Source organism: Phaenicophaeus curvirostris, chromosome 36 (assembly GCF_032191515.1).
Source record: "Phaenicophaeus curvirostris isolate KB17595 chromosome 36, BPBGC_Pcur_1.0, whole genome shotgun sequence".
NCBI classification, from domain to species: domain Eukaryota; kingdom Metazoa; phylum Chordata; class Aves; order Cuculiformes; family Cuculidae; genus Phaenicophaeus; species Phaenicophaeus curvirostris.
Window position 1 is genome coordinate 452,264 of NC_091427.1, and position 127,808 is coordinate 580,071.

Below are 127,808 nucleotides of genomic sequence, written 5' to 3' on the forward strand. Positions count from 1 at the left end.
TTTATTCCTACACAAAGTCTTACCAGTTTCACATTGCAGGACTGAGATGACAAAAAAAAAGCATTTGTTTGCCTATTAAACTATGAATCAGAGTTCCATGTAGGAGGCAGGAGGATGAGTAGAGAACTTGTGTACTCAGGAGCCACAGAATCACAGAACAGCTGGGATGGGAAGGGAGCTCTGCAGATCACCCAGTGCAGTCCTCAGCTCAGACCCAAATACCTAAAAGCAGGCAACAGGCAGAGGCTTAAGAGCAGCCTACTTCCCTATAAATCAATGCGTAATCCTAATCCCACAAAGACTAGTGAAAAATTCTTGCTTGGCATGTGTAAACCCCATTTTTTTAATACATCTTTATACTTCTCCGTGTAGTTTAGAGCTTGGAAGTTTCAATTGATTTATTTAAATGCTTTTAAACATCTTTACAGAAGGTTAGTGTCAGTGTCTAAGCCAAATCGTTCACTTAACACTGGTAGCTTTCTTGACAACACCGTTTTGTCAGCAAAATGAAGTATTCTTTAAGAAGCTGTAGCACATGTATTTGTAGACCACAATTAAACCGCAATTTTAATTGAAGTGTCACTGAAATATACTTACTAGTACCTATAATTTGCCCTTACAAATAGAACGTATTGTCTGCAAGGAGGAGAATATTAGGATAACAGGGCATGCCTGCCTTTTTCCAAAGTTGAATAGAGCACCATTTTCTTTACAGCAATGTTTCCAATACTAAACACAACAGTTTTATTACATTTGTGATTAGGCCAATTGTGACAGCCATTGAATTTTAATTAACTGCACTAGGTAATGACAATTTAAAGGCATATTTATTAATCGAATTCAAAGGCAGGAGAATGCTTTCTCCCCAGGTTGTGAACCTTTCTTGAACATGCTTTGCTTACTTAGATTTTTTGCTTCTGTTGGCAACAACAGAACTCCTGTCTTGAGTAAACCAAGGGACAGAAAAGCAAATTCGGGTTTACAAGAGTAATTATGTCTTTTATGTCTGGAAATATTTTCTGTAAGGAAAACAGCGTTCAGCAATGGGTCCAAGACCCTGGCAGAAGTCAGGGCAAACAAGGCTGGTGACATCTGTTTAAACTGCATTACTGCATTAGACTACCAAGAGCCTCAAGGCAAAAGGATATAAAATCGCATTCTGGATTCTGACACAAAGCAACAAAAGAATTTGACAAAAAACGGAGTTTACACTGAAAAAACACCTCCCGATAAAATGTGACAGAACAGTAATCCTACCCAAAAGGCTGTTCCCCTGCCTTCCACAGCTGTGTTCAAAAAGCTGATCTGCCTTCAGACCTCTCGTGCTACAGCAGGCTTTCTGCAAAGGCCTACGCTTAATTGCTGCCACTGTGGTTTAAAATCTGTTGGAAGCGTGGGAAGAGATCCAGGACAGCCATGGGTAGTATCTGGGTTGCGAGGCACATAACACCTGACCTGAAGCCCAGGTACAGCAAGGGAGAACACCGCCCACTGCATGAGGGTACAGGCCACCTGCAGAAAGTAACACAGCAGCGTTCCCTCGATATTTGCTTTTAGCTTAGGATATTCCATTCTCCTTCTTTACAACGATATCAGGACTGACAGTAAAGTATCTCAGAAAATTGAGAAGTTGAAAACTTCTTCCCCATGTGCCCAAAACCAACCTGAGAGATGCATCACCGTGGCTTTTATGGTAGTCAAGCAGTATGAAAAGCTATCCCAAACTGCCAGGTTAGTATCGTATCGAATACAGCAGCATAACCTCTCTGGGCTAACTCAGTAAAGTGGTACAAAAGAAACCTTTGCGGAAAACAGAGCTGTTTAAATTACAGTCCAATTAACAGCAGTCAATCCACTACCTTTCTCCACGGTAAAAGTCAATTTACACCCAAGTACCAAAATATTCTGTGCTTTCAAAATACTGCTGTCCCACTTCAGAACTAGAAAAGTGGCAGAAAATGTCTTTCATCAGCTCAAGGCTTATCCTTTAGTCAAACTAAAAAGGAATACATTTTCATTAACACTAGTAACATGAAATTTTCAAACACTGACAGTAATACAAGCCTGCCAAACAGCCCAGAGTTGGAGGTATGTGCGAAATAAGAACTGATAAACAATTTCTTTAGATAAAAAATTCAAGCAGCAGTCCACAGTCAGCAACAAGCACAAGAACATAACAGTTATAAAAGCAAACTCATGTCTTTCAAGAACGCCAGCAGCATGGTAACAGCCAGCTCATACGTAAAAGCACTTGACTTCACCTCAATTTTTAATCAATAACCAGCAACATTAGGGTAAGAGATTCTAGCAGCAGCTGCACATTGGGCATGAGCATATCTCTACAAAACAGGAAAGATGTTTCCAAGACCCAGAAAAGGAACTCACTGCACTTACTCACTTTCTGGTTCTGCTTCTAATGCTTGGAAACAGATGGAGGTTCCATCATCATCATGGCTTTCCTCACGACCCTCACCACTGCTTCGGAATTGTCCCTGTCCCCAGGAGCTTACATGACAGTGAATATCCTCTGGAAAACCTCCTCTAGCCTGACGCACGAGGGAGTATTTCCTTATGGTCAGTCTGAAACATTCCTTTCCTTAATGCCTAAATTCTGCTTTGATTTAACACGACTTAGCATTCCAAATTATCACTGCGCAATTCTTCGTTCTGTGGCTGGAGATTTCCAAATAAGCGAGAATCAACTTTTGAACCATTAAAAAGACAACCCAAGCTACATAGTAATGTTTGTTGGGTTTGTTTCGAGACGAGGGTTTTCTCCTCCATCTCAGTTACTGCAAGACCCTGAACACATTTATTATTGTGTAAACAGCTTTGTAACTCCCATCTCCAATTCCTGTAGGAGTGGTGCAGTCAGGTTTTTCGACTGTTGGGGAACTGGAAGTGATTATTACTTAAGCAAAAGCCATGTCTTCCAGGACTAACTGGGACTACAGAGTCAGGCTACAGAGACCAAAAATTAATCAGGTTACTAGGGCATTTTTCCAAGCAGCACAGGCATTTGATAGCAGCATTTCCAAAAACAGAGAAATTCATAACTGCATGGAAAAGATTTTTCAGGAGATTTTTAACTGGATGCAGAGCATTACATCACAAATGATTCAAACACAACCCAGTTCAGCACTGACCTTTAGTTGTCACTGTTAGAAAACCAGCCAATTCTCTGCTTTAGCACAAGGTATCAGTTACACAAAACCACAGACGCACCCAGAATTTATTTGCACCACAGCTGTCAATCACCACAAGGAGTTCATGGACTATGCGATGCTTCAGTCTACTCAAAGGCACTGTCCAGACTCTTGAAGAAGGTACATTTTCCTACCTTAAAACAACTCCTACCTACAAACCATCCTCAGTTACAAAGACAGCAAGGCCAGACACTTCAGTATTTCTCTTAAGTTAAACAGAGGCAAAGTCTCTTTGCCACATCCCCACTAAGTTGACTCCTCCCCAAGTTCTGCTGTGGAGTTGGGTTTCCTTTGGGATTTCAGGGGGTTCTGTTTAAGAGTCCAAAGGAAACTGAAAGAAGGAACTTGGCAAACATAATCCTCCAGTCCTGTTCCCAGAGAGATAAAAAACAAAGAACAGCATCAGTACTGAAGCACCTTTTGCACCCCAAAACTCATTTCATAGGTAGGATGGTAAGCCATCATTTTGGAGTACGGTGAATTTCTATTCCCTGTCTTTCTGCTCTCATCCAAAACAAAGCAGGAAATACAGTATCAGCTCCTGCTCCAGAGATGCAGGGCACAGACCTGCCCAGGAAACTTATTTGTTTGGTTTTTGTATCTGTGACATTTAACATCTTGCTGTTTCTTGCTGGACCTAGGCTGGAGACAGAGGAACAGCACAGAGAGGACACGTCATGGAAGGCACTTAACTCTAGCTGCTAGGAAGTCAGGCTGTGGCTGAAATGAGTGAGGGCAGGAAAGACGCCAAAAGGCTCCATGTAGCTCTGAGCAAAGCCCAGAGTCCTAGTGCAAAGAGCAGCTCTTAAGGCGTGAGACCATTTACACATTACTTCAGAGACCAAACACTCTCCTGCCTAAATATTCCTTAGCTTTCAACTCAAACACTGCTCTCTTCAGGTTACCAGACTGATGATGAGCTGCGCTTGCAACAGAGCGAAACAGCCTTCACTCCCCTGCCATCTAGGAATAAACATTGTCATTGCAAAACAGATGCTGCAAGAAAGCTTCTAAAACTTCTTAGCAAGCACTGGCTCAATCCATAAACAGAGACCTCACTCCCCACATGAAATGCACTGAGCAATGAGCCCTCAATAATTACTATTCCTAAACAGAAACCCCACACAGCTTTCACCTACTGAAATATTAAAGATCCACTGCAAACATCACTTATGGAAATATTTAAACTGTAAAATTATCCTTTGTATAATCAGGACCAACCCACCTCCAAGTTAAGGAAGCATGTCACAGACACTGCCCATGGGAACGCAAGGCTTACAGACCTCAAGATACCAGTTAAGCTTTCTATAGAATCTGGGTTATGTTTTAGTTGACTACAAAGCTAATTCTAAGTTACTGTAAACAATTAAGCATTGCTTCTCCTTCATTCAGCAACACCAACTGCCTGTGCTCATTTATCCTTAAACTGGATTCACCACCAAAGGAATCTGATCATAAACTAAGGTTAACTCATTAATACCACCTGGATAAACAGCTTGCATGTCTGCTTTTAAGGATCGTAAGAAAATAACCCTCTGCTTCAAAGATACAACACAATTATCCCCCTTTCTGGATCCTATCTACAAACTAATTATTTGACGCTCTAAACAATTTATTTTTGTTACTGGAGATGCTATTCAACATAGGTAGAATTAGTTCCTTTGTACTAACTTTTCTCCATCCCTTTGATGGGTGCTTTTTTATGTTGTTTTTGATAAGAGTACCCAGAGGCGGCTAGTTTGGGGAGGTTTTGTTCCTCCCACGTACTTCACAGCTGTTTTGAAACATCTCCATCTAAAGAGGAATAAAACAATGGTATCTGATTTGAAAGGTTAAACAGCAGATGTTCCAACTACTCGTTTCTGATGCTACAAAATTTCTTGAGTTTCATCTTTAGTTACAGCTGTAACTTCCTTTGAAATTAGGCCTAATTCCATCAGGGGAGGGGGAAGAGCTGTTCCTGCTTTAAAGTACTGACTGTATTCTCATTGCCACTAAAACAAAACACTTAAGACTCAATATTTTCCCTTTCCCCACCACTCACAGTATCAGGTTGTGCCCTGAGCAACTTTGCTCTGTCCATTCAGAAGACTTCAATTCACTGTCTTGCGCAGGGACATCTCCCACTGCTCCTAACCCCAGGATGGCCTCATATGTTCCAAAATCCCCAGAACCTGGTGCTTTTTGCAGCACTTCTGCTCTTTGCTTTCAAGGTCCAAGTTTCATGTTTGTATTTCAAGTTAATTTCAGTAACTTTAGTACGGAGTTTTCCCAGTGGTGGCATATGCTGGCACACACATTTGCAGCTTCTGTTAAAAGCAGTGGAATGCAGCAAGTTTAAAACAAGAAACCAAACTGCAAAGCATTTTGTGCCACATGGCTCTTCAGCAGAAAGTCAGTGGTTGGTTCCTGTATCTCAGGTGGCAGAAGTGAGGGTTGGGACCGCTTGAACTGCAAAAGCGCAAACAAACCTCAAATCGTCCACACCGTTAGACTGCACCAACACAAATCATAGTTCAGATCCTCAATCGTTTCAGTAAGAACTCAAATTCTTTTAAAGAGTATTTGCCTCTTTTGCAAGTTTGTACATATGTGCAGGGGGGCCTCAGAAGATGGGCATTCCTTGCACAGGGCTGTAAGTTTCTTAAGAGATACTTAACTGTCAATGACAAACACAGCAAAAGTTATGACAGTGACTTTTAAACACCTTTTCATCCTTCAGTTAGTAGGGATTTACTATCACACATGTGATTTAACACAGATGGCTTATTTTCCAAAGGCTGGTGAACAGAAACCACAAAAAAACATGCACAAAAAAAATACTAAAAAAAAAAGAGAAGACTCCAGCAAATTACTAATTGCTCTTGATCAGCCCAGTGCAGACTCCCACTGAAATCAGCCAGGCACAGTGAGAGTGAATTTCTGGAGCTGTAAACAGGTCTAATGTACCAGGGTTGAACTTCAGAGAGGGTCCATGCCAGAGCCTGTTTTATCACTAGGGCTGTCCTGAAGGAGGCAAAAGGCCAAAATAAACTCTTCAGACACTCAGATTAAATTCTCAGTTAAAATGAGTTAGAACGCTTCGCTAGGAGGCAAATGAAAAAGCAGCACCCAGCCCAAGAGACTTCTCCGGCATATCACGTTACCTTCCACAGCCTCCTTGTAACAGCTGTCCTTTTAAAAGTCCATTCCTATACGCATGCATAAGTTATACCCACATCTACCTCTCTTGTAAGCATAGGGCAGTGAGTGCCCTGTAACAAACTTGCTCTGGAAGCTGTGGGGTTGTGTACACTTCCAGACATTTTCCAACCAGACGTCCAGTACTACCTTTCACTGGCAGGAATCTAAGGCATTTATATCACTTGCATGCCATCTACACACATTAAGCAACGTGTACGTACACGAACAGCCTGGATAAAAGCAAAGAGGAAGGAAAGGCAGAGTAAAAAGGCATATAAACTACCTATCACTGCTGAGGCGGTGATAGGAGATGCTCGGGCCACACAGCTCCTTGCCAAAAAAGGCTTCAAAGCTCCCTACAGCTGCTCTCCAGAGCACATGTTCGTAAAGCAGTGAAGCACATTTATGGCACGTGCACCACTGCCTCCAGCTTAGTTTTTGTCTCATTAACTTAACTCGTAGAGCAATTCAACTGAAAACCATTAAAGGAAAAAGAGTCGCAAGACTGAAGGAGCCACAACTAGCCCAGAACAGTGCTCCCCCTTGTCCATCTTCCCCCCTGTGCTCTTGGCAGGGGTACCACCCCGGCTATAAGCAGCTCCTGCTCCCACAGGGAAGGGTACAGGGCAGTTAAACAGCAGCTGCCCCAAGCGAGAAAATTAGAGATGAATACCCAGTCTGGGTTCATGTGTCAGAGAACCTGGTCGTCTTGGCAAGGACTTACCCGCTCTGGACCTGCTGCACACACCCCCCTGCCCACCTTCAGCCTGGCTCTCCAAAGCACAGTCTGTTTAGTTACTGATCATCAGGAGGGCTTCAAGAAACTCAGGCAGCTGCTTCCCCCTCAAAGAGCAGCTTCAGGGCATTTAGAAGATTTCTTGCCTCCAGGAGCAGGGCCAGGAGGAGATGGCTGGTTAAGCCTTGTGCAGCTCCTCATCTGGATCACCAGGCATTCAGAATTGACACAAGTGTAACGTCTCAGCTGACTAGCTCTCCTCTTTCCTCTTGGCTGCTCTCGAGATCCCTGCCACAGGAGAAACACACCATGTCCCTGGAAATAAATACTACTAAATGTGAAAAATCTACTTCAAAGAATTATCCTTCTTTTCCACCTATAAAAATGCTTAACAATGTTTAACCTTTCCACAGCTCACAAATAAAGCTTACAAATTAATGCTACGGCTGGATACATTCAAATATATTTCTCTGCTAAACCGAGACAAAAAATATTCACATTCACTGCAAAAAGCCTCAGTTTTCAGTGTGAGCAGCCACATCCTCAACAAACAAATTATTAAAACGTCAAATATTACTGAAAGCAGTTAAAGTCAACTGTCAAGTGACCTTTTCCTTCTCTGAGAATATGCACTACAACACCAGGATCTTACTTGTCCTCGTACTCAGAGTGGGGGAGACAGGACTGGACACGGCTGCCAGCTCTAACAAGCTCTACTGCATGCCTTTCTAATACACATATGGGTATTTTTCAGTCTTGTTCGTAATTTCTCGGATCCCCTGGGCTGAGAAGTATCCAGCAGCCTCACAGACAGGATTCCTAAGGGCCAGTCCCAGAGAACACACACGGAGTCAGGCGCCAAACAAAACCACAACAGCACACGTAGAGGAACACGGATACACCCTGATAAGACACCTCTGCCAGCAGTGCTCTTCCCACACAGATAAAGGTGCCCTTTCTACCACAGCACACCCCTCGTTCCGTGCAGAACATCACCAGAGGGTGGTACCCCAAAGACACGCTGCAGTTAGCAGCAGTTGCAGGGAGCTTCCCTACGCTCCCACCATTCCTATGCATTTACTCTTTATTAAAGTATTATTTGCAGAGACAAAGACCCATCCGATTGAGCCTATTATTTTTACTGCAGCAGAGAAGGGAGCAGGAGGAAAAAACCTTGAAACTACCAGTTCCAAGCTTCTATTAGCCATCAGGCACCCACTGACAGCAAAAGAGAGGAGATGGCTATCTTCACAAACAGCACTTTCAGTGGCAAATGAGTGCTTTTGTCATCCAACTGCCTTAATAGAGAACACTGCACTAAACCAAACCCTAAAGCACTGAAATCACATACATCTAGTGATTTTTAGAAGTGGTAGCCAGATGAAGATTTCTTTCCTCAAACCAAGCATTTTATAAGACTAAATTTAACACACCCTTACCACGCACAGAAAGCATTGTGAAGTGTTAACATTTTCAAACAAATCAGATGACATTATAGAACATGAATCTCTTTGTTACTTGTGAAAAGAACATGCTCCTGGTGCAACTGATTTCACACATCAAAGGCAACGGTTTGAAAGACCAACACCGCTATTCCGGGCCAGTTAGTGGGAGCCGATTTCTAAAGCTGATAGCAGCTCTGACAATTAATTACATGCTAAAGATCAAGCGTGTCAAATCCTTGTGAAATCCCTAGACATGAATCAGAACAGCTCCCAAATGCCTCAGCAGAGTTCAGAGGAACCGTTCCCTCTTTTTTTGGCTCATCTTTCAGTCTGTGAGCTACTAAGATTATAAGCATGAATATTTTATGAGAGAAAGGATAAAGGTAAACAGAGCCAAGAGATTTACCTTCTCCCGAGTTAATGTACAACAGCCTTACCAGCAGTAAATAACTGCTCAGGTAGATGCTCATATGTATTACAGCCAGGTGAGCGCTGGGGAAAGGTACTCACAAACAAGACTGCAAAATATATTGCAATGTAAATGCAACGCCTGCAATCTTCATCTTCCACAACCGTGCCTGGCATTTAATAAAGGTGCCTTGTGAATTTGTGTAGCAGCAGGATCGGTAGGCAAGGATAGAAAATCAGAAATATTACACCATACCCGAGCTCAGGATGAAACACGTCAGGGTAAGTGCTGGAAGAGGTTTTGCCATGAGCCAACAGCCAGAAAGATCTAACCTGGACACGGCTGTCCCAGAGGATGGCTGTGTCAAGCAGTCTCCACTCTTCCAACAGGCCAAGCTAATCAGCACCTCTGACCATCTGCTGTAGAATTCACATAAGAAACCCACTGCATTTGTTTGGAGTAATGGGTTCATTTTGCCAAAATATTAACTGTAATCAGCTGGCTTCGAGTTCTCCACAACGCAGTAAAGTACGGATTCTCCTGCAAAAAGAAAGTGGATTCTGATGCACCACTGCAGCTTCCTGGAAACAGACTGTCTGAACAGCACTACATAATTTGGAATTTGCCATCTCCAGGTTTCTTGAGACCAGAAGGAAGGCTTGAAACGTGTTGGTATGGTCATTAAAATCAGGAATCAGTGCAGTAAGATAGAATACTAGAAGGCCTTTAAAATTAGACAGTCAGGATTCATTTAAAAAAAACTACCTCAGGAAGCTTCTACTTAGTTCTACAAAAGTACATTGACTTGTTGACACTACGATAATTAAAATCAACAGGGAAAATACAAGACAAACCAGGAAATCTGGGTTATAGAAGGAGATGTTAACCAAATCAAACCAAGTTCTTAAAAATAAAATGCCTAAGAAATGAGTCACCCACCCCCAAAACAACTCCAATGGGAGAGGTGAGCTATCCATTCCTAGTTCTGTATTCTGTTTGCATTTCCCTCTTCATTCCTCATTTATTTGAAAATCAAGCCCCGCTTTCTTAGTTGCTGCTGACACTGGCATTTCCCACTAACTGGCATTTCCACCTTACAGGCATTTAGCAACAAGGTAGATCCTCTTTCCTATGTTCTACCAAACCACACACCTGAGGGGACCCAGCACTCACAGCCACAAAGACGGACACAGCTCTAGGCTGCGTTCTGAGACTGACAGAGATCTTTTAATTCTTCAGTGCTGATGGGAGAAGCTCCCCCTCTGGTAGTAACATGTGCATTTCTACTCACTGGAAGAAGTCAGAAAATGCATAAGATGACTGACTTATCTTTGACATCTTTCCCAAGTTACATGAGAAGCAATGAGTAAGCACATTTCTGCATCGGTGCCAAAGTCCAGCCACCCCACATAAAGCTTAAGTTACTGTAAGACATTAAACTGTAAGACAGAGCACTAATTAATCCTAGAATTAAATCATAACATTATTAAATCATTCTATTATTCCTAATGATTTTCACCAAAGAGTTTAGATGCTTTTGGAGGACAGCCCAAGTCTACTTCAACGTAAAACACAAAGGGAAGGGGCAGAACTGCTGAGCCACACAAACCTCCAGACACTTGGTACATGAGTGAAAAATGTATCCTAAGCGTGAACATACAAGGAACAAAACAAATCAGCACTCAAGCAGCTCTAACTTGCTCCCATCATCTCAAAGACATGATGTGCACAGAAAACTGCCCATTGAGATGGATCCAAAATGTCCATGAGATGCAAGTTAATATTTACATGGCAGAGACTGGTAGTTACAAGAGCTATTTGAACACCAGAGAAACACAACCCTTCACGCCTCACTGACTCTGCAGGACCCTGCCGTCCCACGTACAGTCTGCAGTGGTTAGCTTTGATTTGCCCATCCTAGAACAACACACTACTTAATCAGAGCTCCTGTGCAATCGTCCATGCCAAAAAGAGGAGCTACTTCTGGAACAATCTTTCATTGGCAGCTTGATATAAAACAAAGCCAGCCCTAAAAGCAAAGACGCTTTCCAAGCCATGAAGCTGTTTTTATTTCCCCAGGTGCAATTCCACAGCTAAGCAAATGTTTCCAGCAGAAAGGATGAAGAGAGAAGTTTTGGCAGCTACTCCGAATGTCGGTCAGCTTTGCATGGGAACCCAGAGCCTACTGGAAAGTGCTCTAACAGAGATTAGGCACTGAGAATAAATAACTTATTCTCACATCCTTGATGGTATTTACAACAGGGAACATAATCCACATTATAGTTTCTAACACTCCTATTGGAAAAGACAACTGCAGGAGGAGGTTGTTCCAAGCAATAAAGTATTAAAAAGGGACACATACTCAAAATGTATCACTTGCTATGCAATGAAGAAAATAATTGGCAGTTGGAGACATTTTCAAATTGTTTCATGTCAAAGATTATCCCATGAAACTGCTGCCACTCTGCCAAGAAAGTAAACGCATCACACCTGGTAAGCTCTGTACATGGGAGACAGCAGCAACAGATGGAGTAAGTGATACCAGCCACACAGTCTGATACTTGATGCAAACTATGCTCTTTTTCAACATTTTTAAGCTTCTGGTACATGATTAAAAATAAATACTTGAAGCAACCTACAAATACTCCAGATGGGGAATCAAAACACAACCATTTCTTTCTCTGAGCAGGCAGGAGTTGCTCAAATGAGGACTCTCTCTTCCAACTGCTGCAGCATTTTCCATATTGAAATAGAAATCAAGAGCAGAGACAAGGGTCAAAATGCAATATAAAACAGAAGACATGGAAAGCCACATCTTTTGCTTCTGCAACGTGAAGGTACCTAAATAACAATCGGCAGACGATAATGCTTTGGCCTAGGACCTGAAAAAGTCCAAGTGTATTGTACTGCTAAGGAAAAGAAAGGTCAGGAAAAAAACAACATGAAGAGGAGTGAAAATTCTCTTGCCTTTGGGAGGGCTTTGTTACAGTTGAAACTGCTTTAATTGCTGCCCTTCTCCACCCTAGTGTGGGAATGATATCTTGAAAATGTCCCCTTAGAGTCATATTTTTAGACTGAATATTCCTATATAACCATATTTTTAAGCTTTATATATAAATCCTTCTTACTGCAGGATTAATTAAAAAAAACAAGAAAAAAACAACTTCCATGGAGGTTGAAAGCTAACACAGCCCACTTTTGATGAATTCTTTACAGGGAATATCAGAACAGTAATATGCCCAGTCTATAAATAGTTATCGCATCTCGTTTTTATCCTGATCAGAGTGGTTGGCACTTTTCCCAAAAGACAGCAAAAAGGAAATCTAAGCACGATCAACTGTTTAAAACCCATTATAAGTTGAAGACCAATGTTTTAATTAGAAGAAATCTAGATGACTAAAGCACCTTTAAAACATACAAACTTTCAGCTACCTTTGTTGTTGTTTGCTGTTCTTCATCTAAACAATGGTTATCCTCTGTTCTAGACAGCCACAAAGTGCCTGATGCTCAAACTGATGCTCAAGGAGCAGCTGTTGATTGGTGTAGAGGATCAAGGTTACTGTAATCAAATTTATGTCATTTGTGTCGGTAAATTTCAGTTTACCACGTCACTTCTAATCGATAGTCCTTCATCTCTGAAAGATACACATTCCCCTCATGTTTCTGCCACCTGAATGCACTACACAAATGTGAAAAGCCCAAGTTCAAGGGGAGGTTGACTGTTCCACAGAAGAAAAATCCACTGCTATCTCCTGCATCTGTACAAACTGCCTCTGGAGGTCCCTGAGCCTCTGCTGCAGGACACTGTTAGAGTACTTGGGAATCACCCTGCTTTCTGGGGTTTATACTTTTCTTCAAGTGCCACTGTCAAGAGGCAGAACACTGCTTCAGGTGGGGTCTGGATCTGCCCCAGTAGGACACTAAGTCTTATTAGTGTCATATTGACAAGTACTAATCAGTTTCTGCTTCTATAAATACCTGTGGAAGGGGTTGCAGTATTTTTCATTCAGCTAGAAGCCAATGCACTCTCCAGAGGGGCCAGAACTAAGCCTCAAGATAGCGCAACACACCTGCCATCAGGGAAAAGCCAAACTACTCCCATCTCTTACCCAAGAAATATTGTACAAAACTGAAGGCGAGTTGACAAACACCACATTCCAGGCATTTGCAGGATGCGACATTTCACCCCTCCAGCACACACAGTGTGTCCAAGAAGCTCAGAAAGGGCAGACCCAAGTAGGAGACAGCTGAGAGAGGGGCAGCTCCCCACCTCACCCACCTGAGCAGCATCAGGAGCACACCCAGACTCTTCCAAGCCCAGGATCCTGCAGGAGAGCTAATTAATTTGCTTATTATTTATAAACAATCAGTTGTAGCTCTTAATGCTCTTTTCTACACCAGGAAATACTTGAGGAGAATTTTAAGCAAAAATACATACTTAGGAAAACATCCCAAGTGACTCCCCATAATCTTTTACTAGGGGGCAAATGTGGAGTTCAGAGCACTCGGAACATTTCTGATAAAATTTCTTCCACACTTTCAAGAGGTTTTTTCCCAATAATAGATTTTAGTTCTTTATAGACTAAATCCAGTTTCAACAAGCATCCCTTTTTACGGTTTTAAGGTAAGAAAACGCCTTCATGCAAGGAAAAATGCTCTCCACCATAAAAGAGACACTCGGGTCATAAACATGAGGTATTTTGAAAGCAAGAAAATAAACAAAAATTCTCATAACCAGTGAAAGAGGAGCTTTTGTTCTCCACAGCCAGTTGCCGTACTCCCTCCTGCTCGCCAAAGCAGCCCGCAGCGACACAGAGCCATTCAAGAGGCAAACAAGGACGCCACTGATACCTGGCTTGGTACAAACAATACCGAAGGCATTCCCCGCCTTTGGATAAAGCCTTCCATGCATTTATTCACTAACGGCTTAGACTTCTAACAGGAGAAAATAAGCCACAACAAAACCCGGTGCTATAAGCACAACAGGAGCCCTGAACATTTACTGAGCAGCACAGGACATTGTAAACCCACCCAAGACACAGGGAGGCAAACGTCACTTGTGTGGTAAACCAGACCAAACACATTAAAAACATACAAAAATCTATATAGCTTTACCTGCAACAATCCAAGAGCTCCCACATCACGACGTGGCAGACTCCGCAGCAGAGCCCTCTCCTCAGCAAACACAGAGATTGTGTGCCAAGCCCCATCCGACCCTGGCTGGTGCTGCAAGCCCAGGGGTGCCAGCTGATGCCAATCCCTCGTTAGGCACTGCCTCGTTAACACCAGCAGCTCTGCAGCCCTGACTTAGTGCTTCCTCCATGGTCACCCACAGGGCCAACATGACATGCAGCCCCAGGGGGAAGGTGGGAAAGCACGGTCTGGAACAGGGTTCTCAGGCATTAATGGCCCACCAGAAGCCTGAAGAAGTTCCAGCAAAGGTCACAGGTAAAACAAGCTTCTAGAAAATTTTCACTGTGCATTCACCAGATAGTCATTACTTGACAGAAACCAGGTGTGTCATTACATCCCTCTGTCCCTACTGTATCAAGGAATAAAACAGGCATTTAAAAAACAATTTTAAACTTTACAAAGTAATAATAGATGAAAGATGCAAGCATATATTGCAACAGACAATAAAACTAATCTTACAGCATCCAGGTGTGGGGCAGACAGACCTTCTGGGGATCCCAAAGGCAGAAACACCTTTACTGAAGCAAACCTCTAGGATCAGCTGCCAAGGATAATGGGGAAAGCCATCAGGAGGTTACTTGTGGGAGCCAGGGTCCCTCCTGCAGCACCAGGAGAGCTGCAACTCCTTTAGAGGGACATTTGAAGATGACAGTCCCATAGGGACATCAGTACTGCATGAAGATTAGTCCCTAGCTCTTAATGGATTGTTAAGAGTAAATGCACACTTATCTATATATTTTAGATTTGATACTCACTTCAATAACCCACTCCCAAAAATGTTTTTAAAGGAATGTTGTCATCTGGCACAGGTAAGAACATGGCATTAAAAAAAAAGCTAGTTTTCTTTCAAAGGAAAAACACTCCCTGTTGTTCTGAGGGAAAAAACCAAGCTCTTCTAGTACTAACAACAGTCTTCAGCTGTTTTATCACCTTAGAGCTAGTTTAGCCTGTCCTATCTTCATATGCTCAAGCTGGTTTACATGATTAATATGGTGTTCTTATGATTAGCTAACACTGCTTTGGAAGCAAAGAGGTTCTCCTGCTGATACATTCATTCCAACCTTACAACATCCCACTTGTGCTAAAGACCAAGGAGGCGTGTACAAAATCTTACTGTGAAAATAAAAGAATAGAGAGATGAAAAAAATGCTGTGGAGAGCTTATTTTTCACAAACAAAAGCTTCAGAATCAGTCTGTGAATTGTGACAGTCTGGTAGCGTGACAACACCTACCACAGGGACAAGTGCTACAGAACGCTAAGATGCTATATCTATGCAACTCATGTGAAACTCTTATTTTATGCGTACACAAACCATTTTTTGTGCATCAGTATTCAGCAAATCCTTACAGCTATTTTCTCTACAAGCCAGTTCTGTCTCTGTAGAGGTAATAAATATCTAAAGGCAATATACAGTACATTACAGACCTTGAGAGGGATGGAAGTGTGATTTGCCCTTCCTCTTCAAAAGATGGATGGTGATAGCCTGGCAAATATTGTGGATTTGTGGATCATGGCCATTTACAACAGCTTCCACTTTTTTTGCCAGGAAGCAGGGAGTCCAAATGAATCAGACGCTTCAAAGGATGTCTCGCCCTTCAGTAAAAGCTTCTGAAACATCAACTCAAAATATCACGAGGAGGGGGGCCAGGCAGACACCAGCAACTGCAGCGTTTGGGTGTCTTTGGCATGATTCATTCTGTACAGCCACACTCCACAATCTCTTTCAATCAAGATTCTCTTTAGGTACAAATCCAGATGTTATGATGAAGGGGCTAATTCTCTACTGCATTTAGAATAAATCAGGGAACTTCACTGTGTTAATGCTTCATGCTCTCCCCTCACTTGAAACAGCTCCCACGAGACCTTGACAGAGTTTGCTTGAACCATCAGCCGATCAAAGGACACAAATCTTCACTTATTGTTGTTTCTAGTGTGTTTTTTATCATCCTGCACTTCTGAGATCTGCTCATACTGCAGTACTAGCTATCTGGCCTGAACAATATTGCTATTCCCTCTTCCCTATTCTTACCTCACAGAGCTCATTCTTATCTCTGTGCTCTGCTCCAAAGTGTGTTCAAATCAAGGCTTCACGTTTTTTTCCTCTTTCCCTCGACTGGCTTTAATTATTATCCTGTTTTTTTTTCTTTGCAGTCAAGGGAAAGAGTCCTACTCATTTCAACAAAGATTTAGCCTGGCCTTTTATTTGAAGCATACCACCTCACTATCTTTAAAAAACATTTTCCCACAGGGACAGGGATGCATCCAAATAAAGACTAAAACTGCAGTTTCAATGCTATTAATTGAAGGAAAAGGATTGCATTTTTTATTGTCAGTGCACTTCAATACACTAATCAAACAAATAACATGGAAGTGCCTTGGGTCCAGAACAGAAACGGCTACACTGAACGGATCCGAGTATTTTTCCCAAATATTGGCTAGTCAGACATGCTCCAAAATGAAGCTGAGTGAATTTCACCCAGTGAAATGACAGCAGAGATTTGTTTATTTGCACCTTTTAAGCATACAAAACATTACAGTTACATTTGCATCTCTAACATTAACTCCACTGAAAGGAAAATTCCTACTGCCCCAGCTGTCAGTGCCGAGTAGTTTATGTGACTTGCCTTGTGGGGAGTTATTCTTTTCACCCTGCAAGTCTGAAATAACTCTTCCCTTTGACAAACCTGCTCCTGATTGCACCCTGATGATGTGTCCTCAATCCAGCTTATGACATTGCTCAGACAAACGTGCAGGATGAGAAATGCAGGCAGAACACTAGTGTGTGTTGCTTAGCTCAACGAGATGCAATCAGACCTCTGCAACATCAGCTGATGCATTCTTGCCAATACTACAAGGCAATTAAAGTCTACATGCACCAGCTGATGGAAGTGATAGATGGCAGGCTCCAAGAGACAGTAAGTGATATATGGGAGGCTCCAAGAGGCACTTGTCTGAACCAGGAGATGCTGATTAATTACCTGGCAATAATTCATTATTAAAGCAGGTAGGTTTACTTGTGCTCCACAAAGTCAGAGGGAGCAGTACACAATAAATCGTATAAATACTACTGAGCCTGGACATTTGTGGCTATAACCATTTACAGAGACAAACATTCTCTTAGGAAAATGAGTTTCCAAGAAACCAGCTGTCAAATCAAGTCATCTGAGCATCTCCATGCCACTTATTGGATCTACCAACACATGCATCAGGAGTTCCTACCCTGGAATGCTCAGGACTGCCCAGACCAGCTGCCTTTCGCCTGCGGGTTCAAACCCAGACTGCAGCACCCCTGGCTTCTGTCTCACCCTGCGGAACTGAAGCACACGGACGCGAAGGGGATATAAACAAAGGCTGAATCTAGCTTTAGAGGTAAAGATCGGTATGTGAGCACTAATATTAAATATTAATCGACTAAATATCTAAAGCAGGTATTTATTTGCCTGTGTATCTTAGGATCACACAAACCCCTTTTTTCAGATGTGTGTGAGCACAACATGCCTGCATTACACAGCACCTCTTGCTTTCCTTTCTCTTTATCTGAATCACATATCTCTGTCACCACCAAGCCCTGTCTCCTGAGGTGGATTGTTCCCTGAAGAGCACTCTCATTATTAGAGCAATAGGCTACTGCACAGCGCAAACTTGGAGTTGCAGCTGAAGTATCTGACAAAGGGAACTCGCCACGGTGGCGCTGCTCAGGAAACCACAGTTTGAGTTTCATCAATGCGTCTTGCTAACCATCTAACATCTTCCCTGCTTAAAGCGAGCCTTGACGCTTGAACTGCTCTCTCCAGAGTTTTTGCCGCCTCTATTAGTTCAAATGGCACCAGCTTGAATGTTGCTGAACCCATCTTAAAAGTTATTTCATTACACAAACTTAGTGCCATACTAGCAGGCTTGACTTTTTGAACTTAACTTTTTGGCTTATTTAAAAGTCTAAAGTGGATGAAGAAGGGAGCCTATACTTGTTTACTTCATATTGGGTAAAATTTCTGCATTCTGTGAATGTTTCCTCATTAGTTTTTCTCTGCTCGCTAGACTTAATTTATTCACTTCAAAAACAGAACAAGACTAATACAAGCCCATAGGTGTGCTGAACGTAATTAAACTGGCAGTCAATTAATTAAAAGCAGAGTTTACAGCAAATATTCTAAAAGATTAAAAGCATTTTTTATACTAAAACTCAGTAAAAAAAAAAGCTTAAAGGAAACAAGTGGTACAACAGTACAAGAAGTCCATCATTATCGTTTGTATGCATTACAGGTTTCTTCACACGTTTGACTTCAGAAACCTCACGTTTTCAATACAACCAGCAGCCGCAACCTTAGAAGAAGGAAGTAAAAACATAATAAACCCTTTTAACACACTCAGGTACAGAAACCCAGCACAACACCATCTGGCAACAAAGAGAACAAGGAGCTCCTCAAACCACACCAACATTTGCATCTTACTGCACCAAGTTGCAGAAAATGCACTTCAGTGGGGAAGAGAGAATGGGGAGAGTGAAATGTTGGTCACACCTAGCAATCATTTCCAATGTATAGCAAGCCCCTTATCTTTTATGCATTCTTGCAAAAAAGAAACATGAATTAGATTGGTGATTGAAAACTTTTTTCCCTTCATTGAAAAATCCTCATTCTATTTTTTTCATGAAACAAATGACGGGTACGAGAAAGTCCTGTGTATTCTTTCTGCTAAGAAGAAACTCACTGTAGTTTTTCATCCCAGTATTTCAGAGTGAAGAGAAACACTAGTGCATGTTTAAACTGTGTACGGTCCTGCACAAGCACACAGATTCCACCTCTTTGCTGGGGTGACAGCCCTTGGCACCCCAGCACGATCCCAGTGGATGTGGTCACTGCCTACTGCCTGCGCAAGGCCAGCAGAAGAAGGTTTGAAAATCAGACTCCAATGAGCAGTGGGACACCACCTTTTGTGCACAGTTTGAAAAGCAAAACCAGTAGCATAGGGTCACTGCAGCTTCTACATAAACCACCAAACAACTTCTTATCTACATAAAAACTCCTATTTTACAGAACTATTGATCTTTGAAAAGCAAATAAAAGTGCAGTTCTGCAAGGCTCTTATCTCCTCACAACATCAATTTGCTGGAAAAACACTTTGTACTGTACGTCATCAGATAAGAAATTACCACAAAATTACCCAAATTACAGAAAATTACCCAAAAGCCAAAGTTGTTTTATACCTGCATATATATAAATATATACACCTATAACTTGTCATTGTGTTTAACCTTAACCTATGCATTAATTCAATGAATGCTGATCAGTGCCCACACAAAACTCACTTGCAGGTCTCCTTTTGTTATTTCAAACGGCCTAAAGTGGTGGTTATTCTGGGTAACCATAAAATGTAAGCTGAAATCTAGAAGTTATTGCGATATTGTGCATCTAAATTTCGAATGAGCTTTACTCAGCTTTGCATTCAGAACTGCAGCCCTTAACGACTACTTACAGCAATAGTAGCTACCTGACATGGCTGATAAAACCTTATGTGAAACAACTACTACAATATTTTATCACACTCATCCAGGAAGCTTTCAAGACACCTTCCTACTCACAGAAAAAAATGCTTTTAATTGGGCACCCAAAGCAAGTAATCAACAATCTCGCTTCACACACTGCATTTCTGCATCGCATGCAGAGAAAAGCTCCCGAAACGTACTCTAAGAACATCGAACACATTTTTTAATAGTGCAAACGTGGAAGAAATGCATGACTTAAGTGCAAATCTTTTTCACGGCTACCATCATTTACGTGTTACACCACCAGTTTCAGAGCAACTATTCGCATGACGCACCAACCAACTGGTTTCTTGCAACTGTCTTTCCTTTCTTTGGTGGTTAAAAAGCTCCTCCATTAATTAGCTCACCTCCGTGTGACATCCCCTCCAGGATTCTGATCGCCAAGAACTGCTGCCCAAGAAAGAAGCCTGCTCTCCTGTGACAACCCTGTTCTACAACACAGCCAATACAATTACATTCCAGATGCCTCAATTACTTTTATAATTTATAAGTGTAAACATCTCCTGCACATTGTTGAGCCTCTGGGGAAGTCAGAAGCTCTTCTTAATCCTCATTTAAGTTGGAAGAAACACAATATTATTTTCAGCCCTAAGTTTTTTTGCAAGTGAAGGTTACATATTAATAAGTGGTAACTTCCAAATTTACCTGCTGTGCTTTGGAGACAAGTGGACAAAAAGACCTTATGTGCCCAAGTTTCCAGCATCTTATCACAAGCCCACAGCAAAGCAGCAACTGCTGACAGGAGATACCATCAACCTCATAAACTGCTCTTGTTAATTGTTTTCTCCCTGCCCCAGCTGCTTTAAAATGACTGTTGAGTTTCCACCAAAACAACAGCATTCCACTCGAGTACCAATTCTTAGACATAAATAATAATACATAATTAGTCTATTCCTAGCACAGGCAAGGAAAGTTGTCTTCAGCATTATTAATTATTACTAGTAAAACTTGTTTAAGTTTTCATAGCATTCACAGGATTAGCCCACAATCATTATACATTAAGTAACACAGAACAGGCCAGATTCAACGTTGAAAGTCAATGATAAAATCAGTAAGATATTCTCGAGCTTTGATTATAAACCAGTGCTGCATCGCAACTTCTAAAACAAAAGAAACATTTGTGACACTTGGGTGCTATAAAATTCCTGTGAGAACTTGAGGAAAGGTCCATTACATAGAACTGTTGTCCAGCAAACACAGTGTCTACCTGGCCTTTGTATATTATAGAGCAGGGTTCGTTATTTTAACCACCAAATCAGATAATGTCCAACAGCTCAGGTTCAGAAGAGGCGTTATTCCCGAATATTCTGGCTATTTTCAATCTACCTGGAGTCTTATACTCAAAGACACGGGTCTATATCCCATAGCTGTGTTGAGAACACCTTCACAAGTGGCTTTTGCACATTAGCAATCTAGACACACTATAAAAATCACTAATATAACTAGACAGAAAAACACACAGATCTGGAGTATATTATACTCTGCCTGCTACTGTCAAACTATTCCTAGCAGTTTTGGAGAAAACTCAATAATTCAAGAAGAAACACAACCTGGAATACATCACTACACGCCCTTTGCAGAGTCAGTCTGATGAAGAGGGTTTTTCTCCCAGCAGAATATTCAAGTTTCAAAATCGTTTATGTACAATAGATAGTAATTTCACAAAACTAAATAAAAACATTCATCCCTTAAAAATGCAAATTTTAAATACCTTACTGTCATCTGTCCCTGAAATAAGCAAACCACGTTAATGCTTTAAATGGTAATTGGTTTAGTGAATCAAGCGGCTTTGAAGCAAGAACCCACTTAAGCTTAGAAGCAATTCACACTAAAATGCAAAGAGATTAATAGAATTACTGATCATTAATTCCTTAAGATCATACTCTGATCATGATGTTTGTGATGTTATGACAACCTATGCAACATTAACTGTAATTTTCAATCAGTATTTCCTCTTCAAATCCGTAATTTCACGTCACACTACAGCATCTTTCTTTTAGCGGACCATTCTTACCTAGTGAAAGGCACAAGGACTTCTCCTCTAGAGAGGAGCGCTAGCAAGGGTTCGAGAAGCTCATCTTTGGGCTTAGCGATGAGCCCCAGACATGGCATGTCATCCACTGACCTTCAACAGGTACAGAGAACTGCACGAGAAATGCTTCCTGCTCATGTGACTGAATGCTAGGAATGGCTTTCCTCCAAAATTCAAACAAGAAAGGGAACTGAGCCTGGTACCAAAGAAACAAGAAGAGATTTGAGTTCATTTTACTTTGTATGACTGAAGTCAAGGACAGGAAGGTGACCTTGCCTACTAGAACTCCTATCAGAACCTTGGCATCTTCACCTCTAACAAGCAGACGACTAAAGAACCAGCCCCGCAAGCAACACAAGGGTGTGCAAGTTTCCTGTCACGGCATGGAAAGAGGTGACTAATTCCTGGAAGAATATTTTAGCATTTGTAAACAAGCCTTCCTGATCCAGTTAGATCCAGTTTGCAGTTAGAGATCTTTTGCCGCATACTCTGGGTATTCAGTTCATAAACAGACACTGTTCCTCTGTCTCACATTTTGTGAGAAGTTTCCATGCTCCCATTTTCTGTATCTCAATAACTGATTGTGTGGTTCATCATGAAAATGTCATTTTGATTTTAATTTCTTAAGTTGTTACGTGTCTCCGAAGAGACACATTTCAATTTCTACATATTCAAAAGACCTAGGTACACTATTAAATAATTAGGGAGACTGCAGCATTTTTCTGTCTCTATTTTCAATCAATTACATCCTCCTAGTGAAATTTCCTTCTTTTCATATTGAGGTTGATACAGAAGCATTAGACCTTCCTACCTATTTTCTGACAGCGTTAGAATTTCAGTTAAGTGGATAAAAATTAAGAAATCAATTTGCAACATAATTAATCCAAGTCTCTCAAACACAGAGAAAGGAGTACCATAAGGTATGAACTGTCTTCTTGACTGACAATTGAGAGTGATAAACAGCATCTAAATAAATTATTTTTTCAAATGTAATTCAGCACTTCTCACACTTCTTAAAAGTATTCCTGTTGCCCAGTCTTTAGATTGTTTGTATGAACCAAAATAGGGATTAACTGTTAAATCATACTTGGCAGAAGTAGTTGCAAAGACTACTTCAAGTTCAAGCAAGAAAAAATGGAGTAGGCACACAGAAAAACTACAGAACATGCTATCACATCACCACTGGCAAAGAACCTTTGTGCCACCTCGCTCTCCATCCTTTAATCAGCCAGTAGCATGATGGAAAAAAACCCAAACTGCCAGTGTCCGTACACAATGTGATTGGGTCTGAGAAGGAAATCCAGGTGTGAGGCCCTCAGCATCCAGAGCTGTGCACCCAAGGCCTGTCTCAGGGAATCTCTCCCTGGTATTTTGCTCTCTGCCTATTTGTTCAAACAGTCAAACACCGAGACTCACTCTTCCAGAAAACAAATATAAAATAGGAAGTAAGAAAGTGTGCTGTGGGAACAATAAGAGAACAGAGTTTCAATTTTCCATCTAAGACATTCTCATTCTCTCATTACGCCTCAACACCTTATGGTATCCTTCCTTAAGAAATGTGAGGGTTTTGCTGTTTGATCTCATTAACATGGCAGGTTGATTTTTTTTTTAAGAAATGTGTTATTTTACCATTAACTGATTCTAAAGGCACATTCTCATAGAGCTTCCCCTTGAAATCTTTAATCTTTTAGTTTGTTTTGGAAAAACAAGACCAACCAAAAAAATCAACCTGAAACTTCCAAAACTGAATGTGACCTTTGTCAATCACACCCTGTTTCACCAGCTGCTTCAGTAACATCTGTGCACCTGAGAGCATGGGAGTCTAAGACACTATGAAGGACACATCAACTACTACAGTTGGCTCCACCACCTAAAAATTCATTAAGAGGTTGGAGAAAAAGACGACCATGGGAGAAGCAGTCCGTTAGAGATTGAGTGGCAGCATGATACAGCATGCTAATATTTTTAACGGGAAATAAGCTAATTTGGGCTAATAAAAGCCTTCTTTTATTCCCTCTGTAACACCTCCCTGCGACTTGACCACCTGTACATTGATATAGGAGCAGGAACACATGAACACGTGTGCCAAGGGACGCACAGCTTTGCCGGAGCTGACTGCAGCAGCGCCACGGTGAGCAAGGCCCTCAGACATCCTTCTGCTGGGCACAAGCAGCCACAGCTTCACACCTCTCCCTTTAGCTGCTTGAGTCTCGCTTACGTAACCAAACAAGAGTAAGTGTATTTTCATAAAACACTGGTTTGACCTAAAACAAAATGTGAGAATGAATCAGGATAGTTTGAGGGCAAGAGAATTTGGAATGATCTTTCCTTGGCAGAGATGCTACTGCACGTCCACCCAGCTCCAAATACACACATACACTTGCTAAGCGTTTTGCTTTCACCTCTCTGTTTTTTCCAGTGAATAAGGTATATGCACTCATAAGAAAAGAATTTGAAGCTTAATGTTGCATGAAACACGCTAGAAAACAACGTTTTGTACCTTAAAATTAAAACTCAGGATTTAGCAAAGGGAGTTTACCCGAACTAGAAATGTACAATCTACATGGCACTGAGCACACCTACAGTCTCACCATCACCTCCTCGTTAGTGGAGCATCTGTAACAACCGAAACATAAAACCCATTTATGTTAACTATTCTGCAGATAAAATTATTCCATAGGTTGGTTTTGGGGTTTTTTCAAGGATATTAGACCAGTAGCATTACACGCATACTTGTAAATTGTTGCATGGATATTCAAAAACTCAGTAGGACAGTTATCCCCAAGTTTTTTTTACCAGAATTAATTCTTTCATTAGAGCCTAAAAAAAAAAAAAGGTACAAAATATAGTCCCAAAAATGAGTAAATTAGTAAAAAAAATTAATAATATATAAAAATGTAATAATATAAATTAATATAAATAATATAAAATATAATAATATATAATGATACATAATAATATAAACATTACTTACAAAAGTAAAATTGGTAAAATATAGAAGCTGGGAATTGATACAATATTAATATAGCTATTTTGTGCTATTTTTACACTCTAGAGTCATATTCTATAGACTCAGGTAGCATGAATATTATTTCAAACAGAAGAAACACTTGTGATGGGAGTGACCGATGGGAAACTGTGTCCAGAGTAACCCTGGAAAAATTAAGTTGACAAAACCAACTTGAAATAAAGGTTAAAAAAGCAAGATTTTCCTACCATCCAAAGCATTCCTTCACAAATAAACATAAAACTTGTGGAATTCTTAAATACATGTACCTTTATTTGTTTTCTTCCTTCTCACCTGTTAATGCAACTTGCCTGACTCTTCTGTTCAGTTCGGAGCCTTTACCCTGAACTTCATCAGATTCTGCAATCTCAGGATAATGTTGTTTCTAGAAAATAGGGAAACGCATCTCCTGAGGTCACACTTTATGCTCTGCAACTCTTTCCAAACCCAGCACCGCTAATAATCATCGGAGGAAAAACAACTTTTGCATCTATATCTCAGAACTTATTAACATGATTATGGAGAGCATCACAGAATAATTTAGGAGCCTGATGCCAACCCTTCTGTTCCAAACACAGTTGATGCTGAATGCTATTGCACAGGGGTTTGCCGACACGGGTCTTAAAAACATGAATGTAGATTCCCCCCACCTCCCCGAGAACCTGCTCCACCGCTTGACTGCTCACAGGGAAAAACTTCCTTATGGCAAGTAGGAAATTCCCCCGTTTGAATTCATGTTCCTGCCCAGCACCTCCACAAAGGGCCTGGTTCTGTCTTCTTAATCCTTTCCCACGGTATTTGAGGGGTACGACTAGATTGCCCCGACACTATTTCTTCTCCAGCCTTTCTCACCTTCGCCTCTCCTCACAGCACAAGCGCTTCAGCCTCCTGATAATCTTGGCAGAGCTCTACTGCACTTGCTTTCAAGTCTCCAGGAGAAGAAAACGAGACACAACCTTCCAGATACGGCCTAACGAGTATCAAGAACAGGGCAATAACCACTTCCTTGGATCTACTGGCTGCAGCCTCGTTAGTAGAGCTCAGCTCGCTGTTAGTCGTCATTCTCGTGTCAAGGTACGCCGCCCATCGTCAGCCGCTCATCAGTCAGGACGCCAGCTCCTTTCCAGCAGAGCAAATTCCAGCCGTTTAATCTCCTTGCCTTTCCAGTGCCGAGGGTTAATCCGTCCCAGGTGTATGATGGAAAAGTGACCCTTGCTGAATTGCTGTATTTTATAGTATTTAAGAACATAGCAGAGATGCAGTTAACAAGCATGAGATTCAGAATTGCTGGCAGCAGTTCAAAGTAAACAAGAAATACAAGAGCTGAGAACAGCAAAGCTCAGCATGTACATATGAATTAACGACCAGAAACAGCATGTTTGTGAAGGACATCAGTGCAGATCCATCCCAGTGCACCCAATAACAGCATTAGCTCTACAGCTGCCACAAAAAGCCACACGAGCTCAACCTTGCATGACTTTTAAGATACGTGGGACGTAGCACCACAAGCAGATATTTTCTGGGAATTATCAAAATCCTTTTCAGAATATTGCTTGGATCCTTGCTTTCCTGGACATGGCTGAACACCTGCCTGCTGCTGCAAAGTGAAAAATTAATTCCTTGGTTTGCTTTGCTGGCATTTGAAGCTTTTGCTTTACCTACTGAACTGCCTCTATCACAACCCACAAGTTCTCTCAGTTTTCCAATTCTCTCCCTCATCCTTCCATGGGGGAACGAGGGAGGGGCTGTGTGGTGCTTAGCTGCCGGCTGGGGTTAAACAACAATCTATAACTCTATTCCTCTTAAGATGGAACAATTTCTCCACTGATCCAATTCTTTACGTTAATACAAAATTAAGTCAAAAATCTCCTCCTACTCCATTTTAGCTGTAGATTTCATTATCGGCATTACTGGTCAACCAAAACAGAATAAACTAAAAACTCAGTGTCAGCAATGCCTCAATTATTTATTTTTTTTAACTGCAACATGACTGGTGAATTCTCTACTTAAATAATTACATTGAAAACAAAACAAAACAAAATCTTTACTCTAAAAACTTACCAGGTATGCCAGTCGATGCTTGGAACCGCAAACATGCATGAACGTGTTACTCAGTCCTGTTCCACAGTGGCACAGTTGACATTCACAGAGAAAAGGGACACCGTCTTTCGATCGGTACTCAATTATAGCATTAAGTCCTATATCGATAAAGGAAAAGCTAGGAAATTTGATGTTTCATGAAACAAATAATCAGTGCAAGTTACGAGGGAGACATTAAAGGAAAAGATCACTATGGCACAGCAAACGCATGAATTGAGGATTTTAGAACCATCAAGCACTCTCTTTTGCATGTCCAGACTTCCTCAGCACCTAAGGCATCTTAAAAAAATACAGGTTTGTACCTTATGTTTGCCACACAGGACTTGACATTTTGTTTTTAAAAATCATCTACAAAATCATAGCAACAATTTAGAAAGGAATGCATTTTCATATATGCCCCTGTAGTTATTTTTCCTGATCCCTCCATAGGATGGGCAGTTCAATTGCAAAGGGCAGTTACAATCATTTAAGTCCATTTCTGCCGTATCATGTTAGATGGCTCCTAGAGAATATTCTCAATATGTGCATCTATACTAATCAAAACTATTCAAGGTGAAATCAAATCATTTTGTCACTAAGATAAGTCATTTAAATATCATACTACTAGGTATTCAGGGTAAACATAGTAAGATTTTATCATACATTACCCCACGTTGTAGTTTTTAAATTAATCAACACTCTTTAAAAGGCAAACATCGCACAAGCAAACAATTACAGTATTAAAAGCCCTCACCAAGTGCAGGTTCTGAATCTTTACGCGTATTAAGCTGTTCTTTCAAAATCCATCTGTAAAACCTTTCTGGCTCTGTTTGCACTGTAAGATCAAATCAGGTTTATTTAATCTCACACCGTCTTCATGGTCTCAAGTGACGTCACAAAAATCCTTCAGAATGAAATGAACTGCTGAGTTCAACCTTTGGCCTAGAGAAAATAGAAAATATGCCAAGAAATTCACATTCAGGTGAATCCCTGCTCATACACAGCTCCACACCACAAATTGAGTCAGTTACTGAGAAACAAGATCCCCCTTCAATCCTATTTTCACCCTTTTTACAGAATTTTCTTTGCAAATATAATTCCTAAGTAGTATTACAAAATATTACTGCAGATGGAAAATGCAATGAACAGAAACGAATTCCCAATGACCTGCTAAGGTCTAGGCGTCACTTCTAACACTGTACCCCACAACTTTTTTCTTTTTTACACTTTCTTTTGCATTAAACTCTCTTACCGTAATTGGGAAGTCACTTCTTCCCCTGAGACACTTGCTGCTTTAACTAAAAAACACAAAACCAGAAACAGAAATAAAATTATAAGTACAGAAACCAATTTGATATGATAATGGATTTTTTTTAAAGGAGAACTCCTTGAGTTTTTGTTGACATGAAAAAAAAAATTATGTTTAGTTTTGAACATGGCGTAAGATCTTTCTTTTAAAAAAATGGACCACAAACATTTAATCCAAACAAAGTTATTTAACCTCAGACAATACAACCAAGCAGGAAGAGAAGACAAGCAATCAAGCCAGGAGTTAGCACACAACGTAGTTTCAAACACACATCACAAAATTAAATTATTAAACAGTGCCTTAAATTGTAGGTAATTATGGCTGCAATTTAGCTTATTTAAAAGACAACCTGCAACAAGGGAAACGCCTGACTGACTCTCTCCCGTGGCAATATTTTTTATTCTACAATGAACAAAATTTCATTTCAGGTATTTCAGGGCTACGTTAGTCCAATGCATCACAGCAATTCAGTTTAAATCCTCTGAACTTGAGGTGCTTAAGCTGCTGGCCCACATAGGTGAAGATAACTAACATCAAGATCAAAACATCAATCCTGAACCTTGCAGTAAATCAATCAAGTTTTTCTTTCACAGGGCAACAATAGGCCAAAAGCTCCTACCAAACCTTTGAATCCCATACACCTAAAAAGCAAACAGCTTCACTTATATGTCTTTGGAAAAAGCTCCAACACAAATTCTGTTCCTCTCATACTGCACTTGATAAGCATCTCAGTTAAAAAAAAAAATTAAAATGAGGAAAGCAGTCACAAGAGAAAAAAAACAGCTTGGTTGAACAGGGAGATCATGACAGATATCAAAAAGAAGAGAAATGTTTATGAGCTTTGGAAGAAGGGACAGGTGTCTTGGATGGACTACAGGGAGGAAGCGAGATCGAGCAGGATAAAAATCAGGAGGGCTAAGGCCCAACTAGAAATCAGATTGGCAAAGTCTGTGGAAGACAATGAAAAATCTCTCTATAAATACATTAACACTAAAAGGAGGACTAGGGAGACCATACAGTCCCTACTGGATGCAGAGGAACAGCAGTGACAGGGGATGAGGAAAAGGCTGAGGCACTTAATGCCTTCTTTGCCTCAGTCTGTAATTGTAAAGAAAGTCGTTCCTGGAGGGAATTAGGGGCTGCAATTGGGGTTCCTGGTGGGTAACTGGGGGGCAAGAGGCAGGATTTGGGGTTCCTGGGGGGCAATTGGGCAGTGAGGGGGGCAACTGGAGCATATGGAGGGGCTGGGACCAATTGCTGGGTAACTGGGGTACCTGGGGGGCAATTTGGGTTCCTGAAGGGGGATTTGGGGGTTAATTTGGGTTCTTGAGGGGCAACTGGAGGGTGAGGGGGGGCAATTTTAGGGGGAACAAGGGTGTTTGGGGGGGCTGGGGGTCAATTAGTGGGGGAGTTCAGGTTCCGGGGGGGAATTGGGTGGGCAGTTGGGGTACTTGAGGTGCAATTGTGGGACAAGGGGGGGCAATTGTGGTTTCTGGGGGGTAACTGGTGAGTGAGGGGAGCGACTTAGGGGGAGGAAAAGGCTTTTTTGGAAGGCTGTGGGGCATTTGTGGGGGGGGAATTGGATTTCCTGGAGGGATTTGGGGGGAGTAGGGGGGAATTCGGGTTCCTGGGGGCGATTTGGGGGGTGAGGGGGGCAACTGGGGGGGGGACGGGACACACACAATGGCATTTTGGGGGCTGGGGGGCAAAAGAGTGGGGAGAAATGGGGTCCTGGGGGGAGGATGGGGGGTTGAGGGCAAAAGGGAGGGGAAATGGGGGAGGAAATGGGTCTGGGGGAGGAGGATAGAAATCCCCACCTGGAAGGCAGCAGCTGCTCTCGGGAACACGTGTCCCGGCTGCTCTGGTCGAAGCTGTGAGGAAGAGCGAGCACGGAGGGGAGAGCGAGACCCGCCCCTGGCTCCCCCAGAGCCCTTTGCAAGGCCAGAGCGCCGCCCATCAGCGGCTTCTCTTTGGAGCCCCGGGAGCCGCGGGGGGGGCAGCGGGGGCGGCAGCAGCGGCCGCATCCCCTCCCCCCGCCAGAGCCACCTGGGGGGCTTCACCCCAGCGAGGGAGAGCGGGGCCTGCGCCGCCCCCTGAGCCTCGGCCCCGCAGCCGGGCTGGGGCCGCCGGCCCCGCACTGAAGGGTTAAGGTGAGGAGATGAACGTGGTCTGACTTTACAGGGGGGCGGGGGGACCCGCTGGGGGGAGCCTGGTGTCCCCCCCACCTTGGGGGTGCTGCCGCCCCCGGGGAGGCTACAAGCTGGGGGTGACGGCGGAGGGGGTGTCGCGGTGCCTGGGGAGCTGCTGGGTGCCCCCCCCGCTGCCCTCCCCCCGGGGGTATTTGGGGGCAGGGGAGGTGTTACAGGGGCCGGGGGGGGGCAAAAGGGGGATTTTCTAGATGCTGGGGGGTCAAAGGGAGGGTGCTGGGGGGCAGAAAGGGGGTCTGGGGGTATGTGGGGGGCAGGGCAGGGAGTTACGGGGCTGGGGGGTCAGAGAAGGGGGTGGCAGGGGGGGTCTGAGGCGCTGCCCTCCGCAGGGCTCGCTCCGGGCTGGCCGGGACCCCCCCGCGGGGCTGCGGGAGCCGCCCCAGACCCGGCTCTGCCTCAGCCGCCCCCAGGGGGGTGAGACCCGCCCCCCCCGGGACCCCCCAGAGCCAGAACGCCCCTTGTGGGCCCCGAACCCCGACTTGCCGGAGAAACTGAGACTGATAAAAGTGTTTTAGTTTCTGCCCCTGTTGTAAATGGGTTTGTTAAATCTGAGCGCTCGCTGTCCCTCAGGCGTCTGTGTATAAGTCAGCAGAAGCGGCTGTGTCGTTAACAGCTCTTCATGGCTACAGAGCCCCCTAATGTCCCATTCACAGCGCAGATCGACCCTGCGGGCTTGTGATGAGATGTTAGACTGTACGTTCCTGGCATCGTTGATAAATTGAGAGGCACAAATCTTCCTACAAGGTGTACTTTTAAAATGAGCAAAACATTTTTAGTGTTCTGACGTTGTTCTTATGGATTCCTTCTGCTTGTTTGCTTTGCTTCAACGAGTTGAGGAAAGCCACTGTAAGAATCTGCAATTTTGAATAATATTCTATTATTTTCACTAAAAATTTCACTAAAAATTTCACTAAAAATTTCACTAAAAATTTCACCAAATTCACTTTTCTGCGTGTCATGTTTCGATTCCATGTGTGACTTTTTCTAAAACTCTTTCCATAAACTCTAAAGTTTTTCTTTCTGTGTCACCTGTGTACAAAGGAAGAGAAAAAACCTTCCCTTTTAATGCTTGTCTTTTCCCGTTTTTAATATTTCTAAAGGTGTCCAGCTGTTTTTTGCCACCTCTCACCTCGAGAGCTGCGATGATTATTTGCTCATTACTGAAGACGGCAGCTCCACAGAACCAGCAGGCAGATTAACTGCCTCGGTCTTACCCCGACAATTAAAGGTGCCTTTTTGGAAATTTTACTGCACAGCTTTGATTTAGATCTGATTTTTCAATTCCTTGTGAAGGCTTCAGCATAACATTTTCAGGTAAGAAATTCCATTCTGCTAGATGTCTAGAAACTGGTTTTGGGTATTTTTAGTTGTAGATGGCAAAAACATTATGAAGCACCAGGGGAAAAAAGAGCAATATAAGTTGTATAGTCCTTGTTGTAGAAAAGGGGCCAAGGTTTGTAGGGTGGCGAACAGAGTGACGAGAATGTTTGTTATGACTCTTTTAAGGAGAAGTTTTCCTTGTTCACAGAGAACCATGCGAACTGTGAAAAAGAAGTTTGGAGGAAGACTAAGAGAAAAATAAGTACAAAGACAGGAAGCATTGCTTCAGAACAAAACTGGCGCTGTTTTGCTAAAGGGTGTATGAAAGAGTTGCAGAGGAGTGTTGTGCTAACTCAAATAAACGTTGCCAGTTTAAGACTGTCACCTTATTATGGAAACTCAAGCACAGTTTCTGAAAATGTGGTCATAGATCTTTTCATTCACCCGACCCTTTATTTGACTTTTTGTTACATTTTTCTTCATATATATTTTACGGTTTTTTAACTCTCTCGCTTCTAAATCTGTTTGGGGGTTGAAATGAATCACGAGTTATGTACAAGGGTTATAAATAATTAAAGAAAATGATAAAATATTAAAACTTTTACAGTACAAGCTGATTGCGGCCCTTGAAATTGAGAAAATAAATGCAATGTTGGTGGGACACAATAGACGGCTAATTACCGTAGATGTAGCCATAACAGCCATACAGAAACAGTACTGGGCATCAGTAGAGAAGACAGCTCTGAAATACACATTTTCCAAGGGTTCCATATTGACACAACACAAGGGATTTGGTAAGCTTTATTTTTCCACGTGGATAACTTGTTCCATTTATTTATACCTTATGTTTTACTGTCTGCAGAATATGATCTGGAGCCGTGGGATGATCCTGGTGTTCCTGCCTTCAGTAGGAGATTTGGTTTTCATTTTGGTGTTGGAGATTCCTTGATCTTTTCTTGTTTCCCTGGATATCGCCTGGAAGGTGCTAATGAACTTACCTGCCTGGGAGGTGGTCGGCGTGTGTGGAGTGCACCTCTGCCCAGGTGTGTGGTAGGTGCTCACGTGCTTTCGTTTCATTCATCAAATCCTTAATAGCACCTGGCGTGGGTCAGAATACTGGGCAGAGAACAGAGTTCTTGGGTTGAAAGGACCGATCCCCAAGCTGTACAAACTTGAAAGTTGGTGCAAGATCCAAGTGATGCACGTCTCTTCTACTAGTGAGAGAACAAAAGTAATAAAGAGGAATAGTTAGAGCTACGACAGAAACTAAGATCAGAATGTTTTCTGAGATAAAATGTAAATCTAACTATTAAGCTGTATGTTTGCCATAGTTAAGATACAAAGTTCATACTTTGTCTTTCAGTGTCAAGCAAGACTCTTTAGAGCTTTCAGGTGAAAACAGCCTTTTCTAGAGTCCCTGGGCTGATTTTAAGGGTCCTTTTTTCCTACTGTGTTTTCATTCTTTTAACTGGCTTGGTTTGATTTGGCTTGTTTTGTTTACATTTTAAAGCCTGTAATACAGCATCGTGAACTACAATATTTAAAAATAATGTATTGTTGTTAAAAGTCAGCTCTGGGTCAGCGAATAGTTCTTTTCTGGGAAAAACCCTGGGGCTGGAAAAAATACCAAGTTTTATGAATCAAGTTTTGGTAGCCCTATTTTTATCCTTTTTGTTATCTTAAGAGACGCTTTATGTAGATCAGTGTGAAAATTCAATTTGAAGTTTTAAGTTTCCTTATAGTGAAGGTGGGAAGGAAAAAAAAAATAAGACCCCTCTCTATAAGTCTAAATCTCTTTGAGTATTGACTTTATTAATCTAGACATTCCTAACTTTGTTGTTATACCTGTTCTTTTTAAGAAGACTGAATTACACCATGAAATAAGCAAACCTTTAAGGATCGCCTATGGGATTAGAAAGTTACAGTCAAAAGAACAGCATTTTCTCCATCTTTACCCACAAAATTGTTGATAATAAACACCCCAAATGGAATTTGTAATTTATTGAGGTCACGCAAGCTTGGCCGCTGTCTGTGCTCCATCGCCCCTACGGTCCCTCAGGCTCCTGGTGGGTTAAGTTAAGCAGCGCTTTGCCGTCTCTTCCGCCTGCTCCTAACGTGTTGTCTTTGAAATCTGCTAGTCCTTTCAATTAATTAATGCTGCTAGAAACTTGCTCTATGCCATCAAATCGTGGAAGTTCGCTATGTACTGCATGAAGAAGTAGGTTTTTTCCATCTCTTTGAAATCACCATTCTTAACTGATTAATGAAACATCAAGTTTCATTAAGTAGCCCTTTGCTCTAACAATACTGGTTTGATGAATAGGTTTGCAAGCTCTCCAGTAACTTCATGATTTCTCTTCATATCTCTTCTTGGCCTTCTCTTATCCAAACCGAATCTCTGCTTCTAAAACATAAACCCCTCAACAATTGCCCGTGTCTGTGATTTCTACAGCTCTGCTCTGTTCTTCCACACTTGCACAGACAGAAGACTCAAGAAATAGGCACTAAAAGGCAATAAATGGGGGCAAAGAAATGCCCACCGTTTTGTTTTTAAACCTCGTTCCTCTACAAACTCTCATATTTCAGGGCTAAATCATCTTTAGGACTAATTGTCAATTTTGTTTATACACGTGTGAATTGATGTTTTCTCCTTCATACAAGGTCATATGTTTTTCTTCTTCAATAATGTATCAGAAGTCACTATTGCATTCCTTTTCCATTTTGTTTTTTAAATTTTTTTGCAAAGAAAGCAGCCTTTTACATATCAGTTAGGAAACAGGAAAAGGTCTTAGCGGACTACAGCGCCTAGTTTTTCAGCAAGAAGAACGAGTTCAATCTCGACTAACATAACATAACCCTCCCCTCCCTTTTAGGAGAGCTGTGGAGTTCTGAAGTTTTCTTTCTTACCTATTTGTATCCTAAATACGAGCAGAATATGTTCTAAACCCCAGTTTTCTGTCTTGTGTCTGCACAGGGGAAAGTCCCAAGGTGACCTTGCAGGCAACTTGCAAGGGATGCACTAAGGTTGAAGAATATTTATAAAACCTCTGCTGAAATGCAGGGCATTTTCCCACCCGAGTAGCTTACTCTGTTTTGAAAGAAAATAGGTCCATATGTAGTTGCGCATTGGGTGCGGGTGCCCAACCTTCCGCTGGGGTGGCTGAGCCCCATAGCCAAGGTGGTGGTGCCGTGGGAAAAGTGGGTTTGTAAAAGGGCAAGAAAAGCTGTGCAACAGGGTATGAGAAAGTGGAGTGAAGGAGAGAAGCGTGAGGAAAAAATCTTGATAACGCCAAGGTCAACTCAACATGAATGTCTTATGATTCGCTAAGAATTCCATAAGGATGTAATTAAGAGATTTTGGAATATAGACAGGAATTATCCCTCAAACCATAAAAGCAGTATGCTTTTAAAATACATTTCCCTTTGGGATGATTTTATGCCATTAAAATCTCTGCAATCAAAGAAAATGGAAAAGTTTATGTGTAAGTAATTTCTCTTTACTGTCAGAAGGAGAAACTGGCATGGAAGAAAATCTAGCCAGCCGTTCCCTCTCCTTCAGGTGAGTGTGCGTTCTTACATTCCCACGGCGGATGCAGATAAATTGGCACCGTTACTGCAGTTCTTCGCCTCGGGAATAATTGTAGCACCGTCCTCTTGCCTACGTATTTCAATCCCAGCAGCAGAGCGAGCACTTCCCTTTCCGTTCATCCAAAATGTTGAGGTGAGGTGGGGTGTCCCTGACTGCTCTGGCTACATTTATCCCTGTGCTCTCAGCAGTGCTGTGATCTTTTCTCGCTGCCGTCGAGGCTTCCAGGGTTGGACTCCATCCATCACATTAAACTCTCCAGTCTTGCGAAACAAGGTGGCTCATTCAGTGTCTCTCAGAAACAGTCCCTGACCTATGCAGCTCCTGGGCTAACGCTTTCTCAAGAAAGATTTGTGAGAGCGTTAGTAAGTCTGCATTAAGTGTGTGGCAAGGATGTACTGACGATAAACCCTGTGTAGACAATCAAGGTGTGGTGGCTGGACACGGACTCTGGCACCGTTTGCTTGCTTTGAAAACCACAAACCGCCTCAGCTGTATATATTCAACCAGGTTTTCTGTAGGCACGAGGGGTCGTACTGGGGCTAGATATTGGGGCCGTGGGGCGTAAAGGATAACAGAACATTTGCAAGGGCGTTTCTGACCTCAGTGAGAATGTGAAGGGGGGGTCAGAACTGATGTTTTCAAGGAGAATTCATGCAGGTTAATGACTGAGTGGCAGGCAAAGTTTTCTGCAGCTGTGGCAAAGTCTGAACTTGAATTAGCAGGGAAGAAATTTGAACTCGAGTAAAGAAATAGAAACAGAATCACCATTTTGAGGCATGTGGCAAAACTGAGTACCTGGATTATCTGTTTATTTTGAACCTTATCCTTTCTCATCACTAACACTTCAGTGCTTCCACTTGAAATTTCATAATTCTTTAAAGCGGCCACTTACAGTGGAATCTTTATAATGCAATCGCTGTGAATTTGTCACAGGTAAGAGGAAAACCAGGATGTTATTCCATGTCTTTCATCTCTTTGGCCATATAGACCTTCTCTTTGTGGTCATGACAGAGAAAATAGTAATCGTAACATGTGAATGTCAGATGGATCCTCCTAAATGAGTTAAAAATGTGCGCGACGTACGATCTAATAGTGATAATGTCTAGATTAATATGTTCAATGTGTTCTCTAATTCTCTCGGCAGTCACATAAGGCAGAACAGAACGCTGCCTACAAGCTGTCTGTTGGGAATGTCCCTTGGCCCACGTTAATTACCAAGCCCTGATCAAGAATTAGTAGGGAAAAAGCTTTTTCTTTCCCAGGGGTGATTCAAGCTATTATCAGTTTAGATGGTGGAGATTCAATGCAATATTATTTCAATTACTAGACTAGACATGTACTTCCTTATCTCTGTGATGTTAACAACAACTGGACGAGTGTCCCCAGTTAAAAAATGTCACTTTTTTTGCGTCTACTTTCACGTGATACATCTTATCTCATTTTTACTTCATAAACCAATGTTTTTATTTGTGTCTGGATTCACCTTGAGAGATGCAGTGTTAGAAAACTGTTGGAACAGGATGTCTGAGGAACAGTGTTAGGCATCAGCTGATTTGGGGGGTTTGTCTTTTTTATGTTAAGGTGAATAAAAATCACATTTTTAACATAGTTGTGATTTTTTTATTAATGACTATTAAAAATAGATTACTCCATCTCTCAATCCAAGTAAATTTTCTCTGTGGTTTTGCATAATATGTGCGACCAGAATGTTACTAAGAAATAAATCTTGTGATAGACAAAAGCTTATTTATTTTGTACAATGGATTTACAGTTCTGATAAATGAAGTGTGATCGATCCATGAAAGATCAGTAGTTCTGGCCCAGGACAATGGTAGAAGCTTGGAAGCGTTTTTTCAGATGCTCTTAGCACAGCTTAAAGTCATATTTCTGCCGGCAGGTAGACACTAAATATGCGTTACTGCTGGCACAAATCTTAAATGCAAGTGATTGTCTCTTCTGAGAGCTCATCCATGTGGCCTGGTACAAGACAATCTTTCCTTCGTGATAAAGACAGAATGCATTGTTCTATTAATGGCCAGCATCATCTATTATTTTGCAAAAGATTCTTTTATGGAAGGTAACTTTTTATATTTGTTTACGATTATTAAACTAAATTTAGGCTTTTACCTTAAAAAAATCTCTGTGCATGCTGGCTTCATTAGTTCATTTTGCTAATGCCAGCACTTGAAATGAATGACATTCACCTCTCTTGAGGGTGAGCTGGTATTTTCTCCACTGAGAAACTAGCTCTGCTTCTCACTGTTGGTCGTCGTCCATAAATGTGGTTGCAGTGCTCTGCAAAAGATGCGTTGGACGTTCACATGGAAAGAAGTGTCTGCGACTCAAATGCAGCAATTTAGGTTGTTAAATGGGTCACTGCCTGCTTCTGGCTGGAATCAGTGTGAATCCTCACTGTACCACAAGGTCTGGGAATGGAGAGAGGAAGATCCAGAGCTTAAGATACTTACGGTGATTGTGTCTTTGATACTAGTTATCTGCAGTCACTCGGATGTATGAGATCAGGGTAAATTATCTTTTACTTCGTATTAGAAGAAAGCTGTTTGGATTCATTGTTTGCTTTTACTTAGCATTCCCGTGATGCATGGTATATGCCTGGAATTATGAAACACACTTCATATTTGTTTATTTTTCCATGATAAAGTACAGGTGATTTAGTTAATTTAAAGAAGTTATCTTTTTTTTTTTTTTAATTCATTTTGATTGAAAAAAACAAAAACCAAACCCGAACAAGCAGAAGAAGCCATAGAAGACTGTTTCGGTACTTTATGGTTTTCAAGGTTTTGCGATAAGCCAAACTAAATTTTCAAGCCCTAGCCAATTCTTTGTGCTTGTCCTGTACTGGTGAACGATGTAAAGAAACTCTTATTCATTCTGTGACTGGAGGTTAATAGTGTTGATTTTGTCTCTCATTGAAAGTTTTTAATAACATAAGTAAAGAAGATCATCTCTACACTTAGGCTGGAAATAGACTCAAACCTTTATGAAGACCTTTCTTTCTTTATTAAAACCTTTAGTAAGACAAAAAGTTGCTGCAGGTTTAGAACCTGAAATAAGAGGTGACAGATTGACTTTAATACGTCTCCCTCAGCTCTGATGTTAATCTCTCCAGACACTAGAAAACTGAGCAGTTACTTCCTTCAGTGGTGATTTCAGAGGTCATGCTGCTGTCAGCCTTTGTGACTAATCATGAAAAATAATCTGATTTTATGAAACCTCAGAAGGTGGGCTTGCTTATAAATAGTAATTCCATTCAAAATGACCTCACAAAACTGAAAAGGAAAAAAGACTGAAAACCATCTTAACAGTGACAGAATATTTTATATTTCACTGAACTGCTTAACCAAGCCGTATGTACCTGGCACAATGGAAACAGTGATGCTTTTGGAGAAACTATTGGCCGTACAGAGCTGCCTTTGGAAGTGTTGTATAAGGATAAACTCATGTTTTTCAGATATTTAGATAAGATGTCCAGTTCAATGCTATTATTTGTTTTCCACAAGGTGTATGATGGAAAAGACAGTTCTGCGCACTCTCTGGGAGCCTTCACCAAAAATGACTTGATGGGAGTTATCCTGAATAGCACCTCTAACCGTTTGTGGATGGAGTTTAACACCAACAGACCTGATACTGCCCAAGGATCTCGGCTCACCTACACAAGTAAGTAGCTCACAAAAATGTTCTGATCGACCGTTAAGTGGGGAAACGTGTATTTCCAGCTGCAGTGATTTCTCATGGAATGGTAAAGATAATATCCTAGTACGTACTGAAGTTCAGAGCCTGAATTTTACTTGTCTATATGTCTTGATACTTTTCAGTAATTAGAGAGCATTACTAAAGGAAAAATTGTAACCTTTCAAATATAGAAGGCATTGTTATTTTGAGGATTTAGCAGTGGGGTTTCAATGAGAGTGAATTGTGACATCTGTGGGTTGAATGTATTAGTGTTGGACTGTAGCAGAGCCAGATATTAGAACTGGAGCATTTAATTCCTGCCGACAAATTTAAAAATATAAAAGAACAAATGAGAATAAAAAGAATGCCGTGTGCTTGAGTGAACACTCTACATGTCTGCTTGTCAGGGTCAAGGTGAAGTGCGCTGGAAGAAGAGCTGAGTAAATAAGTTTTGGCAAACGGTCACTTCTCCAACAGCTTGGATGTAATTAATTGAAGTACTTAAGCTGGCAAGACAGTGGGTCTTTTAGAAAGGAAAACTATGGGGAGAGCTAGTTTGTTTCCAACACACAGAATGAAATTCTGTCCACCTTTCAAGGAATCTTCAAGTTCCCTTTGCCTTCAATTTGTCGTCTTTTATGTCAGTTTCCGTGAACCTCTACTAAATCCTTCAGAGCAGAGCAGCACATCATAATGTGACATAGAAATGGAATCACGGCTGTTTCTAATGCATCTGCTGATTTCCCTTTGGATTGGAGCCAGCTGTGGAATAAGCAGAAATATTTTAATAATGTGGAATAAGCGGAAATAATAAGCAGTGTGCCCAGGTGGCCAAGAAGGCCAGTGGCATCTTGGCGTGGATCAGACACGGCGTGGCCAGCAGGTCCAGGGAGGTTCTTCTCCCTCTGGACTCGGCACTGGTGAGACCGCTCCTCGAATCCTGGGGTCAGTTCTGGGCCCCTCACCACAAGAAGGATGTTGAGGCTCTGGAGCGAGTCCAGAGAAGAGCAACAAAGCTGGGGAAGGGGCTGGAGAACAGGCCTTATGAGGAACGGCTGAGAGAGCTGGGGGTGTTCAGCCTGGAGAAGAGGAGGCTGAGGGGAGACCTCATTGCTCTCTACAACTCCCTGAAAGGAGGTTGTGGAGAGGAGGGAGCTGGCCTCTTCTCCCACGTGACAGGGGACAGGACAAGAGGGAATGGCCTCAAGCTCCGCCAGGGGAGGTTTAGGCTGGACATTAGGAAAAAATTTTTCACGGAAAGGGTCATTGGTCCCTGTCTGAGGCTGCCCAGGGAGGGGGTTGAGTCCCCTTCCCTGGAGGGGTTTAAGGCACGGGTGGACGAGGTGCTGAAGGACATGGTTTAGTGTTTGATAGGAATGGTTGGACTCAATGATCCATTGGGTCGCTTCCAACCTGGTTATTCTATGATTCTAGGATTCTAACTAGGAACTTAAGATTTCCTCAGGCTTTTAGAATTTAGAAGAATAATTTGTGAAACTGAGTACAGATTCTCTGAATCCCAATGTATGCACAGTGGTAGGGAACTAAAAATACAATCGATCTGCATAATTTTTACAGTTTTTAGCTTCTAATACTCACAGAGCTCCATGAATAAACACAATAATAATAACAATAACGATAGCAACAACAAGAGTAAGAGTAACACTACCCTAATTTTTTAAAGCTATTTCAGATTTACTACTGCAAATTTCCCCTAAGTTTCTTATTCAAGAAGGGTAAGAAGAAAGGGTAGTTCTTGAAGGTGATCTGAATTAATTCTGTTTCAAACTGATGTGTAGCTATTTATGATTAAACAACATGCTGCAACAACACTGTAAGGGTCAAAATACACTGTGCGAGTCTTCAGACCCCATATGAAAAAACTGTCTATGTTGAAGTGAAAATAAAAGTTGAAGACAATAATAAAAAATTTAAATCATATATCTAAATACTAATATCTATCAAAGCTATCATATAATTTTGAAAAGATCCTGACAACGTAATTTGGTGATTGGTTTTTAAAAAAATAAATTATTTAAATATTTCTATAAAGGCTTCTAGGAAAAAATACTAATTTAAGATGTTGAAGATATTCTCAATTTTTAAATGCTCATTTCTTAAGTGTTTGAACAGAGAGATAACCAGGCACATTGAAGTCCAAATTGTAGTGGCAAACTGAGCTTAGTGAGATATTAACAGATGAGCATTAAAATTCTGCATAATACCATATCTTTGTTGTAAAACATCTTCTTAAAGTTGCATAAAATACTTTTTTCCCTTTTCTTGTAAAAATCTGTATAATCAAATACCATTAGAAATAATTATTAGCATTGTGCAGGGCTTATATGAAAAGCTGTAAATTCTTTAATTTGTGATCACGCTGCTGTAGCTAAAATGACGTCAACATAAACTTGATAATTCTAATCTTTGTTGGAATGGAAACAGATGTCTAATACAAGAGCAATTGGTGAAATGCAAATATGAACACAGAATATTCTCAGTGTTTATATTAACTTTGCTAAGTCGTGAATCATTTAGTTTGTAAGCGACCCCTGGAAGTCATCTGGCCAAACTATCTCACGCGGAGCAGGTACAACTAGATTACAAAGTCTATCTTACCTGAAGTGGTTACGTTAAACTATCACAAAAGTAGTGCCTAAAGGCAGGATACCGCCTCCCTCAATATTTTGTCGCATAATCGTAAGTTCAGTTCAGGAACTGTATTTTTATTGGCCTAATTAAAAGAACATGGATTAAAAGCAATTATGCTGAAAACGCAGTCTCTAACCAACTTAAGATAAATAAATAGAAAATGTTTCAAAGCTTAAGTGAACATAGAACTTTAGAAGATAATTTTTCAGTGGATGTCTTTGAAACAGCAACCAAGAGATACACTTAGCATGTCCGGGGGAGTCAAAGTCATAACTGAAAACAAAGAAAGCAAGTAAAAATGACCAAGCGTGTTTCTCAATTGTCTGAATTCTGCTCAAACTCAGGGTACTGCACAGAAACACCCGAACCATCTGCATCAGGATTCTTCTACCTCATTTTTAGAGAAAAAAAAAAAGAATAAAAATTATAAGTAAAAAGAACCTTGTTTCAGCAATCAGTACTGAGGATGGAATCCAGCACAAATCTAAATACTCGGCTAGTGTTATGTGAAAGTAGAAAGTAAACCCTGCACGTTGCCTGAAGTTACAGGATCTGCGAGAGGTCCCCAGTTTTCTGAAGCAGCAGCTGGAGGCCAGGGAGGATTCCTTAGGGAATTTCATACAGTGAAATAGAGGAAATAAGGTCTGGAACACCTGTTTGTGTCCAAAGGTGCCTTAGGTATCTAGGTAGCTTAGGCAGCGATGGCTCAGTAGATGCCCACAATTAAATGACTACTGCTAATTGATATGGTTTAAAGTATCAGAGACATATCGATGGGCTGGTGGATAGAACAGGATCTACAGGAACCTACTCCTGTCTGTGTCCACACCTGGAGGGAAAGCAGAAGAACTTAATCTCAAAAGAAACTACGGACAGGAACTCTGGTGGGTGACTGAGCCTTGAGACTGACTCTAGACAGCTATCTGCACGTATTTAGTCTTCTAATTGATCACATTCGGATCATTAATTTTTATATATGGCAACAAGCCGGATGCATTTTTAAACTGTATGTGGTGTGTCAAGTGCCAAACCACCCCCCAACCTCCAACCTCACATCTTCCCTCGCTCTTCATGGAACTAAAGTGTGCAGAACGGACAAGGGAGATCAGGGATGACTTTCTGCACTAGTAGAGTGTTTGCTGGAGGAGCTGAACTTCCTCTGTGCCCCCGGCGCGCTAATTAACCCCCTAAATTAGCTCTCGGGGCCGCGGGGGGCAGCTGCCCCGTTCTTGGCCCGGGGGGGCTCGAGCCGCGACGGTTCCCAACGGCTTTTGAGTCTCTAGCTCCTGGCTGACCAGCCCGACGCTTCGACTCTCCGTGCGCGGCTTGTGCTCCCGTTGCGGTTTGTGCTCGGCTCCGGCCCAGCTCGTTTTGCAGTTGGTGCTGCGGCTCCTGGCCGGGTCCCTCCCGGCGCCCGCTCCGCTCGGGGGCGGCTCCCGCAGCTCCAGATGCGGGGCAGGAAGCGGCGCGCGCCGCGAGGCGCCGGGTGAGCGTCTGTGCCGGGGGCTGGGGGGGAGGGCAGGGGCTCGGGCTGCCCGGGGCCGGCCTCGGGGGGGGTCGGTGGGGTAAGGGGTGACATTGTGCCTAAACACACCAAAGGGTTCTGCAAACCATCCCTGCTGTACGTCCTCGTGTTCTCGAACACATAAATCCAGGAGCAAGCTTTGCGCTCTGTACCCAAAGGAGTTTTACAGGGTTCTATCCTTGCTTCCCACTGGTGCAACTCTGGGACGTGCGCTTTGTAAGAGAGAGTGCAGCTGGGAGTGATTTTGAGAGCTCATTGACGGGCGCTGGCTTAGCAGGGAGTTCTTTCAGGGGGCAGGTGCAGGCAGGAGTCGCTTTCCCACTTTATAGTTCTGTCGTACTTAGAGTTTTCTTTGCCGCCCACCTCTGTGGCGCAGTGACCTCTGGCACGCTGCTTTCCTTGAGGAAAGAGGAAAGCTTCCCACGTGAACCTCACAACTGGCGATAGGAGCAAATACAGAACCTTAAGAAGCCTTAAGAGAAGGAGAAAAAGAGGCCTGATATGCTTTAGTGCGTTAAGCGGCTCCCCGTGAGCAGAGGGTGTGGATGGGAGAGCCTCGGTGTGGCAGCAGTGAGGGTGTGTCTGGGATGCTCAGGGGCACACGGAGAGGGGAGAGCTGGGCCATACGGAACCTTGCTTTGGCAGCGGCGCTGTGGAGGGCAGTCAGCCTCCTGGAAGCTCATGTGCAGTTGTGAAACTGTCTGTGTTCTTTCCTCAGCGCTCCGCCGGACCCCGACGAGCCACCGGCAAAGAAGGCAAGAAGAGGTACTGCGTGTGACACGAGGGTTGAATGTGCCCCATTTTCCTTAGGTTCCTGTACTGCAGGGAACTCTGGCTTTTGTACTTCGGTGTTATCACTGAAACAGTAGCTTTTAGAGCGCTTCTTTCCTTGTGGCTACCTGTGTAGCCAGTTCCAGTCCCACTGGGTAACCTGGGCCAGGGCCTCCCCTCCCTCACAGCAAAACATTTCTCCCTAAGATCTCATTTCAATCTCCCCTCTTTCAGCTTAAAGCTGTTCCCCCTCGTCCTATGCCTGCCTTCCCTGATCAAGAGCCCCTCCCCAGCTGATGTCACCGCCGACTGCTGTTGTGGAAGGGTGTGTGACTTGCAGTGGGTTACGCTGCGTTAGGTGGAATAAGGAGATGGGCTCTAACGCACGTAGAAATCCTAATCCTCTTTTAAATCATGTTGTTATGTTGCCTGCTTTTGTTTTTTAGATGACGCTGTCTTTGAGCGTCAAGAGGAAGTTGACGAAGGTGTTGCTGCGGAGGGGTTGCCATCCAAGGCAACAGATGAAGGCCAGCAGGCTTCAGTCAGCGACGCCACTGCCATTGCAGAGCCCGCAGCAGAGGTGAGCAAGGGTTTGGGGCATAGGTAGGATCCGTGCAAGAGGAAAGAGGAGGCAGCTCTGCCTAATGTATCGTGAAGCTGGGCCTGCTCTGAGCCTGTATGGCTGTAGGTTCTTTCCCGTTTGTAGCCGGCAGCTCTTGCGTGCGGGGTTTGCTTTAGTCAGGTTTGCCTGCTCTGCTCTAGCACTTGCAGCTTGTAGTTAGGTAAGTAAAATACATTACAGTACAAGAACAACTGGAGGATGCTTCCTCTGATTAAACCTCTTTCTGCTGGGTGGTTATCCACCAGTCTGGGAGAGGAGTCCTGTAGGACTTTGGATTTGTAAAACTGAGTCATGAACTGCTTGGCTCTAGTCTGGTTCAAAGGTGTAGCGTTGCTTTGCTTATTGCCCCATGAGAGGAATAAACTGTCACCCTCTAATTGTTTGTTCCTGAAAGAGTCGTTAACTCCTATTTATATAAAACATACTTCAAGGGCTAAACTGCCTAAACACTTTGGCGTGTTTAGGAGGAGACCTCGGCAGTAAGAATCCTAGAATGGTTTGGGTTGGAAGGGACCTTAAAGCTCGTCCAGCTGCAACCACCTGCCATGGGCAGGGACACCTCCCACTGCATCAAAGCCCCATCCAGCCTGGCCCTGAACACCCCCGGGGAGGGGACAGCCACAAGCTTGTGTTCTTTTAATCACTACACGTATGGGAGCTGTTATTAAAAAAAAAAATCAAACTACCAAAACCCAAAAGGCGTATTTGTTAGAGATCCCACAGAGGTTTTCTGAGTGCATAATGAGTTTGTGGTGGTTGGTTTGCTCAGGGAAAGCGGGGATGTTGTGTGAGAAGTAGTGCTATCGCCAAGGGTTGCCCGCTGCCGTTTGTTTCTGGACTATGACAAGCGCACAGCGCTGTGCTCTTTCTCTTCTCCCCACTTACCGTGTTGGGCACAGCTTAAAATTTTTGCACTCTGACTTAGTCTTCCTGCAAAGCTGGGCTGCGGTATCTTTAGTCCTGGCTTGCTTTGTGAGGTTGGCTGTACACTTCTGACTTTCACCTCTGCTTGGGATTGAGATCACACAGTTTTAATCGTGGAAATCGGAGCTGTTAATCTCGATTTGATATGCACATGCAGAGGCTCGGCTGGGGTTCTTAATGCCAAATTGACTTCGTGCCTCTCCTTCCTCTGCTTAGCTTTGAGGGCAGCGCTGCACGGCTGGAATGCACTCCCCAATAAAAAGTAGCTTTGCAGTTTGCTGGCTGGATGTGTGTACAAATCCCTTCCAGTTTTATACGTCTGCAAGATTTTCTGCACTATCACCTAGCAAAAATGTGTGTTTCCTGGCTCACTTAATGTCCTTTGCCCAACAGAAACAGAATGGGGCCCGAAACTAACGCTCGGGGTCTGCCCGCTGAGGCGCAGGTGCCCCGTTCCCACACCTGGGGGGTCTCGGGTGCGCAGAGGGGGGGTGGGGTGCAGTTTCTGATCAGCTTCTACTCAGCTTCTGTTGCAGGTTGTGTGGCAGCTTCTTCTCAGTTTCTGCTACGCTTGGGCGGCAGCTCTTTTGTTAGTGGTCCCGAGGCGGGGTAGGAAGCGCCCACGGAGCGCTGGGTAAGTGCGGGGACCGTCCAGGCTGCAGCTCCGCAGCTCCTGCCGGAATGGGGCTGGGCCGGGAGGGGACTGGGAGGAAAAAGGAGCGGAGCGGGCGGCAGGTCGGGGCGAGGCCGTGCCCGCCGAGCCACTAGCCGTGCTCCGGGGGCGGCGGGAGAATTTGTACCAGTGGCTGCTGGGGGAGAGGGATAGTTTCAGGCTTGCCTAGGACAAGCTTCTGGAAGTGTTAGAGGTGTAAAACAGACCAAAGGATTCTTCAAACAATCCTTGCTGTACGTCCTCATGTTCTTGAACAAATAAATCCAGGAGCAAGCTTTGCGCTCTGTACCGAAAGGAGTTTTACAGGGTTCTATCCTTGCTTCCCACTGGTGCAACTCTGGGACGTGCGCTTTGTAAGAGAGAGTGATTTTGAGAGCTCATTGATGGGCACTGGCTTAGCAGGGAGTTCTTTCAGGGGGCAGGTGCAGGCAGGAGTCGCTTTCCCACTTTATAGTTCTGTCGTACTTAGAGTTTTCTTTGCCGCCCACCTCTGTGGCGCAGTGACCTCTGGCACGCTGCTTTCCTTGAGGAAAGAGGAAAGCTTCCCGCGTAAACCTCACAACTGGCGATAGGAGCAAATACAGAACCTTAAGAAGCCTTAAGAGAAGGAGAAAAAGAGGCCTGATATGCTTTAGTGCGTTAAGCGGCTCCCCGTGAGCAGAGGGTGTGGATGGGAGAGCCTCGGTGTGGCAGCAGTGTGGGTGTGTCTGGGATGCTCAGGGGCACACGGAGAGGGGAGAGCTGGGCCATACGGAACCTTGCTTTGGCAGCGGCGCTGTGGAGGGCAGTCAGCCTCCTGGAAGCTCATGTGCAGTTGTGAAACTGTCTGTGTTCTTTCCTCAGCGCTCCGCCGGACCCCGACGAGCCACCGGCAAAGAAGGCAAGAAGAGGTACTGCATGTGACACGAGGGTTGAATGTGCCCCATTTTCCTTAGGTTCCTGTACTGCAGGGAACTCTGGCTTATGTACTTCGGTGTTATCACTGAAACAGTAGCTTTTAGAGCGCTTCTTTCCTTGTGGCTACCTGTGTAGCCAGTTCCAGTCCCACTGGGTAACCTGGGCCAGGGCCTCCCCTCCCTCACAGCAAAACATTTCTCCCTAAGATCTCATTTCAATCTCCCCTCTTTCAGCTTAAAGCTGTTCCCCCTCGTCCTATGCCTGCCTTCCCTGATCAAGAGCCCCTCCCCAGCTGATGTCACCGCCGACTGCTGTTGTGGAAGGGTGTGTGACTTGCAGTGGGTTACGCTGCGTTAGGTGGAATAAGGAGATGGGCTCTAACGCACGTAGAAATCCTAATCCTCTTTTAAATCATGTTGTTATGTTGCCTGCTTTTGTTTTTTAGATGACGCTGTCTTTGAGCATCAGGAGGAAGTTTTGGAAGGAAACAAATGCCCGGAATCAGGCGAAATAGAAGACGACTTTCCTCCAATCACAGAGGTACCATAGCTGACGGTTTGTTAGACAGGACACGGTGCAAGTGTCGGCAGTAAAGCTGATTTTTAAGGATTTAATATGCTCACGTGCTCCTTCGGTTGAGCTCACCTAAGAGTTTGTGAGGCTTGTGCTAAAAGAACAAAACTTAGGCCAGGCTTAAGAACACAGCAGTGCTAACCTGATTATCTTGGTTAAGAGGCAGAGCCTCTTCAAAGGATTTTGTCCTGTCCTACTGTGGTGGTGGAACCTGAAAAATAAGCTTTGGCTGATCCATAGCGCTGCATTGCTTGGGGGGCAGCTGAGCACCTTGTGTGCATCCTTAGAGTCCCACAGAGCTGCGCGTGGGCCCTCAGGACCCTTCAGAGCCCTGCGTGCGTGCTGAGCGTTGCAGTGGCTGGAGGAGTTAACTTAGTTACACTCTTCAACGGGGAGTGGGAGTCCAGGTTCCCCTGCTCACCTGAATTTTGGCTGCTTTTATTCTTTGGAGTCACGGTCGTGCTGATCTAATTGACCACGTCTGGTTTTGTCTGTTGAGGAGAAAGGCAGAGGCTAACTTGTCCTTTGCAAGGGTTTACAGAGTCTGCTCAGGAGAAGGAAAACCAGGTATTGTGCTGAATTTGCCAGCCCTGATTCAACCAAGAAGGGGACCTAGTGGTTTATTTGCACTCCTTACGCAGACTTAGATGGCAACATCGGTCTTGTAACCAGTCGGATGCAGAGGCTGGACTCGTGGTTGCACGACTCCAATGTAGCTGCCTCAGTTTCCCTTACTGAACCCTCAGTATGGCGGCTTCCTTTTGTGAAAACAAACTGGGGCAAAGTGGGCTTTGAAGTTGAAAGTTGGGGTGCTGGACCGACAACGAAGTGCTGTTACTAATTTAGCAAAAAAGCTGGTACCTGAGCTTCATTGCAGGCTTTCTTGCAGCTGAAAGCTTGTTCGCATGTTCATTACTCCATTTCATGAGTCCTTCCCCATTTAATTGTTTGGTTTAGGCCATGGAGAGAGAGGTCAAGGCTGCTTTTTGTCGTGGTGAGCAAACTGACATCATCATCAGCGCTTTCAGTATCAACATCTCTCGCCATGACATCTGCAGGCTGCAGGAAGGTTGCTGGCTCAATTCTCAGGTAAAACTGGCTGCAGCATGACGATATCCTCGTTTGGCGTGAAGCCTCACGGCCCTTGTTGCTGTATCATTCTTTTGGTAAGCTAGTGTCTTGTTTTACATCTCAAGCTTACTCTTTATGGTACAGATGGTTAATTTTTACATGAACCTGTTGATGGAAAGAAGCAAGAAAAAAGGATATCCAGCCGTTCACGCCTTGGATGTTTCATTCTATTCTGAACTGAGTTCTCAGGGCCACGCAGCAGCAAAGAGATGGACGACAGGGGTCGATCTCTTTGAGCATGATGTTGTCCTCGTCCCTGTCTACCAGAACTTCCATCTTACTCTTGCGGTGAGTCAAACTGGCTTTTCGTTTGGAATTGGATCGGGAGAGAAAACTGGTGAGAAAATCTGTATCGATTTTGATATGTGTGCAGCAGAAGTTTGTGCTTTGTCTGACAGTCCCCTTGTAATCACAGGTCATCGACATGAGAGAGAAGGCCATCAAATATTTTGACTCTGTGGCGGTTAGGAGCGGGGACAATATCTGTGAAACTCTGTTGTAAGTAACCGCTTGGGCGCTGCATTCACCTTGTGAATTATGAGAAGGCTTTTGGACCTTGTCCGAACTTGTCCCTGGGCCACAACTGCAAGTTTCCACGTTTCTTTTAGATAACGAAGCAGGAATCTTTGCCTTGCTGTGAGTCGTGTGACATTGGCTACTTAATCGTTTGACACAGGCCCCTCCAGTCAGGGCCTTGGGTACCTGGGCTCCGCCACCTTCCCACCACACACACACACAGCCTCGCTGCCAAATACACGGTAGCCTGGTGGCACTTGTACTGCCCCTGCTAGGGATGAAACACCCGGGCTTTAAGGAGCGAGCTTACGCTTTTGTGGAAGCCTCTGCTGGAATCGCTGGTCTCATTCCTGACCTGTAAACGTTACCTCTCAGCCTCTCATTATGTCTGTAAATTTAAGACTTGGATTTTTCCTCTGAAAGCCTTAAATCAGCCGCTGTAAGGATGCTCTGATGCTTTGCTGGCCTGCTGCTCAGCTCCCCGTGATCCTTCAGCAGCTCTGCTTTGTTGACCTACATTTTAGAGGCAAAGAGTGATTTTGTTTTGTTTTCAACAGGAAATACCTGGAAGAAGAAAGCTTGGAGAAAAGGCAACGGAAGCTAGCTTGTTCAGAGTGGACGATTCACAGCATGAGGGCAAATGTACGTGAGCACTACTGGGATGCGAAATGTGAACTCTCAACTCCTCCTCTTTAGAGGTCTTGACGCTCTCTAAGTCCAAGCTTTTAGAAAAGAGCTGTAAGCATCTCATGTTCTTTCGGTGCCACCTTAGGCCGCAGCTGACCCAGGAAACCATGGAATCGCAGCGTGGTTTGGGTCAGAAGGGACCTTAAATCCCATCCAGTTCCAGCCCCTGCCAGGGGCAGGGACACCTTCCACACCAGCTTACTCAAAGCACCATCCAACCTGGTCTTAACCATGCTGGGATGAAATCTTCCAGCATGACTTCTCCTTGCTGGCTGCATGCTTCATTTTTTCTGTTTAGTCTGCCATGCTCAGGTGAATCTGACTTTGCCCCCGCTTCCCGAGACAAACTTAATCTGTTTAGCTCTTGTTGGAGAACACAGGCTTTGGAAATGGGTTTGGAATTTGGGATAATTATTCTTGTTGGGAGCACAAGTCCAGGTGTGTGAAAAAGCAGAGGGTTGAGTGGGTGTTTCCCAGAGCTGGGTTCCAGGAAAGCTGGGGAGGGGCTTACCAAGGGCATGGAGCGATAGGCATGGATGGGGGAAGGGGGAAGATTTTTGTCCAAATGTCCAATCCAAATTCCTCACGGTGAGAGCAGTGAGGCCTTGGACCAGGTTGCCCAGAGCAGTGGTGGCTGCCCCGTCCCTGGGGGTGTTCAAGGCCAGGCTGGATGGGGATTGGAGCCCCTGATCCAGTGGGAGGTGTCCCTGCCCATGGCAGGGGTGGCACTGGATGGGCTTTGAGGCCCTTTCCAACCCAAACCATTCGATGATTGTGAGTTAGTAGCAAAGGGCACTGCCTAAAGACTCAATTTAGGAACCGCAACCACAAATAAACTTCTCAGGGAGGGCGTCTCTCTTAGGAGGCTGCTCTCCCTTCTCAGCGTAACAAGGACTTTGATTGTAACACCCAGGTGAAGGGAGTGAAGAGATGATGTGTGGTCATTCAGGTCTGTTCTTTGAGTTGTGTGATGGTGAATGGATTGTCCCGAGCGTCCGTTAGGATGGGTAACGTGCTGCTTCCAAACTGCCTCTCTTTTACGGTGTTGGAAAATTCTGCTTCTTTGCATTCCTTAGGAAATCCCTCAGCAGCAGAATGGAGATGACTGTGGAGTGTTTGTCTGCAAGTATGCAGACTATATTGCAAGAGGCAAACCATTAACATTTACACAGGTGAGTGGGAGTTAAAACTGGCTCCAGACGCCTTTGCTCAGATACAAGAGCCAGGGAAAGTTACAGAATCCTAGACTGTCCTGAGCTGGAAGGGACCCACAAGGCTTCTTGAGTCCAAGTCCTGTCCCTGCACAGGACACCCCAACATTCCCACGGTGGGGCTGAGGGCGTTGGCCAAACCCTTCTGGAACATCGTCAGGCTGTGACTGCTTCCCTGGGAGCTGTTCCAGGGCTCCGCCACCCTCTGGGGGAAGAACCTTCTCGTGCTCAACCTCACGCTCCCCTGGCATCTTCCTGCCATTCCATCGGGTCCGAGTTCCGCAGCAGCTGCCGATTGTGCCTGGAGCAGGGATGGAGGTTCTATCCCTCGCTCTGGGGTTGGTGCGTGGCTGGTGGGGTTGGAGCTCCACAGTGGCCTCGGAAGGGCAGAGCTGTGTTCTCCATCCTTACATCTGGTGTCTGCTTCCTACTTCCCTACACGAGATGCCGCAGCCGGTGGGTTTGGGATACCTGGCCCTTATGTCTTCTGGAGAAGTGGGTTTCCCACTCTTAGGTGTTTGTGCCTATTTTCTGCCTCGACTTACTGTGTTTAAAGGATTTTTCCTTTTCTTTCCAGAGTCACATGGCTTACTTCCGCAAGAGGATGGTGTGGGAAATAATACACCAACAGCTGCTGTGAGAGGTGCACGATGAGAGCAGCACTGTGATCACCTCAAGGTGACTGATAAGGCTTTTAGTTATTTTCCGAATACCTTATTTGGATAGGTAGTAGGCACACAAATTTTCCTCTTTAGGCTGTGCAGTAGTGGTTAAGGAGGGGTGGTGGTTTCCCGGTTATGGAGGCAGTAACTCTCGTTGCCGTTCGCTAAGGCACCTGACGGCACCCAGGCGGAAAGGTGGCTGTGATGCGGAAGAGCCGGCACTGTCAGCCTCTGTCACTGAGATGCAGCACACGGGGCCATGTTACCAACAAGGAGGACTCTCACCCGCGGTGCTGGCGACCCCTGCGTTAGCTGAGCTCATCTGGGCTCCCTGCTCGGCTCCTCGAGGGGACACAGATGAAAAAAAGGCAAGTAATCTCATAAATATTGATCAACGTTGTTCAGAAAAAAATTATCATTTATAAAAAGGTTACCAATCATTTGAAAGAGGCACATTTCAAAGTTATAAGTGTAACGCTCAATATCCATTCTAATAATAGTTATCATTTAGCATGTGTTTTAACAGGAAATTTCAAAAAGGTCAGGAATATTTAATGAATTATTACAATTTACTGAAATTAGTATTTCTTAGTTGTACATGTGGGCAAATTATAGTATCTAACTACTTATTTTCTCAATTAGGCCTTTAGGGAGGGATTGAAATTATTCATGAAGTAAATTTTGTTGCCTGAAAGAATAGCGGTTTTATATTCTCTTAAAAAATATATCGCAACATGCATTTATTGAAGTCCTAGTTTGAAGGATGAAACTTTGTTTCACCGTTGCGTTATATTCCTGGTTTTACTTCTTTAAAAGGTGGGCAAACTAAATGGTAGACCTCTTCTTTATAGTATCAATTGTTTCTTATGAATATAGTAATGATGGAGCAGGATTAAGTACCCTTAATTTTTTGTTTGGACCTAGAAATATTGTCATTTGGTGGCATTTATGTTCATTTTTGCGGAGAGATATTTAAAGTATGTTATAATTCTTTTCTCCTTCCTCTCATTTTTTTTCCGAGCGTGGTGCAAGCGTACAGCTTCCATGTGAAGACAATTCTGTGCTGTAAGGTGGTAAAAGCATCACTTGTCAGAGATACGCTGGCGGATGTGCTGCCTGCCTGGGGTGACCACGGGCCAGTTTGCAGAGGTAGGTGTTATTCTTTGAACTTTTTCCTGAAGTTTAAACGGGTAATTTATAATTTCTGCTTCACAATACAATGAAATTCTATTCAAAACAAAGCAAAAAATGTCTATACCCTATATATGTGTGTGCATATAAGCAATTATGTATATCCAAACATCTTTCTGTAGTTTGAAGCATGCAAGTAAAGATGCAGAAACAGTATCAATTCAGGGAGCTCATTTCCTTTTAACAGCTTTTCTTCTTTTTAACCTAGTTAGCTAGGTTTCAGTTAATTTTTTCTAATTAAATTCCTAAAGAAGAGCTCCTCACTATCATATTGCATTTCTGTCAGTTCCAGATATGTCCATATTCCTCATTGTGTGGTGAATTCCCTTCTAGTTCTGTTTTGTGCAACCTTACATAGGTTATTACCTAACCTTCTGACTTCTTTTCTAATTGTTTTCTCATTATGCTCTGAACTAATTAATAAGTTCCTCCCCTTGCTTTTATGGAGTAGAGGGGAAGGTGGCTTTTTATTTGTTTGGTTGGTTTCTTTGCATTACAACCTACAGTCTAAAATAAAAGCAGAGAAAAATATGTAAATCCTGTCAAAGTAGTCCAAAACTGAAGTATATAGGAAAAATTAAAGAGTATCTATCTATGTACAGAAGTTTTTGTTTTCCTTAGTAGAAAAATTGAGCTGCAGATTTGGATTGTACATCTTAATGGCATTCTTGATTCTAGAAAAGCGCTTGCCTTAGGCCCTCCTAGAACCAGATCATCTAGCCAGAACAGGCACTAGAAAACAAGTAAACCCACCACCATTAATTACAAAAACCAACCAACCAACTAACCAACCGAAAACATAAACAATCCAAAGAAAAAAAACAACAAGAAATGCATACAATTTTTTTTATATACTTTATTTTCCATTTTGAGATAGATGAAAGGAATATTTCTTCTACTCAGAAGCTCCTATGCTGAATGGCAGTTACCGGGGCAGCAGATGATAGACTGTGGAGGGAAGGAATCGCAACACCTGAACCAAAGCTTTTGCTAGTTCAAGGATGATCTAAAGCGTAATTGCACTTATATATTGCTGACCCTGTTGTTCTATGGTGTGGGACATCCCTTCAGTGACCGGGTGTCAGCTCTCCCAGCTGTGTTCGCTCCCATCTTCTTGCCCACTCCCAGCCTCTTCAGAAAGGAGGCAGTCACAGACAAAGATGAAAAGTAAGGTTTCCCAGAGTGCCAGGTGTATGTTTGGTATTTCAATATTCCAAAACCAGAATGACCGAGTTTTTAAGGAACGTATTCATTCCTCTTGCCAGTACTGAAAATTGAGCAAGTGGAGGAGCTAGGTTATGTGGAAGTTAATGGAAGTTACGTAGATAAGTTCTGAGATTCAGGTATTTGAAGACTTACGGTATTTAAATACTTACAGATGGTATGATCTAGCCTCTCTGTTTTAGCATGGTGCCAAAGAGCTGTAGTGCCGGACACCAGAGATGGAATTCTAAAATGCTTCAAGTTTTGTAACCCTATTTGATGTGCCTGGAAATGGTATGTCTAAGTATTTTTTTTAAACACTTTCAGATATTTTGAGAAGTTTGAATATTTTAGGAAATCTAGATGTTCTTTGGAAAATAACTTTTAAAGTAATTTATTTCTGAAATTAATTATCTAGGTTTGCTAAGTGTGCCAAAGGGATTGTGATGGTTTCACGTTTAAATTTGTGCTTTACAAAAGTAAGGCTACTGCCTAGAACCACTTGATGTCTTTTTTTTTCCCTCCTGATTTTATTTCCTCAGTTTTAAGTGCTAAGGCAACGCAGAATTTAAAGTTTAGGAGGTTTAGGTTAAGTATATACTGTTACAAAGAGTCAAATGCTGTGATACGGTTTTGTTTTCCTCCAAACCATGGAGAAGTGGAAGAGAACACGCACCAAACCTTCTTGCACTCATACAAAGAAGGCTCATTCCATCCCCTTGGAGAGGATCAATCTCTTTCTAAACAGAATATTGATATGATAATCCTTAGAAATAATTTACATAAAGTAAGAATACAGTAATATAAATTTTGGGCTGATTAATTGAAAAGTCCTGGCTTCCTTTCTCTGTAGGATATTTTTCAGGATTTTTTTGACCAGCTGAAACATCTTCAAAGGCAGATTGCTATAGAATAAGAATTCCACAGCAAGTTGTTATTAATGCTACGGCAGTTTTTTTAATGTTTAATTTAAAGAGAGCAACTGATCAAAAGCCGTCTTATCTATTGTTTATCATTTTAGCTGGAACATGTGGTTCTAATTTACGTGGACCAAGTGGGATTATTACATCACCAAACTAAGCGGGTTCAATATGAAGACAACGCCCGTTGCGTGTGGGTCATTATACCAACTGACCCAGAGCAGGTTTGCTTTTTCTATGTTTCTCAGTTCAACTTGTACAATTTTGGGTCTGTCTTAAAATTATTTCATACCTATTTGTGTAAATGTATGAACACGTGCGAGTGCGTATGTTCGTTTAAATAAAAAAATTACCAGAGTAGAGATGTTAAGAACAGATATTGGGCACTAGAAAGAAGCCGTAAGTTTTTAATAGCTGTGAAAATGACCACTCAGTGTAATAGGCCTTAGAGTTTCTAAGTTATAAATAATTTTTTTAATGAAATACAGAAAATCATCTTTGGAGTCCCACACTGCTAAATGAGTTGATAGTGTATATTTCAATTTGTATCTTAATACTTACTGCATCTTAGCATAAAACCCACACATCTAAGTACTTTGTCTGATCTTGTTAGGTGTTTTCTACTTACCTATCTTCTCTTATCAATCCACTGTTTTCCCATAATGATTCTAAATACATACCTATAAATAATTATACATAAACCAGTAAGCGCGATCAAGTATTCTTATTAGAATGCAGCGTATTGAGATGCATTTTTACTTGTGTTTCTGTAAAATGAATTTACTCACTAAAGGACAGAGACAACCCCTACCTGTAGGAAAAGAAAATGAAATAAGAAAATCTTCCCCTTATTTTACTTTTCTGCAGTGAAATGCTGAATAAATTAGTTAGAGTAAGTTGAGGAACTTACAATCTATATGTACTTTCACAAGTACGTAATGTATTTCCTACGCAAGTTTTGGGAGGGCTGAATTCTTGACTTTATTAAGGTTGAGGAAAAATATCTAACTTTATCTCACCATAAATTAATACAAATGCTTAGCAGCAGCAAAGGTTGTTTTACTGCATGCGTTCATAGCTTATTGTTGTCATGTAAATATTTTCTTTGCAAAATCAAGTCCTCTTTGTTTTAAAGAGGATTTATTGCCTCAGAAAATATATGTGTTCAAGAAAAAAAGCAACCGCAAAAGCACAAAGGTTACTGCATTGTGAAAGATTTCACTGAACAGAAAGGTCTTTATTTAATTCCAAACTCAACTGTTATAATTTATTTAGTATTCAAATTAGAAGTGGCCATTTGTCAGTGAATGATCTTTGACTTTGGAGACATTACATTTTATAGGAAGTATTAAATCACTTTCAATTTTTAAATAGAGATTAGCATTTAAAATATGAAAGATGTTTGACAAATGCATCAGCTCAGATTTATGTTCAGTAATATGTAGTCTCTTTGGTTCTGCAAAATGCAGCGTAGTTTTATACGAAAAAACTTAATTGTGCATACAAAAGAAAATATGTGAAATGACTGCTAATGTAAGAGAGTTGACATTTTAATGATTTCTTTTTTCAGAACCATTCCATTAATCTTTCTTTTTTAATTTTTCTTCCTTTTTCAAGAATTTCAGTTAAGCACTGATTTTCGTATTTATAATAAAATGAGGATGATAATCTCCTGGCTGATTGCAAGAAAGTTTAACCCTAATAATATGCAAAGTGCTGCTGATGGAGCAGTGCTGTTTATTAAACTGCACCGTCTGTTTTTGCTATGGAGATTCAGACTTTGTTCATTTCTGAAAATCACTGAACCTTAATCTACTGCAACAACCGCAAGTTCTGTTCATTCTCCACAATGTCTCTTCCACAATGGGTTTAGGATGTTAGTAGGGTAGGTCTCAAGGAGGTTGGTGTGGATTAGCTTACTGCTTTGTTCGCTGAACGGAAAAGGCGCTCGTAAGCAGCAGTCTGTGGCAGCTCGACAGCTTATCAGTCACGAGAATGCACTGAGGGAGTTGTACGCCCAGACAGAAACTCTTGTGTTGTGTTCCAAACGGAGAGGTGTGAGTACGTGTCCTGGAGCTTTCATCCAGAAAAAAATAGACACTGTTACATCCAGCTGGGCGGAAGGTAAAGAGATTTGCTGACAAACATGTTGATAATTACATGTAAGAACAACACTGGGACCTTTGAAGTCTTTCAGTTCCGGGCAGAGCAGGCGATAGGGAATGATTTGTCTTGTTATTAAACGTGGGTTTGTCTAGCAGTGCAACAAAGGAAGATTCTTTTCTAAACGTCATGTATCTAGGAAGGATGGGGGTTGAGTTTAGGCCCATGACAACTGTGAGTGTGAAGTCTTAAAATTGGCTTTGTTCAAGGCCTACGGTATCCTCAAGTTGCTTTCACGTAAGCGTCACATTATCTGCATCGGTGGGTATCGATACAGATTTGATACTGGGACTTCTATCCCCAAACAGCTGGAACTATATTTAACACATCCTTTTGGACACTAAAAGACATGTTGGGAAATACTTTTACTTTGGAGGCAGCCTGACTGAAATAGAACATTTTTCTTACTTCTTTATAAAGAAAACTATCTTTCTACCTAGTTCACAAACCTGTGAACTTTAAGAAAATCCATTGCAAAAATAATTTCCAGGTTTCCAAAGTAAGGATTTGATGTTAAGATTTGCTGAATGTTGTGCAGATTTTCACCTGTGACTTTTGTTGGAGTTACGAGTGACAGAACTCTTGAAAACAGATCTGTGTGTTGAGTGTCTGATTTTAAGATTAGATTGAGGAGCCTACCTTTTTGCCCCTCAGATTTGAAAAAAAAAAAATCGGAATGCTGAAATGGGTCTGTGTGATTTTCTTTTCTGAGAAGGTAGACAGTTCATGAACTGTCGTTACTGTGTATTTTAAATATTTTTGATTTTAGTAGTGACCTTGTGTCCTTCTTCAGATTAGTTTATGCAGAGTATTGTGCAAGATAAGACAGTGTTCCCTGTTCCCTCTTAATGTAACGTTCAGTGAGGTTTAGATAACATAGTGTAGTAAAAAGGTGCCCTTGCGTGAAATGTGGAACGTGACGTGCTGGAATACTTTAAAGAATATTTTTTTAAAGTGTTTTTTTAAAAAGGTCCATAACATTTTCCAGATTTGCATTCTGGTGCTGACGGGGCGAGATTTTTAGTGTGAATTCAAACTGAAAACACATTTCAGCCTCCTGCGGGGCAGGACCGTAGTTCCAGGTTTGAATCAAGCATATGAAGATTGTTGTTAGTTAAATGTTTTTCTAACATTCATTTGACTTTTTCTAAGCAGCACAAAAGTCTAAGTTAAGCTTGCTTCTGCAACTGTTGGAAGGTTAATGCTCTGCTTGTTTGGAAGAGTTGATTTTCTTCTAACATTTGTTTCCTCTGGGTCCCGCTACGGCAGCTTCTGATCAGCGTCCTACTGAGTCATTTATTAGACTTTTAGCATTTGCAAATACAACGTTACGGTGCTCTTCTGCCTCTCTGACAGGTACATGCTGTAATTCTTGGTAACCTTACATTGGCTCAGTTGCTCGGCTGTGCACTTTCTCAGCTTTTTAGGATCAGTCGCTTTGGGCTGCTCTGCCGAGGTCTCACTGGTCTGTTGTCTTTACCTCCTTCTTGCTGTTACAATCTCTTCAGCATGTTCTAAACGTGCCTCTATCCCTTGCTGGTTTGCTTCGTTCTCTAGGCTGTGGGGTTTTCATACGACTCACTGCCCTGGAGTTCCTGCTGCTTTCACTGTTTTAGGGCAATATTGCTAGGTGCAAGGGCTCCGGTTTCCAACTCCCGTGTCTGTAGGAGGGCAAGGGTTGCTGTCGTTTCAGCAACGGTACTTAGTTTGCACAGTGTTTGCTTGAGTGATTTTGAGATAATTTCTTCTAAGATTTCTTCTAAGAATTTCTAAGATTTCTTCTTCTTTGTTTTTTAATGAGGTTATCTTGCTGATTCTTGGACTGGGTCAAAGTTTGTGGTGGCTCAGATCTTATCCTTTCTTGACATCCATGTCTTCCTCAGATTCTTACTTCCGCGTAAGTAGTTTATGCGTTTATGGTGCTCCACAACAAATTCAAACCCTTTGTTTCCATAGGCAGATTTCCCCCTGTTGGATGGCGTTGTTGTGTTACACTTCAATACTACAGTGGTTTTGAGAAAGTATGTCCACAAAAAGGCTGTTGCTTCAAGGCTTCGTTACAAACAGAGCCCCTCTCCCTCTGAGGGGTTGCTCAGAGCTCCCTGCCACGAGTACAAGGGTGTTTGTCAGCACGTCTCACCCTACAGCGCCTGCAGCCCGTGCTGTGACAGGGCAGGGGGCTCTTGCTCAGCACGGTGTGTCTCACCCTGCAGCGCCTGCAGCCCGTGCTGTGACAGGGCATTGATTTTTTTTTTTTAATCTGTAGAATTTATCCTCACTTCTGTACCACAGAGTTTTGTGCTGCAGGGATCTTGTTTACCAAAAAAAACGTAGATCTAAGGACTCCTTTCACTGCGCGTTTTTATGTTCTTGGCACTACAGAGGCTCATGCTAATGATTTGTTGAATTCTGTCTATTCCATAAGCCCATGAGGATGGGTTTAATGGAGGGGAGGAAAAGGCTATTGTGAATTTAGTGTTGGCTCACTAGTACATCATTCTAGATCACACCAATATACTAAGGACTCCTTGAAAAGAGTATTTTGCGTGATATCTTGCAAGCACAGTTTGGGATGCTCTTTCATTCTCCACACAGTGGAAAAATGAAAATTGTGCCCTAGGTAAATGTGCGTATTTAAATGTAAATTTAAAGACCTTTATTTTTCATTTGCTGCACCAATGTCTTTCATCTTAGGGGGTTAAGGTATCATTGGTGAAGTTCAGAATTAAAGTTATTAAGGTCTCTAGCTTGGTTTTGATGAGTTTGAACTGGAGAGATAACTTGTGCATTATTTAATGTTTATCTACATCAACTTTCATCTGCCAGCCACTCCATGTTATAAGACTCTTCTGTTTTTTTCACAGTAGAACCTTGTTGCTCCCATGTTGAAAAAGGTATTTGTCATTAATAAACTTTCTCACTCTACTTCTATTTCAGTTTTCCAGATTGTCTGTGAATGTCTTCAAGGGCGCAGCTTGTTCCAGAACTCTCCTGGTGACTCTGTCAGTGCTGGAACAAACAGTTTACTCATATTTCTAGTTTCTGCGGTTTTCATTTTTTTTTTTTTTCCTCAGAAAGACCTTTTGTGCCATGGCTACCTAATTTCTGCATGAAGCTGCTGACAGGCAAACCAAACAAGAAAACCTCTGAATTTCTTTGTGGACATTTACTTTCTTTTAATGTGAGTAGAAATGGAAAGGCCTATACGGGGAGTTACAGGCAATGGGAAACACACGGTGCAAGAACAAGCTTGGCACTGTACGAGGCAGCGTTGTGGGTTAGACGTGGCAGTCAGCTCAGCTCCACACATTCGCTTGCTTGCTTCCCTCCAGCGGGCGAGGAGAAAGACTTGGAAGGGTAAAAGCAAGAAACCTCGTGGGTTGAGATGAAGACAGTTTGATAACTAAAGCAGAAGCTGCATGTGTAAGCAAAGCAAATTGAGGAATTCATTCACTGCTTTCTATCTGCAGGCAAGTGGTCAGCCATCTCCAGGAATGCAAGGCTCCATCACACATAGTGCTTACTGGGAAAAACAAACACCGTAAGTATGAATGTCTCCCCTTTCCTCTTTGTTCTCTCAACTTCTATAGATCAGAACAACATCACATGGTATGGGATATCTTTTTGATAATTTGCAATCAGCTGTCCCAGCTGTGTCCTCTCCCTGTTTAAGAATTTCTTCACATCCAAATAGCGTATTCCCGTAAGTCTTGAGAATATAGATTGTGCTGAAGAGATTTGTCAGTGCTGGTGTGCAATTAATCCGTGCCTGTCTATAAGGAAATCTGCACCAGCTCGTGTGTTTGTGCTGGTGTAGCTTCTGTTCAGCTCTTAGAATGGAACGAGCTGGCTCTGGGAGGAAAGGGAAAGAAAGAGGGGGACAGCACCACCCCAACAGTCGCCGCTGGCTAAAATGCCTTTGGAAGCATTTTGGTGTACTGAAAAACTGTTTAACATGGCCCTCAAGACACATTATTGTGCCAGTGAATTTTGTGGCTGCAGATGTGACGTTATTTTATCTACAGCATATTGCCTGCGATTCTTGTCGTTATTGAAACATAATGTAGATAATGCAGGAGACTTTACCTCAAAACCTGGCAGGTCTGCAGAGGACCTGTGTTAGATCACTAAACAAAATCTCTGACCCACTGCCAAAATCATATACAGATCTTTGTGATAAATATGTTGGTTTATAGCTATGAATATCCTGGGATCATTCAGCTTTTCTTGAAACCTCCTACTCTTTTCCCTTCTAATGACCCTCATGTCAGTATTAACTCCACTTTAAAACATAGAGAATCGCAGAATGGCAGGTGTTTCAAGGGACCTCTGGAGATCATCTAAACCTGCTCAAGCAGGTTAACCTAGAGCAGGCGGGTTTTGAATATCTCCAGAGAAGGAGTCTTCACAGCCTCTCTGGGCAGCTTGCTCCAGGGCTCCATCAACCTCGCAGTGAAGATGTTTTTTCTCATGTTGAGGTGGAACTTCCTGTGCTCCAGCCTGTACCTCCTGCCCCTTGTCCTGTTACTGGGCACTGCGGAGAAGAATCTGACCCCATCCTCCTGGCACCTGCCCTTTAAATATTTATAAACAGAAACCTCAGTGTCAAAATAAAACCAAGATACGGTGTACGTGAGTACACACACGTGCCACCTGCAACTACTTCTCACCCGAACAGACCTCTGAAAAGTGCTTGTCTTAGAAGTGCTGTTGGATGACATGGATGAAAAATCCATTTTCACACTTTTCTCTTATAAAATTACACTTTTCAGTTAATTATAAATACTTCTACAAACAATAATTTATTTTTTTTTTCATTTTTCTGGCCAATTAATGATTAAACATTGAGCGAAATGAGAGTTTAAGGTTAGTAATTTCTGTAAGGAAATTTCTACATCTGTATTTCCGTGCATGACACTTCTCCACCTTCTTATGAATTGATTGTTCATACTTGCCATCTTGTTATTCTATAATTCAAGAGACAAGCTTTTAACTTCCTGTACTTCCGATATTGTGCTGCCCGATTTTTATATAGTTACTCTAGTAAAAAAGGAAAAAAAGTTTTACTGATGTCTATAATAACTTTTCAATAATAAGAACAATTATCACCAGTTGCAGGTGTCTTTAGTAAATGATACTTCAAACACACTATAGAAAGTTTCCCCACTTCTGCTTTTTTCTATGTCTCTTTCTCAAACCAAATAAGACAATTGAAATGATGAGTGCTCTGTGACTTGATTTATGGTCCCCAAGTAATTTCTTTTAAGATTGGGTCAGATCAGGTAAGCTGTGGGTATATTAGGAAATAACTGACGTTTCATTTGAATAGGTCATAAAGCTGCTTTTGACGAGTTTGAACTGGAAAGAGGCTGTGATGCTCTTACTGTTGGAGGTGCTGGCTGAGTTGATGATTCCAGAACAGCGTTGTATGTGTAAGTACAGAACTTCAAATGCTTTCCGTGGAAGTTTATTGTCATGAGATATCTATGTAATTTTGTAGTTTTGATATGTGCTATTTATTTACATACTTGAGGCTTCAAATTCCTGTACTGTCAAAGAAAACTGTCCATTTCAAAATTTCACTTCAGATATTTAACATCTTTATAGGCTTTAATAGCAGACTAAAATCTGAAGAGACCTGAGCTTAGATCTCTTTAAAGCAAAAAACCTGCTTCTAAGAAACAAGTGCTCCGTGTACCACTCTAACTGTAGTCAGAAACAATTAAAAGAACAAAAAAGGCCTAGATTTCAGCAAACAGAAAATACAGCTTGTGTAAAACCAAAAGAAATAGATTAATTTCAAATTTTTTTCGCATACAATTTGATTTATGAACAAAGTGCTCATAAAATCTCCTAGGCTACTTTACAGTAAAGTTAAACATAGAATGGAGTCATAGGATCATAAATCACCAGCTTGGAAAAGACCTACTGGATCCCGCATTGCTGTGACTCATCTTCCTTAGGACAAAAATGTTTAATTTAAATAAAAACACATGAAAATTAGTATCAAAATGACAAAATTTGGGGTTTTTTGCAGCTGCCACATGGTCACCGGATTCAAGCGTGGTTTTTTTCACAAAATAGCGTGCAAAATCTTGAAAGAATTAATATGCTAGTAAGCCTTTTATTGAAATAATAAATCCAACTCTCTAAACTTAGCTATAACCTTTTTATGGAAGCTCAGTATATCCATAGGAGTAATTCAAGCGTATTTTTATTTACCTAATAAAAATGTCTACCAAATAGGCACTGATGGGGATAAAGAGAGGAAAGAATAGTTTGGAAATTCCATTAGAGATCCCCATTTAGAATGAATAACATTAGACTAGTCTAAAATGCATTTTAGGTTTTTTTAGTATCGTTCTCGAGATCTGTAATTCATGAAGAAATGTGTGTTTTTCTTTTGAAACATGATTAGTGGACTGGAATATAAGCAGAATAAATCTTGTTTATTCTGTCACATCTGCATTCTGAAACATTTCTTGAAAAAAGTATTACATGAAAGAATGCCGTTTCCTTTGATACTAAAGCAAATGTTGAACTTTGAGTTGGCATCAAGCATATTGTTTTTCATTTCACTGAATTTTACTGACAGCTTGTGTTTCACAACAACAGACGAGAGAGCTTCGATATAAGGTGATGTTGGGCAGGTTATTGGTAGGAATGGTTGGACTCGATGATCCCGTGGGTCTCTTCCAACCTGGTTATTCTATGATTCTATCAAGTCCTTCCTTTAGACAGAAGCTGCTCTCAGTTAAAGTGAACAGTAGTGGGAACCCAACAGAAATATTAGCAGAAGTGGAACCAAACCAAAATTAACTTAATATTAACAGTCTCCTCTATTTCTGGTTTTTATTTTTGTGCTAGTGTCTTTTCAGTCAGGATCTGTGAATAAACAGTTATTTACTCTTACCAGTGAGATTTCCTTATTTATAGTTTCTTTAATCTTTCTTCAGATTTTAAAAAAAAATACAAGGGCTGTGCATTTACCAAGACCCATAGATGCATCATTTTATGTGTGGAGTTATAATTATTTTTGCCTTGTGCATTATTTAATATTTATCTACATCACTTTTCATCTGCCAGCCACTCCCTGTTATAAGACTCTTCTGGTTTTTTCACAGTAGAACCTTGTTGCTCCCATGTTGAAAAAGGTATTTGTCATTAATAAACTTTTGCATTCTACTTCTATTTCAGTTTTCCAGATTGTCTGTGAATGTCTTCAAGGGCGCAGCTTGTTCCAGAACTCTCCTGGTGACTCTGTCAGTGCCGGAACACACAGTTTACTCACATTTCTAGTTTCTGGGGTTTTAAATTATTTATTATTTTCAGACTAAAATCTGAGGAGACCAAAATTTGGAGACAATTACCCATAATTTGACAGCAATTACCCAAAATTTGGGGCATTTACACCAAATCTGCAGAAAATTACAAGAAATTTGGGGACAATTACTCAAACTTCTGAGAAAATTACCCAAAATTTGGGGACAATTTCTCAAAATCTGGGGACAATTACTCCACATTCGAAAAAGTTACAAAAAATCGGAGGAAAATTACACAAAATTTTGGACATTTACACCAAATTTGCGAAAAATACTCATGATTTGGGGTGAATTACTCAAAATTTGGAGACAATTAACAAAAATTAGAAGACAATTACACCAGATTTTGAGACAATTACCCAAAATTTGCCAGCAATTAATCTAGATTTCAGGAAAATGACACAAAATTTGAGGAAAATTGTAAGAAATTTTGTGACAATTGCTTAAAATTTGAGGACAATTACTCAAAATCTGGGGACAATTAACCACAATTAGGGACAGTTTAAAAAAATCTGAGGAAAATTACACAAAATTTGCGACATTTATACCAAATTTGGGGAAAATTTCAAGAAATTTGGGGACAATTACTCAAAATTCTGAGAAAATTCCCCACAATTCGGGTACAATTACCCTAAATTTGTTGACTGTTACCGAGGATTTGGGAACATTACTTACTATTTGGAGACAATTACCCAAGTTTTTGAGACAATTACCAAACATTTGCGGGCAATTACCCAATATATGCGGGCAATTACTCTAAATTTCAGGAAAATGACCCAAAATTTGGGACAATTGCACAAAATTTGAGGAAAATTATAAGAAATTTTGTGACAATTACTCAAAATTTGAGGACAATTACTCAAAATCTAGGGACAATTACCCCAAATTTGGGACAGTTACACAAAATCTGAGGAAAATTACACAAAATTTGGGACATTTACACCAAATTTGGGGAAAATTACAAGAACTTTGGGGACAATTACTCAAAATTCTAAGAAAATTGCCCAGAATTTGTGGACAATTTCCCAAAATTTGGGGACATTTACCAAAAATCTGGGGACAATTACTCAAAATTCTGAGAAAATTACCCAGAATTTGGGGGCAATAACCCAAAAATTGACAAACATGACTGAGAATTTTGGACAATTAATCCAAATTTTGGGTAATTACTCAAAATCTGGGGACAATTACTCAAAATTTGGGGACAGTTTACCAAAATTTTGAGACAATTACCCCAAATTTGAGGGCAATTACCCAAAATTTGCGGACAATTACTCTAAATTTCAGGAAAATGACCCAAAATTTGAGGAAAATTATATGAAATTTTGTGACAATTACTTAAAATTTGAGGACAATTACTCAAAATCTGGGGACAATTACCCCAGATTTCGGACAGTTACACAAAATTTGAGGAAAATTACACAAAATTTGGGACATTTACACCAAATTTGGGGAAAATTACAAGGAATTTGGGGACAATTACTCAAAATTCTGAGTAAATGATGCAGAATTTGGGGACAATTTCCCAAAAATTGGCGAATATTACCGAGAATTTTGGACAGTTACTAAAAATTTTGGGTAATTACTCAAAATTCTGAGTAAATGATGCAGAATTTGGGGACAATTTCCCTAAATTTGGTGAATATTACGGAGAATTTTGGACAATTACTCAAAATTAAGAGACAATTACCCACGATTTTTGGACAATTACTCAAAATTTGGGGACAAGTACCAAAAATTTGGAGACAATTGCTCAAAATTTGGAGACAATATCTCAAAATTTCTGGCAACTGACCCAAAATTTGGAACAATTGCACAAATTCTGAAGAAAATTACATAAAATTTTGGAACAATTACTCAAAATTTAGAGGCAGTTACCCAAGATTTTGAGACAATCAGACAAAATTTTGCGAATATTACTGAGAATTTTGGACAATTACTCAAAATTTGGGGTAAATACTCAAAATTTGGTGATAATTAGTCAAACATCTGAGAAAATTACCCAGAATTTGGTCCAAAATTCTCCGTAATATTCACCAAATTTAGGGAAATTGTCCCCAAATTCTGCATCATTTACTCAGAATTTTGAGTAATTGTCCCCAAATTTTGAGTAATTGTCCCCAAATTCTGGGTGATTGTTCCCAAATTTTGAGTAATTACCCAAAGTTTTTAGTAACTGTCCAAAATTCTCGGTAATATTCGCCAATTTTTGGGAAATTGTCCCCAAATTCTGCATCATTTACTCAGAATTTTGAGTAATTGTCCCCAAATTCCTTGTAATTTTCCCCAAATTTGGTGTAAATGTCCCAAATTGTGTGTAATTGTGAGGAGCGGAATCTGAGGAGGGACATTATCACTCTCCTAGGCTCCTGGAAAGAAGGTTGTGGTGAGGTAGATGCTGATCTCTACTCTTAAGTTACCAGTATGAGGACAAGGGAAAGGGGCCTCAAGTTACACCCGGAGTTGTCCTACCCTTGATTATTAATCTGTTTTTAATTCTATTAAGAGATGGCCAAGAGAAAAGAGTATCAATTTGAGATTAACAAGGTTATTAGCACTTAATTATGTGAGGTGTCTTCGTAATTGAAAAGGGAAAGAGGCAGCGCCATAAATATCCCCGGCGCCGCGCTCCCGGGGCTTGCGGGCGGCTCTTTACTCACCAGGCTGCGGAACCATAAATATTAAATATCTAGCGAAGAAAGAATTACAAGGCAGAGCGAGGATGCCCTCTGGATATTCCGGCGCCGAACATTCTTGCATTTACAAATATTCATTAACTGGGATCTGCAAAGTTATTTCCACCAAGACTCGGAGAATGAGCAGGAGAGAGAGAGAGAGGTTATTTAAAAAAATAGAGTCTAGAGTAAATATTATTAGTAATTTTTATCTCTGCGTGTCCCTAATTATGGAATAATTAGGGAAAGCGCACATATGCGTATACAATCACTAACCTGTCAGTCTCGGGGATTTGCCTTCCCAGCCACACTGGAAACACCGGGAGGGGAAAGGGATTTTCCCCTGGGTGGATCGGAGCTGCCAGGGGACCCCTCGATGTCCCTGGCCTCCAGCGCTCCTCACTCAAAGCCCGGAGCACCCACACCCCAGAGCCATTACTGCTTAGAAGGAAATAAAAATTGCATGTCTTGGGCTCTCTTTAATTAAAAAATAGAAGATGTCAGTAGGCAACGGTAAAGGCTCACCTGCCAGAGCCTGCTTGGTGGGAGCTACTGGGAAAACCCAACCATGAGGGAGGCGCAGGAAAAGCCACATTTACCCTTGCCAGGATAGAACTCAGAGCATAGAACTCCAAGCCCAAAGGATCCCGCTCCGAGTCCTTCACCATCCCACGCAGAGGGATCCAGCTCCATCAGCCCTTCACCATCCCACCCCGAGAGATCCCACTCCAAGGGATCCCACTCCATCAGCCCTTTGCCACCCTGCTCCAACGCTCCTGTTCCGCCAACCCTTCACCACGTCACTCCCAGGGCTGCCACTACCCCAGCCCTTCCTCATCCTGCTCCCAAGAGATCGCACTCCAGCAGCCCCCGTGCACCCCCTGGCACCAGCAACCCTCCCACCCCCTGGGCAGGGGTCACGCATGAGGAATTCACCCCTTAATCTTAACTAAAACCATTCCCGATAAGCTCATCAACAAAAATCTAATTATGATGTGTGAGGCCGAGCTTAATTGCTTGTCCTTGACATGAATAATGCACAGCGTAAGCCTATTAGCCGCTGTAAGCCTATTATTGTTATTATCGTGCTCACTGTCAAAAGTATAAAAGTAAAACAGTGGAACGGGGCTGGGGGGCGGAAATAATGTTGTGCAATTAGCAGCAAACCACCAGACAAATAAGCTCGTTAATCGTTAGAGGGAGCGAGCTCTGCTGCTCCTTAGCCATCCCCAGCTGGGGGCTGCTCCAGGGTGAAGCTCACCCATGCCTGGAGGGACAGGATCCCCACATTGACCAGAGTGTGACCATCCTGGCAGTGCAGTTATTCCAAAACAGAGACATCCACTCCGAATGTTATTCCAAAACAGAGACATCCACTTCTCCACAAAGCCACAAGCTCACAGCTGGGAGCAGGACTCAGTGTTGAAGCCAGTCCTCTCCTTCATCCATCCCTGCCTGGGTGGCATCCACCCCTCTCCCCTCATTCAAAACCAAGCACTGGCCCTCGACCTCCCCTGGCGGCTCCTTCGCATCCTTTGCTCATTAAATCCAGCTACTAATGAGGAAATCGGGATGGAGGAGGCATGCAGCTGAGCACAGCTGCCTCCTGCGCAAGCTCTCCTCCCCGACTTATCACCCCTCACAGGATGTTTACAATAATTTTTAATTTGCACAGTTATTAATCATTTTTCTATCTGCCTAATTTGCATAATAATTACTCTGCTCAGTGTTTGCCACGACTGTGAATGACAGTGTTTTAAATTAAATTAAGATTTTAATATTCATTTTTTGTGGTTCGAGCTAATCAAAGGTGCTGCTCGGTGCCAAGACCGAGGCTGCTGCCCTTCCAGGAGCACTAATAAAGAGATCCGCTTCCCGGTGTCCCTCCCTTTATCTCCATCGCCCTTCTCATCCCAGAGGATCCCCTGCAGCATTTTCCAATCGCTCTGCTGCCAGAGCCACTCAGCCGCAGGCACAGTTGGGACAGGAGAGCTGTGAGGAGGTAGGATAAAGACCAAGGGTACCAGGACAAACCCACCTCCCATGCATGGATGTGTGGGAAGAAGTGGTTTCTCCCACCTTGGACTGGAATCTGACCTTGTCCATGCTCCTCTGGGAACAGCACAGCCTTCCAACACCACCACAGCAGCTGCCAGAGCCAGACACAAGGATACAGCACCCATCCTCACCTCCCCTCTCCCTCTCCCACCGTGTCTAAGCCCTCAGGGAGCTGCAGCAGCTCCTGCTGCTGTCAGAGCAGCTCACTCGAGCAGGGTGGAATCATTAAGGTTGGAAAAGCTCATTCACGAACACAGGCGGGGTCCAAAAGTTCCCACTTGTAGCCTAGAGACTTCAGAAAAGGTATCAGGAAAAGCACAATTTGCTTGGCAGAGTCAGTGGGAGACGGCGATGGTCGCAGCGAACACAAGGACACAGTGAACCTTCTGCCAGCAATTCTTGTCCCTGCCGTGGTGGAAAAACCACCACCACGCTGAACCAAGTGAAAAAAGAAGAGTGTTATTTAAAAATGTACAGAGATTCCAGGAGCACAACGCAGGGAATAAAAAAGCAGGGAAGGAATTCCCAAAAGCGCTTCCCCTCCAGAGAAGGCTTTGTCCTTCAACTTCCCATCACAGCCCTCCCCATGCTCGAGCACAGCCAAGAGCGATTCCAACAACTGGCCCTTGACCGCTACAGAAGAGAAGGAATCTCCATGGAAACCACTGCCTGCGTTTCATACCTGCACCCTGGGATGCCCTCAGGAACGACTGTATTTGTTCCACACGTGGTTTCTCACAAGCGGGAAGCTCTGCCTGGCCTCCAGCTCAGAGCCTGACAAAGGTGACGACAAGAGAGCAGTTACTTCACGCTGACTTCCAGGCAGCGGCGCTGGGAAGTGCCAAGCTATCGGCACCACTGTCCGGAGAGAAGGCTGGGGGGGACCAATCTGCCCCCAGGAGCTCCTCCGAGATAACCAGCCACTTAAATCCCCTCTACACGTGTATTTCCACAGGAAACTGTCCCCCAAGGAGTTGCGGGGTTCCTTGAGGTGTTGCTGTCAAACACAGCGCTGCCTGCTGGGCTCCCAGCCTCCTGTAGGAGGGCACCAGGGGCAGGCAGCCAGCTGCTTCCTGCTCAGACAGGGCCAGGAGCCAAGCTTCCCAAAAGTCACTGCCAATCGGCGACTCTGGGGACCAGAGGTGACCACACAGACTCAAAGGAAGCCCTCTGGGTGCATTGGGAAGGACACGAGGTGGATCCAACACCAACCCAGAGGTGGATAACTCCCTACACTAAGTAGTTCTAGGGTATTGCTGCTCTCTGGAAGAATTCAAACACAACTGGAACAGCAGCGGAGCTCAGGAACCCACGGGATGAGGCTCACGCTCCAGTGACCGAGTGCTCAGCAGACTTCCAGAAAAACCTGACACCTGAAGACTTGTGAGCTGCCCTCAGAGGACAAATCATTTGGCATCAAACAAGCACACAACTTTTAAAGTTTGTTGAAGACAAAGTGACCAGAACCCCACAGCACCTCTCAGGGCAGCCCCTGAGAGCCAGCGTGTGCTGGCAGACATCAGCCATCATGGCTCCCCCTCCATGCTCAGCTGCTGCACTGCTCCAGGAAGCGCTGCTGCCATTCTCTGCACTTGTTCTCCCTGTGCAACAAGAAAATCCTCCTTGGGAAGCTCTCCTCCAAATTCAGCCTTGCCTCCTGTCCCCTGGGATGTTGGACACCAAGCACAGGATGGGGCTGGGCAGCCATTCCTCAAGCCGTGGCAGCAGCAGGAGGTGAAATTCTGTTTCTCCTTGATACTTTGTGTGGTTCTTCATCACATCTACATGTCTTCAACGCTCCACTTGTAGGCGAGCTCCTGAACTGCCTTCTTGTTGGCGATCCTGGCAAAGCGCTGCTGCTCAAATCCATTGGACCTATAAAGTGACAGCAAGAAGATGGTGGGCTGCTGCGCCGAAGCTTTTCTGAGGCAAGATAAATTTTCAGGGACATAACAAGCTCTCCACTGCTTTTACTCCAGCTCGGATTCCGCCACAGTCTGTGGTCAGCAGCAGTGAGCATCACTGAAACTCTTCACACCCTCACTGACAGCGCCATCCTCGCTCCCTTCTGCCCTGCATCCATCACCCAGCTATAACTTAACCTCCCTCACCTGCTATCTGCAAATCTTAAAACTGTGAACTCTCTGAAGCAAAAGCTCATTTGATTCTCCCACATCCCAGCACCAGGAACACGTACCTGTCCACACCGTCCCAGCAATGCCCAGGCCATATGTTAAACCTGTTGAGCGGAGGTGCTGGTCCCTTGTACCTGGGTTTTTCTAGGAACAGAAAGAGCAACACAGCAGTTAGTTGCTGCAGCGGAATCATGCGGTCACCCCATTGCACAGGCATAGCGCAGAGGCTGCCACTCAGCCAGCAAAGAAGAAACTCCCTCAGAAAACCAAATCTGTTGAGTTTTACCCCACCAGACCCTGCTCCTTAAGCAAACAAATAACAGGAACTGTTAATAACAGCAAATGGTACTGCTACGCTGGCTCCAGAGCAGAACTCCTTTAGGGCTGAGCCATCCCAGTAGTCTTAGGCCACTTATTTAACAGTAGTTGTATTTCTATGATGTCAGGGCCATAAACCACGACCCAGTGTAACTCAACAGCCAAACCTTTTTCTTTGTTTTCCTTGGCCTTCCTTTTCTTGATGAGGTCAGCCATGGGGTCCCCTTCTCTCTCGTGCTCCCGCAGCATCCGATCCAGATCCTCATCATCGATATAACGGGCCAACGGCTTCTGCATCTCCTTTATCGCATCTTCCACATTCTGCTGCTGTTGCCTCTCCTGCACCAGCCTGAAAACACACACGGTTTCACCCCTTAACCAAGCAAACATTTGCTCAATTTGCAGGATAGCTCACAGTCCTGAACTTCCAGCACTGGTACAGCATTCCCAATGCACATCCAGCAACAGAGAGTGGTCTCTAAGACACATGGAACCCACACTTTCAGCGTCCCAGGCTCAAACCCAGAGCGTAAGTGAGCTTCAGCACCCACCCCTGTGAAGTGACATTCCACCTACACCACCACTAGGAACAGTACTGTAACTGGGCTAAAAAGCAGGGAGCAGAGAGTCCGAAGGTGTAACACAAGGGCCCAGGACTGGGCTGGGAGCTCTGGAGAACCTTACCCTTTTCCCCACTTGGCGTACTGTGCATCTCTCTTGGACTGTGCTTCGGCTTTCTGCCTCTGCTCCAGCCACTCCCGCATCAGGTCTCTCTTACGGCCGGACTTGTCTCGATAGACGGTCTCAGCATGTTGGGATTCCTCTGGAGGGGACAGATGCCTCAAGTCAGGCATTTTGAAACATTTTTAGACACGAATCTGCTAGAGTGAGTCCAGAGGAGGCCACAGAAATGATCCGAGGGCTAGAGCACCTCCCATACGAGGACGGGCTGAAAGAGTTGGGCTCCTTCAACCTGGAGAAGAGCAGGCTCTGGGGAGACCTTAGAGCAGCTGGTGCAGACAGAGAAAAAACCTCTCCCCTTCCCTGTGATTTCAGCGCCTTTGCTCTGAAATCAAATTCTACAAATCTTTTATTTCACGAGCTCAGTGACCCTAGCCAAGGCATCCATCAGCACAGCTCGACGCTGTTCCACAAGGATGATCTCCAGGGCTCGATAAAGCATCCAGAGCCAGCTGAGAGCAGGGAAAAAGAAAGCGAACTGGCCCTGTTCAGCGGTTTTACACCCCTACCTTCCAAGTGCTTGGTATTCCTCTCATTCCTCCGGAGCTCCTGCTGCTCCCTCCGCAGCACATCAGCCGACACCAAGCCAGCTTTCACCCCGGAAAACATCACATTTGCCTGCAAATCAAACACAACTCACACTTACTGCTGGCTGAGAGCTGCGCAGCAATCCAGAGGCAGGAAGAGACAACCATGTTACAGAGACTTTCTGCTGCCATTCCCAGGAATAACTTCCCTTGATCCTCAAAATTGAGAGGACTGAGGCAGAGCTCCTCTCCTATGCCTAGCGCCTACCTCATGCTCCTTCTTATCTCAAGCAGAGGGTCTGGCACAGCAGCATGCACGAGTTAGATTAAATTCCTACTACACGCTTCGTAAATCATTGGATTTCCCTGGTTTTCTATCAAGAGGAAGTAATCCACAGCTTAAATAGGAAGACAAAACACTCACCTTCTTGGGAGACCCTCTAGCCTCACGGTTGCGGGGAGGCGAGAGGTCAGCATCGGAGGTGTTCTGGAAACCCCCTGCAGTAAAGAAATAGTTAAGTAAAAAATGCAGAATTAGACAGAATCAAGACCTTAAGAGATGACAAACCATAGGCAAAAGACAAGTATAGGGTAACAGCCCGTGAATTCTTTTCTTCCTGAACATGTGCCACCTGGAGACAGTACTTAAACTTTCCTTTCAAACGCATTTAAGACTTAGTCACCTAACTTTACACCAACGCTAATCTAATTCTAATCCATTTGAATGAAAAAAGACAATTATGAGAACTAGCTTTACCAACAGAAGCAACAACCTATCTGCTACCATACCATGACGGGAGACCACAAATTCCATGCCACTCACCTCTCCAGAGCAAACATGACCACAAGGTGGGCAAAGAACCAGACAGAAGGAACAAACTCCACACACTCACCTTTTGTTCTGCTCTGCTTTTTCAGACTCAGTGAAGCAGCTCTCTTCCTCCAAGGCGGTGATGAATCTGAGTCGGAATTGTACCTCTTCTTCCGTGGAGGAGACAGATCTGGAGTGGCCTGACGCTTCAGGCGCGACAACGACTTCGCAGAGACACCAGGCCTGAGCCGAGATTGCTCTCCCTGGGCTCCCCATAACTGCGACTTCTCTGGGGCTTTACAGCTCTTTTTCCCCAGCGCTGAACTGGCATCCGGGGAGTCACAACGCCTCCATCTTGGGGGCGAGAGATCTGGGGTGTCGTGGCGCTGGTGCCGCGGAGGTGTCGGCTCCGGGGTGTCGTGGCGCTGGCGCACCGGAGTTGACGGCTCCGGGGTGTCGTGGCGCTGGCACCGCGGAGGTGTCGGCTCCGGGGTGTCGTGGCGCTGGCGCACCGGAGTTGACGGCTCCGGGGTGTCGTGGCGCCGCGGAGGTGACGGCTCCGGGGTGTCGTGGCGCCGCGGAGGGGTCGGCTCCGGGGTGTCGTGGCGCCGCGGAGGGGTCGGCTCCGGGGTGTCGTGGCGCTGGCGCCGCGGAGGCGACGGCTCCGGGGTGTCGTGGCGCTGGCGCACCAGAGGTAATGGCTCCGGGGTGTCATGGCGCCGCGGAGGTGTCGGCTCCGGGGTGTCGTGGCGCTGGCGCACCAGAGGTGACGGCTCCGGGGTGTCGTGGCGCTGGCGCACCAGAGGCGTCGGCTCCGGGGTGTCGTGGCGCTGGCGCCGCAGAGGTGACGGCTCCGGGGTGTCGTGGCGCTGGCGCTGCGGAGGTGAAAGGTCCAGCAAGTCACGATGCTTTTGCTTAGCAGGTGACAGGTCTGGGGTGTCATGCCATTTCCGTTTTGGTGGTGATAAGTCTGGGGAATCGTGTCGCTTTCGCTTAGGAGTTGACAGGTCTGGGGTGTTCTGACGCTTCCATCTCAGCAGCGAGATATACGGAGAGTCGTAACGCTTCCGTCTTGGAGGCGAGAGCTCTGGAGTGTCATGACGCTGCCGCCTTGGAGGTAACAGGTCTGGGGTGTCATGACGCTTCCATCTCAGCAGCGAGATATACCGAGAGTCGTAACGCTTCCGTCTCAGCAGCGAGATATACGGAGAGTCGTAACGCTTCCGTCTCAGCAGCGAGATATACGGAGAGTTGTAACGCTTCCAGCTTGGAGGCGAGAGCTCTGGAGTGTCGTGACGCTGCCGCCTCGGAGGTGACAGGTCTGGGTTGTCATGACGCTTCCATCTCAGCAGCGAGATATACTGAGAGTCGTAACGCTTCCGTCTCAGCAGCGAGATATACCGAGAGTTGTAACGCTTCCAGCTTGGAGGCGAGAGCTCTGGAGTGTCGTGACGCTGCCGCCTGGGAGGTGATATGTCTGGGGAGTCGTGACGCTGTCGCTTAGGAAGCAAGGAGTAGGGAGAATAATTTCCCTCTCGCCTGGGAGGGGACGGATCCGGGGTGTCATGGCGCTGTCGCCTTGGAGTAGAATAATTCAAGGAATTGAACCACACATTTTCCGGTGGCGTGGGCTCCGGGGTGTCGTGGCGGCGCCGCCTGGGAGGGTGAAATTGAAAGTTAGATTTGTTTGTTTTACTGCCTTATGCCTGGAGACAAATCCCGAGCGAGACCTGTAAAGCGTTAGCAGTCCACAATGGAAACAACTTTCTGAACATGGATTCACACTTGATTTTGAGCCTCTGGGTAGTGACCTGCATCACTGAACCACAGATTTCCCAAAGTGTATCGCTAAAATTGCAGACCGAGATGGACGATGCCAGCAAACCAAAGTTAACCAACAGAAGAGTTTCTAGATAAGCCTCATACCTCACAGTAGAACGATAGGCTGCTAAAACATCTGAACTCTGCGAGTCTCCATTCCGGTCTAAAAAGAAACAAGCAGAAAGTTACCATCATTTGGGTTCTCAGCAGTTCAGGATATTTAGCCAGTATTAATTTTAACCTGCAAGATCATTGTTTGGAGCAGTTTAACATCAAAAACAAAGGTCTGGGCTCACCTCCTAGAAGTTTCCACTTTGTATTTGTCCGGAATGCCTCCATGAGCTTCACTACATCTGGACGCTCGTCAATAAATTCTGAGACCTGATGATAAAAAAAAAACAAACAGAGTCAACAGCAAATCTTAGGAAGAAATGTTTTTCTGTGAGAGTGGGGAGGCCCTGGCCCAGACTGCCCAGAGCAGGGGTGGCTGCCCCATCCCTTGAGGGGTTCAAGGCCAGGCTGGATGGGGCTTGGAGCCCCTGATCCAGTGGGAGGTGTCCCTGCCCACGGCAGGGGTGGAACTGGATGGGCTTTGAGATCCTTTCTAACCCAAACCATACCACAAATGTATGATTTTCCCTCTAATAAAAACAATGCACCCATCCTTGCGACCCCCTACTCACCACAGGCACGTCCCCATCGTCCTCCTCCTCCTCCTCCTGTGTAGCAGTAATGCTATACCAGCTGACATCGTCATCCACAAACCGCATCCTGGGAGAGGGGGACAGGGGTCGTGCCATCAGCCCTTCACCAAGAGAGGGAACAGCCCCAGCTGCTGCCTGCAGAGGGGATGAGGGGGCCCTGGGAAGCGTCCTGGCCCCGAGGGATGGGGAGAAGGGGGCCCCGGGAAGGGTTCAGTCCAAGTCCAATACGATGGGGATTAAGGGGCTTTTCCAAGGAGAGTCCCAGCCTTGCAACAGCGAGAGCAGCCCGGCCCCGGGGAGGGTCCCGGTCCTGACCACACGCAACGGCCGCCCGGGCGACGGGGGGGCAACCGGGGGAGCGACGGGGGGGGCGACCGGGGGGGGCGACCGGGGGGGGCGACCGGGGGGGGGCGGGCAAGCTCCCGCTCCGGGCCCCGAGCCACGGGAACGATGAGAGTGCGACGGGGGGACCGGGGGGGCGATGGGGACGCTCCCGCTCCGGGCCCCGAGCCACGGGAGCGATGTGGGTGCTCCGGGCAGGGTGAAAGTCCCGGTCCCGGTCGCACGGGAGAGCGAGAAGGGGCCTCAGGGCGGCTCCTAACACCGTGAGGGGCTCGGGGGTCCAGACAGCCCGAGCCCAGGCCCAGCGCGGGGCGGGGACCGGGCCTAACGCGAAGAAGCGGCGCCGCGCGCAGCCCGCGGCCTCCCCGCTCCCCTCTGCTGCTCACCCGCCTCTGCCGGCGGATCCTGCCGGCTTCTTCTCGCGGCGCCGGCGGGGCTGGGCGGCCTCGGGGCCGCTCAGGTAGCGCTGCAGGTACTCAGCCATCGACAGGCCCTGCGCCGCCATGGTGACGCGGGCCGCAACTGGCGTCACAAGGGGAGGGGGCGCGGGCTTTATATAGGGGCGGGGGGCGGGGCTAGCACAGGGGGCGGGCTTCGAGAAAGGGCCTCGTGAGGGGGCGTGGTCTCGGGGAGGGGGCGTGGCCTGGGGCAGCGCAGACACCGCCCCTCTCTTCACACCTTTTATTGGGGAAGCGCAGCCCCCTGCTCCCCTCCCGACCCCGTCCTGGGCCCAGATCCAGCAGGGAAAGAGGCCAGCAGGGTCCGGGCTACCGGCCCGGGGCGCCTTCTGGCTCGTAGCCCTCCGTCCTCATGTCGTTCAGCCCCAGCTCCTCGTTCTGCTCAAACGTGTGCTGGTAGCGCTCCACTCGCAGCTCCGGGTCGTCCTCCAGGGCGTACACGTTCTGCAGGGAGAGACGGTGCTCGGTGAAGGCACAGGGATTGCGATGGGATTCACTTCCCACCAGCAGGAATTGTCCGTCACCCAAGCAGAGCATGGCCAGACCACCAGCCCCAAAGCCCAGCGAGCAGACGCTGCTCCCCTCTTCCTTCCCAGCCCCAAAGCCCAGGAGGCAGACACCACTCCCTTCTCCCTCCCCACAAAGCCACCTTTGTTCCCTCTCCCACAACATTTCCTTTCCCTGGACTCATTGCCCACCAACTTCGATCAAAGAATAAAGGAAAACTAACTCCGGAGCCTTCAGGGAACTCATTGCCTTCTATGACAAAGTGACTCGGCTGCTGGATGAGGGAAAGGCTGTGGATGGATCTTCCTGGACTTCAGTAAAGCCTTTGACACAGTCTCTCCCAGCATTCTGCTTGAGAAACTGTCACCTCTGGCCTGGACAGGCGCACACTCTCCTGGGTGGAAAACTGGTTGGCTGGAGGGCCCAGAGAGTGGTGGGAGATGGAGTTAACTCCAGCTGGAGGCCAGTGACAAGTGGGGTTCCCCAGGGCTCAGTGCTGGGTCCAGCCCTGTTCAGTGTCTTCATCAATGACCTGGATGAAGGCATCGAGTGCACCCTTAGAAAGTTTGCCGATGACACTAAGCTGGGTGGAAGTGTCGATCTGCTGGAGGGTTGGGAGGCTCCAGAGGGATCTGAACAGGCTGGACCGCTGGGCAGAGTCCAATGGGATGAGGTTTAACAAGGCCAAATGCCGGGTCCTGCACTTGGGGCACAACAACCCTGGGCAGTGCTACAGACTAGGAGAAGTCTGTCTAGAAAGCTGCCTGGAGGAGAGGGACCTGGGGGTTTTGGTTGACAGCGACTGAATATGAGCCAGCAGTGGCCCAGGTGGCCAAAAAGGCCAATGGCATCTTGGCTTGGATCAGAAACGGCGTGACCAGCAGGTCCAGGGAGGTTCTTCTCCCTCTGGACTCGGCACTGGTGAGACCGCTCCTCGAATCCTGGGGTCAGTTCTGGGCCCCTCACCACAAGAAGGATGTTGAGGCTCTGGAGCGAGTCCAGAGAAGAGCAACAAAGCTGGTGAGGGGGCTGGAGAGCAGGTCTTATGACGAACGGCTGAGAGAGCTGGGGGTGTTTAGCCTGGAGAAGAGGAGGCTGAGGGGAGACCTCATTGCTCTCTCCAACTACCTGAAAGGAGGTTGTGGAGAGGAGGGAGCTGGGCTCTTCTCCCAAGGGACAGGGGACAGGACAAGGGGGAATGGCCTCAAACTCCGCCAGGGAAGGTTCAGGCTGGACATTAGAAAAAAATTCTTCACAGAAAGGGTGATTGGTCCCAGGCTGCCCAGGGAGGGGGTTGAGTCCCCTTCCCTGGAGGGATTTAAGGGACGGGTGGACAAGGTGCTTAGGGACATGGTTTAGTGTTTGATAGGAATGGTTGGGCTCGATGATCCGGTGGGTCTCTTCCAACCTGGTTATTCTATGATTCTATGATCACTCAGTACCTGGAGATAGCTGTTGCCTGCTGGGTCATCCATGATGAAGTGAGCACTTGTCTTTCCCTCTGTGATCTGCAGAAAGAGCACATCCAGGCATTAAGGCTCCTCCCGATCCTTCAGCTCTTCCAGCACCAACATTCTCAAGGTACAGCAGGTTATTCCAATGTTTTTCTCAGCTAAGAACCAGTGATCGCTTGATAAAACAAGCGAGGCAAGTGCTGAACAGCCAAAAAAGGTCCAGCAGCTGTGTCAGGGAGTTGTTAGACTCGTGCGTTGCAGCAACAGGAATGAATCCACACTGCAGAGCACAGAAAATAAGGGCCATGCTCACCTCCTGCAGCTTCCCAAGGAACTCCTGCAGCTTTTTCGTCTTGCTGGGCACGGAACTGTCCCCCAGAGTGAAGGGGTTTCTCTCCACCTGGAAGATCAGACCCACTCCCTCAGCCTGCTGGGACACGCCAGCCCCACCGCCAGGCCTGGTATGGATGCAGAAGGGTCAGAACTCCATTAGAAAGCGGCACAGGATCACTCACCAACTCCCTGATGTCCTTCAGCAGCCCTTCCAGCGTGGTGAACTTCCCACCCAGTGCTCCCATCCCCAGCTCAAACTCCAGCTCGGGGATCTCCACACTGCAGGTCTCCGACTGCAAGGGCAAGCACCCCGTGAGCCTCCAGGGATGGACAGACGGACACCCACCCCAAGAAGAGAAGGCAGCTCTCTGAAGGCACCGTACCTTTAGGATATCCCTCGTCGTGTCGGAAGGGTCTGTAATCCGAAGAGTAATCCTGGTGCCTTGTGGTTTGATTGCTCCTCCAGACTTGACCTGGGAACAGCCAGCAGTCAGCTTTCTGGATTTTTACACTTCAGAGGGTTTTCCCTGGCAGCTCAAAGGCTGCTTCCAACCTGAAGACAGTGTCCCAACATCGTGGAGATGGCAAATGTGCACCAAAGAGAGCTATTCAAACCACATTCTCCCCCTTCCCTTGTTCGGGAAGGGAAGCTGGACCCAACCTGGCCTCGCAAAGGCTCTGCCTCCCACTCGGACCCAAGCAAGGAAGCTCCTCTCACAACGCTGCCTGTAAATCCAGCCTCCCTCCCACACAGCAGAGGGAAGGGGCCCTGAGGACACCTGCCCACCGACACACACAACACTGCTTCCCCTCCCAAAAAAGGGTCCGAAGCTTCACAGCTCACCTCGTTTGTCCTGTGCCCGCAGGAGTCACAGTTTGTGGCCATGATAATCACTTCCTTGAAGTGTGGGATTTCTGGAGCAGCCAGTCAAGGAAAACTCGATGGAAGAGAACTCTCGGAGGAGCAGCCTGTGCTCTCCTCACAGCTTCCATCCTTCCCGAGGTACAGTAAAAGCTCACTGGCAAGCTGTGACCAGCGCCGAGGCAGGCTCTGCTGGATGTGATTTACTCCTGCCTTATGGATGAAGCAGGAAGAGGAGAGACTCTTCCCCCATCCCCAGCCTCTGTGCAGACCCCGTGGAGGGCCTCGATCCACACCCACACTCCAAGGATACGCACTAACTTCATATTCGTGCTCGCTGGCGCGTTGCACTCAGGGCAGTTGGTGTTGAACTGCAGCACCTGCGTCACAGGAACGGAGAGGAGAACCGGGAAGCCTGACCTGGATTCAGCCACCCAGGCACGGCCACCGCTGCACTGCAAAGCCACCCACCTCGTTCCTCAGATCCTCTGCGGAATCAGCCGGCTTCTCATCCAGCTCCTCTCCCTGCATGAGAGGGCACGAGGAGCAGCATTAAGTTCTGTTCCCAAATTCTGAGTGACCCAGAGCACGAGGGGACGGAGCAGCGCCACTTCCCAAGCCGCTCCCCTCACCTCCAGCCCCAGCATGGCAGCCTGCTCCGCAGTCCGCCGGTACCGCGTCACCACCAGAGCATCGTCCTTCTGCGGCGCGCGAGGGTTCTCCACGAAGCTGTTCCCTGAGGGATCATCGAGGATCTGCGGGAGAAGGAAACCTGAGGAAAACAGCCCAGGAGTCCCTGTGTGGAAAGGGGCTGTGCTCCCACGGCACTCACAAAGCTGAAGGGGGAATGCACTTCTTTCAGCTGCTTCAGTTTATCAATGAACTCCTCGATTTTATTTGCCACCTCTTTGTCTGTTGCCTGCAAGAGAGGACATGGATGGGAGCTACGTCGGGGCAGCCCAGAGGCGAAGGCAACGCTGCCAACAGAGCAAACCGGAGCCAGTAACACCGTGCAACACCAACAGCCAGAGGATGAGCAAAACCAGCATCTGCCAAGCCAACATCTCTGAGGAGCCTCCCCTTTCCTTACCCTGCGGACGGGCTGGTCCTGCTCCAGGCTCGCAATGGCTCTGTCAATTATCCCTTCGATGGTGGTAAGGACTTGGGAAAGGAAAGAGAACAGAAGTGACGGCATCGATAAATACACCGCCGTGGGGCTGCTGGCCCTAACAGCATCCTCACACCAGCCCCGTCAGGCGCGTTTGACCTCCTGGAGCGGAGACCAGGTCCTTGACCAGCGCCTCTGGCATGGCAAGGGGCACAGCCCACGCACCCACCTCCTTTCTGCGTGAAAGCAGGGATCTCAAAGTCCAGCTCTGGGATTCGAGCCGTGGCACAGTCGGTCTTCACCACCTCCCTGTTCATGTCCTGCACAGGGGCAGGATGCTCCGCAGAGCAGCCAGGGCCTTTCAATCAGGGTCAATGCACTCCCTGGGAAGCTAAAAATGCTCCAGAAGCACTGGGAAGTTACACACAGCTCTAGGGGAAAGCACATTTGGTGGGGATACTCCCTGTCTCGGGAGAGGCTGTGGCTTTGCAACACAGCACAAAGAAAAGAGTGGGAAAGGCTATAGCCATGGCTGAGAGCGGCCAGCGCTCGGGAAGAGCAGCCACGCTTGGCTGGGATGAGTCTCTCCGGGCACCGTGTGCCTGGGAATGCTCAGCTGTGTTAGATGCGAGCCCAACACCAGTGCAGCAGTGGTTTGTATGCCGAGATTTTATGGGATTTAACAGGAGATAAGGGTACCCGAGTGGCTCAGACCCTGCTCCGCCCGGAACCGCGGCAGCACAGGCCTGATTCCAAGTGGGTTATTGGAACTGGGAGGAAAACAGTGCGAGCAGCCACATCTCAGGACATCGTTTACTCCCTGAATCCTCCAAGCACGGCTTGCACAACACTATTTGTAAACATTTACTTGCTTGTACTCATTTACAAAGCCTTGCAGTCTGAAGTCCCCTTCCCTTGTGTAACTGGTCCCAGTGCCATCAGGACTGGGGCAGAAATTCAGCTCCTGGTTTCTTTACACTTCTTTGTTCACCTAAGATGCAAATTCCTGATTCAGTACAGAATGACCCTCCACAACTTCCCATCTCCACTTAACCCAGAGCAATTCTTCTCCCTCCTACTTCCAGCACCACAGGGAATCATGGAATAGGTTGGTTTGGAAGCGACCTTGAAGCCCATCCAGTTCCATCTGGGAAACCAAGGTCCAGAAGGAAAACACACCAGTCTCCTAAAATTAAGGACAACTCCAGAGCAGCCATGCCGTGTCCCTGCCCCTGGCCGCGCTCTGGGGGCCCGGGGCTTGGCGTGCCCGCTCTGCCCTCTCAGCCAGCCTGTTCCAACCCAGAACTTTCCCAACAAACCCGTGCTGTGTCCCCAAACAAAGCCGGGCCCCCTGTGCCTGGGCCACTGCTCCTCTGCAATAGGGTTCCCTGTGCCAAGGGCAAGCTGGTGGCTTCAGACCAGCACAACTCAGTGCCACAGTGAATACTGATCCGCCTGGCTCAGCCTGGAAAGCCTCTCTTCAAAGCCCTCTTAGCAAGGGGCTGGGATGGTGTTTTCCATACAGAGAAGCTATAATTACAGCTCCAGCAGGAATTTCTCTTACAGCGTTCCACTGCCAACACAGCCACCCAGGAGCAAAGGCGCAGCCGCTTCCAACCAGCAGGAAAGGTCTCCCAGTGCTAACAGCCAGTCTAAACTTGCTTTCTTTGGAATCAACCCTTTTGAGTTCAGGCAGGGCTAGTCCTGCCGCTGCTTCCCAACATGCTGGAGGAGAGGCTGTGAGGTGGCCTTAGCCACATTTATGACCACTCTTCCATGTCTATGGAAACATTAGCAAAGCCTGGACTCGAAGGTCTTTGGAAGAGAAGGAAACACAGCTGCAGTCAGGGGTACCCTGGTGACTTCACTGCTTCCAGCCTGTCGTTTACATGGGATGGAGAACATCACCACCAGGAATAAATCCATCACCAGCACGAAGCATCCCTGAAAAGGCAGCAGCACCCTGGGATCTGGCCTGTACCTGCCTGCAGAAGCAGGTCACATTCCAAGGAGAGGCAGCCGGTTGGGTTCCCCTCTTATTTAACACTGTTTATTAGACAGACTCTGCCTGCAATTTACTTAAGGCCACAAAAGCCAACAAGAATCCAGGTAATCCCGTGCTATGCAAAGCATGTCACGAAGACCTGGCGTCCTCCGGCAGGGAGGCACACGGCATGCACGGAAGAGCGTTTGGTTCCACACGAGCCTTACCTCTGCTGGGCACCTTATTCCTACTGAACGCAGCAGCGGGCTGATGTCTGTACTGATGCGTCCCCAGCTCCTGCGCGTGATTAGCAGTTCCTAGCAAAGATTCCGGGTCCCCGTGCCCTCCTGCGTTGACAAGCAGAGGGGTCTCGTGGCAACCTTTGGTCAATGTGTTTGAACTCTTCCTGTCTGGAAAGCTGTCCCTGGCCCCCTCGCAGGCGCAGTCCTCCTCCATGCTCTCCGAATGGAACAGGGCCGGCTGGTGTACGTATCGGTGCGGCGCCGGTACCTGCTGGATACACTCCTGCGCCCTGATTTTTAAGAAATGCTGGGGGCTGTTCTGCGGGTGGTAGGTGTCAGCACTCTGATAAGGCAATGACAACGACTGGCGCTCCGAGAGGTTCTGTCCCACGCTGGCGCCCATGTTCCCAGCATCCCCTTGACTCATACGCCTGAACAACTCTTGGAATTCTTGCTGCTGCTGTTGCTGCCGCCGTTTGATGAGCTGTGCAAATTCTGCCTGGGGCAGCCGCATGTCCGTGTGCCCCGTGAGCGAGTGCCAGGGGGAAAGCCGTCCCTGGAGGATGTGCGGTACCTGCTGGTGTCGGCTGTAGGCGGGAGGCGTTGGGGACAACAGTGCTTGCTGTAGTGCCGATGTGGTGTCGTGCTGCTGTTGCTGATGTGCATTTTGAGGGAAACTGGGATACTGCTCAAGCTGGGGGACTTTCAGAGCTTGCTGAGCTGGAGGAAAGCCAACTCCTCCTGACGGGCTGTAGTTGCTGGGGGAGACGCGCGGCTGCTCTGGGAAGAGGTGGGGGTGTAAGTGCACCTGGTCGTAGTTGGTGGGGGGAAACCTGTTCACATTCAGGCTGCAAAGAACGGAAAAGAACGAGTGATTGTACTGCAACAACTCCAGCTCAGCGTGCCAGGCTGCCTTCTCCAGTCAGGAGGCAGACAGAGCTGCTCCTGGGCAGAAGGTGCTCCCTGTGGCACGCGATACAGCAGCTTCTCAGAGTCTCAGGAACCAACACTCAGAGACAAGGAGACAGCTCACTCCCCAAAACAAGGGCAGCACGGCAAGGAAACCATGCGTCACCCTGAGATATGGCCCCCCCAGCTCTTTCTCCCGGCTCCTGGCTCGGGGAAGCGGTGTGGAGACAACCAGCGGCCTTACCTGTGCGACTCGGCACTGTCGGCACTGAGCTGCTTGGACAGCTGCCGGTGGCCGTAGGTGAGAGAGGCCATCAGGTTCGCACGGTGCCGCATCTGGATCTGGTTGGCACTGGGGCTGATGGGCATTCCCCGCGCGTGGGAGGACATTCCCTGCCCGGAACCTTGCAGGAGGTTGTTGCTGACCATATCGCTGGGCTCCTGCACTTGAATAGTGACCTGCTGAGGCTGCGACTGCTGCTGCAGGCCCAGGCACGTCAGCCCCATGGCGGGGGACAGGGAACAGTTACCAGACTGCGGGAAGATTGTGCTGTGGGATGGCATCCCTTGGAACTGGGACTGGGAAGCAGCACCTCCAAGGAACAAAGACCCTCAGTAGCCGTGCTGGCCTGTAGCAAGGCTTGGAAGCGCCATCTGCCCCGCGAGATAGCGGGCCATACTGGGAGCACCAGTAAGCAAGAGAAGCGCCGCTCCCAACCGCTCCATCACACTGCGCCCAGCGTGCAAAGGTCGCACCTCGAGCCCCATGCACAGAAAGAGAAACAAAGCGGAGTTGACAGTGATTTGCATAAACCCAAGAACATCAGCCCTTCCTCCCCACCCCCGGGAGCGATAAGTAAGGATCTCATGACAAGAAACCCGACAGCACATTCCAGCTGGCAGCTCCTCGCACGCTCTCGGTAACACCAGCTCTTGCTGCCAGATGGAGAATCTTTTGCACCATCAGCAAACCACGCAAGGACGAGGCCACGGCGGGGAACCGCAGGTCCCACCATACCCACGCGCTGTTTTCCTGGAGGTTGGTGGGATCGTACAGTTGTGCCAAGTGGTCCCAGCCCAGTGGAGCAGAAGGTTCATCGCTTACCGTGGGTCTGGAGCACGCTGCTGCTCACCGGGGGCGGGCTGCTGTTCGGCTGCCTGAAGAGGTGGTTGTTAGGGTGGTTTGGGGGTGGGCTGGATGGCTGGATCCGTAACCTGCACAGCGAAACAAGCACCTTGTCACCATGCCTGCTCCTCACTAAGACACCTTTTCAACTGATGCCAAATGCTGTGTTGCTCTTGCTTTAAATAAACACCACAAAGCCCTTCACAGAATCACAGAGTGGTTTTGGTTGGAAAAGACCTTTTAAGATCATCGAGTCCATCCTCCTTTCAGGTAGTTGTAGAGAGGGATGAAGTCTCCCCTCCCTTGTTTGGGATCCCAAGCTCTTTACAGCTTGGCCTTTCTTTGGAGCCACATAACTTGCCAGAGTGAACATAGCCCAGTGGCTACAACGTAAACCCAGGGACAAGGACACCGCAGTTGCCTCCTGACTCACCGTGGACTGTAAGAAACCTTCTGATCTCCTTTGCTATAGTTCAGCCCCGTCTACAACTCATAGAATTGTGGAGTCACTTAGGTCAGAAGGGACCTCACAGCCCATCCAGTCCCACCCCTGCCGTGGGCAGGGACACCTCCCACTGGATCAGGGGCTCCAAGCCCCATCCAGCCTGGCCTTGAACCCCTCCAGGGATGGGGCAGCCACCACTGCTCTGGGCAACCTGGGCCAGGGCCTCACCCAAGTCAGGAGGCTGAAGGCAGAGACGGTTCCCTAAGCAGAAGCCTGGGAAGGTGTGAGATGTCCAGCAGCAGCTTTGAGTGAAAAACGTGAAAGAAACTGGCAACAGAAGGTAATATGCGTTCAGGCCAGTTATGAGGCAGAACCATCACTCGTCTGTCCAAAGTGGGTTTGTGCCTTTGAATCACGTTTCTCTGCTTCTGAAAGTCCTTCAGACAGAATCCAGCCAACAGGACCAGGCACAGTCACCTGGGAACTGGCTCTGCCGCTCTAACTTCACACACTTCCAATGGGGCCCTGGATTGTCCTCATCACTGGGCTTGAGCGAGAGTAAAACCCATTCCCCAAAGCGTTACTAAAGCCGTTTCTTTACCTCTGAAGCTGGTGAGTGAGCAGAGCTGGCTGGTTTTCACATGGAGCCTGCAAGGGTGGAGAAGGCTGGGGCGGCCGGATGCAGTCCTGAACCAGGCACCAGAAAACAAGAAGGGTTTGCAATCAATAGTCAATAATAACTAGCAAATTTAGCAATGCTGATGGGTGAAGCAGGACACGTCCAGATTCTGCAGCTCTGGCTTTCACAGCAGCTGTGCAAACATCACTACTCGATTCCTTCAGGCTGGCTTCTCATTCCAGCAAGCTGAGCAATCCGCCCTCCCCGGTCCCCCCAGGACCCGCTCAGCAGTTGTATCCGCAGCAATGCAGGAAAACACAGCTGAGCCTTCAGGAGGTCTGGCTCGGGCCCCAGTACCTGGATCTGCTGATGAAGAATCTGGTGGTGCTGCTCCTGCTGGTACAGCATGTGCTGCTGCTGCGTCTTCTCCAGCGTCCACTCGTCCATATGCCCACCATACATCTTCTGCAGCTGTTCACACTCCTGTAACAAAGCCAGCACACTCTCTAAGTGACCTGTTTGTGCAACCCATACTGTGCAAAAAAGCACTCTCTGAAGCCCACCAGACTGAAAAAGCGAGTAAAGAAAGCCTAACCCATTTAATTTGACAACTAGCTCAAGCCTTAGACAACGGAAAAGGAATGGATGCATGCGACACCACGGTGGCACCATCGCGTTCCCTTAAAAACACAAGCACAAAGCTCTAGGGACGGTAACTTCAAGGGGAAAAGAGCATCTCGTGTTTCAACCATGTTGCAAGGTAAAAGTCTTGTCCTGGGCCCAGATCTGACCCAAGTCATGCGCCGGCTGCGTAGGGAATAGCCCACAGTGCACTCCAGCCTCCGCCGGTAGGAACTGCCTGTCCTCTTCCCAGCACAAACTGGAACAGCCCCAGAACTTTGCTGCCACAGATGTGGGAGAGCAGCAGCTCCAGAAGCGCTGGATTAGAGCCACAAGGGCAGGCAGAACAGCCCACGTGTGGGCTCGGAATGGGGTTTGCTCTCCGGATAAAGGGAGGGGAAGCCCCCAAGGCTCCCAGCCCGCAGGTGAGCAGCACATTTGGAGGGCACTCAGCAGACACAGAGGGGACCAGCTCCTTGGAGAAGGCACTGCACGTCCTCAGCCATTAGCAGTAAGATTTCACCTTTCACTTCAGGAAGGAGGAAGGCTAAGAGAGTAGAAAGCCCTCACGGAGGCTCTTTTGAGACCCCCACCCCTCTCCGTTACCTGCTGAAGCTGTTTGATGCTGCTGTTATTGCCCATCTTCTCCAGGTGGGCTTTGAAAGCCTGGATGCTGGCAGCACCGTCAGAGAAGCGCCGAACCGGGGAGAAGCGTTCGGTGGGGAGGTGCAGAGTATTGGAGTCCTTGTAAATAGAACTGAACACAGAGGGAAGCGGGTTAGCGATGCCAATGAGAAACGAAGCTCTGGTGCAGAGATATTTCATTTACATCAGCCACATCAAGTCCTACCTGCCTGCTCACCCAGAATAAATCATGGTTTAGAGCAAGAAACAAGGTGCTACTGTCTCTGTGAAAAGGACACGGGATGAGCCGGCACCCTCAGTGCCTGGGCAGATCAACGTGCTTTAAGGATGGAGATGACTCAGCCACAAACCAGACCCCAGAGGGACAGTGACTCATTGTCCATCTGTACAAATTCATATGTCTTGCAGACTGAAAAGGTGAACAGAAACCATTCAGCAGTTTAAAAATTTAAATTAACCTCTTCAATGGCCACTTCCTGAGCCTTCCAGCTCCCCAGGGCCCCTGGCTACACCTGATTCCTGCGGAAAACAGGAGGGGCACACGGAGAATGGAGCCTGGCGTGTGGCGCAGCCTCGGAGAAAGGGGCTGGCATTGTGCTTGGGGATGCACTGAGTTAAAAACAGAGAGCAGGGACCTCTGCACAGCAGGGAAATCTTTCTAACACACTAACCACGCTGTCTGTGCACATCTAGAGTCTCCCAGTTGCCTGGACACTTGGCACTAGGCAATCAGGACAGGTATGCTTGCAAAACAGACACAGCCAGTATCGAGGCAGCCGTGCCCAAGGCACTCTCCTTTCACAAGGCTGCTTCTCCACCATCAGAGGGAGCCAGATTATTTTCCTAGAGCTGTTTTCTCGCCAAGTTGGGGCTCCCCATTATCAAAACCAAGCACTGAGCCCCTGCCCTGCCATTCTGTGCAACCTGGATTATCGCTAACAAACATATCTGTGCACACACGTGTCAAATTGCGCCTTACACAAATCGAATTGGGTTTATCTGTCTGCCCAAATGGTTTCTGTGCAAATACGATCTATAAAACCCAGTGCAGGCTTCTTTGTCTGTCAGTAGGTCATGGAGACCCGGTCTTTACAGACCCTCTGCCATCCTGGCACTCCACCCAGCAGGATCCCACCACGGGGCCACTCGGAACAGGGCTCCACTGAAGCCTCTTCCAAGAAGTAAGCTATTTCTCCTGGGGAGACTCCTCCTTATCAGGAGGTGACTGATGCTGGACCATCTCCAGCACACCACGTTCAGCTCCTGGCACCTGCCCTGCCATAGCCAGAGGTACTGCAGTTCCTATGGATTACACACGGCTTTCTTCCAAGGACAAAGCCCGGCCCCTGCCTTTTGATGCCATCCCTTCCATTACTCTGATCCTTTCCATCTCCTGTTGTATTGATGGAAAACAGAATCACAGAATCAGAGAGTTGTTTGGGTTGGAAATGACCTCTAAGATTACCAAGCACAACCACAAGCTTTACAGTGCCAACTCCACCACTAAACCGTGTCTCTAACCCATTCAGCCCTAGCAGAACAGCTGCAGTGCCCTGTACCATTGCTGTATTTTCTGCTGTACTTTCTGTACCATTCTGCTCTCAGATATCAAGTGATCACGACCAAAACTCAGTGCTAAATAAGAAGAGAAACAGAGCTGGGGAAGGGTCTGGAGCCCAGGGATTCTGGGATCAGCTGAGGGTTCTGGGGCTGTTCAGCCTGGAGAAGAGGAGGCTGAGGGGAGACCTCCTTGCTCTCTGCAGCTCATCTGAAAGGAGGTTGTGGTGAGGTGGGTGCTGGGCTCTTCTCCCAAATGACAAGCAACAGGCTGAGAGGAGATGGCCTCACATTGTGCCAAGGGAGGTTCAGAGTGGATATTAGGAACAGTTTCTTTAACAAAAGAGTGATGAAGCCCTGGCTGAGGCTGCCCAGGGCAGTGGTGGAGCCTTCACCCCTGGAGGAGCTCAAAAAACATGTGGCTGTGGCACCTGGGGACACAGTTGAGCAGACACGGTGGGGTTGGGCTGACAGTTGGACTGGATGAGTTTCACCTTTTCCAACCTTAACAATTCCAGGATTCTATGATTCTTAAGATGGCTCAAAATACATTACGTGCTAAAATAAAACCCAGCTGCCATTCAGTAACTGAGATCTGTTCACACGATGACACAAGACTGCTAACGGTTTCTGTCCCGTTTTGTCTTGGACACAACTCAGGACAATCTGTTTAGGCCATGGCCAGGTAAACTTTCTGTGATTCTGCAGGCGAAACACGAGGCAGGCTCACAGCGTGTTACAACACTGAGGGTGGAATGAGCAGATACCACCCTGTTCGTGATGCAACAAAACAGCCTCAGGACTCGGGAGCCAAGAGGCAGCGGTGACACCAGCATATTTACAGGGTAAGTGTGTTTTAACAGCCTTATAAAGAATCAATTCCTGCTGCGTTTGAGTGACCCAGCTTACCTGTACGGTTTGAAGCAATCCTTAAAGCAGGACACAGCACATTCTGGGTGTTTTGCAAGCTGCACTTCTCATCCTATCAAGCTTTCCTGTGACCCTAGAAATCTTTCCCCTCCTGCTCCTCCCACCCCCCGAGTGTCTCCAAAGGAGTAACTCCAGGGTACAGAGGTGCTTATCTCGGCTTTCCGGAGTTCCAGCGTGGCACTAGCGCTGTCTCGGTCTGCTCAGAGTTCACCTGTCCCTGCTGATTACATCAGTGCTCAGCTCAGCAGGGATCTGGCTGCCATAAAAAGCACTTTGTCAAGCTTCCCAGTGTGAGCTGGCTTGAAAGACCGAACACAAGCACCGGCCTAGCCTGGTCGACAACTGTTTTCCACGCAGTCGAGACCAACAGGCAGCAAACTGCAGATTGCAGCTGGTTTGCAGTCTCAGAGCGCTGGTTTTTAAGCTTCCTCTGTGGCATTAGCGTCTCCGGTTTGCTGCTGTGCCAAGGACTCCATGTCACATCAACACCTCTCTCCACCAGGAGTGACCCCCATTTTGAGTGTGTTTCGACCCAATCTGCAGAGGTCCCCTCTTTCCCAGACACTGCGATTTTTCCCTTCACAGTCCAGCTCCCTTTCCCCACGTCATTCCCATCAGGGGTTCGTATCAGAAATGAAATGACTCTTGAGGAGCTTTGCAAAGAGACTTTGCAGTCAAAACACACAACTCTGGTGCGGAACAGTGAGGGTTTTCAGCCTGGCACAGATGACTCGGTGCAGTCTTTTGCTGGCATCTGCCTCAAAAGCGTTCTGCGGAAAGCCTGCTATCTGTTCCTAGCTGGACACCTACTGTTACCACAGAGGAAATCTTCCTCTAGGATGTACAGCTTATCCCCAGCCCTTCAGTGAGAGCAGCCACACTGGCAGATCCCCTCCAGCCACACAAACAGGGCTGCAGGGGAAGAGCCTGTTGATTCCTGCCCCGGTGCTGCTTCCATCCGCAGGCACAGAGCCCGTGCCGGCACACAACTCCAGGTTCCCCAGCGTGGCTGGACACCCTCTGCTCTGCAGACCAGCTCTTTGTCCCTGTTCCTCCTTCTCACCCCTCCCTGCCAAGCGGGATGTCCTCAGCGCTCCATTCCAGACGACGTGGGAGCAGGATTCGTGGCGCAAAGCTGCCCGAAGGGCCGGTGCCGTTACTCACCGGTGCTGATCGGGTACCAGGTGTGGAGCCCATGCCCGGGGTCGGAAGGACTGCTGTCCTAGCTGCCTCTGCAAGTCGGGAGGGATTTCAGCTGTAGGGTTGGTCATTGCCAGAGTGTGCCTTTTTCACCTATTTGCCAAGGATCTGCAACAAGCAGGAGCACATTTTATAAGAGACTGACGGGAGTACCCCAAAACCAGGGAGCGTTAGATAACCCAGAGTAAACAGGGAGGAAGAAGGCCTGCTGCAGTGCTCAGACCTGATGGGGGAGAAGCAAACCATGGACACGTCGCCCATGACACTCACATCACTGGCTCTTCAGTGCTTAGGGGACAAGTGTGGGTTCAGCTGCCTGTGCGCTGCCGCCAGCCTCAGCAGGAGAGAGCAGCCGTGGGCTCGTCCCAGCAGAAAAGGCACGTTTCGCCTTGAGGGGAACGCTGGTATATCCCTTTGGGAATACCCAGGGGAATGCCTGCCCTCCACGTGGATTCACCCCGCTACAGCAGGTCTGGCTCCCTCTCCTCGGGCCGAGCCACGGGGAACCCCACTGCCTGCACGGAGCCAAGAGACGAGGCACGAATAATCTGAGCAAGAGCTGGCCGCAGCCCGGGCGTGGAGCAGAGCTGCCACTTGGCTGCACCCTTGCGGGGCGGCCTTTGCACTTCAGACCCACCGTGGCCAGGCCGCCAGCAGCGGCCGGCTTGAAGCAGCAAGGGCAGGGTGCACAGAGCCTACAGCTGCTGCCGAGCGTGGGGAAGGGCGTTGGGCTGAGGAAGGGCTGCTGGCCAGCCGGTCTGAGGGCGCCATCCAGTCCCTGCTCCGCTCTCTGGGAAGAGGGAAATGGATCTGCAGGGAAAATCCTGCACGGGAAAGCAAGCAGGGTCCCCTCCTCTGGGCACAGAGCCACCAGCACCAAGGCTGGGCTGCCGCTAACTGCAGAGCCTGGGGCAGCAGCTTCAATTAAAGCCCCTCTGCATTGGAATTAAGAGACCTCAGCTCTTTTCCAAACCGTCTAAGATGAGGGGAGAGCGCGGGCCTGGCAGGGATGTGCCGAAGGGCCGTGTGGATCTGGCAGCTGCTGTCCCGAACACTGCAGCGATGCTCAGAGCAGCCGGGGCACGGGGCCAGAAGACAGAGCAAACGGGGCGCCTACCCAGGACACCCGGGCTTGTGGCAAGCAGGGGAGGCAGCACATTGCCCACTGAAGGCCAGGCAGGATGAACGCCTCCTCATGAACTCAACTCTCGTGAACCAGCAGCAAGGGAGCAGCTGTGGTAACGGTGACAAAGATCACTTGGCCAGAGACACTGGGGATACTAACAGGGATTTCTCACCCTCGCTCTGTTCCCTGCTAAGGCTCCCTGTGACTGCAGCTGGGGAAGCAGAGAAGAGCAGCAAGCAATAAAGTCGTTGCCTTCTCCAAGCCCAGTCTCTCCTTGCCAGCTCCCGAAGCCACTTAAGCAGAAGACAGCAAGTTAACAGAATGGAGAGTGCTTAGCGTAGTGGTAACTTGCCAAAGGCTGTGCCACTAGCTGTTTAAGAATCGTTTGATGCAGGCAGGGAAAGTTTCCCAAAGAGCTTTACAGCTGTGGTTTGCTAAGATCGTTTTATTTCAGACCTCCAGGGAACAATCTGATCCCGAGCTGTAACAGCACTTTGGCTGGAAGAAAGTTTCCCAAAGCTCAGCGATGTGACCGTTCCCTGGAGCAGAGCAAAGACTCTGCTCTCGTTTCAAGGTCAGATTAAGGAGGGCAAAAATTGCTCCCTGGTGGCTGCATACAGGGTGTTCAGAGTGGTGTCCTGAGAAGCTAAATATTTGCATCTGTCCCTGATGCTAACGCTATTTACCCTTCTCTGATGGCTGCTGGCATGTTGCGACATAAGGGGGTGGAGAGCGAGTTAACTCACAGCCTGGCTGGGGCTTTTTCTGGGCCACCTGGTGGAAGAAGAACATCAGGTACGAGAGGACCAAGGGCAGCGCCGTACAGAGCCGCAGAGCAACTTACGGGTCCAAGGAGATTTGCCTTTCAGTGGGATCTGAACATTCTGGTGGCTTGCAACCTACAGAATACTGCATGGGGATTCAGAAGGCTTCTAGATGAGCGAATGTTTTAACTTCGACTCAACTGAAAGCTTAGAGTTTTGAATAGGAGAGGTGCAAATCCGCCCAGGTAAGACATCCAGGCCAGGAATCGGATTTATCCAGTTTGCACAGCCAGACTCTCTACCCTACCACGTGAGGTGCCATCAGAGGACATCACGGGCCTTACATTACAATTCCAATAGCTCTCTAGGCAGCTCATCTGCGTAGGGAGTCAGTTCCTGAGCCCTGCTCAGGTAGGGCACAGCAGCTTAAGAGGGGCCAAACAGCCCCCAGAGCCTGGAGATGCAGGTGCTTTGTCTGCTCAGTTCTACAACTCAACCTCATTTCTCTCATGGCACTGCCTTGCAGCTGAGGCAGGTCACGAGCAGGTACCATCCCCATACTGTGGCTCAGTGGATGAACAGCAGCTCGGGAAGCTGGGAAATACTGGGCGAAAGAGCACAAAGACAAGGGTGGTGAAGAACTGGAGAGTAAGGCTGCGCAGAAAACATGAGGCGTGCTCTGCTGAAGGGCTAGGTGGACACTAAGGCAGAGCTGGAAGCGAGTTTTCAAGTGTACCAGCTTTGCCTTTCTTCTAAGCTCAGGAAGGCAAAAGGGGTCTCAGCGCACACTCTGCACAATTTGTCACCCACCGGCCAAATCCCCCCTCCGCTCTGGAGCACTGACAGGAGAGGAGCAGGCAAAGCTCTGGAGTGCCACCTCCACCCACCCCAGGGTTTCTCTGCCTGCATCCAACCCCCAGCTGGAATCTTTCTCCTGAGCACAGCCCCTGCGGAATCACTACCTGGCTCGAGGCGGTGGCCTGTACAGGCTGGGGGGAGTCCGGAAAGCTTTCCAAGTTGGAGGTAGGAAGGAGGAGCAACTCCATAACTGCACCCACCACACGGAGAGCACCAGCTGGTTAGCAGAGCAGAAACTACGCAAAAGCTACTAAGAAGATGTTAGCAAGGACTTGGTTAGTGTGTTCACGGACTGAGGAAGTAAAAGCATATTCCACCCGCTTCCCACTATGTGTGGAGCAGACAAAGGGAACAGAGGTTTCCAGCCCGACACCTAATGATTCCCCTTATTGGAGCAGAATCTTTTCAGCCTACTGCTAGAGTACATTAGAAGCTAGAGGTACCCGGATTTCCAGCAAGCTCACTTTGTTTAAGGCATCAGAGTTGGATGTTTACTGCACGTCTTGATACAAAAGCTGCGTCGACACCCAAGGCCACAGATGAGATCCTCCTGTCTCCACGACCCAGCAGGGAGGGGAGGATCCCTCAGCACTCATTTGGCAGGTTAGTGTGGATCGCATGCTGGTGCACACTAAGCAAAGGAATTTAGCGGTGTCAGAGTTTCTGGAGAACCTACTGCTCAAAGAGTGAACCACTGCAGGGGAAATCGAGCTCTGCAAGCACCCAGCAGTGTCAGAGGAGCCATTGCCAATGGTAATCAACACCCACAAAAACAAAGGAAGTGTTGAGCCTTTGCTGTACTCAACACTGCTACCTGTGACGAGGTTGCCCGTGTTTTAATTCAGCTGCAGAACACTCTTACAGGGTGATAAGGGCAAACGTTAACAGACTAGGGGTTACCTCTGCACAGCTTCCTGGTCTGGCTCTCCATCGGAGCTCTCCTCATCCACAGGGGTGACGGCAGGGACAGCCTGTGGAGAGGAGAGAAGCCATAAGTTCCCGAAGGCAGCAAGCACAGCCCCATCCGCACAGCGGACACCTGACCTTCCCAAACCGGCTTCCATGAGGACATTTGCCAGCTCCTCTGCAGCACCAAGGGCGCCTTCCAACATTCCTTCCCCAAATACAGCTGCACAAGGCTGCTGCTTCTTTTGGTGCTGCCAGAACTCACTGACATGGGTGCATCAAGGAGGAAAGAACACGACCAATACTCAAGATGGACAGTTTAGTTTTCTCTGTTTGATCAGCAAAGGAGAAAAGCGACCCTTAAAACCAGCTCCTAAACACTTTGCTAATCCAGAGAGAAAAAGCCATCTCTGCTGCTGGCTACAGGAGAGCACAGCTGCTCTCCCACATGGGACCAAAGCACCTCGCCACTCCAGAGCAAGGAACCTTTAGAAGCAAGCAGGCAACAATCCCCACAGTGCTTCCAGAGCACCACAGACCAAGCCTCTAGCTCCATCTTCTACGACCTGGAGGCAGCCCCCTCTGCCTGCAGGAGAAGATATTTATAACCACGCCACCAATTCCCTCTTCCCTTCAGCCACTTACTGGCGTCATAGTGACGAGCGGAGACGGGCCCCGTGGACGTTTCAGCAGCTGCTGCGCGTGAAGCTGGATGTTGGCTCCGCCGTCGGAAGCTCTGCGCCCCAGAGGGCCCGTGCCGTTCAGGAGCTGAAGGGTGGGCGGCTGCAGCAGGGACTGCTCCTGGGAAGCACAGACAGCGCCGTTATCAACCCCGCGCCAGAGCCTTCCGGCACCTGAGCTCCCCAGTCACAAACCCAGAAGATGTGGCTTCTGGGCTTAGGAGAGATGAAGGAATATCACTGACATCTCTGAGCTGAAGCGGGGCAGAGAGAGGCAGCATCAGGGGAAAAGAAGCATTTAACATCCCTCTTCCCTGCACTCAGCAGGCCACAATTGTCAGCTCCAAAGCCAGGCAGCACAGTCCTGCTTCTCCCCAGCCCAGGAATTCATTTCAAATTGCAGCATTCTGTCATTATTCAGCTTTTAAAGTAACCAACTAGAATCATACCTAAAGAGGGTAAACCTTGAAGCTTATAGATTGGAAAACAGAGAGCAAACATGACACAGACGCCCCCCTGCACACCGGTGGGGCACAGACCGCGGCAGGGAGCGCTGTGTCGCTCAGTACCTTGTACTCCAGCTGCCCCGTGGGCTGCCGAGGCAGCACATTCTGCATGAAGTTCACATTCGGGGTCACCTGCAGGAACGGAGCCTGAGGAGTGACACGGGGGAAACCAGGCAGGAGCTTCTGCAGATCATCCATGACTTCCGTGCTGCGCAATCACATTTAGAGAGAGGTGAGTTAGCAGTGATGCAAAGAGAACTGCGCACTGGCCCAGCTTCCCTTTCAGCTCTGGAAAATGGTCACAGGCACCGCGTGGTTTTAATTTGTCCTTTTTTTCCCCCTCCAAGCTGAGATTTGCCCAATTTCACTCTTTGCATTAACCTAAACCACCTGTACCACAAAGAACTTGAGGTGGGACATAACAGTGGTGCTGCTCAGGTGAGAACTGGCTTGTGCACCAGTTAACACCAGTATAGCTAACAGAGACCTTATACAGGAGAAGGAAAGAATCCCATCCTCAGCTGAAATATTAACCAGGTTGTGCAACGGGACCAGGACGTTTAAAAGAATGGAGATGCTCTGGATGTCTTTCTTTGTCTGGGAAAATCAAGTTCGCAAAAATAACTCCAGGCCACTCAGAGCTGGAGCAGGAAAACAAATCCACACAGGACATGGATAAACCTGTGACATCTCAGGAGAGCCAAACTCGTGTGGTGCTAGGAGTGAATCTACAATTCCTTAAACCCTCCCTCAGGGAGTTAAGTCCAACACTAACCGTGGGTCAGCCACTCCAACTGTATGCCTTCGCATCGAAAGGTAACGGACCAGAGCTTCCGGTGATGGCTCTTCCCCTTCATCACTGTCCAAGTTCATTGTTCCATCAGTCTGGGTAGAAAAAAAAACATTGGAGAAGTTGAAATATAATGCAAGGATCAAAATGCTTCACTGCAGGCCCAGGTAAAGAACTTGCAGGGTCATCAAGTGGAGTACGTTACCTCAACGATTTGGTTTTCAGGGTTGATAAGCTGGACTTGCGGCACGTTGATGCTCATGGTATTGCCCGTCTGTTCTGTCAGCTGAGCAGAGAGAATGAGATTGGAAGTCATGAAGCTGTAGCATCTCTTACAACCCCTTTACAAACAGTGCTGGACTAGCACCAGCACACAGATCTAACCACCTGGGAAGAGGGAGGCTACCCAGAAAACAGCAGACCTGTTTATTCTTTATTCCCTAGAGGCTGCCTCATTCCCCTCCTTGCTCCTGCTAAAGCAGGGTCAGCATCTCTTGTGCTTCCTTTACAACCTGGCCTCTCTTAAAGCAAATATTAATTTCTTGTATAGCAGCACAAGGTGAGAAAGAAGTATCACAGAGCAGTCCTGGCCTGCAGACTCCAACTCTCAACTTCCATCGCCTCCTCCCCTGTCACTAACCGAACACAAAACTTGGCTCAAAGGGCATCAGCTAAACCCTCAGCCAGTGAAGAAACTGTTTCTAACCTTGGGATTATGGCATCCTAAATCACAGAATCATGGAATGGTTAGGGCTGGAAGGGACCTCAAAACCCATCCAGTTCCACTCCTGCCATGGGGAGGGACACCTCCCACTGGATCAGGGGCTCCAAGCCCCATCCAAACTGGCCTTGGACACTTCTAGGGATGGAGCAGCCACCACTGCTCTGGCCAGCCTGGGCCAAGGTCTCCCCACACTCACAATAAAACATTTCTTCCTAAGACCTCACCTCAATCTCCCTTCTTGCAGCTTCAAACTGTTCCCTCTCATCCTACTCCTGCCCTCCCTGATCCAGAGCCCCTCCCCAGCTTTCCTGGAGCCCCTTTCGGTACTGAAAGGCTGCTCTAAGGTCTCCCCGCAGCCTTCTCTTCTCGGATGAGGGATGTTTTGATGCTTCTGCCAGGATAAAGACACCCACAAGCAAATTTAGCAAGTGCAGGGCTGGCTGCCCTTCCAGGGCTGGAAGCAGACTGTGCGAGCAGGACCTACCTGGATGTTGGCCGAGGTGGGGAAGGTCATGGTGCGTGGTATACTTGGAGACGATGCGATACGCAGATTCTTGTGTCTCTTCAGGCGGTCGCAGAGCAGGCTGTAGATTGCACTGTAGTGATCGTAAGCATCGGCTCTTAGCGACTGAAAGAGGAAAAGGGAAGCGGTCAGTTGTTTTGGTCAAGCCGTAACTCTCCATGCTGTACTGAGGCTGCTCAGCCTCCAGAGGTGATGGGCAACAAACACAGCCATTTGTTCTTCTGGGGGAACGGGCAGAACACAACTGGGAGCTGCATGGTCTTACCTGGATCGTGCGCTCCTTGTCCAGGCCCATGTCCGCCATCGCCAGCAGCACGTCCTCGTTCAGCGGCTCCATCTGCCTTTCTGTCTTCAGGTGCTGGCACTCTGCTATCAGCTGGGGGGGCAGAGACAGACTTCAGGGCAGGCGCTCCCCACCAAAGCACCAGGCGCAGACTGCGAGCTCTGAATGCTGATGGCACACGGTTCAAAATGTGGTGCCTTAGGACTCTCAGCGCCAAGGGGAAGGATATGCAGGTGAGGGGTGACCAGAAAGCAAGCCCAGGAGACACAGAAAGCAGAAAGGCTGCTCGCCAGCACTCAGAATGAGAGTTCTCAAACAGCTGAAATGAACACGGCAGCTGAAACGAACACTACAGAAGTACAGAGACTGTTTGCAGCCCAGCAGAGCCCCACTCGCACACCAGCTTGCTCCTGCCTCTCACCCTGTCGAACTCGGCGTCTGCCTCCCCGACCTTCATCCACTTGTGCTTGCAGATCTGCTCCATGGAGAGCCGCTTGCTGGGGTCCAGGACCAGCATGTGGCGGATCAGGTGTTCACATTCTGAAAGGGAAGAGAGGGGCTGGGTATTACATCAGGAGGGACACGGCTTCTGCTGGAGGCAGCCTCACATCACAAGGGCAAAAGCCGTCATCGTGTCCCTCCCTGCCTTGCCAGCTCTGGCTCAGGACACAACCAGCTTCTGGAGGCTGAAGGGAAAAGCATCACGTTCATCAAAGTGGACATTCTCCACTCAGCAATAATTCACTGTGAGGGACTCCTCCATCGTATTATGTGTGTGCTGTAACCGTGGCGGACTGATGAGGCTTTCCTTCCTGTGTAGTGGGATCCACACTTGCTTTAAAAGCAACACGCGTTGTAATAAGTGTTTTCCATAGGAAGAGAACCTCTTCCCTGAATAAGGTGCCAAGCAACGATGCTTTCAGCCAAGAAACTCCATAAAACCATGCAAAATGATTCCTTAATCTGAGAGCAGGCAAGCAAGACACACAACTCATTCTTGAGCAAAGCTGAGTTGATCAGAGATTTTAACCCCACTTTTCAGATAGAATATTCATAACAGAAGCATTTCTGCAGACACTGGACACAGACGTTCATCTCTGATGGGGCTGTGGCTGGACATTCCTGTGCTGTAATGCTGTGAAGGGCTTCTTGTCTAGAACAGGTACAGCAGAAGCCTGTGTGTTTCTAAATCACTGTTCCATTTTTAGCTTCTGGATTTCCTAACATTTAAGAGTAAATATTTGCTAACATTTTCCTATAGTTTGTGTAGTTCTATGCATGAAAGCTGAGGGTTTAAATACAAGTATGTTGGCTTCTAAGTCTTAGATTCAGAGCTCATTTTAGCTTCATGTTACAAACCACCATGCAGCGGATAAGCTTGCCAGCATACCGCTTCCCTGGCATCAAAATCAACTGGAATGCTATAATTCCAGTGCTCTGAAGGACCTGTGCACAGAGATGTTGCAGCACATGCACCTCTTACCTGTGGACATGAAGAACGGAATGCGGAATTTGCCGCTGAGCACCCTGGCCCGCAGGTTCTGCAGCGTGCTCCCGTCGAAGGGCAGGGCACCGCAGACCAGCACGTACAGCACCACGCCGAGGCTCTGCGTCCCCAACAGCAGCCGTGAAAGCAGCAGGAGAGGAGAGACCAGGAGGCCGCGGTTAATTGCAGTAAATGTTGGATACATAGAATAAAACAATCATCATAGAATCATGGAATGGGCTGGAAAGCCCACCCAGTTCCACTCCCTGCCCTAGGCAGGGATACCACCCACTGGACCAGGGGGCTCAAAGCCCCATCCATCCTGTCCTTGAACACCTCCAGGGATGCAATGGAATGAATTGTATTTTGGGGAACTAATTACAATAGCACCGTGCTCCTAGTGAAGGAAATGTGCGACAGAGCAGCCAGAATAAAACTGTATCAGTATCTTTTTGACAAATATGTTTTGCTGTATCACGTACTGAGCACCCGGGAGGCAAAGCCCAACAAACAGAGCAAAAATGAGATGAAAGTAAGAGAGAAAGGAGTACATCGCATACCCAGATGTCAACCTTTGGCCCATCATACTCTTTTCCTTCAAAGAGCTCTGGAGCAGCATAGGGAGGGCTCCCACACCAGGTTTTAAGCAGCTGCCCAGGCGTGAAGATGTTACTGAACCCAAAATCTGAAAGAACAAAGAGAACTGGTTAGAGGAACACGAACCGCTCCAATCGTCCTGAACACATGGTGATTCCCCTCTCCTGTTTCCAAGGAACTCAGCAGACCTCACACAGCATAGCTGGCGCACCCCTGGGCACTCAGCTCCAGGAGGACACAGCCAGACTTTTCTTCTTCCCACTCCAGGGACTAAACCCTCAGTGTGGGCATGGTTTACACTCGTGAGGAACACCAAGCACTGCATGTTCCCGTGGAAATAGCTTGAGTACAGACAGTGCTGCTCATATCCAGCCCCAAACCAGGGCACAGGGACAGAGGATGAACTTTAAAGCGTCACAGAATCAAAACATGGCAGTCAAACACCCGCTCGGTTGTTACTGTTGGAAATGAAGTCATCTGAATTTCCAAAACACAGGAGCAGTCGGCCTTCAGAGGATGATTCCAGGGAAACAGTACCCAGCTGCACAGTTGTCTCTGCCGCCTCTGCCAGCTTTGGAGCTGTTCTGGCTCCCATTTAGAGCAGAATGTGGAACAAGTGCTTAAGTTACGGCTACCAGAGCATGCGATACAAACTACAGCACTGAACGCCTTTCCATCTCCTAACAACAAAGCGTTTGTAGTCAAATTTAGATGTAAACGCACTCTGACTGTGCAAGAATGTGCTGTAATTTTGGTACTTCGTGTATTTTGGGCAAATTGCTCTGGTTTGGTTCCTTTTACTTATCCTTGTACGTACTCGAGTGGGCTTTGCAGCGCTTTGGTTACCAAACATATTTTCCAAGCGGTGGCTCTCTCCCTGCACAGGACAGAGGAAGGAGCTGTTCCCTGAGCTGCCGCTCTGACCCACAAACCGCATCACGCCGATCAGAGCGAGCGGCAGTGGATCCTGCAGCCAGGACAGAGCCGCCTCGTGCCAGCTGGTGGCCGTCACCAAACAGACACACCACAGCTGCTTCCCGCAACCTTCTCTGCTTCCCAGAGGAGTTGCTGGCGCCTGGCTTGCTTTGAAACTCTGCCCCTCTCTCACATCGGGGTGGAATTCACCCGCGGGTTTGCAGCTTCTCTTGATGGTGGAGTGGGCAGTGCGCACAGCTCTGTGGAGTCTCCTCTTGGAGAAATGGGTGAGGAGGGCAGAGATGCTGTGAGCACGTCAATGTTCAGCTAGCAGGTCCTGGAGCTCCTGCAGTCACCCCATGGGCTGTCCTGGATTTCAGGATGAAAAGCTTCTCCTCATGGAGAGCTGCTGCTCTACCATGCACTTGCCAGGTGAGTCACACTGCTCATCTCGGAGCTGGGGCCAGGTGGCTCTGTCTCAAAGGGTGGGAACGGCTTCTAGAACCCACCTGTGTGGCACGCACGGAGGTCATGAGGACTATCCATGCTGCTGCCTGGCATAAAAAACATGACCAGATGTCCCAGACGACCCCCTAGGCGTTCAGCCGATGGAAGACATATCTTAAACACATGATTATAAAGGTTTGAGACGGACTCTGCTAACGGGTCCAGCAACAAAGCTTCTGCTGACCCTGTGCATCGCTGCAGTATTTGTTCTGGGAGTGAAAGAGATCAGCTGCTATCGCTGCTTCTTTCTCTTGAAACAATGGAAGAATCAGTGTCAAGCTGTGATTGATGAGCTATAGGGACAAAACACTTGGAAAATCCTATACGAGAAATCAGCTTTTCCAGGCAGCTTTTCAAATCACTGCTCCACCTTCCTGCCAAGCCAAACACCACCCCCAGGGTGGGAACCATCTCCTGAGCTGTTCTGGGAGCCGAGCTCTGGAAGGAAAAGAGTTTCCAGCGCCCTGAGATAAAAATTCCATGATTTTCAGACATCCATAGAGCTTGTCAGCACGCTCGCTGCTGTAGGAAACCCAGCTGCATTCCAGTTCCTACCTGGCTGAGTTTCAAAGTGGCTCGATCTTTCTTTTTATTTGCCAAGCACCCCCATACACACAAACAGGTCGGATTTCACCCCACAAACACAAGGTGGCCTCAAATCATCATCCTGCACAAAGCAAATACTAGAGAGTGCTGCTTGCAAGGACCTCTGGCCAGCCACTCCAGTAGCAGCTCCACTTGTAATTCCATGGTGACGCCTCTCCTGCTCAGCGCCTGCTCCCAGAGCAGCGAGAGCAGGTCAGCACACTCGGAGGACATGGTTTGTCCCATTGAGCACCCAGAGAAGTTTCAGGTTTGTTCCTTTCTACTCACAGAACCACAGAATGGGTTGCATTGGAAGCGACCACAAAACCCATCCAGTTCCACCCCCTGGCATGGGATCAGGTTGCTCCAAGCCCCCTCCAACCTGGCCTTGAACCCCTCCAGGGATGGGGCAGCCACCCCTGCTCTGGGCAGCCTGGGCCAGGGCCTCCCCACCCTCACAGGAAAACATTTCTGCTAAGATCTCATCTCAACCTCCCCTCTTCCATCTTAAAACTGTTCCCCTCATCCTATCCCTGCACTCACTGATCAAGAGCCCCCTCCTCAGCTTTCCTGGAGCCCTTTCCTATATTCTTTCCCCATTCCATCCTCACAAAGTGAGGATGAGAGACGCCTAAGCATTTACTTACCATTTTACCCCAAATCAAATGTTAAGCTCTGATCTGACACCTGTGGATGGCCTTAAAGAGAACAGTAACAGGACCAGACTGTTCCCACTCTCCAAGATGCCACCAAGCTGGAAGAGCATCCCCAACTCCCAGCATTGAAACTGCTCCCAGACTGAGAACTTTTGTAGCCTTAAGCACTTTTCTCTTTAAATCAAGTCTCAAACCCTTGTGAAAGCCGACAAGCTCTCCAGGGAAGTCGATTAAGAGCAGGGGCAAAGTGCTTTCCAGAAATGCTCTGCTATACATAAGAATTAAACGTTAAGGATGAGCTCTTCCAATTCCAAAGCCCATGAAATGAGATGACCAGGGCAGTGTTAAATCCTCTTGTTCCAATCGCTTGCTACATAATCCCACAAAGCTAAATAAAGTCAAGCCTATAGTCAGTACATGGGAGTGCTCCACAGCCAGGGCGCAATCCTGTGTGCGAGAGGATCACAGACACGCCAGGCTCTGTTAGGTCAGGCCAGGAACTGCCTGGGGTGCAAGCTTGGAAGGGCAGTTATTCACAAAAATACCTGCTGCCCAGCAAAGCACTGGAACGGACTCCAAGGACCTTTAATTCAGTAACTTCAGCTGCTCTCCTTGCAGGGAATAAAATATCCAGAGCAGACAGTGCAGGGAAATGATTCCAAGTGCTGCTTCCCCTTTGCTGCTCTGCCATAAACGTCTTCAGCCTCGTTTTTCCACTCTCTCACCCAGCCTGACCTGCTTCGGAGACGTCCTCAACCAGCAGCGGGACTCAAAACAAGGTCAGTTTTTCATACCAGCCTGGCCCATCACCCAATGCATCGGAACGCTGTGGTATCTCGATCCGCATATCGGCCTGTGGAGCCAAACCTGCTCTTTTTTAATTCTCCTTTTATTACGTGCTATTCGAAGGGAGATAGAAATCTCCCAGCTACAACCTGGCAGTTCCAGCTCTGGGCAGCGGGCCACACAGAAATCCGAAGCTTCCTTTAGCTGCACTGCGCTTCCTTGGTTCTGAATACCTGGAAGCAGCCAATGCCTACATTTATGAACTCCTGAGCGCAGCTGCCTTCCTCCCACGCCGCTGCCCCAAGCTCACCTGCTATTTTGATGTTGAGGTTGGCATCTAGAAGGAGGTTTTCTGCCTTCAGATCTCTGTGGACGATATTCCGACAGTGACAGAAGTTGACGGCAGCCACTATTTGCTTGAATTTTCTCCGGGCTTCCTTCTCCGCCACGCGGCCGTGGGCCACCAAGTGATCTGTGAGGGATGAAGAGAAGGACAAAGTGGTTACAGCGTGAGCTGGACAGAGGATTCTCACACACTCGCAGAGGATGGAGATGGAGCACAGGATATTTTCCAGGGTCCAGCACCGGACAGGATCACAGCTGAAGGTACTCAGAAAGAGACACTGGCACTGCTACCTCACCAGAGCTGCTCCGAGAGGAAGGCTCTAAACACGACCAACGCTCCTTGATTTAGAGGATGCTGATGGGGTCAGCAGGAAAGTCACAACTGGTTTGTGAAAAGCATAAAGGTTTTAAATCTTTTTCTACGTCAAAACAGAAATAAAACACCTTCAACCTTCTCCTTCAGTCCAACACCTTGCATCCCAGCACCTGACCAGCGAGGGACAGGTTTGTGGCCACACATCATCCTCCTTCCCTCTGGTTTTTCACGGGAAATCTGTCTGTGCTCTGACAAGCCGCACCAAAGAGAACGCACCAAAACGGTGCAGTCCTGGCTAGAGACAGGCAGCTCCTCACCACCAGCGTTCCAGCAAAATCCCTGCCAGCTGCAGGAAGCACTGACCACTACCTACACCCCTCTCCCAAGAGCGAGCCACTCGTGAGCGGATGGGAGCGACACTCCGCCACGCTCCGCAGCACCGGCCAGCTCTGCTGCAGGAGGCTCAGCAGCTCCAACCCACGCGCTCCTCGCCTTGCTGGACACGGGGTGCTCTGCAAGGCTCGGCCAGGCTGCAAGCCAGCCCCAAGCACACAAGTTCCCCCTGGAAATTCTGCAACTCCGTATGAAAGCATGGCTTCAGGAATGGTTTTACTTCTGCAACGCAACAGAAGGGTCACCACACACCCTTCAATGCACAACCAGGGGCTCCTGATGCTCAGAACAGGTCCCTGCGTCCCCGTTATGGGTCTGGGGCAAACACACACAACATTCACCAATGTGTTTCGTGATAAAAACAGAGCCAACCTCTCCTGTGGAAACCTGAGTGCTCTGGAAGGTTGTTGGAAATCCATCCTCTCACTCAAAGGTACCAGCAAGGCTTCCCCCAGAAGCCATAACCACACACACAAACAGGAAAAGTCCCTCTGAGAGATCCCAAAGGCAGGCGGGCAGCAGCATCCCAGCATAAATCCACCCACTTAAAACCTGGAAGCACCAGGCCTAGGGCAGCCACTCCTCGCGGATGGACAGGCCAGAGCCGGGCAGTAGGAATGGCAGGGAAAGGAGGAGAAGCAGCACCCCCCAGCCTGTGAGGCACCAGCAACAAAACCCTGCCAGGAGAAGTATATATTTAAAGCCAGGCCGAAGCAGTTCATCCCACTCCCTACGCTCCATAAAACCCCAGGGCTCGGCAGAGATACCTGGTGCTGGAAATAATCAGAATAAATCACTTCTGAAGGGTTCTCACCAGGTGGTTTGTGTTTTTCCCATTCACTCATTAATTAAAATACCTGTGACATAATTGACTAGTAGTAAATACTAATTACCGAGATCCATCAAAGCAGTTCTGCTGGCTCCCGACTGTGCAGACACCGGCTTCTCGATGGTCGACCACTTGCGCTGGCCAAGAGCGAGGTTGTTTTCTACAGACCTTGTCAGTTAGGTTTTATTCATCGGATACACCAACTCCAGGAGCAACCTGAACCAGGGCTGGGGAAGGAAATCCAGGGGAAGGACACCTCCAACTGGATCAGGGGCTCCAAACCCCATCCAACCTGGACCTAAACATCTCCAGGGATGCAGCAGCCACCACTGCTCAGGGCAACCTGGGGCCAGGTGGGGACCTCACAGCGTTGGAACTGGATGGACTTCGAGGTCCCTTACAGCCCAAACCATTCTATGATGCTATGATGTTTGCAAGTGTTTCTATTAGAGAGTCTCCTGCAGGCAAGAAACCAAACCCAGCTGCTGCAGCAGGGTGTCTCTACCAGGCCCTTCCACGTCTATCTGTATCCAAACTGGGTTCCCCTGGCCCCCGGCAGTGACATGTCCTGTTGGGTCCCACACACTTCACTGTCCTGCCAGATGCCCGCTTGTGCAGGAAGCTCCGCTGCCCCATCCTGCTCAGGCTGGAAAAATATCTCTGTAGGTTAGGCGTGAAATTCCACTTTTCCTAGAGAACTGGCAGTGGAGGCTGGTCCCCGCACGTAGATGCAGCGCTCAGAGATCGCTGACATTTCTGCACAAGCTCCAGAGGAAGGGCAGGAACAATGAAGCTACAGAATACTTCGCATACCACCGAGGGCAACTGTGCGCCAAAATGAACCATTGCGAGTTTCATCTGCACAGACCGATCCTGCGACAGAGGTTACAGCGCTGACCCAAACGCCCAGCTGGGAGCCAGCACGCTGGGCCCGATTGCACCGAGCCCACGAGCACAGACTCGCTGTGCACATGTCAGAGCTTAAGAGGTGCACGATGCTGGCCTTCCAGAGAGGGAGGAATCCATGGTTTCAATTCCCAGTCCTTAAAAACATCAGTCCCTGTTCTCCGTACGCACACAAAGCACCTGATGCTGCTCTCTCTGTTAACACAGTAAATTCCTGCATCAAAGAGAAAGTATTGGCTGGTCGAGAGACAGGGCTGATGCACAAGATCACACTTGTCACCTCTGCTTTTAAGCTGGTTTCTGTCCAGAAAGCAAATGCTGCTTAAATGTCCCATCTCCGTCTGAGGGACTAACTCAGATTTCCAGCACAGTCATAGAATCATGGAATGGTTTGAGTCAGAAGGGACCTCAAAGCCCAGCCAGTTCCATCTCCCTATGAAGGGACACCTCCCACTCGATTCAATTGCTCCAAGCCCCATCCAGACTGGCCTTGAACCCCTCCAGGGATGGGGCAGCCACCCCTGCTCTGGGCAACCTGGGCCAGGGCTGCCCCACCCTCCCAGCAAAACATTTCTGCCTAAGATCTCATCTCAATCTCCCCTCTTTCAGTTTCAAACCATTCCTCTCATCCTACCCCTGCACTCCCTGATGAAGAGCCCCTCCCCAGCTTCCCTGGAGCCCCTTTAAGTGACCGTGTGATCTCAAAGACAGCCTGACCTTCCAGAGCCTGGTACCGTGTTGCTCAGCACATGCCTCCAGCTCAGGACAAGCGGCAGGGTACGGGGAGATGGGGCAGAGTCAGTAACTGCATTAACCAGATGACGATTTTGTTACTTCTGAGAATGTTTGTTAACAAACCAAGCACCCGTGTTCTTGTCCGTGAGGGCTGCGGAGCATTTACGGTATTCATGGTAAGCAGCTGAAATCAAAACAGACTTTTAGACTGTTTGACCTCAAAAACAGGACACTGGAGGGACCTGGAACAAAGAGCACCCTGTGTTTAAGGCGAGACATTCATTTGTTCGTAACGTCAAACCAGTGACCCAACCACAGGCAAAAGACGTACAGGGACAGAAATAACAATTTACATTTTGCTGCCGAAGCCCACAGCAAAGCGAGGCTCCTACCCGGTCTGGGTGAACTATCTGAGTGTTTCCAGTAAGAGCTGAATCAAGGACACTTAGGGTACAGCTTGGAGCTCCCAGCTATTTACTGCAAATTCAGATAATCTCACTGGGATGGCCCGCTCAGTGCTAACCCAGAGGAACCTGCAGAGCTCGGACCAAGCGACTGGAAAGGCAAGTGTCCAGCCCTTATCAGGTGGCTTGAACCACAGCCGTACAGAGAAACTCACATTCTTTCAGCTAAAAACTCTATCCTGTATCACTGCCTATGGAACAGTTACAGTTTAAGCCTTTGAAAGTCTTTGTGAAGCATCAAAGGAAACTTGCTGGACGCAGCAGGAGTTCACTGAACACCAAGGATCCCCCAGTGCCCAGGAACAGGTGCTGTGACAGCTATTCCTGCAGGAAATCCCCACAACACTCCTGTGGAAGGGCTGGGCACTGGACACCCTCGTGGAAGGCTGCTGAAGAACACCAACACTTCCACTACAGTTGATCGATGGAAAGGCAATGTATCCAGCACCACTTCAAAATCCAACTAGATGAGTCTTCCCAACCTCTTTAAACCCAAAGGCAGCACAAAAGAGCACCAGCACCACCTGCCAATGGAACCCAAAGAAGACGCGGAGGTTATGGGAATCATTTTTCCACCAGGATGGGGTCCTTTATTTCTTTACCCCTCTTGTCAATGGAAAGCTCTCTGGCTGAAGGGCACCTCTCAGTGAAACTGGAGCGGGTAGCAGCTATTTTCAGTTTATTGGCACTGCCCAAGTGCATTACCTGATTAAAGAATGCAAGAACTGTACTTACCAAATATTTCCCCTCCACTGGCATACTCTGTCACCAGATGAATCATCCTCTCCGCCTCCATAACCTGGGCACAAGGACAGAGAAGGGACAGATAAGGAGGCTGCTGGGTGTGAAAAGAAACGCAGCTCACTGAAATTTTATTCCTTCTCCAACACCCGGAACTGCTTTTATCATCCTCAAGGGGATTCTGATTCCAGACCAAATTTCTGACTATTATCATTATAGGCCCTTTTCTCCTTTTTCACTTACACCTTTTAAGCTTTATAAGCTCAGGGAAAACAGGATTTTTAAGCTTGGATTCCTGATGAAAAGCTGTGAAAGGCTCTGAATTCCCAACACCAGGCTTTAGTAGTTTTTATCTAAAAATAAATGCCACTGAAAGTACCCAGATGAAACACGCTCCACAGTTGGTTCTCTTTTCTCACCCTAGCAAAGCCGAGCTACAAGTGTCACCTCCTCAGCATCACAACAAAAGCTTTAGATAGAATAAAACAGGTTGTACAAACAGGTTTTTGGCTCAAAAATAAAGTATAAGGAGTCAGCTTGTAAAGAAGCATTCCCTGAGAACTTTAAGAACACCACAGTTCTGCAGTGCCTGCTTACGCATCTCAGCCTTGGCTAAATATTAACCTCTGCCGCTTCTGTTCAGGTTTAACTCCTTGGAATCCAAACAATTGCTTCTAGTTGTCAGGGACGGGGAGAAGCAGGCTGGGATGAATGGACAGGGTCTGGTTTTAGGGAAAAGCAGCTTCTATAGAGTGTCTACTGCCGGTATTGATCCTCTTCTAGGAAAGCACGGAACAGACCAGCAAGTCCTTGGGGCCATAGGGCAGCTGGGCAGGTGGATGAGAGCCGGGGAGCCGCACGCCTCCAGGCCTGCTGGCGGATCACACTTACTCTCTCCCTTAAACTGAGAAGGAAAGCCTGCACCCGGTTCCAACTGGGAAACTGCACAGCACACAATAGCCATAAACAAATGGCAAGAGGCCAGCCCACAGCGGAAGCGTCATCTTCCAGAAAAGAGAAGGATCAGCCACACTTTCCCCCTCCTGCCCTGCTAATCAAAGTACTTGGAGACCTTGAAAAGATAAAGGACCTTCCCAGTGTTTCACCTAGGAGAAACAGAGGAATAACCCTAGAAGAAGCACTGCCACGCAGCGCAGAGGGATGGAGGAGCCACTGCAGGGTGCTCTTACCTGGTACAACCTGATGATATGGGGGTGGCAAAGCATCTTCATGATCTGAACTTCCCTGAAGATCTTCTTCAGGTTCTCCTCATCTAGTTGTGTTTTATCAATTATCTTGATAGCGACCTGGCAGAGTGGAAACAAAGAGCAGTTGAGCCAATGGCACATTAGAGAAAGCTTTTTTAAAACACAAATATTGCACCAGAGCCTGCTGAGCACTGTACGGAAACACAATACGCTGTCCCAGCCTTGGAGAGCCTGGGATCCTGTTCTGGTAGGAGGAAGCTTGGTTCCCCAACTCTCAGGGAATTGTCTCCACAGACAGTACCTGTCAAGACAGCAGCATTCCCAGAGGCAGTGGGAAATAGAGGGGGTCAGGCTTCTCACAATCAAGGCACTTATTTATCTATTTTAAACCAGAAGGGCTCTAGAACACTACACTAATGCAGTTTAAACCTTCTCACTTCTCCTTCTTCCATCTTCCCTGGCGCTGGCGGTTCCCAGCCCTTGCAGGCACCAAAACCAAAGCATCCCACCCCATCCCACTGTGAAAAAGTACCTCCCCTCGAATCCACTGCGAGAGAGGAATCTCCCTCCATGTTCATGGGCTGCGTTACCATCCCCCAGGCAGATCTCTCATTCGGAGATGGTGCTTCCCCTGGGAACAGAACTGCTTCTACAAACCCTCTCCGGGTGGCTTTGCTGCAGCAGAATTTACAGAACTGCTGCCAAGGAGGAGTGCAGAATCATGCAAAGCCACGGGGAAGGGCATGTAAAGCAGCACCGCGGTGAGAAATGCTGATGATGCACAACCAGGAGCCCAAAGCCCAATTCCCTAAAAGCTCAGCTTTTACCTGACCCCAGCACCTGCAGGAGACGAGAACGAGCATTCTGCAGACAGAGCCGAGCCCTGGCTACAGGCAGAAAACCACGGTGGCACCGCACTCGATCTGCAGCGCCTGTACCTTTCCTCTAGTGCCAAAGCCCTAAACGATGCTCTAACGGGCACAGTGCTGCTCAGAGACAAACAAAAGGATCCTTAGGGCCTCCAAGGGAGCACATCAAGATTAAGCTCCACAATTTATGATAAAGTCCTTGTCAGGGGAACAACCATCCCGCATGGAAGTCGAATCCCACAAAGGCACCACCGAGTACAATGAGCTGTTCCTTTCATTTGAACACTTTAATTCCGAGCACAGGAACAAATCCAGACTCCTCGGCTGCTGCGCACGCTTCCTGCACCCGGAACAGAAACTGAACGGCAGCCAGGCCTGGCACTCGGCACTGCTGGCAGGAGCAGCGCTGCAGCCGGGACACGGGCTGAAACGGCAGAACCGGAGCCCACTCAGCCAGGCTGCAGGCACCGACTGGCAGGGATTAACCGGGGGACAAGCGCTGCTGTCCCCTTCCAGGCTGGCAGCCTCCCAGGGGCGGCTCGTTTCTCGCTGAGCAGCAGACAGGCGCGAAGCCCGTCTTTCATCGGCTACAGCTCCGGGAGCTCTGCACCGTGTGGTTTCAAGGGCAACGCTCAGGAGCACATGGAAAAGTGAAGAGAGCCAGAAGGGGTTGGAAAGTACTCTCTCCATGCTTTTCACCACGGATTTTCCCTGCAGGAATGAGCGTTTGTAAAGCTTAAACCAATCTGTATAGGAAAAGCCAAGAGCGGCCTCCTCGCCAAGGGGATCCAAGATGTCTACCAGGAGCCATGAGTCATTTTCAGGCCCAAATACGTAAATGAAAACACAACTCTGAGTATTTCAAGCTCCTTACTCACTTCCCAGCTCTGCTCCAAGGAGATCCCACTTCCCAGGTTAATGACATGGCTTGAGCTGATGCTCTTGGCCAAGCTCAAGGTTTGTAAAGCTTCTGATTGAACACAACTTGGCCAGAAGGCCTGGATCAAACAGAAGACCTGGATCATTCCGTTTTCCTCTTAGATAACACAGAGCAGGGAGGACCAGAGCGCTACCCACAACACACACAGCACCTGAATCAGCAGCAAATGGATGCAAATACCAGCCAGCAGAGCTCTCCGTGAGAAGGATCTTACGGTGAGTTCAGCCCCTCAAAGCCATGGCCAGGAAGGACATGGCATCTCCCAAGGGTTTCTTCAAAACAGTTTCATTGCATGCCAATGCCTCAGCAACTGAGGGAACGTGAAAGGTAAAAGCGTCCCGAAAAAGCCTGGAGAAAGCACCTTGGGCTCCAGCTTCAGGAAATTCAGAGCATCCTCAAGAACCTCTTTTGGTGAGAGTAGGAAATTTCAGGGGTGATGGTTTGCATTTCACCTGGGGCTCTGCAGAGGGACTTCACTGGGTTTGTGTCAGAGCTCAGCTCCATACTTGGCTTCAGGACTGCCTTTTCTTCCAGAGGGAAGAAGGAATTAAAAGGCTTTCCAGAACAGATCAAGTTGGTCTCTCCATTCCTGCATATCCCAGCTGGCTGATAGTCTCCCTTCCCTTGAAGGATGATTCAGCCTCCCTCCTGACCAGGAAAGAGGCCCTGCGTTTTCCTCCATCCTCCAACCTGCTGGTGCAGGTTGTCCCAGCTGCCAACACTGCTTCACTGCCCTCACAGGAAAACATTTCTTCCCAAGATCTGACCTAAACCTCCACTCTTTCAGCTGAAAACCACTCCCCTCATCCTATCCCTGCATTGCCTGATCAAGAGACCCTCCCGAGCTTTCCTGCAGGCTCCAGATCCAGTGGCTGCAAATGCAGCATTCCTCTTAGACCTGACCAGACTCCGGCCTGGATGCAGGAGAAGCCAAGAAGTGATTCCCAGCTTGGGTCCCTTTCTGTACGGGTTTTCCTCCGCCTCAGGGCACCGCAGTCACAGTTTTCCTCATTGCCCTCCACCCATAAAGCCATGAAGCAGCTGAACTACTGTCCACAGGCAGCAAGTTCTGGACCTGTCTGCATAATGCTGGCCCTCAGGACATGGCACCGACCTCATTTTAAATCAACAGGATGGAGGAAAAAGGTCTGGGAAAGCAAGATGACACCACGGGATGATCTTGCCGTGTTTCCCACACCCGCTGAGCATTGTGTGTAGGAGGAGAAACACAAAGCAGCTCAGATGCGCTCCGCACCACGGCAGCGATGGGAAGAGCTGAGCATCTGACGAGGAGAGGAGGGAGAGAGCACCAGGACGTCACAGGCACGGATCCTGCGGGAGGTCGGGTTGCCTGGAGACAGAGCCAGCACGCAGGAAGCAAAGTGCTGAGAAACACGATGTGCTTCTGGGCTTGGGTATCTTCAAGCAATACTTACAAAGCACAGATTTCTCCTCGGATCGAGGGATCTCCAGTGTGAGGAGGGAACACCATCACCCTGCTCGTGTTGGAAACACGCATAGAGCAGCCAGTACCGGTGCACGGCACCAGGTTCCCCCGTACGGAAAGAGCAGCCAGCTGATTAACAAGAGCAGCTCTGGTTCGGCTCCTCAGTCTCCGACACGGAATTCCCATTGCCAGCATGCCCTAGGCTGCAATCAGGGCAACCAGCCGGCATCACACCAGGACGTGCACCAGAGCCACAGGAAGCCTCAGTGACGGCTTCCAACAGATTTCCTCAGGCTCCTGAAGGGTTAAAGCAGGGACTTCTGGAAGAGATTAAGCACTAATACCTTGGCTTCCCTCCCAAAAACAGCACCAGCCTCCAGAGGGATCCATCATCCCGAATAACAATCCCTTTCACTCAGCTGCTCCCTCTGCCCTGCCAACCAAAGCGGCAGTGGCTCCGTGCTGAGCCCCTGCACCGGATTAGGCCCTCGTGCCCAGGGAGGCCGGCTTCGGCAGTAGGCACCGGATTTTTAAGATGGAGTTACACCATGTGCAGTTACAGCCAGGGGCACAACAGCTCCGTGTTAAAACAGGCTGCAAGGACATTAAACACCACACTGGGATCACAGCAGCACCAGAGCAAATTGACAGTGATGGATAAGATGGAACAAATCCCTGTTCTGCTACCTATGCCATCAAGTCCATTTGGGAATATGGCACTCCAGGCTCTGAAATGCAAACTTGAGTAGATATCTTCCTAAGGCTGAGAGAGTTTGGTCTTTTCTTCACTGAAGTGAAACAGCTTGGATATTCAAAGCAAACCAAAAGTCACAGGCATTGCAGAAAAGGGAGCTGGGCTGTGATATTCCCAGGCCACGTCCTGAGGCAGCCGTGAGCTATCCACATGGAAAACTGGACTGCCGTAGAAGTTAAAGATTCAGAGGCACGAAACATGCCCACACGCACTGGGAGTTTGCAGTCGGCAGGGACTGTACCAGAACACAGCTGTGATGAGAGCACATTGGAGCGACGGCTGCGCAGAGCAGAGCATGCGGACACCAGACTCATCCGTACAAGGAGGGTGGGAGGCACTCCAGGAACAAGCCCCTTCCCCACTTGGCTTCTCTACTTGAATAAACCCTGCTCCCTCACCCGCTGCCTGCGAGAGCACACTTGGAAGGGGAGAACATCACCTTGCTTCCTGTAATTGTTTATAAAGGTGCCAAATGCTGTGGGATCTGGAGCTACAGAGTGGGAAAGGACCAAGGTTTTGACAGGAAGGTGAAAGATAAAGCAAAACGCCAGCTCCAGATGATGCATTCCGAAATTTTTCGCCACTGCGACTCCCGCAGCAGGGATCAGATGGCCGTTTCTACGGGAACAACTACGCAGCAGCCCCGTCACAAGCTGCCCTGTGACCAGCGCTTCCTTACGGCTCAGCACGGAACGCACCATCCGTGCGGAGCATCCAGAGAGGCAGGATCCCAGGCTCCTCCGCGCTCCCAGTGCCGAGGGCAGCACACGTGGGCACGTACAGCGAATATCCATGGCTCTGCAAGCCTGTCCATGCCGACGGGATTCATGGATGCCCAGCAGCGGCCAATCCCTTCAACATCTGCTTCAATCTGGGCGACTGCTCCTGCCCATAAGAATGTTCGTTCCGAGAGCGTTCCTCTTTGGGGAAAAAGCACAAGTGATAGCAGAGCGCTGGTGCCTCAACACAACCAGCTCAGAGAAGATGCCCACCTCTGGGAAAGGAACAGCAATACCAAGGTGAAAGCAGCATGCAGGCTGAGTGTTTCTTACCTTCCATGACACATTTCTTTTCTCCAGATCACTCATCCCCTTCCCCCAGAAAGAAATCCAAGCACCTGAAGGCTTAACGTTAACAACTGATGAGGGAACCAAGCCAAGTAAAGCCTGGATCCCAGAAAAACATCCACTGAATCACAGAATAATTCAGGTTGGAAGGGTTCTCAAAGCCCATTCAACGCCACCTCCCTGCCTTGGGCAAGGACAGAGGAGAGATGTTACTTCCAACTAAACTTGCAAAGCCGGGGCAACGCCATCCCCCTGAACCCTTGGTGAGAGTAACTAAACCATCCCAGCAGCCAGGAAGTCGGATCTTGCGTCCGTGATCCACCTTCCTGCGCACGCTGACGCACAACACGGCTCTTCAGAGGAGAGGCCAATTCCAGAGCTTCCCCACACGGCCCCGTGCTCTCCCAGCACCACGCAGAGCTGTCAACCCCAGGCTGGGGACAGCGTGTGGCACGAGGCCAAACATCACAGGCAGTGAAGGTGTCACAGTCTCACCACTGCCACTTCATCCACGCATATCAACTCTGTTCCTCTATCCCAACGAGCCAGCAGCTTTGGCTGGAAAACAGAGACACCAGCAGGAACCAAGGGCCCAGGGTGCGCAGAGAGTTCTGGAGGCGCTCAGCAGTCCTCGCATCCGTAACAAACCCATCGCTGCATCCCAGCTTCAAAAGCGAGGGACGGGGAGCACTGTTGGAGCAGGAAGACGCTGCTGTTTGAAAGCAGATTCAGCGCTGCTGTACTGGAATTCTGATTGTGGCTGCTGCTTTGCTTTGCCACCATAAATCCTGTTGCGAGGGAGCCAGGCACCAGCTGATACACAAGCACAGGCACTGCACAACTGGGCTTCTCTGAGCACTTGGTGGGAGCAATTATGTCCTGAAGGGATTTAATTTCTAGGGAATGTTTAAATCCTGAGGAGTAAACAGCAAGTCAGGGACAGGGCTAAACACAGGTAAATGCAGCAGGGGTGCGGGGAAGCCGAGCCGCAGCCTGGAATTTGCTCAATGCCGCTCCTTGTCCATGTGAAACGCGGGGCCAGCAGGGAACAAAGCCTCTTTGACACTCACAGAGACTGCAGGAAAACAAAACCCAAACACATAAAGCCAATCTGCAGATCCAGTTGGGACCTTAAACCAGGGCTGCAATGCAAAGCTTTGCAGGAGCCGAGCTTTCCCTTGTGTATGAAGCTTGAGGGCTGGGCAGAGAGTACTTCCAGCTCTAGGAACCATGGCAGGATAGTGATGCGGAGGAAGAGGTCCATGATGATCACTGCAACGCACGTCTTTGGGGAAGAGGCTGCACAGCAAACACTGCTCCCTTCCAGTCTAAACACACAGTGGTCTTCCCATTTCTCGCCCATTGCACCGGGAAGCTGACAACACAGTTTGATTTTTACTTCAGTCGACTGAAAACATTGACTTTCCAAGATCAAACCACAGCAGCTTTTGGATTATTGCTCTTATCCCAGATCTCATAGCACAGCAGGATGCAGGAAAAAGCAAAGGAACTCCGTATTCCGGCAACTCTCACATTCAAACAGCCACAAAACCCAGAGGCATGTGTTCCCCGTGAGTTCTCGCTGGCTGTATCCCACGGATAACAGGCATTTCTGGTACAAACGCTGTTTAGCAGCATCCTGTGCTCTCCAGAAGCACTGAGCTTCCCTCTGGGAGCACATCCCAGCATTAATGCCCTCACACAGCTAAACTGCTCTTTCAACACAAACCTAACAAGCCATGACAAAAGCGGAAGGCACAGCTGGAAGTTTGCACAATCGTGCAGCTTCAGTTGAGGCAGATGAGCTCTGTGCATCCACCAGGACAGGGCTTTCCCTGTCAGCTCCCAGGCTGGATATGTCCCACTGCCCAGAGCCACAACACCTGCCCTGCCTTTGATGCACGGCTGAATGAAGCTGAAGCTGAAGAATCACGAAGGCTGGAAAAGCCATCTAAGCTCATCCATTCCAACTGTCAGCTCAATCTCACTGTCCCTGCTAAACGAGGTCCCCAAGTACCACATCTACACGTTTTGAACTCCGCCAGGGATGGAGACTCCACCACTGCCCTGGGCAGCCTCTTCCAGGGCTTCACTGCTCTGTCAGTAATGAAGTTTTTCCCAATATCCAATCTAACACCCCCCAGGTACAACTTGGGGCCATCTCCTCTCGTCCTATCGCTTGTACCTGGGAGAAGAAAACAGCACCCACCTCCCCACAACCTCCTCTCCAGGAGCTGCAGAGAGCCATGAGGTCTTCCCTCAGCCCCCTCTTCTCCAGGCTGAGCAGCCCCAGGTCCCTCAGCTGCTCCCACAACCCTTGGGCTCCAGACCCTTTCCCAGCTCCATTCCCTTCTCCAGATGCGCTCCAGCCCCTCAATGTCCTTACGAGTGGCCCAGAACTGAACCCAGGATCTGAGCTGCAGCCTCACCAGTGATGAAGGCATTTGTGCCTCCTCAGAAGGGGACAGGGACTCCAGGGAGTTCCCTGCAAACTTGGCAGACCATGTGGGAACTGATACAACTGGGGCGGGCAAGCTGGAGCCAGGAGAACAGTTTTGGCTCCCAAACTAGAAGCCTGAGGAATTGCAAGTGGCACTCCCATTTGTTTAAATTACCTCCTGAAACCCTGCTCCAGATGTGGGAACAGTTGCTCTGGTAGCCCTGAACGCAACCGGGAGTAAATTGTTCCAAGATGCACATCTGCATCTGCCCAGGATGAGGTGGATGGGCTGCCAAGTCAGGATCCGATTCCCCTTACAGGACTGGTTTCTTAAAGAGCTCGTAACTGGAAATGGCAGCAGAGAAAGGCACAGGGAAAGGGAACGGGTCACTGTCACCACTGCCTAGTCCGAGTCACAGCCTCCCTTTTCCTGGCTCCTTCTCCAAGCAGAGCCCCCGAGCAGAGCCTGCCCTGCTTGTCCCCCTTACAACATCACCCTGGAAGCCAAGAGGAAAATGAAACCTGTCCCATGCTGGCTGCAGAAGAAGCAGCTCCAGGAATTCTGTCACACACGTGATGCACTCTGCCCACACGAGCACCACTCCGAGGGCAAGAGGGGAAAAAAAGCTTTGCCATTTCATCCATGGAGCAGCAGAGTCTCTGCACCCTGTGTATGTGCCAACTCCCAGGGATAACGTCTGACCTTTCTGTGGTTTCCAGAGCCACCCGACCCCAGGAGCTGTCGTGTTAGAGATCCTTATGTAAGGGCCGGTGACGTAAATACAGTCTCCCCTGACAGGCCAGGGGTGCAGGATGAGCCAGCCGGCAGGAATTTCAGCTCACATTTCCCATCTCCCCTGTTCATTCACTTCTCTTGCTCACGATGACCTTGCTCTCCAGGGACAGCTGTTACCAGGAGCAGATACATGAAATTCCTACTAACTTCAACTGTACCCACACAAAACAAAGGCACTGGCTCACAAGGCCAATTGTTATTTTTCCTCTCTTTAAATGTGGATGAGAACAGCTCATTTACCAACTGCAGGGCTGGTAATGCTAACGATCAGTGCTGCCCCCAATGCTGGGCACTAGCTAACCCAGAGAGGCTGCAGTAGCTCCTCTTGGGAAGAAAGAACACCCTGAGAAACAGCCAGGTCAGTGAAGAAGCCTCCAAGGCAACACGCTGTTCTTCTCTCCATTGCCAAATCCCCCCTCTCTGCCCCTGACCTGCACAAGCCCTAACACATTCATTTTAGAGAATCATGGAATGGTTTAGGTTGGAAGGAACCTCAAAGCCCACCCAGTTCCACCCCCCTGCCATGGGCAGGAACACCTTCCACTAGATGAACGGCAGCACAGCACCTCGTAAGATGAGGATCCAACATCCCAGCTCCAACTCAGTCCCTGGCCACGCTCTCTCCTCCCGCTGTACGTGAGAACCTGGCTCTTGCCTGTCCAGGGCAGCCGGCCAGCTGAGGGTAAACAGCTCTGCTCAGTCCCTCTGGGGAGAATGGAAAAAAAAAGCTTTCCAACGTCACTGGAATGGAACGCAAGGGAACCAAGGGCGCTTGGTAGGGGGAGAGAAAGGACAGCCTCACCCTCCAACCTGTTTGTAATGCAGCTCTCAGCTGCAGAAAACACAGAGCATTTGACAGCCCAGCTGGGCTTGTGCTTTACATCCCTTTGCTCTGAGGGGCTGAGGAGATATTTCAGTTCACGAAGAAGTTATGTTCATCGAGTGAATCATTTGATAGGAATGTACAGTCATCCCGACGCAATGGAAAACCTAGAGATTAAAGCATTCACTCTACACATCCAGCATAAAAGGTTAGAGTAACGCTTCTGGAAAAAGCATTACTCATCCTGTTCCGCTGCACCTCACTGCAGAGGTGTGGGGAAAGGAGGAGGAGCAGCATCAATAACTTATCAGCTGTGGTACAAAACGACCAGGTAAGAGCCATAAAAAGCATAAAGCAAGACCCAAACCACCTCAGACGCAAGAACTTGGCGCAGCAGGGCCACTTCCCAGCCACTGAACCTCAAAGAGGATCACGTTTGAGGCAGGTTTTCAGCTCTGCCCCACTCTCACTGCATCCACAGACGTGCCTGTCACAGCGGCACTTGCACGCTCCTGCAAGCGTTACCAGAAGCTGACAGAGGCTCTGCTGGAGCGCTGCAGCTCTTCACCTGCAAAGAAAAGAGGGAAACAACGCAGTCTTGGCTGAAAACAGCACAAACCCTGCACTGCACACATGTGTGTCCCAGGCTCCCAAAGCAGCAGCCAAGAGTGCGGGTGCCCTGTTAGAACCAAGCTGTGCAGGGGTGGTTTAAGGATGTTCATTTACAAAGACTGAGCTCCACGGTGATCCTACACGTGGGTCTTTACTAAGGGTTACAGAACGAGCTCGTGTCTTCCCTGTTCCAACTTGATTTTACGATCCCATCACATTTTATGACCTGAAACATAACAGTGCACAAGCAGAGGTAGCTCCCTGCATCGCCATTCCACTGGGAGTCAGGAAGACAGGCAGCAAATCCACCTCAGTGGGAGGGAAGCTGGAACCCTCCCCATGCCACACACCCTCCTGGAGCCCCTCCTCAACTGCATTCAGGTCTGTTGAAAAATACTGCCATGAAGAGAGCACATGGACAGGTCTGAAGCCGTTCTAATTCTTACTGAACGCCAGCAGATAGATCGCTGTAATTGGCCTCTAGCTCAAGCGTAACATTTGTTTCCGCAGCCTTCAAGCCGACCGATCTGTTTTATAAAGCTCAGACCCTTCTCTCCTGCATGAACTGATCGTCTTCTTGATGAGGACCTGGTGTCTGCTAGGAAAACCTTCATCCTTCCATAGCCAAGGATGATCCCTTTCATCTAAACGTTCCCTGCCCAACAGCCTGCTGGACGCCCAGCCAGCACCTGCCTGACTGCAGAGCATCTGCCAAGGATCGAAGTCTCCGTCGGGAGCTGGCTGGCTATGAGGAGCGAGGACCAGCCCTAGGGATGAGGAAGCCTCCAGAGAGCCTACAGCTCAAAGCGAGCCACAACGACACCTTGGAAACAAAGCTTATGTGCCATAAACCCACGCACACATCCCTTTACGGTGACAGATTCTCCTGCCCTCAGGGTGCCACATCGCTCCTGCCCTCGCACACCTTCCCAGCCGAGCCGGGCAGCCAGACGGCGAGGGCTCATTAAGTCGCCACGTGCTGTAACTGCAGGTCACTGCCAAACACTATCTTTTATCTAAACAAAAGGTTACAGGATCAGGCTTGTTTTAGGCAACAATGCCCTCAGTGCTTCCACTCCTGATAGCAAGCAGTTAGGGCTGCACACCTCACCCAGCCACCAGCCGCCTTCCTCCCTCCACCTTCTACGAACCAATGCCAAATTAAAACAACACCAAATCAAAACAATATCAAATTAAAGGATATTCTGTCTCCTGAGCTGCGCCTCCAGGTTGGGTTTCTGCACCAATAAATATCCAGTAGGATTTCCCCCGAAAAAGGCTCTGATGAACTGGTGGTTTAAGCTTTACAGGAAACAGTGTTCCCTACCCAGCTAGTTTTTCATATCATTCACTTTCTCATTAAGTGATTTGGATACTTACGAGTCAGAAGTGAAAGGAAGGTTCTTACTCATGAGACCTAAACAACACTGGTCCTTTGCCAGCTTGCAGCTCCTGATAACCACCTCTGCTTCTGACACAAGCTGTCTAACACCATGATCTTCACACCTTCGGCTGGCTGGAGATTACACGTGTTGTACTGCCCTGGCAGAGACCAGCAGTGCTCCTGTGGGTGGGTAATACCAGCAGTTATAGAACCATGGAATGGTTTGGGTTGTAAAGGACCTCAAAGCCCATCTGGTTCCACCCCTGCCATGGGCAGGGACACCTCCCACTGCATCAGGGGCTCCAAGCCCCATCCAGCCTGGCCTTGAACACCTCCAGGGATGGGGCAGCCACCCCTGCTCTAGGCAACTTGGGCCAGGGCCTCCCCACACTCACAGCAAAACATTTCTTCCTAAAATCTCATCTCAATCTTCCTTCTTTCAGCTCAAAACCGTTCCCTTCGTCCTCTCCCTGCCCTTCCTGATCAAGAGCCCCTCCTCAGCTTTCCTGGAGCCCCTTTCTGTACTGGAGGCTGCTCTAAGGTCTCCCTGGTGCTTTCTCTTCTCCAGGCTGAACAACCCCAGCTCTGTCAGCCTGTCCTCATACAGGAGGTGCTCCAGTCCTCAGTTCACCTCCGTGGCCTCCTCTGGACTCGCTCCAACAGATCCATGTCCTTCCTGTGCTGAGGACTCTAGAGCTGGATGCAGGGCTCAGGTAAGTAGAGAGGGATTAACTCAGCAAGGTACAGTAACTTAGCAGCGTGTAGTCAGCTGCAAACAACCCAGCTCCCTGCCCAAAACCTGACTGCCTGCAAAGACAATGTCAGTGAAACCCACCCAGACGTGCCCTACGATTGCGACCCAGAAACTCCTTGGCTTCTTTGTGAGACGGCAGCTCTGGACCTGCTTTATCCAGCAGTTCAACACAAAACACATCAACAGTCCCTGAAGCACAGCTGGAAGCTGATGCCTATCCCCTCCCAGGGGAGTTCCCTCATCACTAGGCTACAAAATCATGTTCCCGCTTGCTTTCAGGCTTCGATGATACAAATCTGACGTCCCTTCCTACACAGAACCCCAGCTTCAACACGAGAGGCAGCACATCCCCTCCCTCGTTAGCCTGTAGATGCCATTTCCCAGCTCTCTCCCACCCACAGGCACCACACACACCCATGACGGATCCTCAGGTGCAGCCAGGGAACTACAATGACCTCTGAGCTGGAGGACTCCACAGGCACACTTGGCTGCCTCACACAGGGGGAAAAAAGACCCTTAAAAGTCGGATTTTAAATAAACAAATGAGAGGAAAAACATGTACATTGAGAAATACTGTTGTACGTATCCAGTTTTAAGATTTAAGCCAAAACATTTCGAGCATAATGAAGCTCCATCCACCCAGTGGCGTGAGTGGAATCCCTCTCCAATACTTCAACACAAACCCAACCTCTGTGTCCAACAAGCACACAGAGACCATCCGTGACATGGAATGGCTTTTAATTAGAGCAGCGTTCCTCCCCAGGTGATTATCCAGTTGCCACATGAGATCGCTTGCTGAAATGAGTGGGAAGATGAGACCAGATAAATCCAGGTTTACTTATTTTTCAATCCACCCTCCCCAGACAGACACAGCTTCCCTGTCACTCTTGTCACTCTCGCTGGCTGGGGGAGCTGCGCATAGTCTCTAAAGAAAGCTTATTAAATTTCTCAACATAAAATAATGCAACACCTCACACCTGCCTACATTACCAATAGCGTGCTTTGGCAGAACAGGCTGCAGCACAAGCACTACAGTAAATAACACCTGTGTTATTATCCCACTACCAGCTGGCTCAATAAAAAAGGTCATTTTTTAATAAAACAAATACAGAATGGATATGTTTATTATTAGACAAGAGCTTTTTGTTTGTTTTCAACAATTATAAACAGGCTTACTTATCAAACCCAAATATTATCTTGAAGGGTACACAATTTCCATTTACCCACCAGCTTCGCATCCATTCGACTTCAACTATATAGACATATTTTAAGTTGCCCTTTGATACTCACGGTAGTTAGGGACCACTGAAATGGGAGGCTATTACGCTAAGTTTGGTGTATAAAAAGTCATCTGTTTGTCAGAGAACAGATGAGGTCTATTTTATAACCTCTATATTTAAGATAGAAATCTCACGCTGAGAAGGTTTGAGCTACCATAAAAATACACACAATGATGCCATATTCTAACAGAGTACAGTAGAAAAGGCACATGGATAGTTGCTTCCCAGGCAGCCCTTGCTTACTGAAAGTCACGTTCCCTTTGGGTTCTTAACTTAGGTAACAATCTTTTGTCAAGTGTGGAGTAAAACCAATACAAGTCAGTGGCCCTAAAGCCCTATCAGGGAGAGGGATATTGCCTCACAAAAGGTGTACAGAGACACTGCCACTATGGACATCTGCAAAGAAAATCCAGGAAAGAGAAGGCACGTGGGTTGTGGATAATAGATAAAGATGGAAGTTTTCACTTCACCTTAGGAATCAGCACACCTGATGGACTCCCGGGGCACAAGAGGGGACACCCACACAGCTGGCAGTGCACAGGGAGCACTGTGTGCTCACCACACACAGGCGAGCACGGCGGCACTCAGACTTGTACAACTCATTGGAAATATCTCAGCCTCTTCCAAGCGCCGTGCCCAGAAATATCCTACACAAAACACAGAGGACAAGACACAACCAAGTCCTCTCACTAGGACACTTCATCACTAGACCAGACCAAGAAAATAAACTCAGACCCTAACCAGCTGCCTCAAAATATTGTGACATTTCAATTAAAAATGCCATCATTTACCTTTTAGTACCTTCTATACCTCATCCTGAGACAGCTCTGGTCTTTCTCTCTCAATGTAAAACACAAAGCCCAGGTCACACAAAAAGGACAGATTTTTCATTTGGCTCAGGGGGGACGGAAATTCTCTGGGATTTTGGACATCACCACCAGCTCCAGTCTGTCTGTGCAACATCCCCGAGTGCCTGCAGAGTCTTCTGGCTACGAATCCCTGCCTCCAACAAATGAGCTACAGCTCAGCCGGGAGGATCTTGCCGTAACCGCCTTCACAACATCAGAGCTCATTAAGAACAAATTATGTTGTCTAGTGTTACAAAAGGAATAAAAGCAAATACGTGCAAGTAACCGCTTTCGGCTTTTCAACCCTTTTAGAAACAACTGCATCAAACAGCTTCCAAAAACCCTTGCAAGGTAGTTTTAATGAATCTTTCACGGTTCAATAAGCCACTGTATCCAGTCACTCTCCTGAAAAAGCAATAGTCCAATCTCACTCTATTTGTTCAGAAAGGAATAAGGTACCGGTGTTACTGGGTTGCTTATAATTAGTTCAAAAGCAATTTGTTGGCATTTCCTTTGCTTATGCTTATAGGGTTTAAAAAAGAAAAAGAAGGGGCTGTGACAAGTAACATTGTGCTGTTCGCAAGTAGAACGTAACTTATTGCACACAATAATAATTCTCGGGCATCCTACAGCAGGGATGTGCTTGAAGCTTCAGAGTAGAACAGCCTCTACCACATCCTTCCCCTCCACTCACATCTCTTTCCACAACAGCAGGGCCAGAAATAAGCTCTAAGGGCTGAATGCTCGCAGGAAAAAATCCCGCTGTCCCCATAGCTGAGATGTAATTAATAGGGAGTAAATCAAGGGGGTTGCATAGGAGATAAAGGAAAACCTCAGTCAAAATAACCAGCCTCGCCATAGCACTGTGTTTCCAACAGAAATGAATACTGTGAGCCTCAGCGCCTGAAATAAAACTAAGCGGTATGATTTTGGATGGCCATATGGACCCAGCCATCATCGATGGGCATGGCTGTAACAACATCAGCGTGCCGGTGCGCACTGGGACCAGAGCTCCTCAGGCTTTAATCACCGAAAAGCACAAAATTGCTTGAGCAGTCTCCAAAAGCATCCTTACACGTTACAACACGCAACTGTTTTCTCACACCAGCCCAAAGGCTGCCTGGACAAGCTGATACTAATGGAACCTGTCGAAGGCCACTAAGTACACACAAACTCCAAGTCCCTGCTCCTAGAATAGCTGGGGTCTGGAAAAGCAATAAGAAATACCAAACACACTTATCCTGTTGCTGCCCAGCAATCTGCTGGGAAGCACAGCTCGAAAGGGGCTCTCTGAACCCAGCAGAGAGCTCTGAAGTTCCTGTTTCACATAAGATATAATCTATAGAATTGCAGCTCCTTACAGGTGATAAAGCACTAAATACCATCTTGCAGAAACACAGCTCTTTAATAAACACACCAAAGGCACTGAGAAGCATTTCAGTAACTCACAAATTATGTTATCCAGCACCACAAACAGCATGAACACAATCGGCGGGCACCAAAACCCACTCAGGTTTTAAGACCCCTCCTCCTTGCATTCCAGCTGTTTCTCTTGTCTCAAGATTGTTCCAGTATAATTTCCTAAAGGCTTTACGCCATCCGAATACCTGCCAGCATTTGTCACTCCCTCAAATATGTTTTCCAAGAAGTAGGTCCCAGTAGAAAATTCCAAATGAAAGTCACTCACATTCACTTTCTCCAACAATACTTGCCTTGCTAAGGTATTCCTAAGCCTGTAACACGTAACCAAAACCACCACTTCCACTTCAATCAAGACATGCACATTCATAACTTTAACTCAGTAAAGTTTCTTACATGCTGGATAGAACCCTTTTTGAGAAAAGGAATAAAATCTTGAGCCCCCTCAAAGGAATGGCAAGTGAACCTCTGCTTATTCTGCTTTAGGAAGCGCTGCCTCTTCATCAGGGTTCAGTGAGGGATTCAGGGAACACACATGTATGGAAATGCCAAGACAAGGACACAGAGGGAGCTGCTTTTGCAGAAAAATTGGGGTTGTGTTTAATACTTTTCAATAGCTCTTGATAAAAGCACCGCTAAACTCTGATACTAATTAAAAGTCACACAACTGACCGGGATTTACAGCTGAAAGAAGCAGCACACACAGCTGGGAAGGGTGAAGAGTCTCACACCAAAGCAGCAGTGTTTGTGCAACGTGGAAACAAAGAAAGTTACACAAATATCTCCAGGAAGACTGAAGGCAGAGAGCAAGTAGTTGGAGACGACAGGGATTTCCATTCTCCCACTTTTCTCTTGTGCTCCTGATACCACATCAGTCTTCAAAGGGAACAACAGACACAGCTTATCACAGCGTAACCATTCTGGGGAGGCTGCTTTGCACTATTTCACACTAAGTTTTCTACAGGGTCTGTAAAGCAGTACCAGTTATCTACTGTATTGCACTCATTCAGTGAAATGACTGTTAAAGTGAAAAAATCAACAGAAGCTCTTCTCCCTCATTTATCTGTCCCTTTCAGGCCCGATACAAGCTCTAGAACTAAAGTTTGTGTTTTATTTGACTGATTCATAGATATTCATCACATTAACCTCTTCCACTCCACCTTCCCCCAAAAACTCCAAAAAGTCTGTTAGAATTTCAATGCACTAGAAATTATTTTAAAAACAAATAGGCAAAATTTTCCTGTTTGACTTCAGATTTATGAGTTTTGGGCATGATTCCAAACACTGAGGGACATACGGCTTCTTTCTTGGCAGGTTTTAGAAACTGAGTGACTTGAATCAGCATCAGCCTGTACACTCACTGCACGAGTGTCCTTCTCCAGCCGGTAGGAGCTTTCGTTTATAATAACCCAAGTAAAAGCAGACCCCCTGGGCTGAGCCCCTGCAAAGCAGCCCCCGCAGGCACGGCAGCTGCCCGCTGCTCACGTGGTCTGTGCTGGAGCCAGCACTTCCCAGTCTTCACTTGGAGCTTGTTTCAGTTCAGGAGTATGGCAAACTTAACCAGCTGCTGCCAGTTTTAACCTCCTCCTCCACGGTTTTGGATCATTTGAGGCTTAACGCGCACACAGTCCAACACCACGGCCACTAACGCTAATGGGATTCCGGCCACCGACACCAGCAGGAACAAACTGGTCAATAAGGGGTTATGTTTAAATTGAATTAAAATAACAGAAAAGAGGTCTCTGACAAGCTCAGGTCCACTTCAGATGGAAATAAAACCGTTTCAGCCTTCTCATCAACAATCTCTGTAGCACAGCACCCTTTGAATGAAGCAGCAGAAGCTAGCAAAGTATTCATGATTTTCAGAGTTGATTTGATTATGGGTGTGAATAATTATTCCTATATCTAGAGATAATTTTATGTAGAAAGTTATCCAATCATGGCATTCAACATTTCATCTTAAAATGACTCAAACGATGCTGCAGGCTGGTTACTGCACTGCTAGACAGCGCTGCCT

At 47.1% G+C, this 127,808-nt stretch overlaps 3 protein-coding genes and 1 long non-coding RNA gene across 5 annotated transcripts; 1 reads left to right on the top strand and 3 right to left on the bottom strand.

Moving 5' to 3' along the window:
* The first annotated feature begins 52,840 nt into the window (after window positions 1–52,840).
* On the top strand, window positions 52,841–55,299 carry LOC138732727 (uncharacterized). Its single transcript, XR_011339312.1, has 3 exons — window positions 52,841–52,947; window positions 54,396–54,486; window positions 55,214–55,299. It is a non-coding gene; the product is annotated as an uncharacterized lncRNA (long non-coding RNA).
* A 15,494-nt stretch (window positions 55,300–70,793) lies between these two features.
* Window positions 70,794–77,235, bottom strand: LOC138732700 (BUD13 homolog). Its single transcript, XM_069879358.1, has 12 exons — window positions 77,116–77,235; window positions 76,367–76,454; window positions 75,980–76,064; window positions 75,789–75,846; window positions 75,402–75,440; window positions 73,945–74,738; window positions 73,476–73,549; window positions 73,034–73,142; window positions 72,468–72,606; window positions 71,951–72,132; window positions 71,528–71,609; window positions 70,794–71,205 (listed from the first exon to the last, which is right to left on the bottom strand). Exons 1-12 carry the CDS (start codon window positions 77,232–77,234, stop codon window positions 71,112–71,114), a joined length of 1,863 nt encoding a protein of 620 aa, XP_069735459.1. The 5' UTR covers window position 77,235; the 3' UTR covers window positions 70,794–71,111.
* Window positions 77,236–77,464: 229 nt separating this feature from the next.
* On the bottom strand, window positions 77,465–81,768 carry LOC138732695 (zinc finger protein ZPR1-like). Its single transcript, XM_069879350.1, has 12 exons — window positions 81,681–81,768; window positions 81,434–81,504; window positions 81,176–81,262; window positions 80,976–81,098; window positions 80,815–80,868; window positions 80,657–80,723; window positions 80,326–80,396; window positions 79,865–79,954; window positions 79,664–79,774; window positions 79,462–79,548; window positions 79,137–79,202; window positions 77,465–77,631 (listed from the first exon to the last, which is right to left on the bottom strand). The coding sequence occupies exons 1-12, from the start codon at window positions 81,766–81,768 to the stop codon at window positions 77,497–77,499; spliced, it is 1,050 nt and encodes a 349-aa protein (XP_069735451.1). The 3' UTR covers window positions 77,465–77,496.
* Window positions 81,769–83,503: 1,735 nt separating this feature from the next.
* Window positions 83,504–121,573, bottom strand: LOC138732719 (serine/threonine-protein kinase SIK3-like). Of its 2 annotated transcripts, XM_069879375.1 has the most exons (20): window positions 121,515–121,573; window positions 110,341–110,457; window positions 109,136–109,208; window positions 104,732–104,893; window positions 100,936–101,060; window positions 100,373–100,496; window positions 99,311–99,429; window positions 98,872–98,982; window positions 98,568–98,711; window positions 97,565–97,645; window positions 97,345–97,454; window positions 96,633–96,777; window positions 96,029–96,184; window positions 95,378–95,448; window positions 88,004–88,154; window positions 87,134–87,259; window positions 86,759–86,844; window positions 85,692–85,801; window positions 84,831–85,179; window positions 83,504–84,525 (listed from the first exon to the last, which is right to left on the bottom strand). In XM_069879375.1, exons 2-20 carry the CDS (start codon window positions 110,380–110,382, stop codon window positions 83,586–83,588), a joined length of 3,225 nt encoding a protein of 1,074 aa, XP_069735476.1. In that variant the 5' UTR covers window positions 110,383–110,457; window positions 121,515–121,573; the 3' UTR covers window positions 83,504–83,585. The 2 variants fall into 2 exon arrangements, with proteins under 2 accessions (XP_069735476.1, XP_069735477.1); XM_069879376.1 differs by lacking the exon at window positions 121,515–121,573 and having other exon boundaries at window positions 109,145–109,208.
* Between the last annotated feature and the right edge of the window lie 6,235 nt (window positions 121,574–127,808).

Excerpts from the sequence above, each read along its gene's own strand:
- LOC138732695 (XM_069879350.1), bottom strand. The coding sequence starts at position 81,768 with ATGAACAGGGAGGTGGTGAAGACCGACTGTGCCACGGCTCGAATCCCA. Across the intron at positions 80,869-80,975 it reads CTGCCATGCTGGGGCTGGAG|GGAGAGGAGCTGGATGAGAA; the intron begins GTGAGGGGAGCG and ends CCTCTCATGCAG. Across the intron at positions 80,397-80,656 it reads CACGAATATGAAGTTAGTGC|AAATCCCACACTTCAAGGAA; the intron begins GTATCCTTGGAG and ends TGGCTGCTCCAG.
- LOC138732719 (XM_069879375.1), bottom strand. The coding sequence starts at position 110,382 with ATGAAGATGCTTTGCCACCCCCATATCATCAGGTTGTACCAG. Across the intron at positions 97,646-98,567 it reads CCACCTCGGCCAACATCCAG|CTGACAGAACAGACGGGCAA; the intron begins GTAGGTCCTGCT and ends CTCTCTGCTCAG. Across the intron at positions 88,155-95,377 it reads GACCAGGAAGCTGTGCAGAG|TTCTATTTACAAGGACTCCA; the intron begins GTAACCCCTAGT and ends CTCTGTGTTCAG.
- LOC138732700 (XM_069879358.1), bottom strand. The coding sequence starts at position 77,234 with ATGGCGGCGCAGGGCCTGTCGATGGCTGAGTACCTGCAGCGCTACCTG. Across the intron at positions 76,065-76,366 it reads ACGATGGGGACGTGCCTGTG|GTCTCAGAATTTATTGACGA; the intron begins GTGAGTAGGGGG and ends TTTTATCATCAG. Across the intron at positions 74,739-75,401 it reads CCGGATCCGTCCCCTCCCAG|GCGCCAGCGCCACGACACCC; the intron begins GCGAGAGGGAAA and ends TTCACCTCCGCA.